At 39.2% G+C, this 144,179-nt stretch overlaps 21 protein-coding genes across 21 annotated transcripts; 12 read left to right on the top strand and 9 right to left on the bottom strand.

Annotated features, from left to right (window-relative positions):
* Positions 1–37,648: 37,648 nt before the first annotated feature.
* On the top strand, positions 37,649–40,818 carry BO94DRAFT_589835 (uncharacterized protein; the record flags this gene model as incomplete). Its single annotated transcript, XM_025615974.1, has 2 exons — positions 37,649–37,794; positions 40,626–40,818. 2 exons carry the CDS (start codon positions 37,649–37,651, stop codon positions 40,816–40,818), a joined length of 339 nt encoding a protein of 112 aa, XP_025463002.1.
* Positions 40,819–41,847: 1,029 nt separating this feature from the next.
* BO94DRAFT_608352 (uncharacterized protein) lies at positions 41,848–42,683 on the bottom strand. Its single transcript, XM_025616554.1, has one exon. It carries the CDS (start codon positions 42,336–42,338, stop codon positions 42,138–42,140), a length of 201 nt encoding a protein of 66 aa, XP_025463003.1. The 5' UTR covers positions 42,339–42,683; the 3' UTR covers positions 41,848–42,137.
* Positions 42,684–42,950: 267 nt separating this feature from the next.
* Positions 42,951–44,025, top strand: BO94DRAFT_589836 (uncharacterized protein; the record flags this gene model as incomplete). The annotated part of the gene is made up of 4 exons (XM_025615975.1): positions 42,951–43,327; positions 43,395–43,457; positions 43,530–43,716; positions 43,771–44,025. 4 exons carry the CDS (start codon positions 42,951–42,953, stop codon positions 44,023–44,025), a joined length of 882 nt encoding a protein of 293 aa, XP_025463004.1.
* Positions 44,026–44,579: 554 nt separating this feature from the next.
* Positions 44,580–46,061, top strand: BO94DRAFT_476313 (questin oxidase family protein; the record flags this gene model as incomplete). Its single annotated transcript, XM_025608600.1, has 2 exons — positions 44,580–45,045; positions 45,103–46,061. 2 exons carry the CDS (start codon positions 44,580–44,582, stop codon positions 46,059–46,061), a joined length of 1,425 nt encoding a protein of 474 aa, XP_025463005.1.
* A 204-nt stretch (positions 46,062–46,265) lies between these two features.
* Positions 46,266–47,287, bottom strand: BO94DRAFT_569220 (uncharacterized protein; the record flags this gene model as incomplete). Its single annotated transcript, XM_025614729.1, has 2 exons — positions 46,266–46,824; positions 46,857–47,287. The coding sequence occupies 2 exons, from the start codon at positions 47,285–47,287 to the stop codon at positions 46,266–46,268; spliced, it is 990 nt and encodes a 329-aa protein (XP_025463006.1).
* An 873-nt stretch (positions 47,288–48,160) lies between these two features.
* Positions 48,161–49,234, top strand: BO94DRAFT_476311 (cytochrome P450 CYP2 subfamily; the record flags this gene model as incomplete). The annotated part of the gene is made up of 1 exon (XM_025608599.1): positions 48,161–49,234. The coding sequence occupies one exon, from the start codon at positions 48,161–48,163 to the stop codon at positions 49,232–49,234; it is 1,074 nt and encodes a 357-aa protein (XP_025463007.1).
* Positions 49,235–49,286: 52 nt separating this feature from the next.
* On the bottom strand, positions 49,287–50,645 carry BO94DRAFT_539380 (uncharacterized protein). The gene has a single exon (XM_025612696.1). It carries the CDS (start codon positions 50,624–50,626, stop codon positions 49,343–49,345), a length of 1,284 nt encoding a protein of 427 aa, XP_025463008.1. The 5' UTR covers positions 50,627–50,645; the 3' UTR covers positions 49,287–49,342.
* A 1,054-nt stretch (positions 50,646–51,699) lies between these two features.
* On the top strand, positions 51,700–58,788 carry BO94DRAFT_501481 (ketoacyl-synt-domain-containing protein; the record flags this gene model as incomplete). The annotated part of the gene is made up of 6 exons (XM_025609434.1): positions 51,700–51,986; positions 52,040–52,310; positions 52,371–53,848; positions 53,904–56,061; positions 56,117–56,668; positions 56,727–58,788. 6 exons carry the CDS (start codon positions 51,700–51,702, stop codon positions 58,755–58,757), a joined length of 6,777 nt encoding a protein of 2,258 aa, XP_025463009.1. The 3' UTR covers positions 58,758–58,788.
* A 910-nt stretch (positions 58,789–59,698) lies between these two features.
* BO94DRAFT_608365 (S-adenosyl-L-methionine-dependent methyltransferase) lies at positions 59,699–61,198 on the top strand (the record flags this gene model as incomplete). The annotated part of the gene is made up of 3 exons (XM_025616555.1): positions 59,699–59,944; positions 60,000–60,527; positions 60,608–61,198. 3 exons carry the CDS (start codon positions 59,699–59,701, stop codon positions 61,196–61,198), a joined length of 1,365 nt encoding a protein of 454 aa, XP_025463010.1.
* A 332-nt stretch (positions 61,199–61,530) lies between these two features.
* Positions 61,531–63,072, bottom strand: BO94DRAFT_476175 (MDR family MFS transporter; the record flags this gene model as incomplete). Its single annotated transcript, XM_025608595.1, has 1 exon — positions 61,531–63,072. One exon carries the CDS (start codon positions 63,070–63,072, stop codon positions 61,531–61,533), a length of 1,542 nt encoding a protein of 513 aa, XP_025463011.1.
* Positions 63,073–64,270: 1,198 nt separating this feature from the next.
* BO94DRAFT_560231 (S-adenosyl-L-methionine-dependent methyltransferase) lies at positions 64,271–65,667 on the top strand (the record flags this gene model as incomplete). Its single annotated transcript, XM_025614133.1, has 5 exons — positions 64,271–64,379; positions 64,447–64,570; positions 64,637–64,929; positions 65,002–65,304; positions 65,612–65,667. The coding sequence occupies 5 exons, from the start codon at positions 64,271–64,273 to the stop codon at positions 65,665–65,667; spliced, it is 885 nt and encodes a 294-aa protein (XP_025463012.1).
* Positions 65,668–66,029: 362 nt separating this feature from the next.
* On the bottom strand, positions 66,030–67,466 carry BO94DRAFT_539382 (uncharacterized protein). Its single transcript, XM_025612697.1, has 2 exons — positions 67,070–67,466; positions 66,030–67,004 (listed from the first exon to the last, which is right to left on the bottom strand). Exons 1-2 carry the CDS (start codon positions 67,344–67,346, stop codon positions 66,424–66,426), a joined length of 858 nt encoding a protein of 285 aa, XP_025463013.1. The 5' UTR covers positions 67,347–67,466; the 3' UTR covers positions 66,030–66,423.
* Positions 67,467–69,287: 1,821 nt separating this feature from the next.
* Positions 69,288–71,125, top strand: BO94DRAFT_525898 (putative MFS multidrug transporter). The gene is made up of 2 exons (XM_025610330.1): positions 69,288–69,554; positions 69,620–71,125. Exons 1-2 carry the CDS (start codon positions 69,432–69,434, stop codon positions 71,042–71,044), a joined length of 1,548 nt encoding a protein of 515 aa, XP_025463014.1. The 5' UTR covers positions 69,288–69,431; the 3' UTR covers positions 71,045–71,125.
* Positions 71,126–71,692: 567 nt separating this feature from the next.
* BO94DRAFT_589847 (Zn(II)2Cys6 transcription factor domain-containing protein) lies at positions 71,693–73,253 on the top strand (the record flags this gene model as incomplete). Its single annotated transcript, XM_025615976.1, has 4 exons — positions 71,693–71,752; positions 71,801–72,796; positions 72,847–73,184; positions 73,229–73,253. The coding sequence occupies 4 exons, from the start codon at positions 71,693–71,695 to the stop codon at positions 73,251–73,253; spliced, it is 1,419 nt and encodes a 472-aa protein (XP_025463015.1).
* Positions 73,254–73,351: 98 nt separating this feature from the next.
* On the bottom strand, positions 73,352–75,238 carry BO94DRAFT_525903 (serine hydrolase domain-containing protein; the record flags this gene model as incomplete). The annotated part of the gene is made up of 4 exons (XM_025610331.1): positions 73,352–74,223; positions 74,271–74,524; positions 74,589–74,716; positions 74,770–75,238. 4 exons carry the CDS (start codon positions 75,236–75,238, stop codon positions 73,389–73,391), a joined length of 1,686 nt encoding a protein of 561 aa, XP_025463016.1. The 3' UTR covers positions 73,352–73,388.
* Positions 75,239–75,920: 682 nt separating this feature from the next.
* Positions 75,921–76,810, bottom strand: BO94DRAFT_578646 (SRPBCC domain-containing protein). Its single transcript, XM_025615221.1, has 2 exons — positions 76,401–76,810; positions 75,921–76,348 (listed from the first exon to the last, which is right to left on the bottom strand). The coding sequence occupies exons 1-2, from the start codon at positions 76,458–76,460 to the stop codon at positions 75,938–75,940; spliced, it is 471 nt and encodes a 156-aa protein (XP_025463017.1). The 5' UTR covers positions 76,461–76,810; the 3' UTR covers positions 75,921–75,937.
* A 583-nt stretch (positions 76,811–77,393) lies between these two features.
* Positions 77,394–79,877, top strand: BO94DRAFT_476191 (Zn(II)2Cys6 transcription factor; the record flags this gene model as incomplete). Its single annotated transcript, XM_025608596.1, has 6 exons — positions 77,394–77,477; positions 77,523–78,555; positions 78,602–78,737; positions 78,782–78,985; positions 79,031–79,186; positions 79,235–79,877. The coding sequence occupies 6 exons, from the start codon at positions 77,394–77,396 to the stop codon at positions 79,875–79,877; spliced, it is 2,256 nt and encodes a 751-aa protein (XP_025463018.1).
* A 35-nt stretch (positions 79,878–79,912) lies between these two features.
* BO94DRAFT_608392 (cytochrome P450) lies at positions 79,913–81,974 on the bottom strand. The gene is made up of 6 exons (XM_025616556.1): positions 81,491–81,974; positions 80,810–81,429; positions 80,709–80,767; positions 80,590–80,671; positions 80,421–80,510; positions 79,913–80,353 (listed from the first exon to the last, which is right to left on the bottom strand). Exons 1-6 carry the CDS (start codon positions 81,681–81,683, stop codon positions 80,183–80,185), a joined length of 1,215 nt encoding a protein of 404 aa, XP_025463019.1. The 5' UTR covers positions 81,684–81,974; the 3' UTR covers positions 79,913–80,182.
* A 549-nt stretch (positions 81,975–82,523) lies between these two features.
* On the top strand, positions 82,524–83,984 carry BO94DRAFT_589852 (uncharacterized protein; the record flags this gene model as incomplete). Its single annotated transcript, XM_025615977.1, has 1 exon — positions 82,524–83,984. The coding sequence occupies one exon, from the start codon at positions 82,524–82,526 to the stop codon at positions 83,982–83,984; it is 1,461 nt and encodes a 486-aa protein (XP_025463020.1).
* Positions 83,985–84,185: 201 nt separating this feature from the next.
* Positions 84,186–86,186, bottom strand: BO94DRAFT_525912 (catalase; the record flags this gene model as incomplete). The annotated part of the gene is made up of 11 exons (XM_025610332.1): positions 84,186–84,273; positions 84,327–84,746; positions 84,801–84,885; positions 84,950–85,237; positions 85,288–85,411; positions 85,460–85,467; positions 85,515–85,607; positions 85,658–85,868; positions 85,915–85,938; positions 85,986–86,115; positions 86,162–86,186. The coding sequence occupies 11 exons, from the start codon at positions 86,184–86,186 to the stop codon at positions 84,206–84,208; spliced, it is 1,476 nt and encodes a 491-aa protein (XP_025463021.1). The 3' UTR covers positions 84,186–84,205.
* Positions 86,187–87,215: 1,029 nt separating this feature from the next.
* BO94DRAFT_608402 (GMC family oxidoreductase) lies at positions 87,216–88,924 on the top strand (the record flags this gene model as incomplete). Its single annotated transcript, XM_025616557.1, has 2 exons — positions 87,216–88,071; positions 88,107–88,924. The coding sequence occupies exons 1-2, from the start codon at positions 87,270–87,272 to the stop codon at positions 88,922–88,924; spliced, it is 1,620 nt and encodes a 539-aa protein (XP_025463022.1). The 5' UTR covers positions 87,216–87,269.
* Positions 88,925–144,179: the final 55,255 nt, after the last annotated feature.

The raw sequence follows: 144,179 nt of genomic DNA on the forward strand, positions 1-144,179 counted from the left end.
AATTAATCTAATATAATTGCTTAAATCTTCAGATATGGCCCTGACTCTGTAACTACTAACTACTGTTCCAGCCAATTAGATTCTAACTATTATAGATATCTTCTTAAAAATCTTAAGCCTTTTATCTTTACTGTATAATATATTATATACTAATCATTAAAATATGCCAGCTAATATATTAATCCATGGTAAAGATGTCTCTGGTACCCTTTATACACGCAACTAAAGATATTGTATAAATAATGGCTTATCTTAGCCCTAACCACTTCCAGTACTTTAGATCAGTAGTTGGTGATATACTTCCAATCATAATATGTTGAACATGTGTTCATATAATATATAAGTCAAAAAAATTTATCATATCTCTAATAATCTCTACTTTCTTTAAAATAAACATATAAACATGATTTATCATACTAAGACTCTGTTCTAATAATGTTTACTTTCTAGCTAATCTCTAATAGCTAGTAATAATAGTCCGTGTTATCTTATCTATATGTTAAACAAACTTCCGGATGATAAGAGCATCTTTGTAGATATTGTTTTCAAATCTTATTTTATGATTTTCAATATTTTAAATCCTAATATAGATAATACTGTATAATCATCTTGAACTTTAGATAGAATTATACTGGATTCTCCAAGATCTCTTTCAGAATGTGGTCTAACCAATAAACAACATTCTCTTAATCATTTTTCTAGTTCTTCTTGTCCTCATCTTACTGCGATAGACAAAGTTCACTAATTTCTGATAGAGGTTTTCTAAAGATATTAGATATCTTATTAAGTCTTTTCTTATTAAGTTCAAGATCTTCAAGTAGTATACCATACTCTTTATCCAACAGTTTATCTTTATCTTAAACTATACTGGGATAGTTATTCCTCAGAACTAGCTTATAATTATTATCATTGATTTCTGTGGTCCAAACTAATAGTATAGATAATCATCAATCCTCTTATTAACTAGATAATACTATTAACTTATCCAAGGTGGCCTGTTATCTTAACTGATTACAGTATATCCTGTTCTTTAATAACCAACTATACTAAATAGTATATAACTTCTTACTACTTAATATCTATATTGCAGATTCCATCCAAACTTCGTGCTAAATAGTGGTAACATTATAGACTTCTCTGCCTTGATCCTGATACGTAGCCCTTAATTACTTCTAAGATTATTACTGTTTCTGATTATAGTCCTTTAACTAGTGATCTGCTTTACTGCAGCTGAAGTACAAGTAGTCTTGTTTATACTATTCAAGTTTCTTCTTAAACACTTAAGTCTCTTAAGTCTGATGCTGTATTACATCCAGCTCCATAGGCTTCAGCCTATAAGAATCTTTGTATCTCAAGCTCCTAGATTGTGCCAACCTTCTGTTATTGACTCGGTAACCTGGCTGATTATTATATCAAGATATAGACCTGCTGATCTACTAACCTTCTTATTATTTTATATTAAAGTTATATAGCTTATTATTAATCTTTACTACTGCTTTAATCATCTTAACCAAGATATCTGATTATTCTTGCTAAATAATCTTCTCTTAGATCTCTATCTTGAATCTTTCTTTAAATTATAAGATATAAGTATTATTATTCCAGTCTAGATGATTAATAACTTATTAAAACTCTAAAGTATATATAGATACCAATCCTGTCTGCTTAAATTATTATAACTTTTACTCAGTATTCTGTGCTGTATTAATATCTCTAAATATTTATTCAAGACGCTGTTTAAATCTGGTATAATTAGTAAAAAGTCATTTTATATTATTATTCTGATTACTTACTGACTTTTCTTATCACTCGCGGATATATGGTTTGAATTAATCAAATACTACTCCAGTAAGGTAGATAGATATAAAAAAGATCTTGTTCTTCTTATTCTTGAGCTTTTTCTTATTTATGTTAAGATATAAGTCTAACTGGATCAAGAAAGCTCTGAGCTTTGCTTGTTTACTGTTAAATAGCTCGGGTGGTCGGATCTTAACAGATTTAACTGATAAGCGACCTTTAAGTAACTGGTTCTTTTATTTTAAGACAGTGATGCTTTCTTATAGCTGATTAATTATGTCCATCAGTTCCTTGGTTGTCGGGCCCTGCTGCTGAGGCGCTCGCGATATGTTCAATATAGTTAATATAATAACTAGTTATTACTGGATAATACTCGTACTGACTGATATTCAATATATTAAACCCTAAGATTACTTCTCCCTGTTCCTGTTAGCTTAGCTCCCGTTCCGATATGTATCTTGTAAACTGAATCAAAGATAGTCAGACTGTTAACTATCTAAAGATGACTTAATTTAAATAAAAGAAGAGAAGTAAGGCTAGATAGTACCGCGCAGCTATTCGTAAGTAAGTATGGACGAGTGTTATTGCTAAGCTTTATCAAAACGTAGGTTACTTAAAGATAATTAGAATTGAGCATGAAGAACGGAACTAGCTAAGTACATAAAAGAGTGTCCTTATATTCTATCCTTCGCCATAGCGTCACCATGATATATCATGTTACTGATATGTTATATCATAGCACTACCATGTCCTGTCATAGCGCTGCCATGTCCTGTCATAGCACTGCCATGTTATAACGTGTCGGTGACATGTCCGTCATGGTCACGTGTTGTGTAACCATTCCGGTTTGTAGGTTGCTCTGATCGGGATTCTACTTGATAAGAGTCCTTGCCTTCCGGACGTGGCCTTCTGCCTAACGTATCCGCCTTACTAGTTCGTTCAGCTAGCAGGGGTCTGTAACAGCTTGTTCCTGATATAAGTCTTACATTGTCTAATATAATCATATACTTTCTATCTGAGGTTCGGGATGTAATAATTCTTTATAATTAATTTAATTATTTTTTCTATTTTTAGATAACCCTTAAGCAGTCTATTATAGTATTTAACCATAATCTCTATTCTTATTATAATTAGTATAAAGATTAACCTGTGAAAGTGTGTTAGTCTATCTTTATTAATAATAATCTTGTCTAGTAAGTCCTTACTTATTTTCTAGAGTGTTTTATTATTTTTTATATCTTTAGTTAATTACTTAATTAGATTACTATCTATTTTTAATATTACTGCTAGATTAGTCTTGTTATAGCTGATCAATCTATCCGTATTCTGTTTCAGAATGGCTAATTTAATAGTCTTTTTATTTAATTTATAGTCTGGCCTGTGGCTCAGTGTATCTATATGTTCATTCTCTACTTTCTTATAATATATAATTCTAAAGTTATATTATAACAGAATCTTAGCTTATTATGCCTGCCTTCTAGTTAACTCTTTGATTATCATAAAGTAAATTAAGTTCTTATGATCTATCTTTACAATAACAGTATGCTTTACTTTTTCAAGGTAGATCCTCTACTGCTTAAATACTACTATTATAATTAGTAATTTCTTATTATAAATGTTGTAGTTAAGTTCTGCTTGAACTAACTTTCTTAAGTAAAATATAATCAGTCTTAGCTTTCTGTCTTCTCTGGATTGCGTCATACACATACTAATAATATAGTTTAATATATTAGTTTTAATAGTTATTTCTTTCTCTAGATTATGCTGTATAAGTACTAGTAATATGGTAAGTTATTACTTAATGTTTTTAAATGCACTCTGCTATAGTTCTTTTTATTAATACTTTTTTAACTTCTTTATAAGCTTGAAGAGTGGTGTTATATAGATAGTATATCTATCTATAAATTATTAATAATAATTAATTAATCTGATAAACTACTATAGTTCTTTCAGATTTCTAGATTAAGGCTAATCCTGTATAACTTATACTTTAGCTTGCTCAGTATAGATTCTTTCTGTAGATATCTAGTATCTCAGGAACTCTATCTTCTATATATAGAATTCATACTTCTTTAACTTGTATTATAACTGATATAAATATAGTTTGTGTAGAATTAATCTTATATATCTTATATATTCTTTCTTAGTCTTTAAGAAGATTAATATATTATCTAAATAAATAATTATAAACTTATCAAGATATTCTCTAAGAATCTTGTTGATATATTGCTGGAATGATGCTGGTATGTTAATAAGCCTAAATAATATAATCAAGTATTTAAAGTATCTATACTTTGTTTTAAACATAGTTTTCTATTCTTTATCTTCTGTGATGTATATATAATAATATATATTTATAATATTAAGTTTAGTAAACTACTTTGTTTCTTATACCTTGTCTTGGATTTCCGAAATTAAAGGTAACAGGTATTGATTCTTGATTATAATAATATTTAATGGCTAATAATTCATGTATAGCTGTAAACTACTGTTCTTTTTTAATATAAATAGGACTCCATATTCTGCTGGTGATTTTGAAGACCTGATATTATCTTTAGCTAGCTGGTTATTAATATATTCTTATAATGCCTGTAATTTCTTTTTAAATATTAGATAAATCTTTCTATATACTGGTAACTTTTTTTTTTTATAAGAATAGTGTGGTCATACTTTCCGTGTTAAGATAATTTAGATTATTCTAGCTATTTAAATAAATCCTTAAATCTTTTATACTGTGGTGGAATCTGCGTGTTATTCTTGACTGTAGCTAGAAGTTTCTATAAATCTTTTAATCCTTAGATAATTATCTTGATCTCTATATCAGAGCTGTTAATACTATACTTGTAATACTTTTTTATTATTATTAGTACCTATCCTGATAGTTTTATAAGCCAATCTTTCTATGATAACTTAGTTATTATTATTACTTGTATAACTATACTTAAGATGTTATTTTTCTCTAAGTTATCTCTGATGCCTGGTATATTAGGCTTTTATAGTAATCTTAATCTTTTCTTACTAGGTTGCTTAATCCTTGCTTTAGCTCCTTGCTAAGTAGCAGGCTGTATAGATCTAGACCTTATACCTAGTCCTTGCTGGTGTTGTCTTAAGCAATCATAATTTGTGAATTAGAGACTCTTAGTCTTTTAATCAATCTATAGATTATGATTCCTGAGTTATAAAATCTTTAATATAATATCATACTATTTTAAAGATGTTATATCAAAGTCTATATACTTATAGTAATCCTTTACAGTCATAGATACAGTTCCTGACTTAACTATTAATATAAGAGTTTCCAAATTCTCTCTATTTAGTTTTATGATTAGTTTAGATTCTTCTTTTTATTGTCTAAATATCTTAAGCTATTATATAAATCCCGGGTGTATAAAGTTCCTAGTTATTCCGGAGTTTATCAGTACTTGGATTAATTAATCTAATATAATTACTTAGATCTTTAGATATGGTCCTGATTCTGTAACTACTAATTACTATTTCAGCTAGTTAGATTCTAACTACTGTGGGTGTCTTCTTAAAAATCTTAAGCCTTTTATCTTTATTATATAATATATTATATACTGATTGTTGAAACATGCTAGCCAATATATTAACCTGTGATAAAAATATCTTTAATATTTTTTACACATGTATTTAAAAATAGAACATAAATAGTGGCTTGCCTTAGCCCTAACCACTTCCAGTATCTTAAATCAGTAATTAATAATGTATTTCTAATCATGGTATATTAAGCATATGTTTATATAGTATATAAGCTAAAAGAGTTTATTATATCTTTAATAATCTCTACTTTCTTTGAAATAAATATATAAATATGGTTTATCATACTAAGACTCTATTCCTGCAATGTTTATCTTCTAACTAATCTTTAATAATTAGTAATGATAATCTGTATTATCTTATCCATATATCAGATAAATTTCTAGATAATAAAAATATCTTTATAAATATTGTTTTCAAGTCTTATTTTATGATTTCCAATATTTTAAATCCTAATATAGATAATACTGTATGATTATCTTAAGCTCTAGGCAGAATTATACTAGATTCTCTAAGATCTTCTTTAAAATACGGTCTAATTAATAAGTAATATTTTCTTGATTGTTCTTCTGGTTCTTCTTATTCTTGTCTTACTATAATAGATAGAGTTTACTAATTTTTAATAAGGGTTTTTCAGAGATATTGGATATCTTGCTGAGTTTTTTTTTACTGGGTTTAAGATCTTTAAGCAGTATACTATACTCTTTATCTAATAGTTTATCTTTATCTTAAACTATATTAAGATAATTATTTCTCAGAACTAGCTTATAACTATTATTATTGACTTTTATGGTCCAAATTAATAGTATAGATAATTATCAATCTTTTTATTAATTAGATAGTACTGTTAACTTATCCGGGATGGCTTGTTATCTTAATTAATTATAGTATATCCTATCCTCTGATAGCTAACCATACTGAATAGTATATAACTTCTTGTTATCTAATATCTACATTATAGATTCTATCCAAACTTTGTACTGAATGGCGGTGATATCATAGACTCCTCTGTCTTGATCTTGATACGTAGCCCTTAATTATTTCTGAGGCTGTTACTGCTTCTGACTACAGTTCTTTGACTAGTGACTTACTTTACCGCAGCTGAAGTACAAGCAGTCTCATTTACGCTGTTTGAGTTCCTTCTTAGATACTTGAATCTCTTGAGTCTAATGTTGTGCTGTATCTAGCTCCATAAGCTTCAGCCCGTAGGGATCTTTGTATCCCAAGCTTCTAGATTATGCTGACCTTCTGTTATTAACTTAATAATCTGGCTAGTTATTATATTGAGATGTAGACTTGCTGGTTTACTGACTTTCTTATTATTTTATATTAAAGTTATATAACTTATTATTAATCTTTACAGCTGCTTTAATTATCTTAACCAAGGTATCTAGTTATTCTTGCTAAATAATCTTTTCTTAGATCTTTATCTTAAGTCCTTCTTTAAATCGTGAGATATAAGTATTATCATTCCAGTCTAGATAACTAATAACTTGCTGAAACTCTGAAGCATATATAGATACTGATTCTATCTGCTTAAGTTATTATAACTTTTACTCAATATTTTATGCTATATTAATATCTCTGAATATCTATTTAAAATACTGTTTAAATCTGGTATAACTAATAAAAAATCATTTTATATTATTATTCTGATTACTTACTGACTTTTCTTATTACTCGTGAATATATAGTTTAAACTAATTAAATACTGCTCCAGTAAGGTAAGTAGATATGAAAAAGATCTTGTTTTTCTTATTCTTAAATCTTTCTTTATTCATGTTAAGATACAAGTCTAACTGGATTAAGAAAGTTCTGAGTCATGCTTGTTTGCTGTTAAATAGCTCAGGTAGTCAGATCTTAATAGATTTAACTAATAAGTAATCTTTGAGTAGCTGGTTCTATTATTCTAAGATAGTGATACTTTCTTGTAGCTGATTAACCATGTCTATTAGTTCCTTGGTTATCAGGCCCTGCTACTGAGGCGCACGTGATATATTCAATATAATTAATATAATGACTGATTATTACTAAATAACACTTATACTGACAGATACTCAATGTATCAAATCCTAGGATTACTTCTCCTTATTCCTGTTAGTTTAGCTCCTATTCCGATACGTACCTTGTAAACTGAATCAAAGACAGTCAGATTATTAACTATCTAAAGATGACTTATTCTGAACAGAGAAAGAGAAGTAAGGCCAGATAGTGCCGCGCAGCTATTTATAAGTAAGTGTAGATAAGTGTTATTATTAAGCTTTATCAAAATATATGGTTAGTTAAAGACAGTGTTATTAAGCATGAAGAACAGAACTAGTTAAGTACATGAAAAAGTATTCTTATATTCTATTCTTTATATACCATTTCATATATTATTCAGGGTAGATTGAGGGTTAATCCAATCATGTCCCCGGATTCCATATACCATATCGTATATCCTTGATGGTAGATCTGATGGTAGATGGTCACGTGATACAGTGTTGCCTCGGGTGTTATCCCAACCGGGATCTTGCTCAATAAGAGTTGCTGGCTGCCCGAGTCCTTCCTGGTCGTTACCTTTCTGCCTGACGAGTCCGCTTCTGCTAGTAACCTGGCTAGCAGGGGTCTGTAACAGCAGGCTTATTTCTAATATAAGTCTTGTATTATTTAACATAATTATATACTTTTTATCTAAGGTTTAGAATGTAGTAATTCCTCATGATTAATTCAGTTATCTTTTCCACTCTTAAGTGGCTCTTAAGCGGTTTGTTATAGTGTCTAGTTATAATCTTTATTTTTATTTCAGTTAATATAAAGATTAATCCGTGAAAGTGTGCTAGTCTATTTTCATCAATAGTGATCTTATCTGGTAAGCCCTTGCTTATTTCTTAAAGTGTTTTATTATTTTTTATATTATTAGCCAATCATCTAGTTAAGTTATTACCTATTTCCAACATTATTATTAAGTTGGTCTTATTATAGCTGATCAACCCATCTGTATTCCGCTTCAGGATGGCTGGTTTAATAGCCTTTTTATCTAGTTTATAGTCTGGCCTGCGGCTCAGTATATCTGTATATCTATTCTCTATTTCTTTATAGTATATAATTTTAAAATTATATTATAACAGAATCTTAGCCTATCGTGTCTGCCTTCTAGTCAACTCTTTGATTATTGTAAAGTAGGTCAAGTTCTTATAGTCTATCTTTATAATGATAGTATACTTTGCTTTTTTAAGATAGATCCTTTACTGCTTAAATATTACTACTATAGTTAGTAATTTCTTGTTATAAATGTTATAGTTGAGTTCTGTTTAAACTAACTTCCTTAAGTAGAATATAATCAGTCTTAGCTTTCTGTCTTCTCCAGGTTGTGTTATACGCATATTAACGGTGTAGTCCAATATATTGATTTTAATGATTATCTCTTTCTCTGGATTGTGTTGTATAAGTATTAATAATATGGTAAGTTACCACTTAATATTTTCAAACATGCTCTGCTATGGTTTTTTCTATTAATACTTTTTTAACTTCTTTATAAACTTGAAGAGTGATATTATGTGGATAGCATATCTATTTACAAATTATTAATAATAGTTGATTAATCTGATAAACTGCTGTAGTTCTTTCAGATTCTTAGATTAAGGCTAATTCTGTATAGCTTATACTTTAGCTTGCTTAGTATAGATTCTCTCTGTAGATATTCAATATTTTAGAAACTCTGTCTTCTGTATATAGAATTTATATTTCTTTAACTTATATTATAACTGATGTAGATATAGTTTATATAGAACTAGTCTTATATATCTTACATATTCTTTCTCAGTCTTTAAAAAGATTAATATATTGTCTAGATAAGTGATTATAAACTTATTAAGATATTCTTTAAAAATCTTATTAATATATCGCTGAAATGATGCTGGTATGTTAATAAGTCTAAATAATATAATCAAGTATTTAAAGTATCTGTACTTTATTCTGAACGCGGTTTTCTATTCTTTATCTTTTATAATATATATATGATAATATATATCTGTAATGTTGAGTTTGGTAAACTACTTTATTTCTTATATCTTATTTTAGATTTCTGAAATTAAAGATAACGGGTGTCAATCCTTGATTATGATAGTATTTAGTAATTAATAATCTATATATAGCTGTAAACTGCTATCCTTTTTTAATATAAATAGGACTCTATATCCTGCTGGTGACTTTGAAGACTTAATATTATCTTTAACCAGCTGGTTATTAATATATTCTTATAGTGCCTGTGATTCCTTCTTAGATATTAGATAAATCTTTCTATATATTAATAACTTTTCTTTCTTTATAAAAATAGTATAGTCATGCTTTCTATACTGAGATAATTTAGATTACTCTAGCTGCTTGAACAAGTTCTTAAATCTTTTATACTGTAGTAAAATCTGTATATTATTCTTAACCACAGCTAGAAGTTTCCATGAATCTTTTAGTTTCTAGACAGTTATCTTGATCTTTATATTAGTATTGTTAATACTATACTCTCAGTACTGTTTTATTATTGTTAATATCTATTTTAATAATTTTATAAGCTAATCTTTCTGTGATGGCTTGATTACTGTTATTATTTATATAACTATACTTAAGATATTATTTTTCTCTAAGTTATCTCTGATATCTGGTGTGTTAGACTTTTATGACGTTCTCAACCTTTTCTTAATAGATTGTTTAATTCTTACTTCAGCTTCTTACTGTGTAACAGGCTGTACAGATCTAGACCCTATATCTAGTCCTTACTAGTATCATCTTGGGCAATCACAATTTGTGAATTAAAGACTCTCAGTCTTTTAATTAATTTATAGATTATGATTTCTGAGCCATAGAATCCTTAATATAATATTATATTATTCTAAAGATATCATATCAAAGTCTATATACTTGTAATGATTCTTTACAGTTATAAATATAGTTTCTGACTTAACTGTTAACGCAAGAGTTTCTAAATTCTCTTTATTTAGTTTTATAATTAGTTTAGATTCTGTTTTCTGTTATTTAAGTATCTCAAGCTGTTATATAAATTGCGGGTTTATGAAGTTCCTAGTTACTCCAGAATCTATCAGTACTTGGGCTAGTTAATTTAATATAACTACTTGGATCTTCAGGTATGGCCCTGACTTTGTGATTATTAATTACTGTTCTGGCTAGTTAGGTGCTAACTGTCGTGGATATCTTCTTAGAAATCTTAAGCCTTTTATCTTTATTATGTAGTATATTATATACTGATTATTAAAATATGTTAGCTAATATATTAATCTATGGTAAGAATATCTCTGGTATCTTTTACATATATAATCAAAGATAGAGTATAAATAGTGACTTATCTTAGTCTTAACCACTTCCGGTACCTTAAGTCAGTAGTTAATAATATATTTCTAATTATAATATGTTAAGCATGTATTTATATAGCATACAAGCTAAGAGAGTTCATTATTGTTACAGACCCCTGCTAGCTGAACGAACTAGTAAGGCGGACACGTTAGGCAGAAGGCCACGTCCGGAAAGCAAGGACTCTTATCAAGTAGAATCCCGATCAGAGCAACCTACAAACCGGGATGGTTATACAACACGTGACCACGACGGACATATCACCAACATGCTATAACATAGCAGCGCTACGACAGAATATAGCAGTGTTATAACAGGACATGGCAGTGCTATAACATAATATATCGGCGATATAATATATTATGGTGATGCCATGATGAAGGATAGGATATAAGAACACTCTTTCATATACTTAGCTAGTTCTGTTCTTCATGCTTAATTCAAATTATCTTTAAGTAATCTATGTTTTGGTAGAAGCTTAGTGACAATACTCGTCCGCACTTACTTACAGATAGCTGTATAGCATTATCTAGCCTTACTTCTCTTCTCTTGTTCAGATCAAGTCACTCTTAGATAGTTAATAGCCTGACTATCTTTGATTCAGTTTACAAGGTACGTATTAGAACGGGAGCTAAGCTAACAGGAATAGGGAGAAGCAATCCTAGGGTTTGATATATTGAGTACCAGTCAGTATGAGTGTTATTTAGTGATAACTAGTCATTATATTAACTATATTGAACATATCGCGTGCGCCTCAGCAGCAGGGCCTGATAACCAAGGAACTGATAAACATGATTGGTCAGCTACAAGAAAGCATCACGGCCTTAAAACAAAAGAACCAGTTACTCAAAGGTTGCTTGTTAGTTAAATCTGTCAAGGTCTGACCATCCGAACTATTTGACAGCAAATAAGCAAAGCTTAGGGCTTTCTTGACCCAGTTAGACTTATATCTTAACATGAACAAAGAAAAGCTCAAAAATAAGAAAGATAAGATCTTTTTCATATCTATTTATCTTACTGGAGCAATATTTGATTAGTTTAAACCATATATCCGCAAGCGATAAGAAAAGTCAGTAAGTAATCAGAATAATAATATAAAATGACTTTTTACTAGTTATACCAGATTTAAACAATATCTTGAACAGATATTTGGAGATATTAATACAGCATGAAATATTAAGTAAAAGTTATAATAACTTAAGCAAACAGGATTAATATCCGCGTATATTTCAGAGTTTCAGTAAGTTATTAATCACCTAGACTAGGATAATAATACTTATATCTTATGATTTGAAAAAGGACTCAAGATAGAGATTTAAGAAAAAATTATTTAACAAGAATAATCAGATACCTTGGTTAAGATGATTAAAGCAGTAATAAAGATCGATAATAAGCTGTATAACTTTAATATAAAATAATAAAAGGATTGGTGGACTAGCAGGTCTATATCTTGATATAATAACCAGCCAGGTTATTGAGTTAATAATGAAAGATCAGTATAACCTAGAAACTTAGGATATAAAGATCCTTACAGATCAAAGCCCATAGAGCTGGATGTTGCACAGTATCAGACTCAAGAGACTCAAATATTTAAGAAGGAACTTAAACAGTATAAACAAGACTGCTTGTACTTTAGCTGCAGTAAAGCAGATCATTAGTTAAAAAACTGCAGTTAGAAATAGCAACAGTCTTAAAAATAATTAAGAGCTATAAACCAGGATTAAGGCAGAGAAGCCTATAATATTACTACTATTTAGCACAAGGTTTGGACAGATTCCGCAACGCAGATATTAGATAATAAAAAATTATATATTATTTAATATAATTAGCTATCAGAGAATAAGATATATCATGATTGGTTAAGATAACAGATCACACTGGATGAGTTAACAGTATTATCTAGTTAATAAGAGGATTAATGATTGTCTGTACTATTAGCTTGGACTATAAAAGTCAATAATAATAATTATAAGCCAGTTTTGAGAAACAACTATCCTAGTATAGTTTAAAATAAAGATAAACTATTAGATAAAGAATACAGTATACTGCTTGAAGATCTTGAACCTAGTAAGAAGAGATTTAGTGAGATATTTAATATCCTTAAAAAATCCTTATCAGAAATTAATAAACTTTATCTATCATAACAAGATGAGAATAAGGAAAACTAGAAGAATAATTAAGAAGATATTACTTATTAATTAGACCATATTTTGAAAAAGATCTCAGAGAATCTAGCATGATTTTGTCCAGAGCTTAAAATAATTATGTAGCATTGCCTATATTAGGATTTAAAATATTGAAAATCATGAAATAAGACTTGGAAATAATATTTATAGAGATGTCCTTATTATCTAGAAGTTTGTTTAACATGCGGACGAGATAATACAGATTATTATTACTAGTTATTAAAGATTAGTTAAAAGGTAAATATTGCAGGAACGGAGCCTTAATATAATAAACCATATCTGTATATTTATTTTAAAGAAAGTAAAGATTATTAAAAATATAATAAACTCTCTTGGCTTATATATTACACGAACACATGCTTAATATATCATGATTAAAAGTATATCACTAATTACTGACTTAGAATATTGAAAATGATTAGAGCTAAGACAAGCTATTATCTATATAATATCTTTAAATACGCGTGTAAAGAGTACCAGAGACATTCTTATCATAAATTAATATATTAACTGGCATGTTTCAATGATCAGTATATAATATATTATATAATAAAGATAAAAAACTCAAGATTTCCAAGAAGATATCTATAATAATTAAAACCTAACTAGCCGGAACAGCAGTTAGTAGTCACAGAATTAAGACCATATCTGAAAATTTAAGCAGTTATATTAGATCAACCAGCCCAAGTACTGGTAGATTTTAGAGCAACCAGGAACTTCATATATCCTAGATTTATATAACAGCTTGAAATACTTGGATAACAGAAAAAAGAATCTAAACTAATTACAGAACTAAATAGAGAGAATTTGGAAACTCTTACATTAATAGTCAAGTCAGGAACTGTATTTATGACTGTAAAGAATCACTATAAGTATATAGACTTTAATATGATATCTTTAAGACAGTATAATATTATATTAAGAATTTTATAACTCAGGAATTATAATCTACAGATTGATTAAAAGACTGAGAGTCTCTAATTCACTAATTATGATTGCCCAAGACAACACCAGCAAGGACCAGGTATAGGATCTGGATCTGTACAGTCCGTTACTCAGCATAGAGCTGAAGTAAGGATTAAATAACTTAGTAAGAAAAGGTTGAGATCACCATAAAAGCCTAACACGCCAGGTATTAGAGATAACTTAAAGAAAAATAATATCTTAAATATAGTTATATAAGTAATAACAGTAACCAAGCTATCATAGAAAGATCGGCTTATAAAACTATCAGAATAAGTACTGATAATAATTAAAGAGTACTACAAGTACAGTATTAACAGCTCTAACATAGAGATCAAAATGATTATCCAGAGACTAGAAGATTTATAGAAACTTCTAGCTGCAGTCAAGAATAATACACAGATTTCATTATAATATAAAAGATTTAAGAACTTGTTCAAGTAGTTAGAGCAACCTGAATTACCTTAGTATGGAAAGCATGACTATATTATTTCTATAAAGAAAGAAAAGTTATTAATATATAGAAAGATTTACCTAATATTTAAAAAGAAATCACAGACACTATAAGAATACATTAACAATCAGCTGGCTAAAGATAATATTAGGCCTTCGAAGTCACTAGTAGGATATGAAGTCTTATTTATACTAAAAAAGAACAGCAGTTTACAGTTATACATGGATTATCAGTTACTGAATATTATTATAATTAAGGATCAACACCCGTTGTCTTTGATTTCAGAAATCCAAGATAAGATATAAGAAACAAAGTAGTTTACTAAACTTAATATTATAAATATATATTATTATATACATATCACAGAAGATGAAGAATGGAAAACCATATTCAGAATAAAGTATGGATACTTTAAATACTTGATTATACTATTTAAGCTTATTAATGTATTAGCATTATTTCAGTAATATATTAATAAAGCTCTTAAAAAATATCTTGACAAGTTTATAATTACTTATCTAGATAACATATTAATCTTCTCAAAGACTAAGAAAGAACATATAAAATATATAAGACTAGTTCTATATAAATTATATCTATATTAATTATAATACAAACTAAAAAAATATGAATTCTATATACAGAAAACAGAGTTCCTGAAATATTAAATATTTATAAAGAGAATTTATACTGAACAAGTAAAAATACAAGCCATACAGGATTAACCTTAACCTAGGAATTTGAAAGAACTACAGCAGTTTATCAGATTAATTAACTATTATTAATAATTTATAGACAGATACGCCATCCATATAACACCACTCTTCAAGCTTATAAAGAAGTTAAAAAAGTACCAGTAAAAAGAACCACAGCAGAGCATGTTTGAAGACATCAAGCAGTAACTTACTATATTACTAATACTTATATAACATAATCTAGAGAAAGAAATAACCATTAAAATCAATATATTAGACTATATTATTAGTATGCGTATGACACAACCCGGAGAAGATAAAAAGCTGAGACTGATTATATTTTACTTAAGAAAGTTAGTTTAAGTAGAACTCAACTATAACATTTATAACAAGAAATTACTAGTTATAATAATAGTATTCAAGCAGTAAAGAATCTATTTTAAAGAAGTAAAGCACACTGTTATTATAAAGACAGACTATAAGAACTTGATCTACTTTATGATAATCAAAGAGTTGACCAGAAGACAGGTACAATAAGCTAAGATTCTGTTATAATATGATTTCAGAATCATACACTGCAAGAAAGTAGAGAATAGACATGCAGATATGCTGAGCCACAGGCCAGATTATAAACTAAATAGAAAAGCTATTAAACCAGCTATCTTGAAGCGAAACATGGATGGGTCGATCAGTTATAACAAGACCAATCTAGCAGCAATATTGAAAATAGGTAGTAACCTAATTAAGTGATTAGCTAACAGTATGAAAAATAATAAAATATTCTAGAAAATGAGTAAGAGCTTACCAGACAAGATCATTATTAATAAAAATAGACTAGTACACTTTCACGGATTAATCTTTATATTAATTATAATAAGAACAGAGATTGTGGCTAGATATTATAATAAACCGTTTAAGGATTACCTAGAAGTGGAAAAGATAACTGAACTAATTACAAGGAATTATTACATTCTGAACCTCAGACAAAAAATATATAATTATATTAAACAATATAAGACTTATATTAGAAATAAGTCTGTGAGATATTAACCCTATAAATAAATATAAGTACAGGAAGCGCCACAACAATCATAAAAATAGATAATAATTAACTTTATTAGTCTACTACCGGAATCAGAAAGGTTTAATACTATCATAGTTATCACTGATTGTTTTACTAAATACATTCATCTTGTACCAAGTAAGACAATAATAACAGTAATACAGATGGTAGAACTGTTTTTAAAAAATATTATTATATACTATAAAATACTAAAGTACATTATATCAGATCAAGACAAGTTATTTATCTTGAAGTTCTGGAAATCACTTATAAATCTTATAAGAATAGAAGAATAAATAATAATGACTTACCACCTGCAGATAAATGGACAAACAGAAAGAATTAACTAGATAATTAAACAATATCTGAGACACTATGTGAATTATTAGTAAAATAATTAAATAAATCTATTATTAATAATACAGTTCTTATATAATAATACCAGTTATTTAATCATTAAAGTCTCATTATTGTATACTAATTATAGATATCACCTGAGGTTTCTGGAGACGCTATTAAGAAGATAATAAATTATTAATATAGTTAAGAATATTGTTATATTTACAGAAAACATGCATCTACAGTTATTCTAAGATATTGAGTTTATGAACTTATACAGCAAGATATATTATAATCACAGACACAGAAGGAAACCTGACCTTAAAAAAGGAAAGAAGATATTCTTACTCTGCAGAAACATTAAAATAAAATAATTAAGTCAGAAGCTTGATTATTACAAGCTAGGACTATTTATCATCAAAGATAAGAAAAGACTAGTCAACTATAAGTTAAGATTATCAAAATTAATGAACAGAATTCATCCAGTATTTTATATCTCATTGTTAGAACCCGCACCAAAGAATGCTAGAATTACAGAAAATATGAAGATTGACGATGATACAGAACAAGAATATAAAGTCAAAAAGATCCTAGACCATAAGAAGATTAGCAGCAGGTCAAAGTATCTAGTAAAATAGATAGAATATGATATCTCAGAAAATATATGGGAACTTATCGAGAACTTGACAGACTGTTACTAGTTTGTAGAACAGTATTATTAATAAACAAGTTAAAGTTCGTCCAGAAAGAAGGAGAGTCAATAAGTTAGAATAAACTAAGATCAAGCTCAGACACGGCGGCTAGCTTAACACCACTTATAACAGTACTAGTCTCAGTCTCAGATATTGTAGCTCATTGATCGCGCAGCCTCGCTTGTGTCTTATATTTCTTTTACTCTTATTTCTCAAGCTCTTCCAGCTTCTTAATTTTCTTTATATCATAAGCTATAAAATTGCTAGCTTGTTTTTATAACAACTGTTTTTATTTCCATAATTGAAAAAGTTTTGCCAGGATAACTTCTTTCTCTTCTTTAATAGAATTTTGAGCCTTGATCAAACGCTTCCACTCAGTGTTAGAGAAGAAAGGATCAGGTATTTTATAATAAATATTGTTTGTTTTAATATATTTACTACAGTAATCAGAATTTTTAGATTTAATATAAACCTTGTAGAGGCGAATACAGCGCTTGTAAGGAAAAACTATAAGAAAATCTTTATTCTTAATCTGTTAATAAAGGCTCTTCTTACAGACAGAAGAATTAGATAATATGATTAATAATCTAAACAAAGTTTTAAAAAACAATACTAGATACTCATCTCAGGAGGGAGATACTGCAGATTTATGTTCCTTGAGAATAAGAAACCTTGAAAAAGGGGGAGTAATATTACAGACCCCTGCTAGCTGAATAAACTAGTAAGGCGGATATGTTAGGCAGAAGGCCATGTCTGGAAAGCAAGGACTCTTATTAAGTAGAATCCTGATCAGAGCAACCTATAAACCGGGATGATTATACAATACGTGACCATGACGGACATGTCACTGACACACTATAATATAATAGTGCTATAATAGAACATGATAGTACTATAACAGAACATGGCAGTGCTATAATATAACATATCAGTGACATGATATATCATGGTAATGCCATGATAAAGGATAGGATATAAGGACACTTTTTTATATACTTAGCTAGTTCTGTTCTTCATGCTCAATTCAAATTGTCTTTAAGTAACCTATATTTTGGTAAAAGCTTAGCGACAACACTCGTCCGCACTTACTTACAGATAGCTGCGCGGCACTATCTGGCCTTACTTCTCTTCTCTTGTTCAGATCAAGTCACCCTTAGATAGTCAACAGCCTGACTACCTTTGATTCAGTTCACAAGGTACGTATTAAAACGGGAGCTAAGCTAACAGGAACAGGGAGAAGCGATCCTAGGGTTTGACAATTATATCTTTAATAATCTCTGCTTTTTTTGAAATAAATATATAGATATGGTTTGTCATATCAAGGCTCTGTTTCTATAATATTTATTTTCTAATTAATCTTTAATAACTAGTGATAATAGTCTGTGTTATCTTGTCCACATGTTAAGCAAACTTCTAGATAACAGAGATATCTTTATAGATATTATTTTCAAGTCTTGTTTCATGATTCCCAACATTTTAAATCCTAATATGGATAATGCTGTATAATTATTTTAAATTTTAGACAAAATCATACTGGATTCTCCGAGATCTCTTTCAAGATGCGGTCTAATTAATAAGCAATATCTTCTTAATTATTCTTCTAGTTTTTCTTGTCCTTATCTTGCTGTAATAAACAGGATTTACTAATTTTTGATAAAGGTTTTTCCGGGATATCAGGTATCTTATTAAGTCTTTTCTTATTAGATTTAAGATTTTTAAGTAATATATTATATTCTTTATCTAACAGTTTATCTTTATCTTAAACTATACTGGGGTAGTCATTCCTTAAAACTAGCTTATAACTGTTATCATTAACTTCTGTAGTCCAAACTAATAATATAAATAATTATTAATCTTCTTATTAATTAGATAATACTGTTAACTTATCCAGAATGGCCTGTTATCTTAATTAATCACAGTACATTCTGTTCTCTAATAGCTGATCATGCTAAATAATATATAACTTCTTGTTATCTGGTATCTGTGTTGCGGTATCTGTCTAAACTTTATACTGAATAATAATAATATTATAGATTTCTCTGTCTTAATTATGGTTTATAGCTCTCAATTATTTCTGAGGCTGTTTCTAACTTTGATTTTGACTTTAACTGCAGTTCTTTGACTAATGATCTGCTTTGCTGCAGCTAAAGTATAAGTAGTCTTATTTATACTGTTTAAGTTCCTTCTTAGATACTTGAATCTGTTGAGTCTGATGCTGTGCTGTATCCAGCTCCATTAGTTTTGGTCTATAGGGATCTTCGTATCTCAAGCTTCTAGGTTGTGTCGACCTTCCATTGTTGGCTTAGTAACCTGGTTAATTATTGTGTTAAGATATAGACCCGCTGGTCTATTAATCTTTTTATTATTTTATATTAAAATTATATAACTTATTATTAATCTTAACTACTGCTTCAATCATCTTGGTCAATATGTTTAATTATTCTTACTAAATGATCTTTTCTTGGATCTTTATCTTGAGTCCCTCTTTAAATTATATAATATAGGCATCATCATCCTAGTCTAAGTAATTAATGACTTACTGAAACTCTGAAGCATATATAAATACTAATCCAGTCTATTTAAATTATCATAACTTTCACTTAATGTTTTATGCTGTATCAATGTCTCTAAATATCTGTTTAAGACACTGTTTAAATCTGGTATAACTAGTAAAAAATTACTTTATATCATTATCCTGATTATTTATTAACTTTTCTTATCGCTCGTGGATATATAGTTCAAACTAATTAAATACTGCTTTAGTCAGGTAAGTAGATGTAAAAAAGATCTTGTCTTCCTTATTCTTAAGCTTTTCCTTAGTTATGTTGAGGTACAGATCTAACTGAGTCAAGAAAGCCCTGAGTCTTGCTTATTTGCTGTCAAATGACTCAGATAGTCAGACCTTAACAGATTTGACTGCTAAGTGTCAAACCCTAGGATCGCTTCTCCCTGTTCCTGTTAGCTTAGCTCCCGTTCCGATACGTACCTTGTGAACTGAATCAAAGGTAGTCAGGCTGTTGACTATCTAAAGATGACTTGATCTGAACAGAAGAAGAGAAGTAAGGCCAGATAGTGCCGCGCAGCTATCCGTAAGTAAGTGCGGACAAGTATTGTCACTAAGCTCTACCAAAACATAGGTTACTTAAAGACAATTAGAATTGAGCACGAAGAACAGAACTAACTAAGTACATGAAAGAGTGTCCTTATATCCTATCCTTCGTCATGGCGTCGCCATGATATGTCATATCGCTGATATGTTATATCATAGCACTGCCATGTTCTGTCGTAGCGCTGCCATGTTATAGCGTGTCGGTGACATGTCGTGGTCACGTGTTTGTGTAACCGTCCCGGTTGTAGGTTGCTCTGCTCGGGATTCTACTCGATAAGAGTCCTTGCCTTCCGGACGTGGCCTTCTGCCCAACGTATCCGCCTTACTAGTTTGTTCAGCTAGCAGGGGTCTGTAACACCACTCCCCCTCTTTCAAGGTTTCTTGTCCCTAAGGAACATAAATCTGTAGTGCCTCTCTTCTGAGGTGAGTGTCTGGTGTTGTTTTCTAAAACTCTGTTCAGATTATTGATCATATTATCTAGTTTTTCTGTTTGTAAGAAGAGTCTTTACTGGTAGATTAAGGATGAAGGTTTTCTTATGGTTTTTCCTTGCGAGTGCTGTATTCGCCTTTACAAGGTTTGCATCAAATCCGAAAATTCTGATTATTGTAATAAGTATGTTAAAATAAACAGTATTTATTATAAAATACCTGATTCTTTCTTTTCTGACACTGAGTGGAAGCGTTTGGTCAAGGCTTAAAATTTTATTAAAGAAGAGGAAGAAGTCATCCTGACAAAACTTCTTTGGTTGTAGAAATAAAAATGGTTGCTATAAAAACAAGCTGGTAATTTCATAGCTCGTGATATAAAGAAAATCAGAGAGCTAGAAGAGCTTGAGAAGTAAGAGTAAAAGAAATGTGAGGCGCAAGCGAGGCTGCGCGATCAGCGAGCTATGATATTTAAGGTCAAGGCTAGTACCATTGCGGGTGGTGTTGAGCTAGCTGCCGTATCTGAGCTTGATCTTAGTTTGTTCTAACTTGTTGGCTCTCCTTCTTTCTGAGCGAACTTTGACTTGTTTACTAGTAGTACTGTTTCATAAGCTGGTAATAGCCTGTCAAGTTCTTGATAAGTTCCCACGTGTTTTCTGAGATATTATATTCTACTTATTTTATCAGATACTGTGATTTGCTGCTAATCTTCTTGTAGTCTAAGATCTTCTTGACTTTATATTCTTTCTTTGTGTTGTTGTTAATCTCCACATTTTCTGCAATTCTAGCGTTCTTTGGTGTGGGTTCTAATAATAAGATATGAAATACTGGATGAATTTTACTTATTAATTTTGATAATCTTAACTTATAGTTGACCGGTCTTTTCTTATCTTCAATAATAAATAGTCCTAGTTTGTAATGATCAAGCTTCTAACTTGATTATTTTATCTTGATATTTTTACAGAGTAGGAATATCTTTTTTCTTTTTTTAAGGTCAGGTTCCCTTCTGTATTTATAATTATAGTATATCTTGCTGTGCAAGTTTATGAACTCGATATCTTAAGATAACTGTAAATATATGTTTTCTATAAACATGATAATATTCTTAGCTATATTAGTAACTTATTATCTCTTTAATAATATTTCCAGAAACCTCGGGTGATATCTGTAATTAGTATAAAACAGTGATACTCTAATAATTAAATAATTAGTGTTATTATATAAGAATTGTGCTATCAGTAATAAGTTTATCTAATCATTCTGCTAGTAGTTTATATAATATCTTAAATACTGCTTAATTATCTGGTTAACCCTCTCTATTTGCCCATTTATCTGTAGATAATAAGCTATTATTATTTATTTTTCTATTTTTATGAGATCTATGAATAATCTCCAGAACTTCAAGATAAATAACTTATCTTGATCTGATATGATGTACTTTGGTATTCTATAATATATAATAATATTTTTTAAAAATAGTTCTACTATCTGTATTACTGTTATTATTATCTTACTTAGTATAAGATAGATATATTTGGTAAGGTGATCAGTGATAACTGTGATAATATCAAACCTTTCTGATTCCAGTAATAGACTAATAAAGTTAATTATTATCTATTTTTATAGCTGTTATAGCGCCTTCTATACTTACATTTATTTATAGGGTTAGTGCCTTGCAGACTTGTTCCTAATATAAGTCTTATATTGTCTAATATAATCACGTACTTTCTATCTAAGGTTTAGAATATAGTAATTCCTCGTGATTAGTTTAGTCATCTTTTTCACTTTTAAGTGATCTTTAAGTAGTCTATCATAATATCTAACCATAATCTTTATCCTTATCACAGCTGGTATAAAGATTAATCTATGAAAGTATGCTAGTTTATCTTTATTAATAATAATCTTGTCTAGTGAGTCCTTACTTATTTCTTGGAGTGTTTTATTATTTTTTATATCTTTAGCCAATTACTTAATTAAGTTGCTGCCTATTTTCAATATTGCTGCTAGATTGGTCTTATTATAGCTGATTGACCTATCTGTATTTTGCTTCAGGATGGCTAGTTTAATAGCCTTTCTACTTAGTTCATAGTCTGGCCTGCGGTTCAGTGTATTTATATATTTATTCTCTACTCTCTTACAGTATATAATTCTAAAGTTATATTATAACAGAATCTTAGCCTATTATACCTGCCTTCTAGTTAATTCTTTGATTGTCATGAAGTAAGTTAAGTTCTTATGGTCTGTCTTTATAATGACAGTATGCTTTACTTTTTTAAGATAGACTCTTTACTGCTTAAATATTATTATTATAGCTAGTAATTTCTTATTATAAATGTTATAGTTGAGTTTTGCTTGAACTAACTTTCTTAAGTAAAATATAATCAGTCTTGGTTTTTTATCTTCTCCGGGTTGTGTTATACGCATACTAACAGTATAGTCTAATATATTGGTTTTAATGATTGTTTCTTTCTCTGGATTGTGCTGTATTAGTACTAGTAATGTAGTAAGTCATTATTTAATATTTTTAAACATACTTTGTTGTGGTTCTTTTTACTGATACTTCTTCAACTTCTTTATAAGCTTGAAGAGTGGTGTTATGTAGATAATATATCTGTTTATAAATTATTAATAGTAGTTAACTAATCTGATAAACTGCTGTAGTTTTTTCAGATTCCTAGATTAAGGCTAATCCTGTATAACTTATATTTTTACTTGCTTAGTATGGATTCTCTCTATAGATATTTAATATTTTAGGAACTCTATCTTCTGTATATAGAATTTATACTTCTTTAGCTTACATTATAATTAATATAGACATAGTTTGTGTAGAATTAGTCTTATATGTTTTATATATTCTTTCTTAGTTTTTAAAAAGATTAATATATCATTTAAATAAGTAATCACAAACCTATCAAGATGTTCTTTAAGAACTTTGTTAATATATTACTGAAATAACACTGGTACGTTAGTAAGCTCAAATAGTATAATTAAATATTTAAAATATCTATACTTTATTCTGAACACAGTCTTCCATTCTTTATCTTCTGTAATATATATATGATAATATATATCTGTAATATTAAGTTTAATAAACTACTTTATTTCTTATATCTTATTTAAGATTTCTAAAATCAAAAATAATAAATACTAATCTTTAATTGTGATAACATTCAGTAACTAATAATCCATATATAGTTATAAACTACTGTTCTTTTTTAATATAAATAAGACTTCATATTCTGCTAGTGACTTCAAAGACCTAATATTATCTTTAGCTAGCTGGTTATTAATGTATTCTTATAGTGCCTGTGATTTCTTTTTAGATATTGGGTAAATCTTTCTATATACTAGTAACTTTTTTTCTTTTATAAGAATAGTATGGTCATGCCTTCTATACTAAGATAATTTAGATTATTCTAACTACTTAAACAAGTTCTTAAATCTCTTATACTATAATAGAATCTGCGCATTACTCTTAACTACAGCTAGAAGTTTCTATAAATCTTCTAGTCTCTGGATAATTATCTTGATCTCTATATTAGAACTGTTAATACTATACTTACAGTATTCTTCTGTTATTATCAGTATCTATCTTAATAATTCTATAAGTTAATCTCTCTGTGATAACTTAGTTACTGCTATTACTTGTATAACTATACTTGAAATGTTATTTTTCTCTAAGTTACCTCCAATATCTGGCACGTTAGGCTTTTGTGACGATCTTAACCTCTCTTTGCTAGATTACTTAGTCCTTGCTTCAGCTCCATGCTGAGTAATGGGCCGTACAGATCCAGACCCCATACCTAGTCCTTGCTAGTGTTATCTTAGACAATCATAATTCATAAATTAAAGACTCTCAGTCTTCCAATCAATCTGCGGGTTATGATTCCTGAGCCATAAAATCTCTAACACAATGTTATACCATTCTAAAGATATCATATCAAAGTTTATACGCTCGTAGTAATCCTTTACAGTCATAAATAACAGTCCTAACTTAATTATTAATATAAGAGTTCCTAAATTCTCTCTGTTTAGTCCTGCAATCAGTTTAAGTTCTTTTTTTTATTGTCTAAATATCCTAAGCTGTTATATAAATCTGGAATATATAAAGTTCCCAGTTGCTCCAGAATCTATCAGTACTTGGGCTGGTTAATCTAATACAACTGTTTAGATCTTTAAATATGGCCCTGATTCTGTAACTGCTAATTACTATTCTGGCTAGTTAGGTTCTAACTACTGTGGGTATCTCCTTAAAAATCTTAAGCCTTCTATCTTTACCGTGTAATATATTATATACTAATTATTAAAACATGTTAGTTAATGTATTAATCTATGATAAGAATATCTCTGATACCCTTTACACACGCATTTAAAGATATTATATAGATAGTAACTTATCTTAGTCCTAACCACTTCCAATATCCTAGGTTAGTAGTTAATAATATACTTCTAATCATGATATATTAAGCATGTGTTCATGTAGTATATAAGCTAAAGAAGTTTATCATGTTTTTAATAATCTTTATTTTCTTTGAAATAAATGTATAGATATGGCTTGTTATATTAAGACTCTATTTCTACAATGTTTATCTTCTAGCTAATTTCTAATAATTAATGATAATAGTCTATATTATCTCATCCACATGTTAAACAAACTTCCGGGTGATAAGAGCATCTTTATAGATATTATTTCCAAGTCTTATTTCATGATTTCCAATATTTTAAATCCTAATATAGGCAATGCTGTATAATCATCTTAAGCTCTGGGCAGAATCGTGCTGGATTCTCTAAGATCTTCTTTAAAATGCAGTCTAACTAATAAGTAACATTCTCTTAATTATTCTTTTAATTCTTCTTATCCTCATCTCACTACAATGAACAGAGTTTACTAATTTCTGATAGAGGTTTTTCAGAAATATTAAGTATCTTGCTAAGTCTCTTCTTACTAAGTTCAAGGCCTTTAAGTAGTATACTATACTCTTTGTCTAATAATTTATCTTTATTTCAAACTATACTGAGATAGTTATTTCTTAAAACTGGTTTATAACTGTTATTATTGACTTCTGTAATCCAAATTAATGATACAGATAATCATTAATCCTCTTATTAACTAGATAATATTATTAACTTATCCAGTGTGGTTTATTATCTTAACTAATCATGATATATCCTGTCCTCTAACAGCTGACTATGCTGAATAATATATAACTTCTTATTATCTAATATCTATATTACAGATTCCGTCCAAACCTCGTGCTGAATGGCGGTGATATCATAGACTCCTCTATCTTGATCTTGGTATGTAGCTCTCAACTACTTCTAAGACTGTTTCTGACTGCAGTCCTTTGACTGGTAACCTGCTTTACCGCAGCTAAAGCACAAGCGGTCTCGTTTGCGCTGTTTGAGTTCCTTCTTAAACACTCAAGTCTCTTGAGTCTGATGCTGTGCTGCATCCAGCTCCATGAGCTTCAGCCCGTAGGGATCTTCATATCCCAAGCTTCTAGGTTGTGCTGACCTTCCGTTATTGGCTCGGTAATCTGGCTAATTATTACATTGAGATATAGACCCGCTGGTTTACCAACCCTCTTATTGTTTTATATTAAAGTTATACAGCTTGTTATCAATCTTCACTGCTGCTTTAATCATCTTAGCCAAGGTGTCCGGTTATTCTTGCTAAATAATCTTTTCTTAGATCTCTATCTTGAGTCCTTCTTTAAATTATAAGATATAAGTGTTATTATCCTAGTCCAGGTAACTGATAACTTGCTGAAACTCTGAAGTATATATAAATACTGATCTTATTTATTTAAATCATTATAACTTCTACTCAGTATTCCGTACTGTATCAATATTTCTAAATATCTGTTTAAGACACTGTTTGAATCTGGTATAACTAGTAAAAAGTTGTTTTATATTATTATTCTGGTTACTTACTGACTTTTCTTATCACTCGTGGATGTATGGTTTAAACTAATCAAATACTGCTTTGGTAAGGTAGGTAGATGTGAAAAAGATCTTATTCTCTTTATTCTTAAGCTTTTCCTTATTCATGTTGAGGTACAAGTCTAACTGGATCAAGAAAGCCCTGAGCTTCGCTCATTTGCCGTCAAATAGCTTAAGTGGTCGGACCTTGACAGATTTAACTGACAAGCAACCTTCAAGTAACTGGTTCTTTTGTTCTAAGGCCGTGATGCTTTCTTGTAGCTGACCAACCATGTCCATCAGTTTCTTAGTTATCAGGCCCTGCTGCTGAGGCGCTCGCGATGTGTTCAATATAGTCAACATAATGACTGATTATTACTGGATAATACTTATACTGACTGATACTCAATGTGTCAAACCCTAGGATTGCTTCTCCCTGTTTCTATTAGCTTAGCTCCTGTTCCGATACATACCTTGTGAACTAAATCAAAGATAGTCAGGCTGTTGACTATCTAAAGATGACTTGATCTAAACAGAAGAAGAGAAGTAAGGCCAGATAGTGCCGCGCAGCTATCCGTAAGTAAGTACGGATGAGTGTTGTTGCTAAGCTCTACCAAAACATAGGTTACTTAAAGATAATTAGAATTGAGCACGAAGAACAGAACTAACTAAGTACATGAAAGAGTATCCTTATATCCTATCCTTTGTCATGGTGTCGCCATGATATGTCATGTCGCTGATATGTTATGTCGTAGCGCTGCCATGTTCTGTCGTAGCGCTGCCATGTTATAGCGTGTCGGTGACATGTCGTGGTCACGTGTTTGTGTAACCGTCCCGGTTGTAGGTTGCTCTGCTCGGGATTCTACTCGATAAGAGTCCTTGCCTTCCGGACGTGGCCTTCTGCCCAACGTGTCCGCCTTACTAGTTCGTTCAGCTAGCAGGGGTCTGTAACACTAAGCAACCTTCAAGTAACTGGTTCTATTGTTCTAAGACAGTGATACTTTCTTGTAGCTGACTAACCATATTTATCAGTTCCTTGATTATCGGGCCCTGCTATGGCGCACGCGATGTGTTTAATATAGTTAATATAATGACTGATTATCATTAAGTAACACTCGTACTGACTGGTGCTCAATATATTAAATCCTAGGATCGCTTCTCCCTGTTCCTGTTAGCTTAGCTCCCGTTCCAATACATACCTGTAAACTGAATCAAGATAGTCAGGTTAATGACTATCTAAAGATGACTTGATCTAAACAAGAGAAGAGAAGTAAGGCCAGATAGTACCGTGCAGCTATCCATAAGTAAGTACAGACAAGTGTTGTTGCTAAGCTTTACCAAAACATATGGTTACTTAAAGACAGTGTTATTAAGCATAAAGAACAGAACTAACTAAGTACATGAAAAAGTGTCCTTATATATCCGTCCCTCGTATACCATTTCGTATACCATCGGGTCTATTATATACCCACTTGGTAGTTATAGACCATGATGATATATTATATACCACATGCTTGTCCGTATACCACAGTCACGTGATCCGTGGCACCTGACGGTTCGGGTCGGGGTTCTCCTCGATAAGAGTTCTCTTCCGTCCGGATGTGGCCTTCTGCCTGGCATACCCGCCTTACTAGTTGTCCAGCTAGCAGGGGTCTGTAACAAAGGCCACGTCCGGAAAGGCAAGGACTCTTATCGAGTAGAATCCTGATCTGAGCAACCGATGACCGGAGCGGTTACACGGCACGTGTCCATGCGGACATGTCACCGACACGCTATAACATGTCAGCGCTACGATAGGACATGGCAGCGCTATGACATAACATATCAGCAACATAATATAGCATGGCGACGCCATGACGAAGGATTGGATATAAGGACACTCTTTCATGTACTTAGCTAGTTCTGTTCTTTGTGCTCAATAACACTGTCTTTAAGTAACCATATGTTTGGTAAAGCTTAGCGACAACACTCATCTGCACTTACTTACGGATAGCTGCACGGCACTATCTGGCCTTACTTCTCTTCTTCTGTTCAGGACCAGTTGCCCTTAGATAGTCATCAGTCTGACTTGCCTCGATTCAGTTCGAAGGTACGTATAGGAACGGAAGCTAAGCTAACAGGAACAGGGAGAAGCGATCCTAGGGTTTGACATGAAGATTAAAATAGACAAAATATACTGATTTTCTATAGTCTGGTATACATAATGAAAATGTATATTATAATATGAAAGATTAGACTTAGTAAGACTTTTTTTAAAGAATATAATAAGTATTCTTGTAAATAAAAAGCAGGGATTATTTATAAAATAGAACAAGTATGTCAAACCCTAGGATCGCTTCTCCCTGTTCCTGTTAGCTTAGCTCCCGTTCCGATACGTACCTTGTGAACTGAATCAAAGATAGTCAGGCTATTGACTATCTAAAGATGACTTGATCTGAACAAGAGAAGAGAAGTAAGGCCAGATAGTGCCGCGCAGCTATCCGTAAGTAAGTGCGGACAAGTATTGTTGCTAAGCTTTTACCAAAACATAGGTTACTTAAAGATAATTAGAATTGAGCATGAAGAACAGAACTAACTAAGTATATGAAGAAGTATCCTTATATATCCGTTCCCCGTATACTGTTTCATATACCATCAGGTCTGTTGTATACCTACTTGATAATCATAGACCATGATAGTATGTTGTATACCATATACTTGTCCATATACCATGGTCACGTGATCCGTGCTGCCTGACGGTTCAGGTTGGGATCCTCCTTGATAAGAGTCCCCTTCTGTCCGGATATGGCCTTCTGTCTATCATACCTGTCTTACTAGTCATTCAGCTAGCAGGGGTCTGTAATACCACCTCCCCTCCTTCAAGATTCTTATCCTCAAGAACATAAAGGTACGTGTCCCTCATCCAGGTTGGCTAAGTCCCTTGGTTTCTTTTTTTCTTAAGATAGATCATCATATCTCTATATAATTATTATAAGAAGTGCTGTCAGTAAGCTGACTGGATTATTTATAACAGTATCCAGGTTGACTTTTCTTATACTTGATATAATTTCCACAGTCTTTCTTGTTTCATGGATTCTAAAAACCGAAATTATACAGCCTGCACTCGTTATGGCCGAAAATATGAAAAGTAATTTCACAGTGATTTTAAGTAGGATAAGCTTTAATATAATAAAGAAAGGATAGCTCAAGAGATTACAGAGACTGAAGAACAGATTAAGCTATTATTTGTGAAAATAAAGCGGTTACGAAAACATCACAAGTTTTTGAAGGATCATGGTGATCAGATGTTAGATCATGACTTAAATATGTTAGATTAACTGGATGATAAGGATCCTCTAAGTGCTGAGGATCTCCGGGAGCTAGAGCATCTGGCTAACAAATACAACACCGCTCAACTTGCCGCTGCGTCAGACACTCCTAGTCTAACTCAGTTAGTTAGTTCTCCTTCTTTCTAGGCAAACTTTAACCTGTCTGTCAGTAGTACTGCTCCACAAGCTGATGACAGCTTGTCAGGTTCTTGATAGATTCTCACGTGTTTTCTAAGATATCATATTCTACCTATTTTACTAGATATTTTGACCTGCTGCTAATCTTTTTATGGTCCAGGATCTTTTCAACTTCATATTCTTCTTTTGTATTATTGTTAATCTCTATGTTTTCTATAATTCTAGCATTCTTTGGTACAGGTTCCAACAATAAGATATAAAATACTAGATAAATTTTACTTATTGATTTTAATAATCTTAACTTGTAGTTGACCGGTCCCTTCTTATCTTTAATAACAAATAGTCTTAGCTTGTAATAGTCAAGCTTCTGACTTGGTTATTTTATCTTAATGTTTCTGCGGAGTAAGAATATCTTTTTTCCTTTTTTAAGATCAGGTTCCCTTCCGTGTCTGTGATTATAGTATATCTTGCTATATAAATTCATGAACTTAATATCTTAAGATAACTGTAGATACATGTTTTCTGTGAATATAATAATATCCTTAACTATATTAATAACTTACTGCTTTCTTAATAGTGTTTCTAGAAACCTCAAGTAATATCTGTAATTAATGTAAAATAGTAAGACTCTAATAATTAAATAACTGGTATTATTATATAAGAACTATACTATCAGTAACAGATTTACTTAATCATCCTGCTAGTAGTTTATATAATACCTCAGATATTACTTAATTATCTAGTTAATCCTTTCTATTTACTTATTTATCTACGGGTGGTAAGCTGTTATTATTTATTCTTCTATTCTTATAAGATCTGCGAGTAATCTCTAGAACTTCAAGATAAATAACTTATCTTGATCTAATATAATATACTTTGGCATTCTATAGTATATAACAATATTTTTTAAAAATAGTTCTACTATCTGTATTACTGTTATTATTATCTTGCTTGATATAAGATAGATATATTTAATAAGATGATTAGTGATGATTGTAATAATGTCAAACCCTTCCGATTTTAGTAATGGACTAATAAAGTCAATTATTATTTATTTTTATAGCTGTTATGATGCTTTCTGTACTTATATTTATCTGTAGGATTAGTGCCTTGCAGACTTGTCTCTAATATAAGTCTTATATTGTCTAATATAATCGCGTATTTTCTATCTGAGATTCAGAATGTAGTAATTCTTTGTAATTAGTTTAGTTATCTTTTCAACTTCTAGATGACTCTTGAATAGTTTATCATAGTATCTAGTTATAATCTCTATTCTTATTATAATTAGTATAAAGATTAATCCATAAAAGTGCGCTAGTCTATCTTTATTGATGATGATCTTATCTAGTAAGTCCTTACTTATTTTCTGGAGTGTTTTGTTGTTTTTTATATCTTTAGCCAATTATTTAATTAGGTTACTATCTATTTTTAATATTACTACTAGATTGGTCTTGTTATAGCTGATTAACTTATCCGTGTTTCGCTTCAGAATGGCTGGTTTAATAGTCTTTTTACTTAATTCATAGTCTGGCCTGCGGCTCAGTATATCTGTATATTTATTCTCTGCTTTCTTACAGTATATGATTCTGAAGTCATATTATGATAGAATCTTAACTTATCATACTTATCTTCTAGTCAACTCTTTGATTGTCGTGAAGTAAGTCAAGTTCTTATGGTCTATCTTTATAATGATGATATACTTTACTCTTTCAAGATAGACTCTCCACTGCTTGAATGCTATTATTATAGCTAGTAATTTCTTATTATGAATGTTGTAGTTGAGTTCTACTTGAACCAACTTCTTTAAGTAAAATATAATCAGTCTTGGCTTTCTGTCTTCTCCGGGTTGCGTTATATGTATATTAACGGTGTAATCTGATACATTGGTTTTAATGATTGTTTCTTTCTCTAGATTGTGCTGTACTAGTACTAGTGATATGGTGAGTCGCTGCTTGATATCTTTAAACGCGCTCTGCTGTGGTTCTTTTTACTGGTATTTTTTTGACTTCTTTATAAGCTTGAAGAGTGGCGTTATATGGATAGTGTATCTGTCTATAAATTATTGATAGTAGTTGATTAATCTAATAAACTGTTATAGTTCTTTCAGATTTTTAGATTGAGATCAATCTTGTATAACTTATACTTTAGCTTGCTTAGTATAGATTCTCTCTATGGATATCCAGTATCCCAGAAACTCTGTTTTCTGTATATAGAATTCATACTTTTTTAGCTTGTATTATAACTAATATAGGTGTAGTTTATATAGAATTAGTCTTATATATCTTATATATTCTTTCTTAGTCTTCGAGAAGATTAATATATTATCTAAATAAGTGATTATAAACTTATCAAGATATTCTTCAAGAATCTTATTAATATATCACTGAAATGATGCTGGTGCGTTAGTAAGTCTAAATAATATAATCAAATACTTAAAGTATTTATACTTTATTCTGAATATGGTTTTCTATTCTTTATCTTCTGCGATGTGTATGTGATAATATATATTTATAATATTAAGTTTAATAAATTATTTTATTTCTTGTATCTTGTCTTATATTTCTGAAATTAAAGATAACGGATATTGATTCTTGATCATGATAGTATTTAGTAGCTGATAATCTATATATAGCTATAAACTACTGTTCTTTTTTAGTACAAATAGGACTCCATGTTCTGCTGGTGACTTTGAAGGCCTGATATTATCTTTAGCTAGCTGGTTGTTAATATATTCTTATAGTGCCTGCGATTTCTTTTTAGATATTAGATAAATCTTTTTATATATCAATGACTTTTCTTTCTTTATAGAAATAATATGGTTATGCTTTCTGTACTGAGATAATTCAGATTACTCTAGCTACTTGAATAAGTTCTTGAATCTCTTATACTATGGTAGAATCTGCGCGTTACTCTTAACTGTAGCTAGAAGTTTCCATGAATCTTCTAGTCTTTAGATAGTTATCTTGATCTCTGTGTTAGAGCTGTTAATACTATACTTGTAATACTTTTCTATTATTGTTGGTATCTATTCTGATAATTTCATGAGCTAATCTTTCTATGATGGCTTAGTTGCTGTTATTACTTATATAACTATACTTAAGGTACTATTTTCCTTTAAGTTATTTTCAATGCCTGGCATGTTAGGCTTTTGTGACAATCTTAACCTTCTCTTGCTAGATTGTTTAGTCCTTGCTTCAGCTTCTTGCTGAGTAGTGGGCTGTACGGATCCAGATCCTATATCTGGTCCTTGCTGATATTGTCTTGAACAATCATAATTTATGAATTAGAGATTCTCAGTCTTTCAATCAATCTGCGGGTTATGATTCCTGAGTTATAAAATTTCTAACATAATATTATACTATCTTAAAGATATCATATCAAAGTCTATATACTTATAATGATTCTTTATAATTATAAGTATTAGTCCTGACTTGATTATTAACGCGAGAGTTCCCAAATTCTCTCTATTTAATCCTGTAATTAGTTCAGGTTCTGCTTTCTATTATCTGAGTAACTTAAGCTGTTGTATAAATCATGGGTCCATGAAGTTCCCTATTGCTCCAGAATCTACCAGTACTTGGGCTGATTAATCTAATATAATTGCTTGGATTTTCAGATATAGCCCTGACTTTGTGATTACTAACTGCTGTTCCGGCCAGTTAGATTCTAACTATTATGGATATTTTCTTGAAAATCTTGAGCCTTTTATCTTTACTACATAGTATATTATACACTGATTATTGAAACATGCTAGTTAATATATTGATCTATGGTAAGAGTGTCTCTAATACTCTTTACACGCGTATCTAAAGATAGAATATAGATAGTGGCTTATCTTATTTCTAACCACTTCCAGTACCTTAGGTCGGTAGTTAGTAATGTATTTCTAATCATGATATATTAAGCATATATTTGTATAGCATACAAGTCAAAGAAGTTTATCATGTCTTTAATAATCTTTACTTTCTTTAAAATAAACGCACAGACATGGTTTGTTGTATTAAGGCTCTGTTCTAGCAATGTTTATCTTCTAGCTAATCTCTAACAACTGATAATAATAATCTATATTATCTTATCTATATGTTAAACAAACTTCTGGATAATAAGGGCATCTCCGTAAATATTGCTTCCAAGTCTTATTTTATGATTTTCAATATTTTAAATCCCAATATGGGCAATGCTGCATGATTATCTTAAGCTTTAAATAAAATTATACTGGATTCTCCAAGATCTTTTTCAAAGTACGGTCTAATTAATAAGTAATATTCTTTTAATTGTTCTTCTAGTTCTCCTTGTTCTCGTCTCACTGTGATAAACAGAGTTTATTAATTTTTGATAGAGGTTTTTTAAGGGTATCGGGTATCTTGCTGAGTCTTTTCTTACTGGATTCAAGGCCTTTAAGCAGTGTACTATACTCTTTGTCCAATAGTTTATCTTTATTTTAAACTATACTGGGATAGTTGTTCCTTGGAACTGGTTTATAACTATTATCATTGACTTCTGTGGTCCAAACTAATGATATAGATAATTATTAATTCTCTTATTAATTAGATAGTACTGTTAACTTATCCAGGGTGGCCTATTGTCTCAACTGATCATGGTGCGTCCTATTCTCTAACAGCTAATCATGCTGAATAATATATAATTTCTTGTTACCTGGTGTCTGTGTTATGGATTCTGTCTAAACCTTATACTGAATGGTGGTGATATTATAGACTTCTCTGTCTTGATCTTGATTTATAGCTCTCAATTGCTTCTGAGGCTGTTTCTGACTACAGTCCTTTGACTGGTGACCTGCTTTGCTGCAGCTGAAGCATAAGCAGTCTTGTTTGCGCTGTTTGAGTTCTTTCTTAGACACTTGAGTCTCTTGAGTCTGATGTTGTGCTGTATCTAGCTTCATGAGTTTTGGCCCGTAGAGATCTTTGTATCCTAAGCTTCTAGGTTGTGCTGATCTTCTGTTGTTGACTCGGTAACCTGGCTGGTTATTGTGTCAAGATATAGACCTGCTGGTCTACCGACTTTCTTATTATTTTATATTAAAGTTGTATAATTTATTATCGATCTTCACAACTGTTTTAATCATCTTGGCCAAGGTATCCAGTTATTCTTGCTAAATAATCTTTTCTTAGATCTCTATCTTAAGTCTTTCTTTAAATTGTGAGATATAAGTATTATTATTCTAGTCTAGATAACTGATGACTTGCTAAAACTCTGAAATATATGTAAATACTGATCCTGTCTACTTAAGTTGTTATAACTTTCACTCAGCATTTCATGCTGTATCAATATCTCTGAATATCTATTTAAGACATTGTTTAAATCTGGTATAATTAACAAAAAATTATTTTGTATCATTATTTTAATTACTTATTAACTTCTCTTATCACTCGCGGATATATGGTTTAAACTAATTAAATACTGCTCTGGTAAGGTAAGTAAATATGAAAAAGATCTTATCCTTCTTATTTCTGAGTCTTTCTTTATTTATGTTAAGGTATAAGTCTAACTGGGTTAAGAAAGCCCTGAGCCTCGCTTGTTTGCTGTTAAATGGCTCGGGTAGTCAGACCTTAACAGACTTAACTAATAAGCAATCTTTAAGTAACTGGTTCTTTTGTTCTAAGGCAGTGACGCTTTCTTGTAGCTGACTAACCATGTCCATTAGTTCCTTGGTTATCAGGCCCTGCTGCTGAGGCGCACGTGATGTATTCAATGTAGTCGACATGATGATTAGTTATCACTGGATAACACTCATACTGACTGGTGCTCAATGTGTCAAACCCTAGGATCGCTTCTCCCTGTTTCTATTAGCTTAGCTCCTGTTCCGATACGTACCTTATGAACTGAATCAAAGATAGTCAGGCTGTTGACTATCTAAAAATGACTTGATCTGAATAAGAGAAGAGAAGTAAGGCCAGATAGTGCCGTGCAGCTATCCGTAAGTAAGTGCGGACGAGTGTTGTTGTTAAGCTTCTACCAAAACATAGGTTACTTAAAGATAATTAGAATTGAGCATGAAGAACAGAACTAACTAAATATATGAAAAAGTGTTCTTATATATCCGTTCCCCGTATACCGTTTCATATACCATCGGGTCTGTCGTATACCCACTTAGTAGTCATAGACCATGATGGTATGTTGTATACCACATGCTTGTCTGTATACCATGGTCACGTGATCCGTGCTGCCTGACGGTTCGGGTCGGGATCCTCCTTGATAAGAGTCCCCTTCCGTCCGGATGTGGCCTTCTGCCTGTCATACCCGCCTTACTAGTCGTTCAGCTAGCAGGGGTCCGTAACAAAGTATTAGAAAGAGTTAAAAAAGTACTCACACCATACTCTCTGGCAAAGCATACTAAACATGTAAAGATTAATATTTCAAACCCTAGAGATATTATTATCTTTTTAATTTAATAACATAGTAAAGTAATATAATAAAGTAATACAGTAGAAATAAAGCAGGCAGGAAGATATATATATAGTAAATAGAGATTAGCAGTAGAGTAAGATAAAAGAGTAATAATACAGATATATATAATAATAATAAGAAGGTAATACAATCAAGAAAGAAGTAAATAATTAAGGAAGAGATAATATAATCAAGAAAGAATAACAATATAAAAAAAGAATAATAATATAGAGAAAAAACAACAACACATATATATCTAATAGCAATAAAGAGATAATACAATTAGAAGAGAAAAAAAATAAGAATATATAGAAAGAGAATATAAAGATATTATAAAGATTAGTATAAAGTATATATATATATATATAACAAATAAACAGAAAATAACAGAAAAATAAAGGTATTTAAATAATTTATACAGGAGACTATAATACCTACAGAAATAAAAAGAAGAAGTATGTATATAGCAGAAACAGGATTACTATAACTATCTATATACATTAACCAATGAGAGACAGAATAAACACGAGCTTTGCATTTTTAGGAAAACTAGTACATTTTGACACATACACATATATATATTTGGCAGGTAAGAAGAAAACAGCAAAAAAGTAGAAGTATACAAATGGTTTGTACAGGGGACTGTAATACCCGCAGAAGTAGAGAGAAGAAATATATATATAGCAGGAACGGGACTACCGTAGCTATCTGTGTATGTTGATCAATGAAAGGCAGAATAAACGCGAGTTTTACATTTTTGGGGGAACCGGTATATTTTGACTACCATCCCTTTCCCTGATATCCCTTGTTCTCAATCTATCTGGGCTTATTGCTGCATACTTCATTGATACCGCATGATACTGCGGCAAACGCCGGCAGAGTCTGACAAATTGGATTGCTTGCGGAATGCACCCGGACTACTATTGAGATGATTATTGTTCTCTGATGAACTTCCTCGGACCCCCGCGATAGCGGAATAGGAAGGATACCCGAGCTAAGATGTAACATGGCATGATTGGGTGCCATTGTTCGTCCCATTCCGAGGGTCCCTGGCCAGGTTGGAGCCACTTGGAAGGTAACGAGCGTCATTCCCTGGTTGTGGAGATACATATATAAGTCGTCTTGCAGTCTGAAGGAAAGGTAAAATAGCAATTCCTTCTGCTATTTCCTCACACTGTTGTCCATAACATAAATCTGTTCTTCAAGACGCTCCGCATATGTGCGCATTGTATTGCACACTGCTTTCCAAGATGTCGTGGGAAGTGACCTTTTTCAAAGTCCGGTCCGTCACGGGGGGTGCAGCGGCCCTCTATGCCAATGGGCAGATGCAAGTCCCCGTGATTGTCTCTTTCAAAGCCCTCGATACCACGAGAGACATGTTTCACATGTTCATCTAGTCGGAACTAGAATCAATTCAGCTTGTGGATTATTACAGTACTACAACTGTACTTAATGAAACGTGGTTTTATTTATTAAAGAGAATGAATTTGCCCACACCATGCCAAGCTCGCGGAACCCTGACCAGCCCGTCCTGGATGATGAGGCTTAGCACATCTACTTCTGACTTTCAATAACCAAGATTAAAAGCAAGAGTATTGCTGCACGCATTACCCAGCTGAATAAGACTATTGTCACCACCTATAGTAATTCCTATGATTCTCGTGTTATAGCTACTGCTTACCAGCCTCTCACCTACATGATAAATGATGTGACCATGGTGTAAGAGGTTATGAAAGAAGGGACTTTTAACATGATATGATACAGCCTGTATAGTATATCTAGACGGTTGGATCAGGATAACTATTATATCATGTCTAATCGCTATCTGGTTATGAAATCTGATTATTATAACTACAGTGCTATGTGGGAGGATCTCACCGCGGATGCTGATTCGGTCTATCTGTCATACAGCTGGACTTATCTTCCCGATAGTAAGAATTGCTGGATATTTTTGTTTTAGACCCTGGCTTACAGTAGTATATATGGCAACTGTATGGGTTTAGATATTGGCCTCAATAGAAAAGAGACATTTTCAAGCTATTATATTGCTATTCTGAGAGTCTATATAAATCTAAGAACCAATGTATTTTATCTTATCTCTATATACTTTTGGGGTTATGGTAAAGTATAAGGCAGTGACTGGTTAAAATAAGCATGCTTCCAGCTTTATGATCTGTATAGCAACTTTCGTGACTTCTACCTATAGGCTAATGGCAGGAATACCATCTCTATCTATAACTATCTGTTAAGAAAGGGAGAAGTAACTGAGGAGGATGGACCTATTACTAAGCTCTGATCATGCAGAATGGTCTAGTCAATATAACATACATCAGGCCTGTAATAGTGTGATTGGTATTCTGTTTCTAGTATTCTACTGATTTTGGATTACCAAGTTATGCAGGGGTCCTGTAGGGTTCAATCTCTGTTAGGAAATGGTCTCTCTACTTCTAATTTAAAGAGATAATGTGGTTGCCATGTTTCAAACCTAAGATTATTAATTAAACTACGGTACCGTGTTGTGTAACCGCTTACTTTTAAACATACTAATTACTATCTGGCTTATAAATAAGATGCTAAGATGAAATATAAAGAGGACTTTCTTGTAACAGAGAGGAAATATAATAATCACCAGCAAACCTATTTAAGATTATATTAGTTGCTGTTATTATTCAGTTAGATAGTGGGTTCTAGTAATATATCAGAATATGTTTCCTCCTCTTTATTAAGTTGCCTGTAATGACTGGGTTTATTATCTGATTCTGATACTGTGTTCAAGAACCAAGAAATAATAAGATATATAAAATCAAACTATAGGAAACTTCTCTCTAAGTATAATATAAAGTTATTTAACAAGATTCATTATTTCTCTTGATAAAGAGACCGCTCAGGGTGATAAGTGGTAATCTATAGTTACTGATTCTATGCCTTCTTGCTATAAATGGAAATAATAATAGTAAGAGCCTGTCCCGTGTTTACAGGGCTAATATATGATTAATATTATCCATCTTTAAATAATTTATCTTCTTATCTGCCTGACAGTAGCTTCGTGACTTTGGATTTAATAAACAGAGTGATCTGGGGATAGACAAGAGATAGTATTAATAAAAAGAAGAAAATAAAGAAAATAACAGCAGATATGATATTAATATTAGAAGACTAGTTATATATAAAGAAGCATGTTCGGCAGCAACTCCTGATCATCTAGTTAGGATTGTATCTATATAAGTAGCAGTCATGATCATTATCTATCTTCTTCTCTTTATTATCTTTACTTTAACCACCAGCACTATCTTCTCAACTCAGAATAAAGATGCCTGTTACATTAACCACTACTAATATTATGGTTAAGTGATGGACTTCCTGTAAAGTAGATACTGCCAAGGTCCTTTTAAAACAGGCATGTTCTGAAAATTATTAGAAGAGCAAATATATTTTCCAGAGCTCTTTTACAGGTGAAAAGCTCTTGACAGATCATATTATCCTGTCTAAGAATAGCCTGGTGTATGTTACTTGGGATGCATATCAACGCTATCATTATCTTACCCTGCGACCAGATGATGTGTGGTTAATAATTTTTATCTGATTGAACTTTTATATTAACGCCTATGCCAAGGAGCTGCGGTCATATTTTATTATACATGAAGGACGGAGGGAACTTTTTGTTGATACTGTAGGGATCCTGGAAAGCGCGGACTATGGCTGAATCTCTCTCTGCATGACCGAGCACATTGATCAAAACATCTTGGATCCCATGTTCTGGGTGTGGTTTATGCTGGCTTTTAATACCACCACAGAGACTGACTGGATCGTGGCAGTGGTCCTGATGATGGGGACTTACAATCATACTTCTCCTATATGTGCGGTAGCTGCTGTGGAATTCCCCGGGTGACCCTGCTAGGAGAGCGCGACGACTGGGAGCAGATGGTGCACAAGTTGGCCAATCCCCGAATTGGGGGAGCAGCCGGCGAGGTTCGCCTGGCTGCTCCGACCGGTCTTGGAGGGCTTCGTGACCTGCTTTGACAATCTGTTAAAGGAGTGGGTGGAAGAGTTCTAGGATACGTGTGTTTATCAAGACTTCCGCATGAGCAGCGTGGACTATCTTGCTGGATGGATCACTGTCTTCTGCTTCTGGGATTACTGGGGGTGGCAGGTCGCTAGTTGCTGCCCGGGGCCCTATAAGAAGAGGGACGTTGAGTTCCCTTAAATCAATATTGCCGATATTCCCAGTGCCTATGCCTCGGTTCTCTTGACATGGCGGGAGCAAGATGGCACCGAGTATGCCACCGAGCTGGTTGCCGGGGTGGTGGGCATCCAAGCCAGCCTGAGTCTGCAGACCCGCGAAGCTGCTGCTGCTGCTGCTGATGCCCGGCCGGACATGATTCAGCCTGCTCCCGGCTGGTGGGTGTATGAGAAGAAGTGATCAGCTTTTAGCTGAGTGGTTAGTGCATAATGTGAGGGAAATTCTCTGCTATTTGTCAAACTATTTCCAGGTTTAATAGTGGTTCCCCGGCTTCTTTAAGGTAAAGTATCCATTGATAGGAATTTCGTATTTTAGATGGTCCCAAGATCAAAATATGAACACGCATGGCGTGACTGTTTATATAATAAAATTTTCCTGTCTTTTATCTATAATAGTTTCTTTAATCTAAAGTAATACTAGAGAGAGTCCTAGTTGATATATACTATCCCAGGCATGTTTATGTAGTTTAAGATTATTAAATTATAGTCTACTTTATGAATTGACTTGGGATATATTATTTCTCAAAGTAAAGCTAGTAAGTTCTAATAAAATGAATAATATTCTATTAACATAGAGGGGTAACCAGCACCATGACTTACATATTTTTTAAGACTATACTACATTTATTAAAATAAATAAAATTATAGAAGTAGATATTAACATCTTTCCAGGTTCTAATTTTAATTACTTTATAAGTTAGCCTTTGATGATTAGCACTAATTATAACATCATCTGCTTAATTATAGATCTATCATCCAGTATATCCGTGGCATTGGAGATCTTATCTAAACCGACATAATATATAGTATTTATAAAATTAATAATAGCTTGGGACTTGGAATAGATTAAACATAGATATTTAATATCTAGCTTGCTACTTACCAGGGAAATATATATTAAATTGATTAAAAGATTGCTGTATAATTAGTTGAAAGAATCTTTTAAATGTTAAACACCCCATGATCACAGGGCGGCAGCTAACTGTTTTAGGTCCTCTCAGTATGTGCGTGATAGTCTAGAGTCTATCTTACTAATTTAAGCAATTTATATAACGCAAACTATATAGGGCAATAATATAAGGCATAGAATGAACAGCTTCTCCAAGGGGTCAGTATTAGTTTAATCACTTTCATCATCCATGAACATGTCGCTGCTATCCTAAGTACCAGATAACGGTTCTACTGTCTGGAGAACTACTGCCCCCTGTTAAGCTTGCCACCAGATTAGCGCCAAGATATGGCACAGTGCGGCTTCTCTTCCTCTAGGTGACTGAAGGCTGAACCATTTCGTGCTATGTATATAGGCAAACATGTTGCCGTCTCCACGGTCAAGCACAGACTTCTGGGCTGTTTCGCTATCTGTATCAAGATAGTCCTTATATTTAGTGCTGAATTTAAAGTGGAGAAACTATATAAAGATACTGGCCCCGACAATGAGGAAAACACTGCCAGGATGGATTAGCGGGAGTGAACCTGATGTAAGGGACCTTAATAAGATTGTTATTCTTGCTTTAGTGATTCTCTGTTTGTTTTCCATGCAACTAATGCTTTACTGAGGTATTGGGCCAGTGTCTTGTTTGATACTCTGGGCATCGGCCTCCCGGTGCGTTTGTCGGTATACATGAATCTAAATGCTCTCTTGGCTTTAAGCAAGGCCAAGTACGGATGTTGCGTAGTCCAGCCTAGGTTCTCCCGAACCATCCCACAAATCCCACCATCGTCCTCTGCTGTGATGTTGTTGTTCTGGCCAGCTATACGGACTGTTGAGGCCTGACGCTCGTTGCGCAATCGCACTTTGCAGAATCCGCTCGAGTCCTGCACCAGACAGAGATTGAGGGCAAACTAGAGGAAACAGAGTAGTAGGTGTACTGCCACCTTCTCAGGCTTGCTCCGTTGATTATCATACTCATCCTTGTTAATATCATCCCAGTCGGGTTCGAAGTCCGATGCAGACGGTTAGGTGGGAAATGAAGCTCCCGCAATGGCCCTGGTGGAATCGGATTTATCCCAAACCGTGGTACTACTAGAGATATCTAATGAGGAGAGAGAAATCCACCCCCTTTATTGGCGCGGGGTGTGGCTGAACTTCTGAACGGGGACGATGAATGAACGGGTCACGTGGTGTGGCGGGTGGTGACGTGGCGCAGTGCCTGTCAGTCGCCAACCAAACAGAAGCGTTCCTCGTCCGCGTCCACCTTCGTCAATGATCCTTCCTCTAGTTCCTCCCATCTGTCCATCCCGTCCCTTTGCCCAGCTTGTCCATCTTGTACTCCACCACGCCCGGGCATTGAGGAGGCCGGCCCTCTTGATGAAATGGTCAGTGTGTCCGTCCCAAAGCGCAAAGCCTCGCATGACCCTCCGAGCCCTGATCGGGACGCCCCGGCGCTCCCCACCATCACGTCCATCCATGGCCTTCTGAGGGACAACCACCGAGAACGGCTCTATGTCCCTCCCATCTGCTGGACCGCGAGGCAGCCGCGACTGTTGGGATATTACTTCGCCCGCGACAAAGTTCTTGTTGAGAAAGGGGACCCCCCCTCCAAGTTGGTGGTCCAGAACCTGCGGGACCAACGGCCACTATATAAGAACCCCATCCATGCGATCGCTCAACTGCTCCGCCCCGGAACCTTGGCCGCCAAGCAACTGGATGTGGCCAATCTCCTCCGCCCTTACAGTCTGTTTCGTCTGGCGTACCACTCACTCATTGCCCCTCCTCGGTGGGTTCACTCGCAACGCTGAAGGCTGACCCGATGACAGCCCCGATAGCCTGCCGTTCTATTTTGGCCAGCGGATAGCGGCCCCGATCCCCATTGACGCCCTGTTCGCCCATCACGGCACCCGGCCTAGCCTGGCCTACATCACATCCAGTACAATCTAAACCCTTCGCCAGAGGAACGTCTGCCGTCCCCGGGGTGGAAGGGCCAACAAGCCCGTCCAGAATATCCACCAGAAAAGGCTGCGATCGCTGGAGCCCCGGAATCCCGCCGAGGATCCCTATATCATCTCCATTTTGATTGCCCTGGCCCAGGCACAGCGGCAGCAAACCGACACACCCAAGAGTACATCCCGATCCTTCCAGGTAAGTCCCGAGAGAATCTCCAGAAATGGAGTCATATTGATTGATGTGCCCAAGGTCACCGTCCTCGCTACCGTCGGCATTCTAGCGGACGGTGTCTACGTCTACACCGCTACTACCCCTACCGAGTTCCTCGATCGGTTGGATGCGCCCTCGCAGCCCTTGTCGAGTTGTCCGGTTCCGGTGAAATACTTCCGGATCTCGTTAACTCCAGGGAGGAAGGCTTTGAGGAAGTTGCATCACCTGATCTGTTCAGGTACATGCACTTGGTGTGCCACAGAAGAGCCTGTCGGGTCTGGACTCGCAGGCTGAGAGGTTTCCGGGACATCGTCTCATCCTTGACATTTCGTCTTCAGCAAGGTGGTGATGGTGGGTTCCCACCGACGTGCTGATAAGTGCCAGGCGCACTCATGCACTGAGATAAAGTCACGGGCATCAGACAGATAACAATTCTCGGATTTCATTGGCTTGACGGTGTGAGATTATGGCCGTTGCCTGAATGGTCCAATCATCATCATCATCATCATCATCATCGGGGGCCTCGTCCAGCGGTCATCAATTAATACACTCAGCTCGATAGTATATTTAGTCAGCTTTTGATGATGGCCTACCTACCATCACCAAATCTCAAACGTCCCATATAATGGAATCCAGATTTCCTTCCCCGTGCATTTGGATATAGTATACATCCCATACAAATGATCAACCCAGCCGGGCTTCCTTCGGGACTTGTCGGGGATCGCACAGGAAAACGGGCATCTTCGGACCCCGACGGGCGAGTTTAAGAGGAGTCCCCGTCACCACCATGCCATTCTCTGAACATAACCAACCAGAATCCTGCTGCGACTGATACCCCCATGTCCAGAATGAATGCGACCGCGACCACCATCGACCTATCGGTAGAGGCCACCCCCGGGTACGTGCATGCCGACCACCTCACGCCCGACAGCGCCGCCCTGACCTCGGACCTGCTCAACATCAACCATGCTGCATACCATACCCGATGGGAGGCTACCTTTCACAACCATATCGTCCACCACCAGCTGGCTCTGTGGGCCTTGGGGGCCACTCCAGGCGAGATCCAAGCCATGTGGGATTTCAACACCCCCTACCAATCTTCCATCCAGCGCAACGGGGCCACACTCTTGCCGGACTTCGATCTGACCGACCCGGTCGTCTTCACCGCGTCGCTTGGAAAGGATGAGTGCTATGACCACTTCCTCAAGTTCTTCGAGGCCGAAGTGGCCGCCAAGGGGATGCAAACCGTGGTCCGAGAATACGTCCTGCAAGGGGATGCGCGCGCCGATGACATCCTAGGCCGCATGTTTTCCGGTGAGAGGATCTCCTGCTGTGGAGTCTAGATGGGGCTAACCAACCACCCCCCCCCAGATCTCGTGCATCCGATGATCCACCTGGGGTGTGGGATCGAGTTTCACCAGCCAGCCATCGTGGCCGAGGCCCTGGCGGGGGCCTGCGTGCATGACAACTGGCCCATCAAGTTCCTCATCCCTACCGAGCAGTACGTGCGGACCGAACCCAACCTCCCGCGTCGGTCTCTGCTCGAAATCCTCGACGCGCTTCGCCAAGACCCCGAGATCGCGTCCGGGGTCAAAGCCTCGGATCCGTTCAACAAAATCCCGGACGGTTTCCTCCAGCGCATCACGGCCGACCAGCTGGCGCCGGTGCTGGGTCAGTTCCAAGTAGCTCCAACGGACGAGGGCCTGCAGCGCGGCATGGCGGATCTGATGTACACGGCAGCCTTTATGGTAGGAGCGGCGCAGCGTCCAGGCAAGCGTGAGTCCATTGACTTTGTGCTCTTGCACTGCTGCACCCTCGCCGTCTTCTTCCCGGCCATCTTGGCACAGGACTGGCTGTCCAACGAACACAAGGCACGGTTACTGACGGCCACGGCACGGGTCAACGCTGTCATGTATGCCGGCTGCGGCAGTCCCGCGCTGGATGCCAGCCGCGTGCTCACCTACCAGCCGCGCCAGCCGTCGACGGGGTGGCGCGAACTTTTCCAGCGCGCAGTGATCTACCGCGATGAAGGTCATGCTGCCAAGCTAGTACGTGCCCTCTACAGTCTGGAAGCGCTTCCAGAACCAGCCCCAGGATTCCCCCTAAATAAGGGCGACTTTCTCACAATTGCGCACATGGTCATGGATTCTATAGAAATGGCGTTTGAGGCAGATGGGCCCCAGGTGCCTCAGTCGGTGTCGGAGGGGATCCGGGACCGTCTGGGTCCTGGTGCAGGAATGGTGGTGGATAACATGCGGCGCTGGGTGTTTTATGGCGGGTTGGAGGGGGCCTGGGACCGTCGGCCGGATTTGCGTACGGTCTCTCGTTGAGCGGGAATTCACTCTGGAGATGTTGTATCTAACTAATATACCCCGGAAAAGAAGAAGAAGGACATTTTCTTTGGAAATTCCGTGGACAATTCGATGGGTGTTACTCTAGGTACGGCTAACCAAAGGGGCAAGAACCACCTCCAGTGAAGACGACAGCAGATCATTGCTATTGGTCTACCCTGAATTCATTTGCAAGATGTCCAGCTAATTCTGCGACGATCCCGATCTTCGCGTCCCCAAGACGAGATAGACCGGCCACTGAACCCGCAGCTGGCCACTCGGACACTCCTCCTCCAACGAGCGGTCCCACTCCGCCAACTCCTCCCGGCAGTTCTCGAGGGTGAGCTTCGCCTCCGGGGGTCGGAAGGTGTTCAAGAAGGTCAGAAGCCACTTGTGATCCACGGTGAATACCCAGCCATCGGCCTCGGGATCCACCCCGGTATGCAGCTGCACCATCTGCTCTCCTGCCCGGACGCGACTGCCGCCATCGGATGGGAGCTCATCCGGCCCATACCGCTGAAACAGCACCTTGTAGGGCAACTGCCCATCCGAGGTAGGGTTGATATACACTCGGACCGGATCCTCAAAGTACTCGTCCAAAACCGGCAGTGAGTCCAGGACGCCCTCGCCCGCTAACCGCCGGGACACAATCTGGGCCAGACCCGCGCGATGGGGGAGGCGCTGCAGAATCACCCGGTCAAAGGTGCGGGCAAAGACCTCGTGGAAGTGTGAGGACTGGTCGGGAAAAGTGGGCATCCAGTAACTGAACACGGCCATGGTACCCCCGGGCGCAACATCTTCCCCATGGACGTGACCAGTCCATCTGGGTCCATGAAGTGGGCCGCGGTGGCACAAATTGCCAGGTCGGCCTGACCTTCGCCGGTCTTCTGGTAGGCCTCTTCTCCTGTGGCTTGAGAATACTCGAACGTGCGACTCAGGCCATGCTGTTGGGCCCAGTCCGGGAGAAAGGCGCGGGCTTGGGCCTCATTGGATGGGCTGGGATCGGAATTGTGGATGATTTGGAATTCCGCGAGAAAGTTGGTGGCGGCGATGCCCGAGCCAGCTCCCACGTCGACCAGACGCTCCCACTGGGCCTGGGGATGCTGGCGACGGTAGGCATAGATGAGCTCGGTGAGGGATTGGGGGTAGGGGGGGCGACCCTGAGAGTAATGCGCCCAGTCGGTGGTGGCGTAGGTCGTCTTGGTCGTGGGATCGACGGAGGCCATTCTGCTAATTGGGGTTGGGGGGGGGGGGGGGGGGGGGATGATTAGGGCTTTTTTTACGTGCCCGGTTGGGGCTGACTTTATACGACCAGAGCCAGCCGGAGATGGAGATGGAGATGGAGATGCAATTCCGCGCCATTCGGGACCCGAACCGGGCTCGGGATTCAAAACGGTGCCCGGATGCGATCGGTCCAACCTCTCCAATCTGGCCGTGACAGGAACGTTTCCTTTGCTTCATCACATCCTGCATGCCATCTTCACGGCGCAGCCAACCCACCACTAGTCCACCCCCTACCGCCAGCGACCATGATCATAATAGAGGCCATCCCGGCCCAGTGGTATCAAGTCGATCACATCCTCCTTCTGCTCGTTTGCGGGACCTTCAGCACACTACTGCTGGCTTATATCTGGCGCGACCGCCGACTAAGTAGCATCCCTGGCCCTCGACTTCTCCCGCTGATTGGGCTGGGCTACAAGCTGCCTCCGTCTGCGCCCACCCTGTTCCGGCAATGGGCCCTGCAGTATGGAGAGATCTTTCGCGTACGGGTGGGCTGGTACCACTGGGTGGTGATTAACAGCCCCGAGGCGATCCGGGAGATCCTGGAGAAACAGGCTCTCGTCACCTCGTCCAAGGCCCCGTCGCCCCTGGGCCACGACATCGTGACGGGGGGGCATCGAATGCCCACCATGCCGTATGGGCCACGCTGGCGAGCCCTGCGGTCGGCGGTGCGCCAGTTGACCACCGTGCCCATGACCACCACCATGGTGCCCTGCCAGGAGTTCGAAGCGAAACAGCTGCTCTTCGACCTGGCCACGGACCCCGCGAGCCCGCGCAGCTTCTACCAGCACATGCGCCGCTACGCCTTTAGCATCATCATGACCAACACCTTCGGTACTCGTATCCACGACTTGACCCACCCGGATGTCCAGAACGCCCTCCGAACCCAGGCCATTCTGCGGCGGACATCCCGGCCGGGGGCCTACCTGGTGGATGAAATCCCCCCACTGGCGCGCCTCCCACGCTGGCTGCAACCCGGCCGTCGGGACGCCCAGCGTGCCGGTCGGGAGGTGCTCGAGATGAAGATGGCTCTCTGGCACCGGCTCGAGCAGCAAGTCACCACCGGTCAGGCGCCCCACTGCTACGCGCGCGAGATCTTCGAGAGCAAAGACTACTGGAATGCCCACGGCCTGACCGACGAGCACTTGGCCTGGCTGACCAGTGGGCTCGTGGAAGCCGGCTTTGAAACCACCGCTGCCACGCTGAATGGCCTCGTTCTCCATCTGGCCAACAACCCGCGCGTGCAAGAAGCGGCCGACCGCGAGCTCATGCGCGTCGTCGGTCCCAGCCGCCTGCCCACCTTTGCGGATCTGAAACAGCTGCCGTATATCCGCGCGTGCGTGAAGGAGATGCTCCGCATGAACCCCATCCTAGCCCCGGGGATCCGACACTTCGCCGAGGCGGATATCGCGTACAAAGGCCATGTCATCCCCAAGGGCACCGTGCTTTTGGCCAACACCGCTTTTCTCCACTTCGACTCGCAGCGATTTGACAATCCGGAGGCCTTTCACCCCGAGCGCTACCTGGACCACCCGCTCTACAGCGCCGAGTATGCGGCCATGGGAGACCCCCTCCAGCGCGATCATTTTGCCTTCAGCAGCGGTCGACGCACCTGTCCAGGAGCTCGGCTAGCCGAGAACTCGCTGGGGATTGCCTTGGCTGGCATGCTGTGGGCATTTGAGATTCGACCGCCGAACGGTCAGGCACATATGGAGGTGGGCCCCGGGGCGTATCTGGATGCCGGGTTTCAACTTCCGAAGCCGTTTGAAGTGCAATGGGTCGTCAAGGGAGAGGAGCGGGCGCGTATAATTCGGGAGCAGTGGACGATTGGTCAACAGGAGGGGTATGAATTGAGGGGAGTGCCGGTGGGCGTGGATGGGGTTATCTTATAGACTGGACCCCGGCTTTATATATTTGGGAAGGAACGCAGCGGCTGGGCGCGCCTCGACTGTGATAAGATGCTAGAAATTTCACCAATTCTACGAAACGCTGTAGAGAGGCTACTCGGGTGTATTCAGTTCCTTTAACTGGGCTCGCAACGCATTGGCAATGCGGGCATGTTCCTCCCGCAGCCACGATGCCAGACTCTGGTGCAAGCCCTCCACCCCCCCTCGTTTCCACCCATCGCCCAGACGGGGCCCTGCATCCTGACACGTAGAGAAGGCGTCGATCAGCCGACGCACCCGTCCCATCTCGCCCAGTACCAGCTGAGTCCGCAGGGCCGACTGCACCCGCAGGTCATCGATGTTGAAGCTCCCAATGGCCATCCTCACCGGCACCATCCCTCCCGCCACAAGGGTCGGGGTCGACGGTCCTGGGGCCTCTCGTTCTCCGGGGCCACTGCCGGTCGTGCTCGACCACCCCGAGGCGCCATGGCCGACCCCCGTGCTGGAGGCCGGGGAGATGGCTCCGTCGAGGGGGATGCATGGGAGACCCGGCGACCCGCTCGTCACGCAGCCAGCCGCCTCCTGGTACCAAATGAGAATCCAGGAGAGGATTGATGCATAGAGAAGCGCCAGGGCAGGGAATCGCGTGCAGGAGCAGGCGAGCAGGGGGGTGAGGCGCTCGCTAGCGCCGCGGTTGACGCGCAGCAGGTGGTCCAGCGCGACACCCGGATCTGAATTGCCCGCCGGTCGGCCCAAGGCTCGACTCAGGGGGAGCGACGATAAACTGCCGAGGATACTGTACGCTTCTCGGGGGCAGTCGTGATCCTTCAGGCCCCCCAGTGCCCGGGCCCGCGCACTCGGCTCCGTCGGCGTCGACCCTATCCGGTCCATTGGGGGCGAGTCCGGAGCGGATATGGACGGAAAGTCCATCTGACTGGCTAGCATGGAGTGTTTGGAATTATCCGCTATGAGCTCGTCGCCGAATTCAAGTGACAGGAATGGCAGGGGAGGCGCCCCGAGATGGCCCAAGGCATCCAAGTCGGCCAGAAGTCCTCCGGGGGGGTGGCCTGATATCGTGCCATCCCACGCCGGCACCTCATGCACACTCGGAAATAGCTCGGCATCAATGAGGCTCTGATCGTGGCTGTCGTGGTGGCCTAATTTGTCTAAGCCTCCATCCATAGCGGTTCGAGATTGCGAGATACTCTGGCGATGGAGTCGGTCACGGGGGGGCTTCCCCATCTTGCGTGATAGGCCGTAGTGGCAGGTGAGGCCGTTGGACAGGCACCGACTGCACTCTGGATGGCCTCGGTCGCACTTAAGTTTGGCGGCACCACAGGCATCGCAGCTGGCGCGAAGCTTGGGTTGCTTGGCCTTGCGGGGAGCAGCGTCGGACATGATGGCTACCAGCTAGACCATGAACCAGGACAAGGGGATGGAGGTAACAGACCACTCGTTTGCCCGTAGTCTCCCAGCTTAAATGAAGACCCTCCACAGTATCTGGTTTGTCTCCCAAATGAGGATAGGATCGACAGCGCCGGTCTGATTGGCACGCCGATCGATTGGGGCGCATCTTAGGGCCGGACACGGCGGAGTCAGCGTGTGATGGAGGGTGCTTCTGCACAAATCGCAAACCTGCATGGCGCATCACTGGATTCCTTCAGACAGGGATTGGCTTCCTTTCTCGTGCAGAAGCAATGCCACTATTCCCAACGCCGTCGAGATTGGTCGTGCCGGCAGAGGCCACCCCCGGCAGATGCCCCTTGGGGACCGGGAGGGGGTTGTACCACTATGGATCGACAGCTCCTGATATTACATCTGCGCGTCGTATCATGCTCATCTCCATTGTGAATCCGTGAAGAGCTGACCACCATCTCCCTGGCTGTCTCGTCAGGATGGTAGGCTGCATCCAGCCACCCCCAGGTGACGAATGAGGGCTACTCCCGCTGGCCTGAGGGACTTGCCCTCTCCCCAACCATTCGCTTCGACTACTGCCTCATCCTGTGTCGTGGGATAAGTTGGAAAAGTACCCCCGAGAATCCTCCTCGGTCTCACCTGATAAGCCCGATGCGGGGTTGTCGGTGAAACCCGGCCCTGTTGGCCGTTAGGGACTACCAAGAGGAAGACAGTGCAGGGCGATGCCAATCGGCATTCCACAGGACAGCGATCAACCATCAAGGCCCTCTGCTGAGGTATGCTTCTTTCTCGTGCGGCTCGGGGAGCGAAATACGTCTGCCATTGCGACTCGGTTGTTCCACTGCTGAGCACTCGGGTCTGACATCCAACTCCAGTTCAATGAGTCGATTCCCGAGGTGAACTCCAGCCTCGAGGATGACCGCGATCAATGCGGGCAGGACCTCATGTATGTAAAGACGGCTCTGATACCAAGATGTAGGTGATAGCAACCGAGTCTTGGTCTTGACTTCAACAGCTCTCCTGGATTCTTCACCGCCGCACAAACAGTCTTCATCATGACTGACCGTCTAAAGTTGTATGTCTTTGGGGATCAGACGTATGATGTCCAATCACAACTACACAACCTGCTAGGCCGTCGGGACAATCCCATCCTTGAGGATTTCCTACAGAAGGCCTACCGAGCCATCCGAGCCGAAATCCACCGTTTGCCGCCGCAGACCCGCGAGGACGTGCCCCGTTTCACCAGTGTTGATGATCTGCTCTTATGGAACCGACCCATGAAGCGATGTATACCCCTGGACATGGCGCTGACCTGTCTGGCCCAGCTAGGAACACTGATCAGGTATGTCATGGACCAAGTCCATCCGGGGTGAGCCTCACTAAGTGGGTCAACAGTCAGGATGGTATTTGGGATGCAGGCGTCGCGTGTCGCGTCTTAGGGCTCTGCACGGGGGCCCTGGCTGCGGCCGCCGTCAGCTGCTCTGGGAGCGCTCTGGACCTGGTCCCACTCGCAGTGGTGGCGGTTACCGTTGCATTCCGTACAGGCATACTTGTCACCGATGTGGCTGAACGAGTCACTTCCATGGACCACGGTGATGCCAGCTGGTCCATGGTGGTCCCGGGCTCGATGTCGGCGGAGGTTGTGCAGCAGTTCTGTCGGCAATCGGTATGTTGTCTTTGGTGCGAGTCATCCGCCATAAACTCTCTAACAAACAAACCTTGCCAGGTGCTCCCCTTGACCAGTCAGCCCTATATCAGCGCCTACGCCCCCAACGGGGTGACCGTCAGCGGACCTCCACCGGCTCTCGCACAGCTTCTCGCGTCCGACGCCTTCCAGTCCCTCCGTCACAAGAGCCTCCCGATCTACGCCCCCTATCATGCTCCCCATCTCTACTCGGATCTTGACATCCAGGAGATCGTGGGGGATCTGACGTCGGCATCGGCAGGGGAGCGTTTGGAGCGAATTCCTCTGATTTCCATTGCCGAGGCTGAGACAGGGCGCACGTTTGCCCTCCTGCTGAAGACCGCGATCCAACAGATCCTCCTTCACCCCATCCGATGGCCGGCCATCCTGACCGAACTCGAGCGGACGATCCGAACGGTCCAACCTGAATCCTTCAGTGTCGTGCCGATTGGGACCACAGCGGACCAGCTGATCTACAGTTCGCTCAGGCAGACCCCCCTCCGGCTGTTGCTGCCACTGGCCGTCCAGCAAGGCAGTCGACCAGCCACCCCCCAAGATGCAGATCCCTTGCCTACCCCGACACATCCCACCCGCTGCAAGCTGGCCATTGTGGGCATGTCCGGGCGGTTTCCGGGTGCGTCGGACAAGGAAGCCTTTTGGGACCTGCTCTATCAGGGGCTGGATGTGCACAAGCCCGCGCCACCACAGCGTTGGAATGTGAGCACACATGTCGACCCGACAGGGAGCCAGAAGAACACTAGCGCCACGGCGTATGGCTGCTGGCTGGACGAGGCGGCCGGGTTTGATGCCCGCTTCTTCAACATCTCCCCGCGCGAGGCGCCGCAGATCGACCCGGCCCAGCGGCTGGCCCTCATGACGGCGTACGAGGCCATCGAGCAGGCCGGGATTGTGGCCGACGCGACCCCCTCGACTCGCCGCGATCGTGTGGGTGTGTTCTATGGCGTGACCAGCAACGACTGGATGGAGACCAACAGTGCCCAGAACATTGACACGTATTTTATCCCGGGGGGTAACCGTGCTTTTATCCCCGGCCGCATCAATTACTGCTTTAAATTTAGCGGGCCCAGCTATGCAGTCGACACTGCCTGTTCCTCCAGCCTGGCAGGCATCCACATCGCTTGCAATGCCTTATGGCGCGGTGATATCGACACGGCCATTGCCGGTGGCACGAATGTCCTCACCAACCCGGATTTCACGGCGGGTCTAGATCGGGGACACTTCCTGTCGCGGACGGGGAACTGCAAGACCTTCGATGATGGTGCAGACGGGTATTGCCGAGGCGAGGGGGTCGGCACCGTGATTATCAAGCGGTTGGATGATGCCCTGGCGGATCACGATCCCATTCTGGGAGTCATTCTGGGGGCCTCAACCAACCACTCGGCCGAGTCGGAGTCCATCACGCGGCCGCATGTGGGCGCCCAGCGTGCCATCTTCAGCACCATCCTAAACCAGGCGGCGGTAGACCCCTACAGCGTCAGTTACGTGGAGATGCACGGAACGTAAGGAATCCTTTTACCTCAACCCTCCGCAGAGTACAGGCTAACTCCATGGTAGAGGTACGCAAGCTGGTGACGCCGGGGAAATGTCCAGCGTGCTCGACACCTTTGCTCCACCGCTGTCTCCGAATCAGAAGGCCAGAAACAGTCAGCAGGCGTTGTACTTGGGCTCAGCAAAATCCAATATCGGCCACGGGGAAGCCGCCTCGGGCGTCTCGAGTCTGATCAAGGTGCTCCTCATGATGCAGAAAAATATCATCGTGCCGCATTGTGGCATCAAGACCAAGCTGAACCATCGGTTCCCCACCGATCTGGACCAGCGCAACGTCCATATCGCGCAGCAACCAACTCAGTGGGAGCGGAACATGGACTCGTCCCAGCCGCGGAGAGTCTTTGTCAATAACTTCAGCGCCGCCGGGGGGAATTCAGCCCTGTTGATTGAAGATGCACCGTTGCAAGTGCCGATTCAAGAGGTAGACCCTCGAAGCAGCCATCTCATTGCAATCTCGGCCAAGAACGGCGTGTCCTTGCAGGGGAATCTCCGATCCCTGCTGGCCTTCTTGCGCCAGACCCCGGATTTCTCCCTCAGCCAGCTATCCTACACCACTACAGCGCGTCGCCAACACCATCCACACCGGGTGATGCTGAGTGCCTCGACGGTTCAGGACCTAACTGTGCAGATTGAAGCTGCCTTGCGTGATAACAGTGGAATGACTCGGCCGAAGAGTGTACGAAAGGTAGTGTTCACCTTCACCGGCCAGGGCGCCCAATACCCCGGCATGGGCAAGCAATTGTTCCAGAATTTATCTTTCTTCCGCACCGAAATGTGCCGACTGGACCAGATCGGGATCAGCTTAGGTTTCCCGTCCATGTTGCCGGTGATCCAGTCCGAGGAGCAAGATATTGGAGAATTCGCCCCGATGGTGGTCCAATTGGCCAGCATCAGCATGCAAATCGCCCTGCGAAAGCTGTGGGCTTCCTGGAACATCACGCCCAGTGCGGTGGTCGGACACAGCCTGGGCGAGTATAGTGCGCTCAATGCCGCTGGGATCCTTTCCGACACGGACACCATCTACCTGGTGGGCAAGCGGGCTGAACTACTGCAGGCGACATGCCAAAGCGGTACCCATGCTATGCTGGTGGTCAAAGGAGCGATGGAGGAGGTCTCTCGGATTCTCAAGGATTTCTCCTATGAGATTGCCTGCATCAACTCGCCCGTGGAGACGGTTTTGGCTGGACTGAGCGAGGATATCTCAGCCCTGACAGGGCCACTGAGCGCCGCGGGGATGAAGTCAACCCTGCTGAGGGTCCCCTATGCCTTCCACTCATCGCAACTGGAGCCCATGTTAGCTGACTTTGAACACCTCGCGGGTGGTGTCACTTTCTCCGACCCGAAGATCCCGATTCTCTGCCCCTTGGACGGTGGTGTTGTGGAAAGCAACGGCGACTTTGACGGGGCGTATCTCGCGCGTCATTCCCGCGAGCCAGTCAACATGTATAAAGCACTCCAAACTGCCCACTCCAGGGGAATTATCACCGACCAGACGACCGTGGTCGAAATTGGTTCCCACCCGGCCATCTCAGGCATGGTAAGAGCCGTGCTCGGAACCCAAGTGACATCTCTGGCATCAATGCAGCGTGGACGACCCGCCTGGCAAGTCCTCAGTGTGGCCCTCAAAGCCCTCTATCAGACAGGGGCCGATATCCGATGGAGCGAGATCCACCGCGACTTTAAGAGCGCGCACAAGGTGCTGCCGCTCCCGGCATATAGCTGGGACTTGAAAGACTACTGGATCCAGTACGTGAATGACTGGTCGTTGCGCAAGGGAGACGCCCCTCTAGTCATCAACGCGCCGGGGCTAGAGAGCACCACCATCCACCGCGTCGTCGAGGAAACAGGGGATTCCCTCCAGGCCCACCTGGTGGTCGAGGCCGATATCGCCCGGGAGGACCTCAGTCCGCTGGTTCAAGGCCATGAAGTCGACGGCATCCCGCTCTGCACCCCGTCGGTGTATGCGGACATTGCGCTGACTCTAGGGACGTATCTCCTTCGGCGGTACCAGCCCCAGGAGGAAGATCGACTAGTGGATGTCTCCAACATGACCATCTCCAAGGCCCTGATCCTGCGCCCCAACACAACCCAACAGCTCCTCCAGGCACACGCCGATGTGGAATGGTCCTCTCAATCCGCCACTGTGAAATTTGTTTCCTTCAATGTAGGCTTTCCCCCTATCTTCAGTTTTTCTGAGTAGCATGCTGAATGGATCGCAGAACAAACAGGAACTCCAGGAGCACGCCCGCTGTGTGATCAGCTTCCGGGACCGAAGTATCGTGCAGCAGCTGCAAGACAAAGTGGCTCTTGAGAAGGAAAAGATCCAGGCCCTCCGAGATGGCATTGCCCCGGGCATCACGGCTCGATTCAATCGACCGATGGTGTACCGCGCCATCCGTCCGTTGGCCCGGTTCCACGACGACTATCGCGCCATCGATGAGATTGTTCTCGATAGTAACACCCTCGAAGCCACTAGCCATCTTAGCTTCGGCAGCGTCAAGCGCGGTGGCAACTTCCACACCCATCCCGCCATTATCGATGCCCTCACGCAGTCGTGCGGCTTTACCATGAACTGCAACGACTATACTGACCTGGACAACGAGGTGTTCATGAACCATGGATGGGGCTCGTTCCAGATCTTCGAGCCCTTGGACTTTGACAAGAAATATGTCACCTACACTCGCATGGAAGAAGGGGCAGATAAATTGTGGCATGGCGATGTCACAATCCTAGATGGCGACAAGGTGGTCGCATTCTTTGGGCAGATTGCGGTTGGTCTCTTCCTTTCTTCCCTCTCCTGCCATCCAACATCCATGCTGACCTCCCCAGATCCAAGGCGTGCCCCGCCGAGTCCTCCAGGTTATCCTGTCTCTGGAGAGTGGAAGCCGGCAGAAGGGCCCCCGAGCGCCAGAAAAGCAGCCTGCAGCCCCTCGTCAATCCGGCCGCAGTCCCGTGGCAGGCTCTGCTCCAGTTCCAACGAGGTCCCAGGGCCCTGACAAGGCATCTCGGGCCCTGGCAATCATCGGGGAGGAAAGCGGCATTGCAGTGGCCGACCTGACCGACAGCACCAACTTTCAAGATGTGGGCATCGACTCGCTGCTGGCCCTGACTATCTCGGCGCGCTTCGCCGAGGAGCTGGACACCGAGCTCGACTTTAACGCCATGTTCTTCGACTACCCCACCGTGGCCGATCTCCGAGAGCTGTTCGGTGGAGACTCTGGCACTATGACGCCTGGTGGCAGCGACGGGGACACCGAAGCCACCGACATCACGCCTCCGGATGCCGGGGACCAGCTCAGTAACGGAGACTTTGCACACATACTGTCCATCATTGCCGAAGAGAGCGGCATCAGTGTGGATAATCTCACCGAGGATACCAACTTTGTCGATTCCGGCATTGACTCGCTGTTATCGCTGGTGATTGTCAGTCGATTTCGCGATGGGCTAGGGCTGGACATTCAGCACGAGACTTTGTTCTTGGACTGTCCCACTGTCGGAGACCTGAAAGCCCTGCTAGTTGATGACCCCAGTGATTCTAGTGACCCTGTCGTCGATGGAACTTCCGCAGGCAAGCCCATTGTCGAGACCATTGAGACCCCTGTCCCTGTGCGCCAGCCAGAGATGGACCCTGCTGCTTTGACAGCCCGAAAGGACGCGGTGGATGCCTACCTGCAAAAGTACTTAGCCGGATACTCTGGACCTAGTGCCACCCCCGAGTCATCTAGTTTGGAGGCCCTCGAGAAGGTGGTGCTGGTGACGGGCGCATCTGGCAGTCTAGGCAGCCACCTGGTGTACCATCTGGCCCAACTGCCCGACATCAAGACGGTCATCTGCCTGAACCGTGACAACCGCACCGAGCCCTACGCCCGCCAGCAAAAGGCCATGCGCGACAAGGGCATTCGCTTTCCCGAGGCGCTCAAGCCCAAGCTCGTCGTCCTCCAGGCGGATACCTCACAGCCTCGATTGGGTCTATCCCCAGCTGCTTACGACACTCTAGTCACATCCGTCACCCATCTCATCCACAACGGGTGGCCGATGAGTGCCAAACGGCCCCTGTCCGGATTCGAATCCCAGTTTCAGGTCATGCGCAACCTGATCGATCTCGCCGGGTCCATCGTCAGCAAACGGCCATCCAGCTTCAAGTTCAGCTTCCAAATGGTCTCGTCGATTGGGGTGGTCGGTCACTACGGCCTAGCCGACACAGCCCCACGAGCCGTAGTCCCAGAAGACCGGGTGGACATCGATGCCGTCCTCACAAATGGCTACAGCGAGGCCAAATGGGGTTGTGAGCGTATGCTGGACGCAACGCTGCATCATCATCCGGACCAATTCCGGGTCATGGCCGTGCGATTAGGGCAAATTGCGGGCTCCAAAACCAGCGGCTACTGGAACCCCATGGAGCACTTTGGCTTCCTGGTCAAATCGTCGCAGACCCTCAATGCTCTCCCTGATGTGGACGGCCATCTCTACTGGACCCCGGTCAATGATATCGCGGGGACGCTCTGCGATTTGGTCCTAGCCGACCACAGTCCCTACCCGGTATATCACATCGACAATCCCGTGGGACAACCATGGAGGGAAATGAACCAGCTATTGGCCCATACACTCGGTATTAAAGACTTGATCCCCTTCGAACAGTGGGTGGAGCGGGTCCGGGCAGCACCGCAGAGAAACAACCCCGCGTCCATGCTACTGGAATTTCTCGATAGCAATTATCTGCGCATGTCGTGTGGTGGGTTGGTGTTGGATGTGCAACGGACGTTGGAGCATTCCAAGACGTTGGCGGCGGTTGGGCCTGTCAGTGAGGAGGTGGTCAGGAAGTATGTGCATATTTGGAAAGAGATTGGATTTCTTCATTGAGTGGGAATAGAAAGGTCAAGAGGAATTTGGGGAATTCAATAGACTGTACTGTTGTGTATAGATTGATACTACGTTTCGGTTTAGATTGTCTGTCAATTGATATAGAGTTTAAGATACTATAGACAACAGCTCTGGCTATCATGTTGCTGTAATATTGCTCTGTTCGTGTACTAGTAGGATCTCGTTAACCTGATTCTATGTTCTCTTTGGTATTGTTCCCCTTGGCGCGGTCGAGTCAGTGCCACGTATCTCCAGACCTTTATCGTTCGAGGCATCTGTTGGGATTATCCGCCTTTGAAGCTCTTCCTCTAGTTGGAACATTCTTTTAGTCTAGTTGGGAGCTTCTGACAGCATTCTAACGCGCAATGAGAGCGTCCAATGGCTGTTTAGCCATCAAGACCCAATGAGAACCACCTTGATTCCAGCAGTAAACCAGCAACTCACGGTCCAATCGATAGCATTCTCTCACATTCCCCCACCTTTCACGACTGTAGCACCAATATCGGCCATCATCCTTGCATCGGGCACCCGGGTCGGGCTACCATAACTCCATCCAGAGCCTTGCAGCGGGCCTTCTGTGTGCCGCGGATCTCGGACTTAGCCAACACAAGAAGCGATAATCTCCACCACGGACATAAGACTGCGTCGGAGACGACATATAAGCTTTGCTCGGGTCGCACGGCGTTAAGACTCCGGCTACACGACGTGTAGGGGATCTGCATTTCCTTTTCGGCCACCGAACCGCCCCGGGCACACGTCAGCCCCGAGCCACTTCAGGCGGGACACAAGAGACATGACTGTTGGAGCCTGATGCTTCACGCTGACATGAATCGAATCATGGTATCGATAGATTCCTCTTATGCGAACGTGTCTCCTGACGGAGCTGGAGCAGCTAGACAGACCTCCGTATGATTCCGACAATGTCTTCAGCAGGCCACGACATGACTACGTTTCCTCTGGAGGAGCTGAGCTGGACCATCACCAAAAATGCCAGCATCGTGAGTCAATATCTGGCGGCACACCAGCTCCCTCAACCATCAGTTCATGGTGACGGTCCCAGTACGGTGGTCCCCAGCAAGGCTCCTCCAGCCATCCAGCAAGCGCGACAGCATCTCATGGCTGCATCGCTGGAGCTGTTGCAGCTGGCCATTGGACCTAGCGAGTATCTCCCAAACCTGGCGATGGGTGTATGCTTTTCCCTTGCCGACCTCATTTGCCTCTGCTATGCACTGACAGACCCAGTTCCAATACACAGCCACCCTACACTACCTCCTCCAGTTCAACATCTTCCACCTGGTGCCTCTCCCCCCGGCCGCAGCCATCAGCTACACAGACCTGTCGACCATGTCAGGGATCCCAGAACCACGGCTGAAGTCCATCCTCCGCATGGCCATGACCAACAGTCTCTTCCTGGAGCTGCCCGATACCCAACATGTCACGCACTCAGCTACCTCAGCCTTTCTCTCCCGCAACCCCGACGCGCACACTTATGCCTCTTACATGTGCGCCAAATCCGCCCCGATGGCATTGGATATGGCTGCCGCGCACCAAAAATGGGGGGCAGGGACAACCAGTCTCTCGGAAACGGCGTATAACGTGGCATTTGACACCGACATGCCCTTCTTCGAGCACATCGGGCAGGATGAAGCGCGGATGAACCAGTTCGCCCGGTACATGCGGAATGTCCGGAGCAGCGAGGGGGTGGATATCAATCACCTTGTGAATGGATATCCCTGGGGACGGATTCCCGATCAAGCCGTGGTTGTTGATGTGAGATTTCACCACACTTGCTTCTCTCCATCCTAATCCCAATAAATCCTCCCGACCACAACTAACGAAGCTGTGCACAGGTCGGCGGATCCACCGGGACATCATCCCTAGCCCTAGCGGAATCATACCCCCATCTCCACTTCATCGTCCAAGATCTACCCGCCAACACCGAAACAGGCAAACAAATGGCTCAAACACTAACCTCCGAACTATCAGCCCGGTTAACTTTCCAAGCTCACGACTTCACCAAACCCCAACCCGTCCGTGGAGCCGATGTATACCTCCTCCGAATGATCCTACACGACTGGCCCGATCGCGAAGCGGCACGCATCCTGGGCAACATCGCCTCAGCCATGGAAGACAAAAAGTCCACCTCCCGACTGGTGATCATGGACACGGTACTCCCTACGCCGGGGTCAGCGCCGGTATCGGTGGAGCGGATAGTGCGGGCACGGGATTTGACCATGATGCAGGCGTTCAATAGTAAGGAGCGCGAGTTGGATGATTGGCGCGATCTGCTGACGGCAGCGGATGCGCGGTTCCGCATTGTGGGGGTGGAACAGCCGGTGGGGAGTGCCATGTCGGTGTTGGAGGTGGCGTTGTCGTGTTATTCTGAGCAAGGGGAGGATTTGCAACCCGCGGTAGCAGTAGTTGGCATTGAGCAATGCTGAGTTGAATAGTGTCGGAGAAACATTCTCAAAGTACTGGCTTCTGATTGGCTCCTTTGTAAACGCGTACGCGACCGGATATAGATATTGCCGGTATTCACCGCTTAAGCTGTTATGATGCCCCAGGCAGCGACATACTGTTGTCAACGTCTATAGTAGGCAGTATCTCTTGACTTCATTACCGAGCACATGACGCACGCAATTATGTATTAAAGCAATATGTAAATCATATCGAAAGAAACAGTCCAATCCCGAAAGGTATCATAACTTTTCCTCCATAACCTTGACATAGTCTTGACCACATTCCATCAGGGTATCTCAACAAAATCAGTCTACTACATCGGGTCCGTCTCAGTTGGGCTCTCACTCGGGCTCTCCTTTTTAGGGCCATGCACATTCCGCCATTCCATCCCAGCGGCGCCGATCAAACACAAACAGTTCATGATGAGCGCCGTCAGGAAGGTCTTCATGAGCGCGCTGTTGTATACCGTCCGCACCTCCCGCAGCACAGTCGGGTCCGTGATCAGCTCGGTGATCTGCGTGGCACCTTGATCCACCACCGCCGTGGCATTGACTCCCGGGATGCTTGCCAGCCCCGACGACAGATGGTTGGTGAAGGTGTTCTCCGCCACCGACACGAACAGCGAGCCGCCAAACATCTGCGCGAACATGATGATGGACGTACCCACCGGCACATCCGCCAGGGGGAGCACTGACTGCACGGCCACCAGACTCTGCTGCATGCCCATGCCGATGCCCGCCCCAAAGGGGATCTGGTACCCAATCCACTTGCCCGTCGACGTATCCACCGTCCAGGTATACATCAGCCCCGCGCCGACCGACCCAAACACCACCAGCCCATACATGAACGGGTTGTAGTATCCCCAGTGGGTCACGATGAGACCGGCCGACAGGCTGGCGATGACGACGGCGATCATCATCGGGAGTGTGTTGATGCCTGAATGCATGGCGGACGCATCGCGGATGGCCTGGAACCAGATCGGCACGTAGTAGACCATGATGAAGAAGGACGATCCCACGCAGAGGGAGAAGAAGGCCCCCGCGGCGACACTGCGTTGCCGGGCAATGCGCACCGGCAGTGTCGCGTTCTCACCCGCCCAGATCTGAATGCCAATGAAGGCGAGGAGCAGAACCCCAAACACCACGAACAGGGCGATGATCCGGCCGCTGCTCCAGGCGTAGGTCGTGCCGCCCCATTGGAGCGCCAGCAGGACGCACACGATACACGGCACGAAGATCAGGGTGCCAAACGGGTCGAAGCGCATGATACTCTCCGTCCAGGTCCGCACGGTCGTGTCCGGGGGACGCGCGGGGAGGTGCAGGAAGAGCACCAGAGCAGCGGCCGTGACACCTCCCAGCGGCAGGTTGATGTAGAAGCACCAGCGCCAGGTCACTTGGTCGGTAAAGACTCCTCCGAGAAGAGGACCCACCACGCTGGCAATGCCATACACGGCGGTAATCATCGAGGTATACAGGGGGCGCTTCTCCAGCGGCGTGCTAAAGGCCAGGATAATCAGCGCCCCCGAGAAGAGACCGGCCGAGCCCAGTCCGGCAATGGCACGGCCGACGATCAGGGCGGTCGAATTCGGGGCGACACCACAGATCAGAGAGCCCAGCTCGAAGATGAACAGCGTGAGGAGGAAGATCCATTTCACGTTGAAATAGGTGTACATGCGGCCGAAGAAGAGCTGGAAGGCGGCCAGGGTAAGGAGGTAGGCAGAGCCATACCAACCCACGTCGTCGAGGGCATGGAACTGGTCGGTGATCCGAGGGATGGCCGTGGCGATGATGGTGTTGTCCAGAGCCACGCAGAGCACCGCCAGTTCCAGACCGAGGATGATGATGGCCAGCTTCATCCCCGTCGGGTACTGCGGGCCAGCCGGGGCCGCGGGGGCCTCCTCCGAGGGTGGCTCGGGGTCCGAGAGGGTCTTTTCAGGGTCCATGTCGGAGTTTGATGGGGGAAGGGAGGGGGCCAACCGATTGGGTCGTGAATATGCCGCCTTAGGATACACTCTGACACTGGTGATATCGCCAGGGAGGGCGGTGATAGGGCACCGGGGGACGAGGGCAAAGTATCACTGGAGTGGGGGGTTAGGAATCAGGCTCAGGTATACCAGATGCCCTTATACGGTTCTGCATGGTGGACTATGGGTACAAAGGGGCCGGAGTTAAGGAGTTAAAGAAGAGAGCCTGGGGATAGGAGTATTCAGGAGAGAGTGCCAGGTGGTGGATGGGGACTGCTTCTACCCCGGACCCTGTCAAGCGCCACTTGCTGCACTGGAGTGCTTAACAGGTCACTAGTGATTTGCTAGCCGTCACTAGCGCCTCGGGAAGAGTTCAATCGGGGGTCCAGTGGGGGAGCACGATGAACGGTGAGCACGCACCCGCCGTGGGTTGGGCCTGCTCCCCCCCTCGTTGGGCCATGATGATCGCCGCAGAGGATCCCACCCACAGCGGGCAACTAACTAGTGCTGACGATGCCGTCTCGCAGGCCGAAATGAATGGGTCGAAGCGAACTGCCAGCAAAAGCAAAGAGGTGCCAGCTCCCGAGTCCTGCTGGAGATATCGGGGTTAGGCCTATGTCCGCCCGACCAGCTGCAGGCCAGCGGTGGCTTGCATTTCCCAGTGATCATCACTTCCTGGTCGTGCCCACAGGCTTTCGGTCCCCGGAAAAAGAGGGCTTGAAGTGATTCGCAGGCGCCCCATGGCGGGTAATAGATATACAAGCCTGGTGGAGTGGATCAGACTGGACTGGCACCCAGGATTCTTCAGAGTTCACACAGACCACCATGACCGTCACAACCCCCCCTATAGCTTCTGTTGAGGAGCTCCGACAGCTGGTGGCTCAGCTGAGCCAGGCCGTCGAGGCCTATGCCCAGGGCCACACCGACAGCACCAACCAGATTGTGCGGCACTGTCATGTCCTGCACCATCGCGCCGAGCCCCCTGAAGTCTTTGCGGAACGGCTCAGGTACCAGGTATGTATGTGTGGGACACGTCTGATTCCTGCAAGAAGGCGCTGACTCGTGCCAGCCACTCACCATCTGCGCTCTCATGATCGCCGTCGAGGGCGGCATGCTCCACGCCCTAGCCAGTCGCCCTGGGCAAGTCTGCTCGGCCGATCAACTGGCTCACTGGACACATCGCCCGCGAAATGACATCGGTAAGTTTGCTGCCCCCACTGCCTCCTTCACCAGTCATCGAACGTCCTCTCATGCGCACCCATGCAGTGCGCGCCCTGCGGCTGCTGACTGCGGTGGGCGTCTGCGACGAAGCCGGGCCTCAGTCCTACCGCGCCAACGATAAAACATCGGTCCTAGCCACCAAGGGCCAAATTGGGGGGTTGAGGGTTAGGTATGTCCATTTCAATGCCCATGCCTGCAATGACTAACCAGGGACCATAACCGTGTGATTCCACAGCTCGGTTCCAGTCTCCGGCATCATCCCCAAGATCGAAGAATATTTCACGAACCGGGCAACCAGCACACAGTCCGCCGCGGCGCTCGCCTCGCCCTACGCCTACACCTATGGCAAGCCCATGTATGACGTGTTGCGGGAAGACAAAGAGAAGAAGACCGCCTTCGATGACTACATGGAGGGCCGGAAGCAGGAGCGCAAGCGGCGCTGGCACCATACGTATCCCACCATGTCGGAGCTCGCAGCGGCGGGGGCCTTGACGGATTCCACGCCGATCACTATTGTGGACGTGGGAGGTAACCGCGGTCATGATCTGGAGACCTTTGTCGAAAGCAACCCGGAATATCAGGGGCGGCTCATTCTGCAAGACCTGCCGGAGACTGTCGACCCAATCCGGGGAGAAACGCACAGCTTCGAGCCCATGCCGTATGACTTTTTCACACCGCAGCCAGTACAGGGGGCCACCATTTACCTTCTTCTGGCGGTCCTGCATAACTGGGATGATGATGCTTGTCGGGCCATCTTGAAGAACCTCGCGGCCGCCATGAAACCGGGCTACTCGCGCCTGCTCATCTCGGGCGTGCTGCTGCCTGAGGTTGGGGCCGAGCGTCGCCTGGCGGATCTGGACATGCAAATGTGGGTGCTCCAGCTCGCCCAGCAGCGGACGCGCAGTGAGCTGGAGGCCCTGGTGGGTGCCGTTGGGCTGGAGATTCGGAAGGTCTGGGATAACGGCGATCGGGAGTCGATCATCGAGGTGTACTTGCCTGAGAAGACAGACAGCTGGGCCATGTAATACATCTGCTTGATGCCAGGAAGTCCTGCAATACATACAGCTGGCACCGCACGTATCCGCTTCCGACAGAGACGTGTGTCAGACGACATCGGAGGTATAGGAGCGTGCTGCTCTGGCCACACAACAAATGCCGAGCCCCTTCGTTATGGAACCAATTGAAGACAACGATGATGACCACAACACAGATTTCTGGGATCAGTATAATACAGATCAATCGAGCATCCATGACGTCCCCAGGTAGAATCACCATGACCTTTCCTGCCGAGCAGGCTGGAGAGAGTCAGTATGGCGCGCAGCATCTGGCCTGCACGTAGTCCCCCTCTCAAGGCGTAGCCGAACTCCCATCTTCCCACCTGCATTTCCCATTCGGGTTGACTGAAGCCTGGGCTGTGTGGTAAGGGTCTTTGCAACAGGAGGAATCGTTGACAATGATCGTCGACTCGACGGCGGATAATCAGGGCTCCCAGCCGGTGCGGGCATTGTCGGCATCGATTGCTATGGCCCGTCAGTCCATTGACTCTTCCTCGAAGCCAATAGCTTCCTCGTTCCGCATTAATTCCTCACTCACCGGACAGGTTTCAACCCGCCTGGTGACCGCCTGTTCTTGAACAGACCCATCTCGTCCGGATTTTGGAACTGAATGCCGGCTGGCTCACCCGGGTTGAATGACCGACCGACCACACGGTCGCATCCCCCATTGCTTACTCGGTGCGACTGCTAAGCACGGCACGAGATTCACAAGATAACTCGGCATAAGGGGCCGGAGACCTACTGCCATAGACCGATAAAAGAGAGCGGGAGACGGTATTGGGATGGGATGGGAGCATCTGGCGGCAGGTGCCGCACCAGTTGTCGACGGCGGTCCCAGACAAAGGAAAGGGTCCACCGGGAACAGAGAACAGATGATAGAAAATTGATTAGAATGGCTATAGCAGCGACAAAAACAAGAAACACATTAACCCGACAGATGCTGCTTACTCCGTCCCAGTCTTCCAGTTCACGGAACTGTACCAGCCAGCTCATGCCGATTCATCTCCCCTAGCTCGTGGAGTGGAATTTGCCCGGACAATTCTTTGGGCCCCAGGTTGGATCGATATACTGTGGTGTGATGCATTTGAGACATGAAGGCTGGAGAGTTTTGCAGTTGGACCCGCTTTCTTCTTTCGTTATATCCATAGCCCAGCGAGGCCATGGCCAGCAGTCCCAGTGGGACGCCGACGCCCGCTCCTACCGCCGCTAGAGTCTCCCGGCTGACTTTGTCTCCATCGTTTGTGCTGTTGCTGCCGGTGGTGCTGTTGTTGGTATTCCCGCTGCTGGTATTTGCGCAATTGTCATTGCTGCTGCTGCTGCTATTACTGGTGGTATTGGTCGTGGTGATGGAAGAAGTGAGAGTGTATTTGGACAGGTAGGCCTTGCCGGCAATGGGCTGGCCAGTAGCGACCTGGATCGGAGAGACGCCATCCGCGCATCCGATGGAGCTGGTGCCATTGGAGATGATGGAATTGGGGCAGTAAAGGGCTTTCCCATTTACATCGCTGTAAAGGATGAGCGAGCATGCTGTCCCCCACGCGGTGGTAACTGAACCGTGGTCAGTCAGTGCATCGGATGGTAGAGGGGATTCCCAACCAGGAGGGCAGACGTACTTCCATGACAGACATCGTCGCAGACGGAGGTTTCGTTCCAACTCTGAGAGGTGCAGGCTCCCCGCCCGAGGACATAAGGTTGATGCATGGAGGTGCATAGGCCGTTAGACAGGCAGATGGAGTTTTCGTTGCAGCAAAAGGAGACCCCGTCATCGGAGCAGGGCGTGTAGTTGGTTGCTTCCGTGCCATCGGGGAAGTAGCAGGTGGTGCCGGCCACCAGGCGACCCCCGAGGGCCATCAGCAAGAAACAACCCAACCACGCGTCGATCACGCCCATGACTGTTCTTCACGTGTGCCGGTTGGATTGGATTTGGGTATATTTCCGGGCCAGCGGCTGGTGTCCCATGTGTCATCCGTTGGTTTTGGGTTGATTGAGAAGAAGGGGCGAGACGAGAGGCATTCCTTTTTGGCCGGGGGAAATGGGGTCTCAGTCTCTCACTCACATGATCGGCGAGGGACACGCTTGGACGCGCCTTCTTCCTTGGCCCTTACCTACTATGCGGGGTGGGGGCCGCCGCCAGTGGGGCCAAGACGCCATGGGATTGCGCCTTGAGTGATATGCAGAGTATCTAGACTGAGTGTAGACAGGAGACGACTCGGGAAGATGAGGGCACGAAGAGGCCCGGGCCCGGAAATGCCCCCGGTTGGTGGGGGCCGCCGCCATCAGCGCCGGACTGCCGATCTGACCAATCAGCAGCCACTTGGCGGGGGTTAGTGCTGACTGGTTGGACCTTGGCGTCCGCGGGGCTTCCCATTGGACCGTTTCCCATTCTTTGATCATGTGTCCATTTCTCTCCACCTGCAAGGTGGAGATTGAACATCCGACACCAGAATGGTGGACTGCAGTCCGGGGAAACTGAAAGGTGTACCTGAGGTGGCACGGGCACGTGCACCTGCTCCTCTGCCGTTGCATTGGCCCTCCCCAGTATACATAACACCGCAAATTCCGCTGCAGTACGAAGTACCCTGGTCAAATTGTGCATGCCAGGGAGCTACCGACCTATATTCTGATCTGTTAGATAGGTTAAGGCCCGGATCTGACGCAACAATGTAAAGTATGAGGTAGGAATAGATTGGCTGTGGATCACCCAACAGCAGAAAGACCTAGTGAATCTGGCATCTCTTTTTTTTTTTTTTAAAAAAAAAAAAAAGAAAAAGAAAAACAAAAAAAAGGTGTTACTCTTCCTATATGAAATGGTAATAGAATATAAGCAATCCTGTGTGATCCCATCAGAGCTTCCTGTATAATACACTGTATCTACCTGGTTGGACACCCTGTCGAGCCAAGGTTTCTGTTAAGGCTGAACACCTGTTATAATCCGACATTGGGATGGGAGCATGGTGATGAGACCACCATGATTTTGCTTTAATAATGGATCCCCTGCAAGTGCCCGGTTGGTGGTCTCTCATTATGAAAGAAGTCTTGGATCAATACACTGACACTTCTTGCATAATCATGTAGAGTCTCTCCCAAGGCCGCACCGGGGAAAGGCCATTTGTGATCTAATACGCTCGTGAATGTCCAGGCCTTAGCTTGCATTATAAATGCGCGCACATGTGCACTGAATATATTAGCTTATGAGTGGTATGAACAGAATTCTGCATGGTATGGGTTTATTGGGCCGATAGCTGACGACTGTGTCGAAGGGGGTGCCAACAATCCCAATATCAATCGGGATTGGCAAGGCAGTGGATATGGTCCAGATGGACAAAGGTGCTGATGTCTGAAAACACCCACTAGCAAATTTCAGGACTCATCGTCCAGTCGATCCTTTGCTTCGTATGCCTGGGTGAGTCTAACTTACATTCTTCCCCCACCGTTGCTTCAGCTCCTCTGCGCGGGCCGGCGATGCTTGGGTAGCGGCAACACCAACCAGACCAACAATGGGCCACCACCTAGTGCAAGGCATAATTGGACCAGGTGTTTGATATAATCGAACAATGTGTATGGTGCTTATTGGAGGAGGGGGAATCATGGCCTGAGAGTGGTTCATCCAATGGATTTACCGACCCGCCGGATGCAGCCCTAAGTGCGAATGCCGGGCCCGCCCGATGACGACCTTGCATGCATCCCGGCCGTCATAGATCGCCCCTCGACCAACCACCGGCCGGAGGGCCTCTGGGGCTTGCACTTAGCTGCTGCTGCACTGACCGGAGGCATTAACCCCCATTACAAATCCACCCACGCCTCCCCTTGTTTGATGTTGATCGCGGTTCACCCCCCTTGCCCTTGTTGATTCCCCGGCTTTCTTGTTCCTTTCCAGTCTTCTCAGTCTGCTCAGTTTGCTCAGTCTTTTTGTTAGTGTCAGGTTGCAATACTCCTTTATCACTCATTGCGAGATTGGCCCCACACCACGCGAGAATGGGTGACCCGTACTCGGCAGCAGAGTTGGAGCGGCTCGGTCGCATGAGACCAGCCATATTCCCAAGTTTGGCCTCAGAATTGGGTTTCTGTTTCTCACTCGTGCTTTCTCAAATTATGGCGGTAGGTTGAGCGTGTCCTGTCCACCTGCTCGCAGGCCCGTGATGGCCGTGGACTAACCCATACAGGAATACTTCATCTCCGGCTTCAATGTTCTACTCCCGTCCCTAGCAGAAGGGCTGGACATCCCCGAAGCCTCATCAAGCTGGCCATCCAGTGCTTTTGCCCTGACGGCTGGCGCGTCCCTGCTCTTTTTTGGCCGCCTCGCCGACCGATACGGCGGGTTTGTCGTGTTCGCAGGGGGGCTGGCCTGGCATCTCCTCTGGTCTCTCGTGGCTGGCTTCGCCAAGAACGCCCTCACGATGTATTTTTGCCGTGCGTTACAGGGGTTTGGCCCTGCTGCCTTTCTATCCGCGGGCATCATGCTCCTGGGCTCTACCTATCGCCCGGGCTGGCGCAAGAACCTGATTTTCAGCATCTATGGTGCCTGTGCACCCATCGGCTTTGTCGCCGGCATCTTCGTCTCCGGCATGACAGGAGAATTTCTCGACTGGCGGTGGTACTTCTGGATAGGGGCAATGCTTCTCTTTCTAGCCCTCGTCACGGTCGTCATCTCGGTCCCTACGAGTATCCGTCACAAGCCTCCGCATCCGGACATTGCGATGGACTGGGCCGGGGCCATCCTCTTCTTCTGTAGTCTCATCCTGATCTTTTTCGCCATCAACGAGTGTGGTCATGCGCCCGATGGCTGGCGCACGCCATACGTTTATATCACCTTGATCGTGGGCAGTTTGATCCTGATGGGTGCAATCTACATCGAGGGCTGGGTGGCCTCGGAGCCGCTGCTGCCTCTCAGTCTCTTCCGGATCCCACAGATGGCTTCCCTCTGCCTCGGGCTGTTCTGTTTCTACGGTGTGTTTGGAATCTGGCTGTTGTATTGCGTCGAGTACATGGAGAACATCATGCAGGCGTCGCCTCTGCTGGTGGTCGCCTACTTCGTACCATTTGCACTCGGGGGAATCTTCTTCAGTCTCTTAGGCGGACTGTTTCTGCATATCATCCCGGGAACGGTGCTGCTGGTGATCTCGGGAATCGGGTGGCTGATAGCGCCGCTGCTGTTTGCCATCATGCCCCATGATGCCGGATACTGGCCCTATGTCTTCCCGGCCATGATCTGCGGTACGCTGGGCATGGATGTCACCTATAACGTCACCAATGTTTTTGTGACCACCTGTTTGCCTGAAAGACAACAGGGACTGGCTGCAGCCGTTGCCAACAGTGTCCTATTTCTGGGAATCAGCTTCTGGCTGGGCTGGGGAGATTTCACTTCGGCCCAGGTGTCCGGAAGCTTGCGAGCGAGATACCAGGCGGCGCTCTGGTTGGCGGTTGCCCTGGCCGGGCTGGGGTTGATCATCATGGTGCTCTTTGTGAAGATCAAGCCTGCCAAGAGTGAGATCACCGTAGATGAAAAGGACTCAGGGGACAGTAGGGTGGTGCTGGACAAGGATGCAGACGTCAGAGATGACGAAAGGGCGGAGTCGTCCAGTTCCTAAGAGGGAGCAGGACTTGTTTTCATACATAGATATACCGTCTGCTGAGGGTACAGGAAGTAATATATTGAAAAAGCTGGAAGTCCGTTTTCCTTTCTATGTTCTTTCTTTTCATTGTTTCCCTTTATCCAAGAAACCATTGAAATAAAACAGTTAGATAAATATATACATCACTTGATCTACGTTTTCACTCGGCTTTCCACACATTTGATCTTGCACGATCTGAAAGAAAATATCAGAATAGAATCAGAAGTTCCCCTTTAGTCTTAATAAGAGCGAGACAGGAATATTTACCTGCAGAAATCGTAGAATATTGCCTCCGTTGATTAGGCTGTAATGCAATACCGTAAAGAACGAGCTGTCCCCGTGTGGCTGTATTGATCTTACCAACCTTCCCCTAACTGGCCACCTGAACCACGGGTATCGATCAATACCTATACATGCCCCCTTTACTGTATGGCTTCTACAAAGATTTCTATAAACCCCAACATCCAGCCGAACCTACGGGCCCATCGAATCCAACCACTGCCCCTGAATTGAAGCGGTGGATCCCCGGCGCGGCTCAAGGCTTAGCCACGAGCTAAGCCTTGGTTTAGTGTCATTCACCTCTCGGCCATGTGTTTTCCCCTCACGCACCCACCCCCTCCCAGCATGGTGTACTGCGGCAAGCCCTCCAAGGCCTGTGAGCCCTGTCGGATCCGACGCCTCAAAGTAAACCCCTCCCCCTCATATCATGTACCCACTAACCTGCCTGTCCAGTGCGACAAACGGCGCCCCGGATGTAGCCAGTGCCGCAATGCCGGTCGCGTGTGCAGCGGCTATCGCGCCGACATCGATGTCAACTTCCGAAACGTGACCGACGCCGTGGTGCTACGGTATAGCAGCCAGAATCCCTCAGAGTCAAGGCCCCCTGCCCATCCCCCTCGCCAGACCTGGATTCCCGCCCCCGAGGCGCAGCTGGTGGTGGACACGGCCCTCAACATCGCCGTCACCCGCTTCCGCTCGCAGAATACCGAGAGCATCCTGGCCGAATACGCCTTCCCTCTCCACGATCGATCCCAGTGCGCGCCCCTCCTCACGGCCTCGATGCAAGCCGTCAGCCTCGCCTGCCTCGCCAACGAGCAGAATCGCCCAGATTTACTGACTCCCGCGCGCGAAAAGTACGGCGTGGCCCTGCAACGCCTCGGGCGCGGGCTGCAGGCCTCGCTGCGGTCCACCGGCCCCGGCCAGCTCCCTTTCATCTTCTGCTCCGTCATGTTGCTGGCTCAATTTGCCGGACTCGTCTCTCGTTCCGGCGAAGGGCGCGTGGAATGGTCCCGCCACGTCAACGGCGCCTTCTCCCTACTTGTCACCCGCGTCCTGCAGGGGCCTTCCCTCCTCACCGTCCCTGGCCAGAGCCTGTACCTCCATCTAGTGAGCTGCCTTCTCCTGGACTGCATCCAACGGAGAACCACTTTTTCCCCGCAGATGCGAGCCATCCTATATGCCCGTCGATCTGAGGTTTCCGAGTTCCAACTCCGGTTCTGGGGCCTCATGGACCGCATGTGTATCCTGCGGGCCGTGGAACCTCCCCACGACCAATGCCATCCAGCCTCAAGCACATTTGACAACGCATGGGAAGATCTCGACCGGGAAGTCCTCCTCCTGATGCAGAACATGCCCCTCTCCTACTCCTACCAGTCCCCCCCACAGCCGAATCACCTGGCGAGGAATCCAAGCCCCGTGATCCTCCCTACGACGTCTACGCCACCTACCGTATTGCTCAGAACTGGAATACCCTGCGCATGGTGCGACTGTTTATCCAGGAACGTCTGCTGGACCAGACCTTGGCGCAGTTGGATGCCTCGACACCGGAGAAGGATGATCCACGACATGCCAAGGTGGAGGAATGCCGGGAGGTCATCGCCAGTGTTATTCAGGACATATGTGCGAGTGTACCCAGTCAGCTACGATATTCCGTTGGGGATAGGGAGAACACGGAGTCCTTTGCGAGCGGGTGGGTGTACTCGCTGGTGTGGCCGCTATCTCGTGCAGCTGCCTCGGTACATTGTCCGACGAGGTGGAAGGATTTTATTGATGGTCAGATGAGGATCTTGCAGGAAAGGATTGGGTTGGATATTACGGGGGCGCAGGCGGAAGAATGGTGAGTCGGCTTCATGCATTGCATGACTGATACTGACGAGACAGGGTTCATATGTTTTTCCTTTTTTGAGCACGGTTCTTGGAATCACCACCGGTAACAAATATGAAGGAGTGGGATCTGGGAAACAAGGTCGATTATAGACCATACTATCTAAACGCAAACAGTCTACAAATAGCATACATTGGTCGGAATGAAAGCTGCAGCCTACTCCTTTGCCAACAGCACCCGGAAAGCCGACAGCTCGGCCTCGATCACCGGCGCGCTGGCATTGCCCGCCCGCCAGAAGACGACCTCATTCAAAGCCACTCCCGCATAAGCGAGCGGGTCGATATTGGACACGCAGTAGTCCGCCCAGATGGAGGTCGCGTTTCCCCGAGTCTCGGTATCGCCACCATTGCCATTCATCACGTTGATCAACCGCCACACCTCTCCCACATTACCATCCGCCGCGACGCGTGTCTCAAACGTGGGTATAATCTGGAAATAAATGTTGTCGCCCGTACCGGCCTGGTTGGCGACCAGGGGCACAAGGGCAGCCAGCACGTCGGTGCCGTTGGACACCCACTCGGAAATATACAGCGATTGCTGCAAGGAGTGGCTCAGAGTGAGGGATGAGTTCAACCCGATGTCGGTGGCGACGTACGTGCCAGCATACGTCGCGTTGAGCTGCTTCTGGGCGATTGTTTCCGCGCCGACGACAATCGGATCCACCACCTCGTCGAGCAAATCGTTCAGTCCGGTCAGGTCGCCCGCCACGCCCATGAACAGGACGAGATCATACACCGGAAGAATGAAGCTATAGCTGTAGTAGCCCGTCAAACCACCACCTTTGGTGTTCATAGTGACGGTCCGGGTGCTATTGGGGAGGATGGCCGGGCTCCGGAAGATCTCCCAGGGATAACCGAGGTAGGAGTGCGAGCCGGACGAATAGGCCGCGGGCAGGAACCAGTTCAGAGCCGGAGTGATGCTGTTGGCGTGGACGAGAGCGTACCGAAGGAAGGTGATCATGTCATTGGCGCTGCTGTACAAGCCACCGGATCTGCATACGTTAGCTCGGCACTTCTCGTGATGGTCAGATGGACATACGGGTTTCCAGCTCCCAGATCCACCCCCCAGTAGCTATCCTCGATAGCAATGCCAGTGGCTGGCGGGGTGAATGCCGAGCCCGTCAGATTCAGGGGCTGCAGAATCGCCCTCTGGACGTACTGTTCGTACGTGGTATTACTAACGTTCGCCAGAACCAGACCGAGCAGATCAAACCCGACGTTACTGTACGAGGCTTCTCGTTTTGGAGGGAAAACGGGGGTTGCATCTTCCACCCAGTCTAGCAGGTCTGCGAACTATTAGCCATCACCAATCACCAATCACCAATCACCCAGGAAGGAAAGCAAACTCACCAGTAACCGAGCAAGCGGTCTCATAATCCGAGAACCCCTCACAAGTGGGCAACGCAGCCTTCTCTTCCGCAGTCACCGGAGGCAGACCCACCACAGTGGGATCCGACAGCGAGAGGACCAAATCATCCTCGGCATCTGATGACGTAGGTTAGCCAACTTCCCAGTCATGACCGGGTGAAAAGACATACAATTATCCGGAATCCCACTCAAATGAGCCAACAACGTCCGGAGGGTGATATTCTCCCACTGGATCTTATTACCGACGCCCCTTAGGGCCGGTACAAACTTCGTGATGCGATCATCCAGACTCAACCGTCCAGCTGCCTCCTCCTTGAGGATTCCGAGTGCAGTGAACAGCTTGGTATTGCTTGCGACACGGTACGCCGAGGATCCGTTCACAGGGTTGGCCGTATCCTGACCGGCGTGGTAGATAGCATGGAGAGGACCATCTCGGGAAGCGACCTGCACGGAGAAGGAGGTGTTGTTAAACACCCCGGCGGCGACAAGGGTCTGGATAGAGGCGTCGACCTGGTTGAACACGGTGGACAGCGAATCAGGGGTGTATTTGGGCGGGTGGAAGGGAATTTCGGGCTCGCAGGAGGCGAGGGCCTGGGTGGCGAGGGGGAGGAGGATGGATAGAGATTGGGTTAGACGCATCTTGCCTTAAAGACAGAATCAATGAATAAGAATAATGAAAGAATGAAAGAGAGACAAGTAAGGAATACTGTAAAGAGCGATGAATGAGCGATGTGATGATGACCAGAACTGGAGGATACGGACGGGCTTTATATCTCTGATCTTGCCGTGGATCATCACAACCATAATTTCACTGCCTGGAGCCTCCATCACCGATTCAGACAGCTCCTCGCCATATGATTCAGATGGATGATGGCAGGATGAGGGCTCAAACGATGGCCGGCGAACTGCACCCCCGATCGGGTTAGACTGGATTGTGGGGCAGGGCCTGGGCCTGGGCCTGGGCCTGGGGCAGAGGGGTTTCGGTCAGCTCCCAAATTACTGCACACTGGTACATGCCTTGATCACGTTACTGATTGTTAATAATAGTTTGGGTTGCTTGTTCGGGGTGGGTAAGGCGTAGCGACGAGTAGACTGTTAGCATGAGCTGACGCCTTAGGCAGAGATGATACCATAACATTGGAGGGGAAATGACACACGCACGTGGTGAGTTGATTGACTAGCTGCTATTGGCTGGTCCAGGGAACGAGCCCATTACGGAGTACACAAGCCTAAAGACTCGCAAGTGCAATCTCGATCATGAAAACAGACAGAAAAACATTCCTTTTATATTACATATTATATCTATATCTATCATAACCATCCACTACCCATCTGGTATCACTTCCCCTCCACCCAAAGCTTAAAATCCCGATTAAACGACTCAAACCCGGATCTAGTATTCTCATTCCACCCCGCCGCGTTGGCCATCAAATTCCCGCCCATCAGAAACCCCAACATGCCACTAAACCGTTCTTCATGGACTAATCTCGTCCGACCGGGCTGATTAGGTATCTCCTCGAACACGAACCGGTGCTCTCCCGTGAAGACGCCCGGGAGGGAGCCGATCCAACTAAATAATGAAGGGGTGTTCTGGCGAACAACCGGGGTGAAGGTCATTTTGCCGTAGCCGACGATGCAGGTGAGCTTATCGCCCGGTTGAAGGGTCGTGGGAGGTTTGTTGTCCGCGGGGACGATGGATCGGATGAAGCCGGTAGGGGTGTAGCTGGGGATGGAGGCGAAGTCGAGGAACTGTGAGGGAATCAATACAGGTAAGAAAGTGAGAGAAGGAGGGGAGATGTACCTTTGCTCGGACTGTGGAGGGGGGAGCGGCGATTTCAACGGTGGTGGTTATGGCGGGCATGGTCGTGATATGTGTTTATAAAATGGGTTGGAGAGGGAGAGAAGAGTGATTGTTATCTGAGATTAATGTGAGAAATATCATCACAGTCTCCTGGAGCTCAGCATGCTTTTATAGCTGAAGGCGCGCGCCGCATGACGATGCCTCATCGGGATCGTTGGAGCGGGTGCGGAATCCCGTGCCCGTCGGGCCCGATGGATCTATGGGCACTGCCTTCTCGGCAAGGCAGCCAGAAAATGACGTGTTCCAACAACTGCGAGAAAAAATCATATTGAGCTAAGGTGGTGTCAAGTGTAGAACGATGAAAGTGTTGGGACCTCCTACGCGACCCTGCATCGTCCACTGATCCCCATCTATTCCGTAAGGTGGTACTGACAGCGCGATCCCCACTTCGGCTTGGCATCCGAAGAACGGGATGAGTCACGTGAATGTTTTCTACCGGTCATGTGATGGCCTCGGCTCTTTCTCGGGTCCCTTCGACGATCACGTCATGGCTCCTCCTGGAGTGTCTCGACTGGTTATCCGGGCATCAGCAATCGTGGAATATTCTCGAGCCACATTGCCTTTTCCATTCTTTGCGTCTAATGTTGGATCTAGCTGTCTGATCGCCACCCCGACCGTGACAATATGGAAAGCGCAGCAGTGCAGGGAGCAAGAGGAATTGATGGACGGATGGGCGTATATATATTCCATCACCACCACATAGCCTCGACCCGTGAAAACGCACAGCCATTGATCCTGCACGGGAGAATCCCCCGCAACTGCTGAAATCACACAACAAGCGAGATCGATCCATGCACTTGGATGCGGAATTCGATCCTCCGCAGCGGAACCCTGGCCGGGATTCGATTTCCGAGTGGGGTTTTCATGCTCTCCCGTTCTCCGGCCGACTCAATGAAATCCACCTTGACCGAGTGCTCGGAATGTATCGTGGAAATGCCCACCAAACCCAGAAGCCATCGGTCTCTCCGGAAACATGTCACCACGGCATGCATCCCTTGTCGAGATGGGAAAGTCAAGGTATACTTCCCCTGGCTTTGACTGGACGCGACTGACGCTCAACAGTGTGGCGGCGGTACCCCAACCTGTAGGAACTGCGCAATCCGAGGCAAAACTTGTCGCTACCGGCAAGGTGACGATAAACGAAAAGTCCCTGTCCGCCAGGCCGTGGCTTTGCTCGCACGGAGGGTCGACAGCCTGGTGCACTACATCAGAGGCTGTGAGCTCCCAGTTCCCACCATGGGTGAGGAGGACCATCGCATCCTGAAGAACGTACTCGATGCATTGGAACTGCAATGTGAAGACGTGTCGTATTCGGAGAAATCCACCAGTATCGAAGGAAACCCCAAGCTTCCCAATAGCACCATCGTGCCAACAACTCCCATCTCATTGAACAGCGGCGCCCATAACTCCCATCCTTCAGAGGGTGAATCACTTGGGGAGACTGCGCCCAACTCCGTGCATCCACCAGAGCAATCGAGACCTACATGGGAAGACACCGTCGCCCAGGAGATTCCCGGCGATGGGGACTGGGATAGCGACGACGAAGTCACCGATCAGCTCTCCTGCCGACTCGGGCGGCTGCAAGTCACCCACGATGGTCAACTCCGATACTTTGGATCCACCTCGAATCTGACGCTGCTGGATGCTCTGGTGGATGTCACGCCGCCCGTGACCATTGCCCGCGACGCCCCTGAGCTGCTGGAGAGTGCTCAGCTCGACCATGATATCGATGAGGGGTTCGAAAGACATCTCTTAGAGCTCTTCTTCACGTGGCAGGATCCCAGTTTGCATATCATCGACGCAGAGAGCTTTTGGCGGGCTCGAGCGCAGAGTCAAGACGAGAGTCTCGCCACGCCCTACTACTCCCGGGCCCTGTCGGACGCCATGTGTGCCTTGGGCGCGGCTTATGAGCCTAAATATCATCCCGACTTTGTGACCTTTCCTCGGTCGTTGGCTGAATATTTCGGCGATCGGGCGAAGATTCTCGTCGAACTCGAACTGGACACCCCGTCGATAGCTACAATCCAAGCCCTGGTCTTACTCAGCACTCATGAGGCATCCTGTACTCGGGATACCCGTGGCTGGCTGTACAGCGGTGAGTCCCAGGACAACAATAGCACATAGCTCCAGCTAACTGACAGAAGGTATGGCAATGCGACTCACCCTGGACCTCGGTCTTCACCTGGAAATGGCTCCATACGTGGAAAAGGGTATCATCCCGCACCAGGACGCCGAGGTACGCCGCATGGTGTTTTGGGGAGTGTATCTTAACGAACAGTGAGTCCTTGTCCAAGTATCTTCGATCGTCACTCACTAGTCAGATTCTGGGGCTTTTACCTGGGCCGCTCTGCTCAAAGCCGCATGGACATCGTCACCGTGCAAAAGCCAGCTGCAAGGACATTATCCTTAACGTGCTGGAAGCCATATCCTGCCGTTGGTGCCACGTTGGCCCATATTCCATTCAGTTTACTGTGTCGCGAATGGCTCTCACTTTACGAAATCATGCTCCCTCTTACGGATGTCTTGTAGGTCTCCCTCTCATTTGAGCCCGAAGAAGCTAACAGGTGAAGATACGGTTGTTCTGAGATCTCGGTCCACGTCCTGCAGGAGCTTGCCGTAGTAACTGTGAATAAACTCGGACAATGGCGGATAGACCTTCCAGAGGAGTTAACAGCCGATGAAGTTTCCAGTCTCACTACTCCACTCCCACATGTCCTCACTCTTCAGTAAGCCAGCCTCACTTTCAACCATCCCAGCAAGTCTAACATACCTAGCATGCAATACCACCAATTCATGATACACTGCCACAAGCCCTACATCTCCCGACGATACATCCAGCCCCAACCCCCTCAAGGCCCCGGGTCCGGCCACGCTCGCAAAATGTGCATCGACTCCGCCGTTGCCATAGTCCAGCTTCTATTGCGGTACGAGCGAGCTTACGGCTTCGAAAAGTCCAACATCCAAATGGTCTCGTTCGTATTCTCGGCTGCCTTGATCCTCATATTCAACACTGTTCCCACGAAACCCATGTCTTCGGACCAGCAATTGGTCACCCATCTGAGTACATGCTTCCGCGCCCTCGACAAGATGGCCAGCTGTTTCGAGAATGCTAGACGCACGAGTGTTTTCCTGGGGATTTTAAGACGCCAATGGCAAGTGCGTAGACGGAGTCGCCGGGCACCGGGTGACCCGGGCCGGGAGAAGGGGTTCTCGGAATCGTCAGGGTGGAGGCGTGATGATGCGGCAATGTCCCCGACCTTTGACCAAGGTACGGTAGGTGGTTTGGGTTCTGGTATTGATGACTTGCTATGGTGCTATTCTGCACTTGGGGATGCCCACGCCTCGACAGTTGACTTTATGGGACCTAATCTCTGCAATATCCTCCTGAGTGAGGGAATCCCGAGGGCCTTTGTGTGATGTAAGCCAGAATCCTACATACATACCGATCCCCGTACTGATACCAACTGTTACTTTATAAAGGCAATGCCTAACTAGTTACAAGACTGGATAAAGTGACCAGCATTCCTCGGCGGGCATTTCTCGGAGCCGCAAAACCATGGTCTCGATGAGGCAAGACATCATCAGCAGATGTTGCATAAAGATCCATGTCAACACAGCGTACAATCTTGGACACGACCAAATACATCTCTGCCATTGTCATGCTTCCAACATGGGTTAGCAGTGATGAATAAGGATAAAGCTCGTCGAGATAGAATTCCCACTCACTGTTGACCTAAGCACTGTCTGCTTCCTTTATTGAAGATCATCATCATACTTTCGAGATTTTCCTGTCGCTGAGTAGCTTCGATCCAGCGATCAGGCGAGAATGTATGTGGATCAGGGAAAATCTGCGGATCCATGTGTACGAAATGAATGATTTGGCTTATGGGGGTCTATAACAAGTATTCAGTTTGCAACGCCTCGAGATATATAATTGTTCCAATAGAAGCGGACACTTACACCCTTTGGTATCATCCAGCCTTTGTAGTAAAGATTTTCATTGCGCGGGATCCGTGCAGTGCGCGCGAGAACCCCCAGAAAGGCGTAGTCCTTCGAAGATGACGGCCCTCTATGTGGGTGTGTCAACACATTCTCTCTATAGAGGCCATTAATCATTTGATATCCATACCAGAAACGGCAACGAGTTAAGGTCAGACAGTAACGGACAACTCGACGGTAGAGGCATCACAGATCTAAGCTCTTCGCGCAACCTGTAAAAAAACCTTTTTATCCTCAAGCAAACAAAACCTCGTCACGCTTAAAGCCGCAGCAGATGTCTCCGTACCAGCTCGAAGCAAGAAGCTCCCCTCATCGTGTATTCTTGTTCAACACCTTTCCTCTGCATGAACATCCACATTTGTGAATGCTTCTGACAAGATGTTTTTCGGCAGGTTGTTCTGATTAACTGCAGTCATCAAAAAGCGATGGATCTTCCATTCCAACGTGGCAAACTTTCTGGCTCGCGGGGACAGAGCCACAAGAATGATTGAAATGGCACGCGGCATCTCAAGGAATGGTACAAAGCGATTGATATGAGAAAATCTCTCGATTTCCTGCACCTGTTCCTGGACATCATTCTGGAAGTCATCACGACTAAGACAGCCGATACTGCTTCCACAAAGATGCGGCGTGATCACATCTGTAGTTAGAGCTGCAAACCCAGCGCTCAAGTTAAGCGGCTGGTATGATTTTGCATTGTTATTCAACGCGTCAACCAGCTTATTCGCGTTCTCATGCAGGGAATGTTGTGCTCGCCGGACGGAGTCTTTGGTGAAATACCTTTGAAAAATCCTGCGCCGCTTGGAATGGTGATAGTGATCTGTTGTTGAGATGATTGAAGTGGGAGATCCGAATATTCGAGTTGATGGCAAAAGTTTGTCTCGTGGGCGCGTTATCCCAGAGTAGATCTCACTGAAGAATGAAGGATCTTTGATGTGCAGCGCACTAGGGTTGATGCGCACAATGGGGCCTGGGAGAATTCGGGTCAGCCGCACGCTGGGATTTGCGGGGCATATGTCAGGGTTGTATACCGTATTTGAGATGCATTTTCTCAATTTGCCAGAGATACGACCCATCTTTGACCACATCAAAGTAGAATTCGTAGAGGCCGGAGATGGCAGCCACCTTCGGGCCGGGGAAGTTGTGGAGGGGATGGAAAAAAAGCCGGTAAATGACCAACAGAGCGAGAAGGAAAAAGACTCCGGAAAGGGACAGGGCCAACATGATTGGATGTGCAACGCCCTCTCACTGCTGGCCAAATTGGTGGATCCAACCGGAGATTTGATACCTGTTCTATTTATGTGGTTGCGGGGATGAATCATGGCTCCAAGGCCAGGATTGTAGGGTTCAGCATGATATCATTGGCATGGCTGCTTGCACTTGAGCGATAACGAAATTAATACTTGTTGGGGTGGCCTCCTGCCTTGCTTTGGATGCAGGGTGAAGGTCATGTGTGGCTGCACGGTTCCCTTTTCAGTCATTCTTGATGCCAGCATGAGACCTCCGAAAATCCATCAGGCCAACAAAGCCAACAAATCACTACCCTGGAACTTATTTTCACACACACCCGCCATTGACAAGTCATATAATGAATGGCATATAATGTTGTCAGCCCTTAGCACTTATCTCACACCAATACCCATGGTGGAAGTATCTGTAGATGCTCATTTCATCCGATTATCCGTATTCCCAAAGCGTCCTTCCTGTCACATAGCACCTAACAATGTACGTAATTATTGGATCGATCTGCTTGTCACCAAAAAAAAAAAAAAAAAAAAAAAGATAAGAACCGGTTTTCTTTGGCCACGGATCGACAACAGTCACCGAGAGGGTCAGTAATTGGTAGAGTACATCCGAAGAGATACTGCAGGCCATGGCAATCCCTCAAATCCAGTTTCTAAGCATCTTCTTCATGAATCGTCATGATGAATGAAGATAATCAATCTACCCAGCTGTAGCAAGCTGCGTGTAATCATAAATACCATCTCAAGCACAGTCACCGTTCTACTTCCTCTTCACCACACACACATACACTTCCAGCTCAGTTCATTCCTCATTCCAACCATGGCCGAACCGCTGAACTTCAAACCCTACACACTCTCCCCACTCGACCATATACTGATGCCAATGCATGCATACTGGTTTCTGTCCTATCACTTACAGGACCCTCGTGACGGGGCTGCCATACTCAACCAAGGCCTATCATCCTTGGTTTCTCAATGGCCAAACCTGGCAGGAAATATCACCAAATCCACCACCAACGCAGACAAATCCAACATCTTAGAAGTGCACCCTCCGAGCCAGGCCTATCTCGGCGAGGAGCTTCCCATGCTCATCACTCGCTACCATCCAGACAAACCCATTTCCCTCATCTCATCGTCCCCGGAGACGGTCTTCACCGAAGACTTCATCCCAGGTGACCCCAAAATCCCGACTTCGTACCCGACGTTTGCCCTCCGATTTCAAGCAAACATCATGAAAGACGGGATCATCCTGACCGTATGCTTTCACCACCAATTCGTCGATGGCTATGGAATTGTGGTGATTCTACAATCCCTCTCGCACTACTGTCAATTTCCAACACCAGCAACAGAAGCCCCTCTGATGTGTCCCCCGAGTGATGCATTCGGACGGGGCTGGATTGCTGCAAATTCCGCCTCGCGCCTTCAGAACATGCCCGATGAATACGGGAGTTCCGGTTATGCACATAACCCTAAGCCCAACTACCCCGGGGAACTATCTGTGAATCGAAAATACTCTCTGGACCCGGAGAAAATCACCGTGCTGAAGAATGCCTGCCTCTCCCTGCTCCCCGACCTTGTCGACAGTATCCAGAGTTCATCGGAAGCCATGGACCCCCTGACCACCGATGATATTGTCTCGGCACTGCTGTGGTTCTGTTGTATGCGAGCACGATTGGGGCCATCCCCGACCCGGAACAACACAGCCGATGGCTCATTGCCGAGCGTTTCATGCACGCGCATCGTCGAGTCTCGCCGTCTGCTGCATCCCACGTTGCTAAGGAACCACATTGGGAACTGTATCGCTCTGGCAAAGGCCGATTGCACCGCCCATGACTTGGAATCCGCCCCGACCGATTCAAAAGCCATCACCAAAGCCCACATCCTCACGCTTACCAAGCTCGCCTGGAAAAGTCGAACCGCATGCCGATCCATCACTCGCGAATACGTGCAAGGCATCATCAATCATGTTGCTGGGTGTTCAGACTGGAGTAGCTCGGTTATGCTTCCACCCGATGTTGCCATTACAAGCCTACGGAAGATGGATATCTACGGGTTTGATTTTGGATCCTTGCTAGGCAGGGTCGTCAGCATCGAGGTGTTGGAGAACCGGCTGGAAGGGTATTGCTATATTCTCCCGCGTCATCCGGCCGGTTCGCCTGCCATGAAAGAAGGGAAGTCGCTCTGGGAGGTACGGATTGCTTTGAAGAAGGAGGCGATCGATCGACTTGAGCACGATGAGCTGTTTTCATGGGTTAGGACATGCGACAGAGCTAGACTGTAGATCCTTGTGGGAGTATGATGGCTCTATAGACCGGGATGTCTGTCAAACGCATACGGGGATGGCATTTTATGTGTCGATGACAGGGGAGAACTGATTATGGAATACAGATGTTCAGAATATCTCCGGATCTATGTATACTATAATCCTTCCGGTATAATCAGCCAAGGTTGTTCCCTCATCTCGAACCTATCTGGTCCAATAACCCAGATATCCCCCACCCATCAAATCTTCCCCTCAACCTCCGCCTCCAACCTCGCCCCCAGCTGGGGATCAACACGCCTAAAGAGATCTACCCCAAGTCAGAATCCGCAGTAAGTCCCAAGCAAGGAGTGAAAGCTATACCATAAACCATCCCTCTCAGCTTCTTCCTCGTCACCTTCTGCACCGTCAGAGCCACATTCTCCACAAATCGATCCTGATGGCCCTCTTCCCGACCCAAAACCTTCCACAGGCCGGTGGCCTGCTCAAAGTCCACGTCCGATATTGTGGTAGTGAAACTGCTCACTTCTCCGATCCATTTCTCGTGCTCGGTGATGGTGCTCGACACTGGACCGTTGGAAGTGGTGGCGAAGGTAGTGGGACGAAGGGAAGAACCGATATAGTTGGGATCGTCACCGTAGTTATTAGTGAAGTTCATGAATCCGTCGCGCTGGTAGGGGCAGTAGACGGGGACGTGGGCCGCGTTGGTGGGGAGCATTTGGTAGTTGGTGCCGAGACGGTAACGGGCTGCGTCAGGGTAGGCGAACATGCGGGCTTGGAGCACTGTTTTTATTGATCAGTTGAGATAGATTGTGGAAGGACATAGGGTGCGTGTACTGGGATCAGCAGAGGGAGCAAAGCCTGGAACCATGTTGGAGGGGGAGAAGGCGGCTTGTTCGATGTCGGTAAAGTAGTTCCGGGGCTGGAGTGATTGATTAGTATGATATTTGAGGTGTATCTTGGAGAAGGGTAAGGAGGGGTCAGACATTGCGGTTCACGGTGAGTCGACCGATCTGGCGGAGGGGATAGTCCTGGTGAGGCCAGACTTTGGTCATGTCGAAGATGTTCCATTTGTAGGTCTCTGCATCCTTGGGGTCCATGACTTGGACGTAGACGTTCCACACGGGGTAGTTGCCACTCTCAATGGCGTCGTATAGGTCTTCTAAGAGGAAATCGGGGTTTTCGCCGGCGACTTTGGTGGCTTCTTCACGGGTGAAGTTCTTGATGCCTTGTTGGGTTTTGATGTGGATTTTGATGTACTTGAAGGATCCGTCCTGGGTATGACATGAGTAACACAAGTTGCCCGGCTGGAGGTTGCACATACCTCCTTGGTAAACTTGTAGGTGTGTCCACTGTAGGCGTTCATGTGGCGGAGGGAGGCGGGGGTGCCACGGTCACTGAAGAGGTGCATGATCTGGTGAATGCCCTCGGGGTTGGCGGTGTGGAAGCTGGGTCCATCAGTACAACCCTTGACACATACTTGAAACTCCACTCACTCCCAGAACTATCATAGTCAGCATGCTGCATCTCTGGATGGTTGCAAAAACTCACCATATTGGCATCCGGCCGGTGGGTGCGAGGATGCCGCTTGTGGGATCGATTCAGAGAGGGAAACTTGATCGGATCGCGAACGAAGAAGACAGGCTGCATACGTCAGTGACATTCCTTTTCTACACACTATGCTGTCAGCTAACCGTGTTGTTGAACACCCAGTCCAGATTCCCTTGATCCGTATATAGCTTCATTCCCCAGCCATGCACATCTCGTGTAGTATCGGCCGAGCCACTTTCAGGTCCGACGGTGGACACACGCAACAAAACATCCGTCTTCTTGCCCACGGTGTTGAGGAAACTGGCCGAAGTGATGTCGGTACAATCGTGGGTGCATTCGAACACTCCGTATGCTCTAGGACTGGTTAGTTCCGCAGGAGGCCACACTGGGCGATGCCTACCCGGCTGCTTTGGCGTGAACGGTCCTACATATTGTTAGAGAGGCAGGTGATATGATAGGGAGGGTCAGTACCGCTCCGGAATTCGCTCGCGAGAGAAGTGAGCCAACGTTTCAATCAGTTGAGTGTCCTGCAGTAGGACCAGTCCACCGCCAGAACCATTGCGAAGTTGCACCGAGGTGTCGTTGCGGGCATACGGACAGCCTGTACGCCGTCAGCTTGATTCCATCCATCCGCCTGTCTTGCCTACCCTCTGCCAAAGTATAGTGAGACATAGTTATCGTCGTGGCTGAGATAGTGCTCGATGGGATAAAGCAAACCCCCGGCCGAGCAGCCTTGCGGATGGCGTCTTTATAGGCCAGCTGCCACTCTGCCAGCCCGAGCTCGCCGGATTCGCCCAGTCCCTTCCTATCGCCTGCTATCTGACAGACGAATGAGGATGCGTGGATTACCCAGATCCAGCACGTTGACCAGGGCATGCTGGCCTAGAGTCTTAGCTCCCTGGCTAGGCTGACGGGGTCAGACTATCGTATCGGATTATCACTGACCTCATCAGCCCCGCGGTGGCTGCTTTCTCGGCGACCCCGCCCAGTGAGGGGGTGTTGCCGTGAGAGGCGTCATTTTCACCTTCTGAAATGGATGCAATATGCAGGTGTCGCCATGAGGGAGCAAGACTACAAGAGGGGCACCGGGCTGTGGGTCGAAGAAGGGCTTCGCGCCCTCTGATTGCCCTGCTACTATTCCCGTATCGGGAGATATGATCGATGCTCTGTGAGTGGAGGATTGCCGATGCTGGTGGATCCCCGATGATGCACGGGCATCTCGCTATCCATCTAATCTCAGCTGCACCTCGCTTGTCCACAATTCTATCGAGCTATCCCGTCCATGCTCAATACCTAAGCTTTAGCCCCGCATGTACTCCCCGTAAGTGGCCCAAGCCATCGCCTGTCGCGGGAGGTCTACCTCTAAATCCGAATGCCTGGCCAACGACATCACAGTCCGCTTCCACGCACCGATACTCTAACCCATCATCCGGTACAGGTAGAGGCATTTGAAGGCAGATTTGTGATGCAACCACCGGTCCAGGCCTGTTAACAGCGGCCTAACTACAATGCAACGCCACCTTCCCGTTCTCCTCACGGAGAAGCATCTCCGCTGGGTGTCTCCTGGCTGGAACTTTGTCGGCTGGAACATGACATGTCCCGCAGTCACAGAGAGGAGTCAAGGGAGCCAGGCAGCTGTCTGGAAGCGAACAAACAGGGGACGAAAGGTATAAAGAGCTTCGCAGCCCCGGCCATTATCTCCTATTATTCAGCATTCATTGACATCTAATCTCATTCCTCTTTCCATCCATCACCATGGTAAAGAACGGTGCACACTTTGACTTTGTCATCGTCGGCGGTGGCACGGCAGGCAACACTGTCGCCGGTCGTCTGGTGGAGAACCCCAATGTCACCATCCTGATCGTGGAGGCCGGCATTGGCAATCCTCAAGACATCCCCGAGATTACTACACCGTCATCGGCCATGGACCTCCGCAACAGCAAGTACGACTGGACGTACAAGATCACCATGGTCAAGCGGGATGACTATGAGCGTGTCGAGAAACTCAACACCCGCGGCAAGACCTTGGGCGGTAGTTCCTCGTTGAACTACTTCACATGGGTGCCGGGCTGCAAGCCGACCTTTGACATGTGGGAAGAATACGGCGGCAAGGAGTGGACCTGGGATCCCTTGCTCCCTTACCTTCGCAAGAGTGTCACCTACCATGATGACCCAGGCTTGTACTCATCCGACCTAGCCAAGATTGGCAGTGGTGGGCCTATTCACATCTCCCACGCTGAGCTCCTAGATGAGATGGCACCATTCCGAGAGGCCGTGACCAAGGCCTGGTTGTCTCGCGGACATGGGTTGACTGAAAACATTTATGACGGCACCATGATTGGCCTCACCCACTGCTGTGATACTATCTATAAGGGCACGCGGTCGGGAAGTTTTCTCTTCGTCCAGAACAAGCCCAACATCACCATTCTGCCCCAGGTGCACTCCAAGCATCTCATCATTAACGACGCTGACCGTACGTGCAAAGGTGTCACCGTGATCGATGCCGCGGGCCAGGAGCTCAGCTTCTATGCCGACCGTGAGGTGATCCTGTCTCAGGGTGTCTTTGAGACCCCGAAGCTAACTCATGCTAAGTGGCATTGGTCCCATTCGTGCTGCGGGTCAAAGACGGGTACGGCATGGAGGACCACCTGTTGCGCAAGGGCCCCAAGAATGATGCCGTGGTGGCTGCCTACCAGAAGGACCGGTCAGGACCAGTGGGGTCCGGACTCCTGGAGCTAGTGGGCTTTCCTCGCATCGATGACTATCTGGAAAAGGATGAGAAATACCGCCGGGCCAAGGCTGGGAATGGCGGCAAAGACCCGTTCTGTCCGGATGGTCAGCCGCATTTTGAATTGGATTTCGTGTGCATGTTCGGCAGTGCCTTTCAATGGCACTATCCCACACCCGAGACGGGCAATTACATCACCATCGTGGTCGACCTGGTGCGTCCTGTTTCGGAGCCTGGTGAGGTGACGCTGAATAGCTCTGATCCGCTGGTGCAGCCGAACATTAACCTCAACTTCTTTGCCAATGATCTGGACATCATCGCCATGCGGGAAGGCATTCGGTTTACCTACGATGTGCTCACCAAGGGCGACGGTTTCAAATATTTAGTGGAATGTGAGTACCCGTGGGAGATGCCCCTTCATTCAGATTCTGAGATGCGCCGCGCTGTCTTGGACCGCTGCCAGACGGCCTTTCACCCCTGCGGTACGGCGCGGTTATCGAAGAGCATTGAGCAGGGAGTGGTCGATCCCCAGCTCCGCGTACACGGCATCAAGCAGTTGCGGGTGGCCGATGCGTCGGTGGTTCCGGTGATTCCGGACTGCCGGATCCAGAACTCGATCTATATGGTGGGGGAGAATTGTGCAGACATGATCAAGGCGGCTCACCAGGATCTGTATCAGTAGGTGCATGCTCTTGATACCAATTCATGAACTAGCCATGTGATGTACATAGTAATCCACAGAAATATGCATGCTTCGAATGATGCTTGTTTTCTTTTGATAGCTATAGTAGAAACGGATGTATGGCCATCTTCGCAGGCGCTGTCGCGTTGGGATAGCGGGTGATGACGTTGTCACTGCTGTGAAACACGACGATCGTAGCCTTATTGGGACAGACCAGATCCGAGATACGAGTCAACTGCTGGGGATGAAATGTGTGTGAATGTCACGGACGGCATCAGAAATAGTAGTAGTAGTAGTAGTAGTAGTAGTAGTAGTAGTAGTAGTAGTAGTAGTAGTAGTAGAATTTATAGACCTGATATAGCCGGCTATATTAATAGCCTTGTTGTGCGGGTGTTCTCTAAGCTCTAGAGAGACTATTTATACATATATAAAATATTAAAATATTATAAAATATGGTGTTGACTTTGCTGGATCTCCGAATCCTGTCATATATTTTTTGCTGCATACCTGTTTCTTAATTATGTAGCTATTTATATCTTACTATCTGTCTCTATTTAGATTATTATTATTATATTATCATGGTTAAGATATTATATTGAAAAGCTTAATCTATTTATATTATAAAACTTATTAAAAAATATATTCTGTTTTGTTTTCCTGATCTTCTAAGTCTCTGTTAAAGCTGTATCTAGTTTTATTTAATATTTCTTCTATTTAGTTCCTGCATGGTGTAATATTTATTTAGATCTTATCCAGCTCTGTTTAAATTACTGTAGATTTTTCTTGTAACTGTATATATTATAATCTTTAGTCTAGAATGATTTCTAATTATTGTCTGTATAATCTATATATTTATTATCTTTTTTTACTGTCTTACTTAATTTTTAGTAATTAGCGGGTGTCAAGGTGCGGGCTGGCGAGATGGTAAGATAGAAGACTCAGGCAGGCAGGTTCAATTAAAGTAACTCATATTTAGATACATGATTAATCAAGCTATATACAAGTTGATAGATAAGATATAACTTGAGACTATAAATAGAATTGTAAAGACAAAAGACTTTTTAACAGTGTGTGAAGTTATCTATGAAGTCTTAATAAGAATATTCTCTAATTATATTATGTTGGGATCCCCGATGGGCTCCCACGCCGGTAGGCAACGTAGGGTCACGTGAGACTCCTTCCTACACCGCTAGTTAGTCCATATAGATGGCCTACGAGGCCCCTAGCTAGATCATCATCCATCTTATTCTACACGGTTGAATCGCCTTAGTAGCCACTCCAACATAATATATTATTATTTATTAACTACAGAAAAAGAAAAATATCCTGAAAAACTCTCCTTTAACTAATAAAATAATATAGAAAGGGTCTTTATAGATAACTATAGTAGTTAGTAACCTTGTCTAAAAAAATAATATATCTGAATTTATAAAAAGAGAAGTAACAGTAATATAAAAATATATGAAAAAAAGAGAAAAAATAGTTTTAGGAATATTGGAAGAGATATTAACAGGGATAGTAACAGCAGTAATAATAAGATTAGTAATAGGATTAATAATAATATTATTTTTATATATATCATTTTTGTAGTCAGCTTTTTATTAGTAGTAAAATATATTCTAGAAAGTAATGAATACTGCTGCAAGCTTAATCTAGTATAAAATATTACTAAGTCTTATTCAAGAATAATAATATATCTTTATAGCTGTGTCCACGAGTAGAAGATACTTAGTAAAGATCCATTACTTTTATTAATAATTATACAGAAATTTAGACAGGATATAACTTACTAGCTTACAGGGATAGTATACTTCTGAACAGTATATATACTTGTAATAATTAAGATAGTAGTAATCAAATTACTTATTACAGGTCTTACTAAGATGTAAGATATACTAGTAATACTGGAGATTATCTCTCTAATATATATTATTAATATTATAATAATTATTGGCTTCAGGTACGCGGGTGGTATATACCTAAGATACTTAATTAATAATAATTATTTAAATAGCAGGAAGAGTAGTAATAGTAGTATGATAGGCTATATAGCGGGTGCGGGTAGTATAGAAGATGTAGAAAAAATAAGATATTAATTAAAATCTTGAATAATTTCTTAATAAATTATAATAAAATGTATTTTAACACACCCACGCGCTATCAGAAAGAGGAGAAAATAATAACTTGATAAATAAGATATCTAATAGAGAAAAAGCAGAAGAAGAACCGCGTGGATAATAGGGGAATAAGAGCTTTTATACTTATAGTAAAATAAAGCTATTTACAAGTAAGAATAATTTCTTTATTTAATTTCTTTATTTATTTATTATTAATAATATTACTACAAGCGAGCCGGAGGAGCGGAGTCTATTGTTACGGACCCCTGCTAGCTGAACGACTAGTGAGGCGGACACGTCTGTCAAACCCTAGGATCGCTTCTCCCTGTTCCTGTTAGCTTAGCTCCCGTTTCCGATGCGTACCTTGTGAACTGAATCAAAGATAGTCAGGCTGTTGACTATCTAAAGATGACTTGATCTGAACAAGAGAAGAGAAGTAAGGCCAGATAGTGCCGCGCAGCTATCCGTAAGTAAGTACGGACGAGTGTTGTCGCTAAGCTTTATCAAAACGTATGGTTACTTAAAGACAATTTGAATTGAGCATGAAGAACAGAACTAACTAAGTATATGAAAGAGTGTCCTTATATATCTGTCCTTTATATACTATTCCGTATACCATCCTGTATACTGTAAGCATATACCATATACCTGACTATATACCCTCTCGTATACCCGCAGTCACGTGACGTGTGACACGTAGCGGCTCAGTTCAGGTCCTGCCTGATGAGAGTTGCGTTTCTCCGAGTACAGCTCTTCTGCCTGATGTAACCGCCTTACTAGTCCCTTTAGCTAGCAGGGGTCCGTAACACCACTTCCCTCCCTTCAAGGTTCTTGTCCCTAAGAACATAAAGATGGGTGCCCCCCCATGTGCACGTTGGCTGGGTCCTTCAGTTCTTTTCTTTCCAGGATGGGTCATCATGCCTAAACGCGACAAGTACGCTGACAACAAACGTTTAGCTGATAGGATCGAAAATTCTGGTCATCCTGTTGACACTCCTTGTGCCTTTTGCTTTTCTCAGGGCAAGGTCTGTATCATGAGTTCGTCTGCTTGAAGCAAGAAATATTTGGCTTGTGCCTTGCGCGATCGTAAGTACGAAAAACAGTTCTATAGTGATCAAGAGTGGGATGAGCTCAAGCAAAATGAGTGAAAAGTTACGGCCGATCTTGCAGTGGCTTAATAACAATTTTTACAATATTCTGAAAAGATGAATCAAGTGATGGCGAAGATCATCTGCTTGCAAAAGCATCAACAATTTCTAAAGAATTATGATAATCAGATGTTAGATCACGACTCGAATGTGTTGGAACAGCTGGATAATAAAGATCCTCCAAGCACCGAGGATTTCCGAGAGCTAGAGCGTCTGGCCGACGAACATGACACTGCTCAGCTTGCCACTGTATCAGACAATCCTAGTCTGACTCAGTTGGTTGGTTCCCCTTCATTCTGGGCGAACTTCGACCTGTCTGTTAGTAATACTGCTCCACAAGCTGGTAACAGCCTATCAAATTCTTAATAAGTTCCCATGTATTTTCTGAGATATCATATCCTTCCTATTTTACTAGATACTGTAATCTGTCACTAATCTTCTTATAGTCTAGGATCTTTTTAACTTTATATTCTTATTCTGTATCGTTGTCAATCTCCATATTCTCTGTGATTCTAGCGTTCTTTAGTACAGGTTCTAATAATAAGATATAAAACACTGAGTAAATTCTGTTCATTGATTTTGACAATCTTAACTTATAGTTAACCGGTCTCTTCTTATCTTTGATGATAAATAATCCTAGCTTATGATAGTCAAGCTTCTGATTTAGTTGTTTTATCTTGATGTTTCTACGGAGTAGAAACACCTTCTCCCTTCTTTTAAGATCAGGTTCCCTTCTGTATCTGTGATTATAGTATATCTTATTATATAAGTTTATAAACTCAATGTCTTAGGATAACTGTAAATACATGTTTCTCATAAATATGATAATATTCTCAGCTATATTAGTAACTTATTACTTTCTTAATAACATTTCCAGAAATCTCAGGTAATATTTGTAATTAATATAGAACAGTGAGACTTTAATGATTAAATAATTAATATTATTATATAAGAACTATACTATCAGTAACAGATTTATCTAATCATCTTACTAGTAGTTTACATAATACCTCAGATATTGCTCAATTACCTGATTAACTCTTTCCATTTGCCCATTCATCTGCGGTGTTACAGACCCCTGCTAGCTGAACGAACTAGTAAGGCGGATACGTTAGGCAGAAGGCCAACGTCCGGAAGGCAAGGACTCTTATCGAGTAGAATCCCGATCTGAGCAACCTACAAACCGGGACGGTTATACAACACGTGACCACGACGGACATGTCACCGACATGCTATAACATGGCAGCGCTACGACAGGACATGGCAGCGCTACAACAAAACATATCGGCAACATGACATATCATGGCGATGCCATGACGAGGGATAGGATATAAGGACACTCTTTCATGTACTTAGTTAGTTCTGTTCTTCGTGCTCAATTCCAACTGTCTTTAAGTAACCTACGTTTTGATAGAGCTTAGTAACAACACTTGTCCGTACTTACTTACAGATAGCTGCGCGGCACTATCTGGCCTTACTTCTCTTCTTCTGTTCAGATCAAGTCACCTTTAGATAGTCAACAGCCTGACTACCTTTGATTCAGTTCACAAGGTACGTATCAGAACGGGAGCTAAGCTAACAGGAACAGGGAGAAGCGATCCTAGGATTTGATATATTGAGCACCAGTCAGTACGAGTATTATTTAATAATAATTAATCATTATATTAACTATATTAAATACATCACGTGCGTCTCAGCAGCAGGGCCCAATAACTAAGGAACTGATAGACATGGTTGGTCAGCTACAAGAAAGCATCACGGCCTTAGAACAAAAGAACCAGTTACTTGAAGGTCGCTTATCAGTCAAATCTGTTAAGATCCGACTACCCGAGTTATTCGACAGTAAACAAGCAAAGCTCAGGGCTTTCTTGACCCAGTTAGACTTGTATCTTAACATAAACAAGAAAAAGCTTAAGAATAAAGAGAATAAGATCTTTTTTATATCTACTTATCTTACTGGAGCGGCATTTGATTGGTTTAAACCATATATTTATAAATAATAAGAAAAGTCAGTAAGTAATCAGAATAATGATATAAAACAACTTTTTGCCAGTTATACTAGATTTAAACAGTGTTTTAAACAGATATTCAGAGATATTAATACAGTACAGAATATTGAGTAGAAGTTATAATAATTTAAGTAGACAGGATTAATATTTACATATACTTCAAAGTTTCAGCAAGTTATTAGTTATCTAGACTGGGATGATGATACTTATATCTCACAATTCAAAGAAGAACTCAAGATAGAGATTTAAGAGAAGATTATTTGGCAAGAGTGATTAAACACCTTGGCCAAGATGATTAAAGCAGCAGTGAAGATCAATAATAAGCTATATAACTTCAACATAAAATGATAAGAGGGTTGGTAAACCAGCGGGTCTATACCTCGATGCAATAACCAGCCAGGTTACCGAGCCAACAACAGAAGGTCGGCACAACCTAGAAGCTTGGGATATGAAGATCCCTATAGGCTGAAGCCTATGGAGCTGGATGCAGCACAGCATCAGACTCAAGAGACTCGAGTGTCTAAGGAGGAACTCAAACGGCGTAAACAAGACCGCTTGTGCTTCAGCTGCAGCAAAGCAGGTCACTAGTCAAAGGACTGCAGTCAGAAACAGCAACAGTCTTAGAAATAATTAAGGACTATGCACCAAGATTAAGGCAGAAGAGCCTATAATATCATCACTATTCAGTACGAGGTTTGGACGGAATCCGCAATATAGATATTAGATAATAAGAAGTTATATATTATTTAGCATGGTCGGCTATTAAAGAACAGAATATATTGTGATTGGTTAAGATAACAAGCCACCCTGGATGAGTTAACAGTACTATTTAGTTAATAAGAGAATCAATAATTATCTATACCATTAATTTAGACCACAGAAATTAATAATAACAGTTATAAGCCAGTTTCAAGAAATAACTATCCTAGTATAGTTTAAGATAAAGATAAACTATTAGATAAAGAGTATGATATACTGCTTAAAGATCTTAAACCTAGTAAGGAGAGACTCAGCAAGATACCTAATACTCTTAAAAAATCCTTATCAGAAATTAGTAAACTCTGTCCATCGCAGTAAGATAAAGATAAAAAGGACTAGAAAAATAATCAAGAAGATATTACTTACTAGTTAAACCATATTTTAAAGGAGATCTTAGAGAATCCAGCATGATTTTACCCAGAGTTTAAGATAATCATGCAGCATTACCCATATTAAGATTTAAAATATTGAAAATCATAAAACAAGACTTAAAAACAATATTAACAGAGATGTTCTTATCATCTAAAAATCTGTTTAATATATGGATAAGATAACATGAACTATTATTACCAGTTATTAAAGATTAACCAAAAGATATACGTTGCTGGAACAGAGCCTTGATATAATAAACCATATCTATATATTTATTTTAAAGAAAGTAAAGATCATTAAAAATATAATAAATTCTCTTAGCTTATATACTATACAAATACATGCTCAACACACTATGATTAGAAATACATTATCAACTACCAACCTAGGATACCGGAAATAATTAAGGCTAAAACAAGTTATTATTTATATAATATCTTTAATTACGTGTGTAAAGAATACTAGAAACATTCTTACTATAGATTAATACATTAACTAGCATGTTTTAATAACCAGTATATAATATACTATATAATAAAGATAAAAGGCTCAAGATTTTCAAGAAGATACCCACAGTAGTTAGAACCTAACTAGCTGAAATAATAATTAGCAGTTACAAAGTCAGAACCATATCTAAAGATCTAAGTAATCATATTAAATTAACCAGCCTAAATACTGGTAGATTCTGGAGCGACCGGGAACTTCATGCACCCTAGATTTATATAATAGCTTGAGATACTCAGATAATAAAAAAAAGAATCTGAACCAATTGCAGGACTAAATAAAGAGAATTTAAAAACTCTTGTATTAATAGTCAAGTCAGGACTAGTATTTATAATTATAAAGAATTACTATGAGCGCATAGACTTTAACATAACATCTTTAAAACAGTATAATATTATATTAAGGATTCTATGACTCAGAAATCATAATCTATAGATTGATTAGAAGACTGAGAATCTCTAATTCATAAATTATGATTGCCCAAGACGACACCAGCAAGGACTAGGTATGGGATCTGGATCTGTACGGTCCATTACTTAATATAGAGCTGAAGTAAGGATTAAGCAATCTAGTAAGAGAAGGTTAAGATTGTTATAAAAGCCTAACACGCCAGATATCAGAGATAACTTAGAGGAAAATAATATCTCAAGTATAGTCATACAAGTAATAATAATAACCAAGCCATCATAAAAAAATCAGCTTATAAAATTATCAGAATAGATACTGATAATAATAAAAGAGTATTACAAGTACAGTATTAACAGCTCTGATACAGAGATTAAGATAATTATCTAAGAACTAGAAGATTTATAGAAACTTCTAGCTGTAGTTAAAAATAACATACAGATCTTACCACAGTATAAGAGATTTAAGGACTTGTTCAAATAGTTAGAACAACTTGAATTATCTCAGTATAGAAAGCATGACCATATTATTCCTATAGAAAAAGAAAAATTACTAGTATATAAAAAGATTTATCTAATATCTGAAAAGAAATCATAGACACTACAAGAATATATTAATAACTAGCTGGCTAAAGATAATATCAGGCCTTCAAAGTCATCAGCAGAATATAGAGTCCTATTTATACTAAAAAAAAACAGTAGTTTATAGCTATGCATGGATTATCGGTCACTGAATATTATTATAATTAAAGATTAACACCCGTTATCTTTAATTTTAGAAATCCAAGATAAGATATAAGAAACAAAGTGGTTTACTAAACTTAATATTATAGATATATATTATCATATATGCATTGCAGAAGATAAAGAATAGAAGACTATATTTAAAATAAAGTATAGATATTTTAAATACTTAGTTATACTATTTGGGCTTACTAACGCACCAGCGTTATTTTAGCAATATATTAATAAAGTTCTTAGAAAATATCTTGATAGGTTTATAATCACTTATCTAGACAATATATTGATCTTTTCAAAGACTGAGAAAGAATATATAAGATATATAAAACTAGTTCTGTATAAACTACGCCTATATTAATTATAATATAAGTTAAAAAAATATGAATTCTATATACAGAAAACAGAGTTTCTGGAACATTGAATATCTATAGAGAGAATCTATACTAAGTAAGCAAAAGTATAAGCTATAAGAGATTGGCCTTAATCTAAGAATCTGAAAGAACTACAGCAGTTTATCAGATTAGTTAATTACTATTAATAATTTATAGACGGATATGCTATCTATATAATACCACTCTTTAAGCTTATAAAGAAGTCAAAGAAGTACTAGTAGAAAGAACCACAGCAGAGCGCGTTTAAAGATATTAAGCAGCAACTTATCATGTTACTAGTACTAGTACAGCACAACCCAGAGAAAGAAACAATCATTGAAACTGATATATCAGACTACGCTGTTAATATATATATGATACAACCCAGAGAAGACAGAAAACCAAGACTGATTATATTTTATTCAAGAAAGTTGGTTCAAGTAGAACTCAACTACAACATTCATAACAAGAAATTGCTAGCTATAGTAATAGTATTCAAGCAGTGGAAGGTCTATCTTAAAGAAGCAAAGCACACTGTTATTATAAAGATAGACCATAAGAACTTGATCTACTTCATAATAATCAAAGAGTTGACCAGAAGGCAGGCACGATAGACTGAGATTTTATCATAATATAACTTCAGAATCATATACTGCAAGAAAGCAGAGAATAAACATGCAGATATACTGAGCTACAGGCCAGACTATGAATTAAGTAGAAAGGCTATTAAACCAGCCATCCTGAAGTAAAACACGGATGGGTTGATTAGCTATAATAAGACCAACCTAGCAGTAATGTTGAAGATAGGTAGCAACCTAACCAAGCAATTGGCTAAAGACATAAAAAATAATAAAATATTCTAGAAAATGAGTAAGGGCTTACCAGACAAGATTATCATTGATAAAGATAGACTAACATACTTTTATGGATTAATCTTTATACTAATTATAATAAAGATAAAGATTATGGCTAAGCACCATGACAGACTACTTAAGGATTACTTAGGAGTGGAAAAGACAACTGAACTAATCATGAAGAATTATTATATTCTGAATCTCAGATAGAAAGTATATGATTATATTAGATAATATAAGACTTGTATTAGAGACAAGCCTACAAGACACTAACTCTATAGATAAATATAAGTACAGGAGGCGCCACAACAGTTATAGAAATAGATAATAATTGACTTTGTTAGTCTACTACCGGAATTAGAAGAGTTTAATATTATTATAGTTATTACTGATTATCTTACCAAATATATCCATCTTATACTAAGTAAGATAATAATAATAGTAATACAGATGGCAGAACTGTTTCTAGAAAATATTATTATATATTATAAGATATTAAAGTATATTATATTAGATTAAGACAAGTTATTTACCTTGAAGTTCTGGAGATCACTTACAGATTTTATAAGAATAAAAGAATAAATAATAATAGTTTATTACCTGCAGATAAATGGACAAACAGAAAGGATTAATCAGATAATTAAACAATATCTGAAACATTATATAAACTATTAGTAAAATGATTAAGCAAATTTATTATTAATGGTATAGTTCTTATATAATAATATCAGTTATTTAATTATTAAAGTCTTACTGTTTTACACTAATTACAGATACCACCTGAGGTTTCTGGAAATACTATTAAGAAGGTAACAAGTTACTAATATAGCTGAGAATATTATCACATTCATGGAAAATATATATCTACAGTTATCTTGAGATATTAAGTTCATAAACTTATACAACAAGATATACTATGATCACAGACACGGAAGGGAACCTGACTTTAAAAGAAGAAAGAAGATATTCCTACTCCGCAGAAATATCAAGATAAAATAACTAAGTCAGAAGCTTGACCATCATAAGCTAGGACTATTTATTATTGAAGACAAGAAGGAACCAGTTAACTATAAGTTAAGATTACTAAAATCGATGAACAAAATTCATCCAGTATTTTATATCTCATTATTGGAACCTGTACCAAAGAATGCTAGAATTACAGAAAATATAGAGATTGATGATGACACAGAGAAAGAATATAAAGTCAAAAAGATCCTAGACCATAAGAAGATTAGTAGCAGATTAAAGTATCTGGTAAAATAGATAGGGTATAATATCTCAGAAAACATGTGGAAACCTATTAAGAATTTGACAGGCTGTCACTAACTTGTAAAACAGTATTATTAGCAGGCAAGTCAAAATTCGCCTAGAAAGAAGGAGAGCCAACAAGTTAGAACAAACTAAGATCAAGATCAGACACGGCAGCTAGTTCAACACCACCTACAACAATACTAGCCTCGGCCTCAGATATCACAGCTCATTAATCGTGTAGCCTTGCTTGCGCCTCATATTCTTTTTACTCTTATTTCTCAAGCTCTTCCAGCTCTTCGATTTCCTTTATGTCACGAGCTATGAAATCGCCAGCTTGTTTTTATAATAACTATTTTTGTTTCTACAATTGAAGAAGCTTTACTAGAATAACTTCTTTCTCTTTCTCAATAGAATTTTGAGCCTTGATTAAATACTTCCACTCAGTGTCAGAGAAGGAAGAATCAGGTATTTTATAATAAACACTATTTATTTTAACATACTTATTACAGTAATCAGAATTTTCAGATTTGATACAAACCTTGTAAAGGTAAATACAGCGCTTGCAAGGGAAAACCATAAGAAAACCTTCATCCTTAATTTATCAGTAAAGACTCTTCTTATAAACAGAAGAACTAGACAACATGGTCAACAATCTGAATAAAGTTTTAAAAAATGATATCAGACACTTATCTCAGAAAGAAGGCACTGCAGATTTATGTTTCTTAGGGACAAGAAACCTTGAAAGAGGAAGAGTAGTGTTACAGACCCTTACTAGCTAAACAAACTAGTAAGACGGATATATTAGACAGAAAGCCAACATCCGGAAGACAAGGACTCTTATTAAATAAAATCCTAATCTAAGCAACCTATAAACCGGGACAGTTACACAACACGTGACCATAACAGACATGTCACCGACACACTATAACATGGCAGTACTATAACAGGACATAGCAGTGCTATGATAAAACATATCAGCAACATGATATATTATGGCGATGCCATGACGAGGGATAGGATATAAGAACACTCTTTCATGTACTTAGTTAGTTCTGTTCTTCGTGCTCAATTCCAACTATCTTTAAGTAACCTACGTTTTGGTAGAGCTTAGCGACAACACTCGTCCGCACTTACTTACGGATAGCTGCGCGGCACTATCTGGCCTTACTTCTCTTCTTCTGTTCAGATCAAGTCACCTTTAGATAGTCAACAGCCTGACTACCTTTGATTCAGTTCACAAGGTACGTATCGGAACGGGAGCTAAGCTAACAGGAACAGGGAGAAGCGATCCTAGGGTTTGACATGCGGGTGGTAAGCCATTATTATTTATTCTTTTATTTTTATAAGATCTGTAAGTAATCTCTAGAATTTCAAGATAAATAACTTATCTTAATCTAATATAATATACTTTAGCATCTTATAGTATATAACAATATTTTCTAAAAACAGTTCTACTATCTGTATTACTATTATTATCATCTTGCTTGGTATAAGATAAATATATTTAGTAAGATGATTAATAATAACTATAATAATATTAAATCCTTCTGATTCTGATAATAAACCAATAAAATCAATTATTATCTATTTTTATAGTTGTTATAGCACCTTCTGTACTTATATTTATCTATAAGGCTAGTATCTTGCAGACTTATTCTTAATACAAATCTTATATTGTTTAATATAATCACGTACTTTCTATCTAAGGTTCGGAATGTAGTAATTCTTTATGATTAGTTTAATTATCTTTTCCACTCTTAAGTAACCCTTGAGTGGTCTGTTATAATGCTTAGCCATAATCTCTGTCTTTATTATAATTAGTATAAAGATTAATCTATAAAAATAGGCTAGTCTATTTTTATTAATAGTGATCTTATCTGGTAAGTCCTTGCTTATCTTTTAAAGTATTTTATTATTTTTTATATCTTTAGCTAATTGCTTGGTTAGATTACTACCTATTTTCAATATTATTACTAGATTAGTCTTATTATAGCTGATCAACCTATCCGTGTTCTGCTTCAGAATGGCTGGTTTAATAATCTTCTTGCTTAGTTTGTAGTCTGGCCTGCGGCTCAGTATATTTATATATTTATTCTCTGCTTTCTTACAGTGTATGATTCTAAAGTTATATTATGACAGAATCTTAGCCTATCATGCCTGCCTTCTAGTCAACTCTTTGATTGTCGTAAAATAAGTCAAGTTCTTATAGTCTATCTTTATAATAATAATATGCTTTACTTCTTTAAAGTAGACCCTCTACTGCTTAAATACTATTATTATAGCTAGTAATTTCTTGTTATAAATATCGTAGTTGAGTTCTGCTTGAACCAACTTTCTTAAGTAAAATATAATTAATCTCGGCTTTCTATTTTCTCTAGATTATGTTATACGCATACCAACAGCATAGTCCAATACATTGATTTTAATGGTTGTTTCTTTCTCTGGATCGTGCTGTACAAGTATTAATAATATAATAAGTCACTGCTTAATCTCTTTAAACATACTTTACTGTGATTTTTTCTACTAGTACTTCTTCAACTTCTTTATAAGCTTGAAGAGTGGTGTTATATAGATAGTATATCTGTCTATAAATTATTAATAGTAATTGATTAATCTGATAAACTGCTGTAGTTCTTTTAGATTCCTAGATTAAGATCAATCCTGTATGGCTTATACTTTAGCTTACTCAGTATAGATTCTCTCTATAGATATCCAGTATTCTAGGAACTCTGTTTTCTGTACATGGAATTTATACTTCTTTAGCTTATATTATAACTAATATAAGTATAGTTTATATAAAACTAGTCTTATATATCTCACATGTTCTTTCTTAATCTTTAAAAAGATTAATATATTATCTAGATAAGTGATTATAAACCTATCAAGATATTTTCTAAGAACTTTGTTAATATATTACTAAAATGATGCTGGTGTGTTGGTAAGCCTAAATAGCATAATCAAGTATTTAAAATATCTATATTTTATTCTAAATATAGTTTTCTATTCTTTATCTTCTATAATGTGTATATGATAATATATATCTATAATATCAAGCTTAATAAACTACTTTATTCCTTATATCTTGTCTTGGATTTCTAAAATCAAAGATAACGGATGCTGATTCTTAATTATAATAGTATTTAGTGACTAATAATCTATATATAACTATAAATTACTGTCTTTTTTTAATATAAATAAGACTCCATATTCTACTAGTAACTTTGAAGACCTGATATTGCCTTTAACCAGCTAGTTATCAATGTATTCTTATAGTGCCTGCGATTCCTTCTTAAATATTAGATAAATCTTTCTATATATTAATAACTTTTTTTTCTCTATAAGAATAGTATGGTCATGCTTTCCGTGCTGAGATAATTTAGATTACTCTAACTACTTGAACAATTTCTTAAATCTTTTATACTGTGATAGAATCTGTATATTATTTTTAACTATAGCTAGAAGTTTCTATAAATCTTCTAGTCTCTAGACAGTTATCTTGATCTCTATATTAGAACTGTTAATACTGTACTTGCAGTACTCTTTAATTATTATTAATATCTATCTTAATAATTCCATAAGCCAATCTTTCTATAATGGTTTAGTTGCTGCTATTACTTGTATAACTATACTTAAGATGTTATTTTTCTCTAAGTTATCTTTGATGCCTGGCGCGTTAAGCTTTCATGGTAATCTTAACCTTTCTTTATTAGGTTGCTTAGTCCTTGCTTCAGCCTCTTGCTAAGTAATAGGCTGTACGGATCCAGACCTCATACCTGGTCCTTGCTAGTATTATCTTAGGCAATTATAATTCATGAATTAAAGACTTTTAGTCTTTTAATCAATTTGCAGATTATGATTCCTAAGTTATAAAATCTTTAATATAATATTATATTATTTTAAAGATATTATGTCAAAATCTATATATTTATAGTGATCTTTTATAATTATAAATATAGTTCCTGACTTAATTATTAACATGAGAGTTCCCAAATTCTTTTTATTCAGTCTTATAATTAGTTCAGATTCTTCTTTTTATTATCTAAATATTTTAAGTTATTATATAAATCACAGATTTATAAAGTTTCCAGTTACTTCAGAGTCTATCAGTACTTGGGCTGATTAATTTAATATAACTGCTTGGATCTTTAGATATGGTTCTAACTTTGTAACTACTAACTGCTGTTTTAGCTAGTTAGGTTTTAACTATTATAAATATCTTCTTAAAAATCTCAAGCCTTCTATCTTTACTATATAGTATATTATATACTGATTATCAAAACATGCTAGCTAATATATTAATCTGTGGTAAGAATGTCTCTGGTATCTTTTACATGTATAATTAAATATAGAATATAGATAGTGGCTTATCTTAGCCCTAACCACTTCCAGTATCTTAGGTTGGTAGTTAATAATATATTTCTAATCATGGTATATTAAGCATGTGTTTATATAGTATATAAACTAAGAAAGTTTATCATATCTTTAATAATCTCTACTTTCTTTAAAATAAATATACAGATATGGTTTGTCATATTAAGACTCCATTCCTATAATATTTATCTTTTAGCTAATCTTTAATAACTAGTAATAATAATCTATATTATCTTATCTATATATTAAATAAACTTCCAAATAACAAGAGCATCTCTATAAATATTATTTCTAAGTCTTATTTTATGATTTTTAATATTTTAAATTCTAATATAGATAATGCTGCATGATCATCTTAAGCTTTAGACAAAATCATGCTAGATTTTCTAAAATCTCTTTCAAGATATGGTCTAATTAATAAGTAATATTCTCTTAATTATTCTTCTGGTTTTCTTTATCCTTATCTTACTATGATAAACAGAGTTTACTAATTTCTGATAAGGGTTTTTTAGGGATATCAGGTATCTCGCTGAGTCTTTTCTTATTAGGTTTAAGATCTTTAAGTAGTCTACTATATTCTTTATTTAATGGTTTATCTTTATTCTAAACTATACTGGGATAGTTGTTCCTCGAAACTAGCTTATAACTGTTATTATTGACTTTTATAATCTAAATTAATGATACAGATAATTATTAATCCTCTTATTAACTAGATAGTACTGTTAACTTATCTAGAATAGTTTATTATCTCAACTAATCACAGTATATCCTGTTTTTTAATAGCTAATCATACTGAATAACATGTAGCTTCTTATTATCTAATATCTGTATTGTAGATTCCGTCCAAACTTTATATTGAATAGTGGTAACATCATAGGCTTCTCTGCCTTGATCTTGGTTCATAATGCTCAATTGCTTCTGAGGCTATTACTATTTCTGACTACAGTCCTTTGACTAGTGACCTGCTTTGCCACAGCTAAAGCACAAGCAGTCTCGTTTGCACTGTTCAAGTTCCTTCTTAGACACTTGAGTCTATTAAGTCTAATGCTGTGCTGCATCCAGCTCCATTGGTTTCAGTCTGTAAGGATCTTTATATCCCAAGCTTCTAGGTTATGCCAACCTTCTGTTATTGGCTCAGTAACCTGGCTGATTATTATATCAAGATATAGACCTACTAGTCCACTGACTCTCTTATTATTTTATGTTAAAATTATATAACTTATTATTAATCTTGACTATTGCTTTAATCATCTTAGTCAACATGTCTGGTTATTTTTATTAAATAATCTTTTCTTGGATCTCTATCTTGAGTCCTTCTTTAAATCATAAAATATAGGTGTTATCATCCCAGTCTAAGTAATTAATAACTTACTAAAACTTTAAAATATATATAAATATTAATCTAGTTTATTTAAATCATTATAATTTCTGCTTAATATTCTACACTGTATTAATATCTCTGAACATCTATTTAAGATGCTGTTTAAATCTGATATAATTAATAAAAAATTATTTTATATTATTATCCTGATTACTTACTGACTTTTCTTATTACTTGTAAATATATGGTTTAAACTAATTAAATACTGCTCTAGTAAGGTAAATAGATATGAAAAAGATCTTATTCTCCTTATTCTTGAGCTTTTTCTTATTTATGTTAAGATACAGATCTAACTGGGTCAAGAAAGCTCTGAGCCTCGCTCGTTTGCTGTCAAATGGCTCAGATAATCAGACCTTAATAGATTTAATTACTAAGCAACCTTCAAGTAACTGGTTCTGTTGTTTTAAGGCAGTGATGCTTTCTTATAGCTAACTAACCATATTCATCAGTTCCTTGGTTATCAGGCCCTACTGTGGCGCACGCGATGTATTCAATATAATCAACATAATGACTAATTATCACTGGATAATACTCGTACTGACTGGTGCTCAATGTGTCAAACCCTAGGATCGCTTCTCCCTGTTCCTGTTAGCTTAGCTCCCGTTCCGATACGTACCTTGTGAACTGAATCAAAGGTAGTCAGGCTGTTAACTATCTAAAGGTGACTTGATCTGAACAGAAGAAGAGAAGTAAGGCCAGATAGTGCCGTGCAGCTATCCATAAGTAAGTACGGACAAGTGTTGTTACTAAGCTTTATCAAAACATATGGTTACTTAAAGATAATTTAAATTGAGTATGAAGAACAGAACTAACTAAGTACATGAAAGAGTGTTCTTATATATCCATTCTTTGTATATCATTCTATATACCATCCTGTATACTGTAAGCATATACCATATACCCGACCATATACCCTCTCATATACCCGCAGTCACGTGATGTATGACACGTAGCGGCTCAGTTCGGGTCCTGCCTGATGAGAGTTGCGTTTCTCCGAGTACAGCTCTTCTGCCTGACGTAACCGCCTCACTAGTCCCTTTAGCTAGCAGGGGTCCGTAACAACGTCAGTGTTACAGACCCCTGCTAGCCAGGTTACTAGCGGAGCGGACTCGTCAGGCAGAAAGTGATGACCAGGCAGGACTCGGGCAACCAGCAACTCTTATTGAGTAGAATCCCGGTCAGAGTAACGTCCGAGGCAGCGCTGTGTCACATGACCATCTACCATCAGATCTATCATTGAGGATATATGATATGGTATACGGGATCCAGGAACATGATTAGATTGACCCTCAATCTATCCTGAATGGTATACAAAATAGTATATAAAGAATAGGATATAAGGACACTCTTTCCTGTACTTAGCTAGTTCTGTTCTTCATGCTTAATTTAATTATCTTTAAGTAATCATATATTTTGGTAAAGCTTAATAATAATACTCATCTATATTTACTTATAGATAACTGCGCAGCACTATCTAGCCTTACTTCTCTTTTTCTGTTCAGGACTAGTCACCTCTTAGATAATCATCAGTCTGACTTACCTTGATTCAGTTCACAGGTACATATTGAAACGGGAGCTAAGCTAACAGAAACAGAGAGAAGCAATCCTAAGGTTTAATACATTGAGCACCAGTTAATACAAGTATTATCCAGTAATAACTATTCATTATATTAACTATATTAAACTCATCGCACACCCCACAGCAACAGGGCCTAACAATACAGGAACTGATGGATATAGTTAGTCAGTTACAAGAAAGCATCACCACCTTAGAATGATAAAACCAGATACTCGAAGATCGCTTGGCATTCAAATCTATTAAGATCTAATTATCTAAGTTATTTAACAGCAATTAAGCAAAGCTCAGGGCTTTCTTGACCTAGTTAGATCTGTACCTCAGTATAAATAAGAAAAAGCTCAAGAATAAGAAGAACAAGATCTTTTTTATATCTACTTACTTAATTAAAGTAATATTTAATTAATTTAAACCATATATCCGTGAATGATAGAGGAAGTTAATAAATAATCAGAATAATAATATAAAATAAATCTTTACTAGTTATACTAGATTTAAACAATATCTTGAATAGATATTTAGAGATATTAATACAGTATAAAATATTAAATAAAAGTTATAATAATTTAAGCAGATTAGATCAGTATCTAAGTATACTTTAGAGTTTTTATAAGTTATTAATTATTTAGATTAGGATAATAATACCTACATCGCACGATTTAAAAAAAGACTTAAGATAGAGATCTAAGAGAAACTTATTTAGTAAGAATAATCAAACACATTGCTAAAAATAATTAAAACAGTAGTTAAGATTAATAATAAGTTATATAAATACAACATAAAATAATAAGAGAGATAATAAACCAGCAGGTCTATATCTTGATAAAATAGTTAATCAGGTTACCAAGTTAATAACAGAAGGTCAGCATAACCTAGAAGCTTAGGATACGAAGATTCCTACAGACCAAAACTAATGGAGCTGGATGCAGCACAGCATCAGACTCAACAGACTCAAGTGTCTAAGGAGGAACTCAAACAGTATAAACAAGACTGCTTGTGCTTCAGCTGCGGCAAAGCAGATCACTAGTCAAAGAACTACAGTCAGAAATAGCCTCAGAAGCAATTGAGAGCTACAAACCAAGATCAAGGTAGAGAAGCTTATAATGTTACTACTATTTAGCATAAAGTTTGGATAGAACCTGCAACATGGACACTAGATAATAAGAAGCTACATATTATTTAGCATGGTTAGCTGTCAGAGAACAAAATATACTATGATTAGTTAAGATAACAGGCTATTATAGATAAGCCAACAATATTACTAAGTTAATAAGAAGATTAATAATTATTTATATTATTAACTTAGATTACAGAAATCAATAATAACAGTTATAAGCTGGTTTTGAAGAACAACTATTCCAGTATAGTTTAGAATAAATTTAAACCATTGAATAAAGAGTACAGTACTCTACTTAAAGATCTTAAACTTAATAAAAAAAGACTTAGTAAGATATCTGATATTCTGAAAAAATCTTTATTAAAAATCAGTAAACCCTGTTCATCACAGTAAGATAAGAATAAGAAGAATTAAAAAAATGATAAGAAAGACATTACTTATTAATTAGATTATATCTTGAAGAAGATCTCGGAGAATTCAGTATAATTTTATCTAAAGCTTAAAATGATTATACAGTATTATGTCAAACCCTAGGATCGCTTCTCCCTGTTCCTGTTAGCTTAGCTCCCGTTCCGATACGTACCTTGTGAACTGAATCAAAGGTAGTCAGGCTGTTGACTATCTAAAGATGACTTGATCTTGAACAGAAGAAGAGAAGTAAGGCCAGATAGTGCCGCGCAGCTATCTGTAAGTAAGTACAGACGAGTATTGTCGCTAAGCTCTATCAAAACATAGGTTACTTAAAGACAATTTGAATTGAGCACGAAGAACAGAACTAGCTAAGTACATGAAAGAGTGTCCTTATATCCTATCCTTCATCATGGCATCGCTATAATATATCATATCGCCGATATGTTATATCATAACACTGCCATGTCCTGTTATAGCACTGCTATGTTCTGTTATAGCGCTGCCATGTTATAGCGTGTCGGTGACATGTCTGTCATGGTCACGTGTTGTGTAACCATCCCGGTTTGTAGGCTGCTCTGATCAGGATTCTACTTGATAAGAGTCCTTGCTCTCCGGACGTGGCCTTCTACCTAACATATCCGCCTTACTAGTTCATTCAGCTAGCAAGGATCTGTAACATCACTCCCCCTCTTTCAAGGTTTCTTATTCCCAAGGAACATAAATCTGCAGTGCCTCCCTCTTGAGATAAGTGTCTGGTATCATTTTCTAAAACTTTGTTCAGATTATTGACCATATTATCTAGTTCTTTTATTCATAAGAAGAGTCTTTACCAGTAGATTAAGGATGAAGGTTTTCTTACGGTTTTCTCTTACAAGTGTTGTATTCGCCTTTACAAGGTTTGTGTCAAATCTGAAAATTCTGATCACTGTAATAAGTATGTTAAAATAAACAGTATTCATTATAAAATACCTGATTCTTCCTTCTTTAACACTGAGTAGAAGCGTTTGGTCAAGGCTCAAAATTCCATTGAAGAAGAGGAAGAAGTCATTCTGGCAAAACTTTTTTGATTATGGAAACAAAAATGGCTGTTATAAAAACGAGCTGGTGATTTTATAGCTCGTGATATAAAGGAAATCAAAGAACTGGAGGAGCTTGAAAAGCAAGAATAAAGAAAATGTAAGGCGCAAGCGAGGCTGCGTGATCAATGAGCTGTGATATCTAAGGCTGAGGCTAGTACTGTTATGGGTGGTGTTGAGCTAGCCGCCGTGTCTGAGCTTGATCTTAGTTTATCTTAACTTGTTGGCTCTCCTTCTTTCTAGGTGAACTTTGACTTATTTACTGGTAGTACTGTTTTATAAACTGGTAACAGCCTGTTAAATTCTTGATAGGTTTCCACGTGTTCTCTGAGATATTATACTCTACTTATTTTATTAGATACTTTGATCTGCTGCTAATCTTCTTGTGGTCTAGGATCTTTTTAACTTTATATTTTTTCTCTGTATTATTATTAATCTTTATATTTTCTGTGATTCTAGTGTTCTTTGGTGCGGGTTTCAATAATAAGATATGAAATACTGAATAAATTTTGCTTATTGATTTTAGTAATCTTAACTTGTAGTTAACTAGTCTTTTCTTATCTTTGATAATAAATAGTCCTAGCTTGTGATGATTAAGCTTCTGACTTGATTATTTTGTCTTAATGTTTCTGCAGAGTAAGAATATCTTCTTCTCTTTTTTAAGATCAGGCTTTCTCCTGTATTTATGATTGTAGTATATCTTACTATATAAGTTTATGAACTCGATGTCTTGGAATAATTGTAGATATATGTTTTCTGTAAATATAATAATATTCTTAGCTATATCAGTAACTTACTGTTTTTCTAATAGTGTTTCCAGAAACCTCGGGTGATATCTGTAATTAGTGTAGAATAGTGAAACTTTAATAATTAAGTAACTAGTATTATTATATAAGAACTATATTATTAATAATAGATTTGTTTAATCATCCTGCTAGTAGTTCACGTAATATCTTAGATATTATTTAATTATTTGATTAATCTTTTCTGTTTATTTATTTATCTACGGGTGGTAAGCTATTATTATTTATTCTTTTATTTCTATAAGATCTGCGAGTGATCTCCAGAATTTTGAGATAAATAACTTGTCTTGATCTAATATAATGTACTTTAGTATTTTATAATGTGTAATAATGTTTTCTAAAAATAGTTCTGTTATCTGTATTACTGTTATTATTATCTTGCTTAGTACAAGATGGATGTATTTAATAAGGCAATCAGTGATGATTATGATAGTGTTAAACCTCTCTGATTCTAGTAATAGACTAATAAAGTCAATTATTATCCATTTTTATAATTATTGTGGCGCCTTTTATACTTATATTTATCTGTAGGGTTAGTATCTTGCAGGCTTGTTTCTAATATAAGTCTTATATTGTTTAATATAATTATGTATTTTCTGTCTGAGGTTCAGAATATAATAATTTCTTGTGATTAGTTTAGTTGTCTTTTCCATTTCTAAGTAATCCTTAAGCAGTTTATTATAGTATTTAATCATAATCTCTGTTTTTATTGTAGTTAATATAAAGATTAATCTGTGAAAGTGCGCTAATCCTTCTTTATTAATAATGATCTTATCTAGTGAGTCCTTGCTTATTTTCTGGAGTGTTTTATTATTTTTTATACCTTTAGCTAATTATTTAATTAGGTTACTGCCTATTTCCAACGTTGCTGCTAGATTAGTCTTATTATAGCTGATCAACCCATCCGTGTTTTGCTTCAGGATGGCCGGTTCGATAGTCTTTTTATTTAATTTATAGTCTGGCCTGTGGTTCAGTATATCTGCATATCTATTCTCTATTTTCTTATAATATATGATTCTAAAATCATATTATGACAGAATCTTAGCCTATTGTGCCTGCCTTCAGGTCAACTCTTTGGTTGTCATGAAGTAGGTTAAGTTCTTATGGTCTGTCTTTATAATAATGGTGTGCTTTGTCTCTTTAAGATAGACTCTCCACTGCTTAAATACTATTATTATAGCTAGTAATTCCTTGTCGTGAATGTCGTAGTTGAGTTCTGCTTGAACTAACTTCCTTGAGTGAAATGTAATCAGTCTTAGCTTTCTGTCTTCTCCGGGTTATGTTATACATATATTAACAGTGTAGTCCGATACGTCAGTTTTAATGATTGTTTCTTTCTCTGGATCGTGCTGTACCAGCACTAGTAATATAATAAGTTATTGCTTGATGTCTTTAAACGCGCTTTACTGTGGTTCTTTCTACTGGTACTTCTTTAATTTCTTTATAAGCTTGAAGAATGGTGTTATATGGATAGCATATCCGTCTATAAATCATTAATAGTAATTAATTAATCTGATAAACTGCTGTAGTTCTTTCAGATTCCTAGATTGAGACTAATCCTGTATAGCTTATACTTTTACTTGCTCAGTATGGATTCTCTTTGTAGATATTCAATATTTCAGAAACTCTGTCTTTTATATATAGAATTCATACTTTTTTAGCTTACATTGTAATTAATATAAGTATAGTTTATATAAAACTAGTCTTACATGTCTTACATGTTCTTCCTCAGTCTTTGAGAAGATCAATATATTATTTAAATAAGTGATTATAAATTTATCAAGATATTTTCTAAGAACTTTATTAATATATTGCTGAAATGATGCTAGTGTGTTAATAAGCCCAAATAGCATAATCAAGTACTTAAAGTATTTATACTTTGTTCTAAATACGGTCTTCTATTCTTCATCTTCTGTAATGTGTATATGATAATATATATTTATAATATTAAGTTTAATAAACTACTTTGTTTCTTATATCTTATCTTGGATTTCTGAAATCAAAGGTAACGGGTGTCAATCCTTGATTATAATAATATTCAGTGGCTGATAATTCACGCATAGCTGTAAACTGCTGTCCTTTTTTGATATAAATAGGACTTCATGTTCTGCTGGTGACTTTGAAGACCTGATATTATTCTTAGCTAGCTAATTATTGATGTATTCTTGTAGTGTCTGCGATTTCTTTTTAGATATTGGATAAATCTTTCTGTATACCAGTGACTTTCTTTCCTCTATAGGAATAGTATGGTCATGCTTTCTATACTAAGATAATTCAGGTTGTTTTAACTGCTTGAACAAGTTCTTAAATTACTCATACTGTAGTGGAATCTGCGTGTCACTCTTGACTGCAGCTAGAAGTTTCCATGAGTCTTCTAGTTTCTGGACAGTTATCTTGATCTTTGTATCAGAGCTGTTAATATTATACTCTTAATACTTGTTTATTATTATTAGTATCTATCCTGATAATTCTATAAGCTAATCTTTCTATAATGGCTTAATTACTGTTATTACTTGTGTAACTATACTTGAGATGTTATTTTTCTCTAAGTTATCTTTAATACCTGGCACGTTAGGCTTTCGTAGCAATCTTAACCTTCCTTTACTAGGTTATTTAGTCCTTACTTCAGCTCTATACTGAGTAACGGGCCGTACAGATCCAGACCCCATACCTGGTCCTTACTGGTGTCGTCTTGGGCAATCATAATTTATAAATTAAAGACTCTCAGTCTTTCAATCAATCTGTAGATTATGATTCCTGAGTTATAGAATCCCTAACATAATATTATACTGTCTTAAAAGTATCATATTAAAGTCTATATACTTATAGTAATTCTTTATAATTATAGATACCAGTCCTGACTTGACTGTTAACATGAGAGTTCCTAAATTCTTTTTGTTTAGTTCTATAATTAGTTCAGATTCTTCTTTCTATTATCTAAGTATTTTAAGCTGTTGCATGAATCATGGGTTTATGAAGTTTCTGGTTGTTCCAGAATCTACCAGTATTTGGGCTGGTTGATTTAATATGACTACTTAGATCTTCAGATATGGTCCTGACTCTGTAATTACTAACTACTATTCCAGCTAGTTAGGTTCTAACTATTATGAGTATCTTCTTAAAAATCTTGAGCCTTCTATCTTTACCGCGTAGTATATTATACACTGATTATCAAAACATGCTAGTTAATATATTAATCTATAGTAAGAATATCTTTAATACTCTTTACACACGCACCTAAAGATATTATATAAACAGTGACTTATCTTAGTCCTAACCACTTCCAGTATCCTAGATTAGTAGTTAGTGATATACTTCTAATCATGATATATTAAGCATGTATTCGTGTAATACATAAGCTAAGAAAGTTTATCATATCTTTAATAATCTTTACTTTCTTTGAAATGAACACACAGACATGGTTTATTATATTAAGACTCTGTTCTTATAATATTTATCTTCTGATTAATCTCTAATAATTAGTAATAATAGTCTATATTGTCTCATCTACATGTTAAATAAACTTTCTGATAATAAGAATATCTCTATAAATATTATTTCTAAGTCTTATTCCATGATTTCCAACATTTTAAATCTTAATATGGGTAATGCTGTATAATTATCTTGAGCTCTGGACAGAATTATGCTGGATTCTCTAAGATCTTTTTCAAGATATAGTCTAACTAGTAAGTAATATCTTCTTGATTATTCTTCTAATTCTCCTTGTCCTCGTCTCACTACAATAGACAGAGTTTACTAATTTCTAATAAGGATTTTTCAGGGGTATCAGGTATCTTGCTAAGTCTTTTTTTACTAGATTCAAGATCTTTAAGCAGTATACTATACTCTTTATCTAACAGTTTATCTTCATTCTAAACTATACTGGAGTAATTGTTTCTTGAAACTGGCTTATAACTATTATTATTGATTTCTATAGTCCAAACTAATAGTATAGATAATCATCAATCCTCTTGTTGGCTAGATGGTACTGTTAACTCATCCAGTATGGCCTGTTATCTTAACTAATCACGGTGTGTTCTGTTCTCTGACAGCTGACCATGCTAAATAATATATAACTTCTTATTATCTGATATCCACGTCGCGGAATCTGTCTAAATCTTGTGTTAAATAGTAGTGATATTATAGACTTCTCTGCCTTAATCTTGATACGTAGTCCTTAATTGCTTCTGAGGCTGTTACTGTTTCTGACTACAGTTCTTTGACTGGTGACTTGCTTTGCTGCAGCTAAAGCACAAGCGGTCTCTTTTGCGCCGTTCGAGTTCCTTCTTAGATACTTGAGTCTCTTGAGTCTGATGCTGTGCTGCATCCAGCTCCATGGGCTTCGGCCTGTAGGGATCTTTATATCCCAAGCTTCTAGGTTGTGCCGATCTTCCATTGTTGGCTCGGTAACCTGGCTGGTTATTGTGTCAAGGTGTAGACCTGCTAGTCTACCGATCTTCTTATTATTTTATATTAAAGTCATACAGCTTATTATCAATCTTCACTGCTGCTTTGATTATTTTAACCAAGATGTCTGGTTATTCTTGTCAAATGATCTTTTCTTAGATCTTTATCTTGAGTCCTTCTTTAAATTATGAGATATAAGTGTTATCATCCCAGTCTAGGTGATTAATAACTTACTGAAATTCTGAAATATACGCGGATATTGATCCTGTCTACTTAAGTTATTATAACTTTTACTCAGCATTCTGTGCTGTATTAATATCTCTGAATATCTATTTAAAACACTGTTTAAATCTGGCATAACTAATAAAAAATTGTTTTATATTATTATCCTGATTACTTACCAACTTTTCTTATCACTTATAGATATATAGTTTAAACTAATTAAATACTGTTCCGGTAAGGTATATAAACGTGAAAAAGATCTTATTCTCTTTATTCTTAAGCTTTTCCTTGTTCATGTTGAGGTACAAGTCTAACTAGGTCAAGAAAGCCCTGAGCTTTGCTCGTTTACTGTCAAATGGCTCGGGTGGTCAGACCTTGATAGATTTAACTGATAAGCAACCTTCAAGTAACTGGTTCTTTTATTCTAAGACTGTGATGCTTTCTTGTAGCTGATCAACCATGTCCATCAGTTCCTTAATTGTCGGGCCCTGCTGCTGAGGCGCTCGCGATATGTTTAATATAGTTAATATAATGACTGGTTATTACTAAATAATACTTATACTGACTGGTGCTTAATGTGTCAAATCCTAAGATTACTTCTTTCTGTTCCTGTTAGCTTAGCTCCCGTTCCGATACATATCTTGTGAACTGAATTAAAGATAGTCAGGCTGTTAACTATCTAAAGATAACTTAATCTTGAACAGAAGAAGAAAAGTAAGGCCAGATAGTGCCGCGCAGCTATCTGTAAGTAAATACAGACAAGTGTTGTTGCTAAGCTCTACCAAAACGTAGATTACTTAAAGACAATTTAAATTGAGCATGAAGAACAGAACTAGCTAAGTATATGAAAGAGTATTCTTATATTCTATCCTTCATCATAGTATTACCATAATATGTCATATCGCCGATATGTTATGTCGTAGCGCTGCCATGTCCTGTCATAGTACTGCCATGTCCTGTTATAGCACTGCCATATTATAGCATGTCGGTGACATGTCCGTCGTGGTCACGTGTTGTGTAACCGTCCCGGTTTGTAGGCTGCTCCGATCGGGATTCTACTCGATAAGAGTCCTTGCTCTCCGGACGTGGCCTTCTGCCTAACGTGTCCGCCTTACTAGTTCGTTCAGCTAGCAGGGGTCTGTAACATATTACTCATATTAAGACTTAAAATGTTGAGAATCATAAAATAAGACTTAAAAACAATATTTATAAAGATGTTCTTATTATTCAGAAGTTTGCTTAATATATAGATAAGATAATATAGACTATTATTATTAGCTATTAGAGATTAACCAGAAGATAAATATTACTAGAATAAAATCTTAATATAATAAATCATATCTGTACATTCATTTCAAAAAAAGTAAGAATTATTAAAAATATGATAAACTCTCTTAGCTTATATATTATATAAACATATGCTTAATATATCATAATTAAAAATACATTGTTAACTACCGATCTAAGATACTGGAAATAGTTAGGACTAAGATAAGCCACTATCTATATTCTACCTTTAGTTATATGTATAAAGAATACTAAAGACATTTTTACCATAGATTAATATATTAGCTAGTATATTTTAATAATCAGTATATGATACATTACACAGTAAAAATAAAAGGCTCAAGATTTCTAAAAAGATATCTACAATAATTAACACCTAACTGGCCGGAATAATAATTAATAATTACTAAGTCAGGGCCATACCTGAAGATTCAAGTAGTTATATTAGATTAATTAATCCAAATATTAATATATTCTAGAATAACTGGAAACTTTATAAACCCGCGATTTATGTAATAGCTTGAGATACTTAGATAATAGAAAACAGAATCTGAACTAATCATAAAACTAAATAAAGAGAATTTAGGAACTTTCATATTAATAATCAAGTTAAAAATTATATTTATAACTGTAAAGAATCATTACAAGTATATAGACTTTAATATAATATCTTTAAAATAATATAATATTATATTAAGGATTTTATAGCTCAGGAATCATAATCTATAGATTAATTAAAAGACTGAGAATCTCTAATTTATAAATTATAATTATCTAAGATAATATTAATAAGGACTAGATATAGGATCTGGATCTATATAGTCTGTTATATAATAAGAAGCTAAAGCAAGGATTAAGTAATTTATTAAGAGAAGATTAAGAATACTATAAAAATCTAATGTATCAGATATTAGAGATAACTTAAAGAAAAATAGTACTTCAAGTATAGTCATACAAGTAATAGCAGTAATTAAGCCATTATAGAGAGATTAGTTTATAGAATTATTAAAATAGATACTAATAATAATAGATAAGTATCAAGAATACAGTATTAACAGTATTAATATAAAGGTTGAGATGACTGTCTAAGGACTAGAATGTTACAGACCCCTGCTAGCTGAACGAACTAGTAAGGCGGACTCGCTAGGCAGAAGGCTACGTCCGGAAGGTGAGGACTCTTATTAAGTAGAATCCTGATCTGATCAACCTATAAACCGGGACGGTTATACAACACGTGACCACGACAGACATGTTACCGATATGCTATAACATGGCAGCATTATAACAGGACATAGCAGTGTTATGACAGGACATGGCAGCGCTATGACAGAACATAGCAGCGCTATGACAGGACATGGCAGCGCTATAACAAGATATATTAACAACATGACATATCATGGCGATACCATGACAAAGGATAGAATATAAGAATACTCTCTTATATACTTAGCTAGTTCTGTTCTTCATACTTAATCAAATTATCTTTAAGTAACCATATGTTTTGGTAAAGCTTAGTAACAACACTTGTCCGCACTTACTTATGGATAGCTGCGCAGCACTATCTAGCCTTACTTCTCTTCTCTTGTTTAGATTAAGTCATCTTTAGATAGTTAATGACCTGACTACCTTGATTCAGTTCACAGGTACGTATTGGAACAGGAGCTAAGCTAACAGGAACAGGAAGAAGTGATCCTAGGGTTTGACACATTGAGTACTAGTCAGTATGAGTATTATCCAGTGATAATTAGTCATTATATTAACTATATTGAACACATCGCGTGCGCCACAGCAGAGCCTAATAATCAAGGAATTAATAAATATAGTTAGTCAGTTACAAGAAAGCATCACTGTCTTAGAACAATAGAACCAGTTACTTAAAGATTGCTTGGCAGTCAAATCTGTTAAGGTCCAACTATCTAAATTATTTAATAGTAAATAAGCAAGACTCAGAGCTTTCTTGACCCAGTTAGATCTATATCTTAACATAAATAAGAAAAAGCTCAAGAATAAGAAGAACAAGATCTTTTTTACATCTACTTACCTGACTAAAGCAGTATTTAATTAATTTAAACCATATATTTGTAAGTAATAAGAAAAGTTAATAAATAATCAGGATAATAATATAAAGCAACTTTTTGCTAGTTATACCAGATTTAAACAGTATCTTAAACAGATGTTCAGAGATATTAATATAGTATAAAATACTGAGTAAAAGTTATAATAACTTAAGTAAACTGGATTAATATCTATATATATTTCAAAGTTTTAACAAGTTATTAGTTACTTAGACTGGGATGATGATGCCTATATCTTATAATTTAAAGAAGGACTCAAGATAGAGATCTAAGAAAAGATCATTTAGTAAGAATGACTAGACATATTAACTAAAATAATTAAAGCAGTAGTCAAGATTGATAATAAATTATATAATTTTAATATAAAATAATAAAAAGGTTGATAGACCAGCAGGTCTATATCTTGATACAATAACCAGCCAGATTACTAAGCTAATAACAGAAGGTTGGTATAACCTAGGAGCTTGGGATACGAAGATCCCTACAGACCGAAACCAATGGAGCTGGATGCAGCACAGCATCAGACTCAACAGACTCGAGTATCCAAGGAGGAACTCGAACGGCGTAAACGAGACTGCTTGTGCTTTAGCTGCGGCAAAGCAGGTCACCAGTCAAAGGACTGCAGTCAAAGTCAAAGTCAAAGTCAGAAACAGCAACAGCCTCAGAAGCAATTGAGGGCTACGAACCACGATCAAGGCAGAGGAGCCTATAATGTCACTGCCATTCAGCACGAAGTTTAGACGGAATCCGCGACGCGGACACCAGATAATAAGAAGTTATATGTTATTCAATATGGTTAGTTATCAGAGAACAAAACACACTGTGATTAGTTAAAGCAACAAGCCATCACGGATAAGCTAATAGTACTATCTAATTAATAAGAGAATTGATAATTATCTATACTATTAATTTAGACTACAGAAGTCAATAATAATAATTATAAGCCAGTTTTGAGGAACAACTATCCCAGTATAGTTTAAAATAAAGATAAACTATTAAATAAAAAGTACAATACACTGCTTAAAGGCTTTAAACTTAGTAAGAAAAGACTTAGCAAGATATCTGATACCCTGAAAAAATCTTTATCAGAAATAAATAAACCCTGTTTATTACAGTGAGATGAGGATAAGGAGAACTAGAAGAATAATTAAAAGAATATTACTTATTGATTAGACTGTATCTTGAAGGAGATCTTAGAGAATCTAGCATGATTCTATCTAGAGCTTAAGATGATTATACAGCATTATTTATATTAAGATTTAAAATATTAGAAATCATGGAATAAGACTTAGAAATAATATTTATAAAGATGCTCTTGTTATCCAGAAATTTGTTTAATATATGAATGAGATAATATAGACTATTATTACTAGTTATTAGAGATTAGTTAGAAAGTAAATATTACAGAAATAGAGTCTTGATATAATAAACTATATCTATATATTCATTTCAAAAAAAGTAAAGATTATTGAAAACATGATAAACTTTCTTGGTTTATATACTATATAAACACATGCTTAATATATCATGATTAGAAGTATATTACCAACTACCAACCTAAGATACTGGAAGTGGTTAAAGCTAAGATAAGTCACTGTTTATACTCTATCTTTGATTGTGCGTGCAAGGGGTACTAGAGATACTCTTATTATAGATTAATATATTAATTAATATATTTTAATAATCAGTATATAATATATTATATAATAAAGATAGAAGGTTCAAGATTTCCAAGAAGATACTCACAGTAGTTAGAACCTAACTAGCTAAAACAGCAGTTAATAATCATAAAGTTAGGACTATATTTAAAGATCTAAGTAGTTATATTAGATTGATTAGCCCAAGTACTAGTAAACTCTGGAGTGACTGAAAACTTCATGAACCTGTGATTTATATAATAACTTAAGATACTTAGATAATAGAAAACAGAATCTAAACTAATTATAAGATTAAATAGAGAGAATTTGGGAACTCTTATATTAACAGTTGAGTCAGGAAGTGTATTTATAATTGTAAAGGATTACTATAAGTATATAGACTTTGATATAATATCTTTAAAATAGTATAATATTATATTAGAGATTTTATGGCTCAGAAATCATAATCCACAGATTGATTAAAAGACTGAAAATCTTTAATTCATGAATTGTGATTGCCCAAGACAACACTAGCAAGGACTAGATATAGGGTCTAGATCTGTACAGTCTATTACTTAATAAGAGACTAAAGCAAGGACTAAGTAACTTATTAAAGAGAGGTTGAGAATGCCATGAAAGCCTAACATACCAAATATCAGAGATAACTTAGAGGAAAATAGCATCTTAAGTATAGTTATATAAGTAATAGCAACAACTAAGCCATCATAGAAAGATTAGCTTATAGAATTATTAAAATAGATATTAACAATAATTAAAGAGTACTGCAAGTACAGTATTAATAGTATTAATATAAAGATCAAGATGATTATCCAGGGACTAGAAGATTTATGGAAACTTCTAGCTGTGGTTAAGAGTAATATACAGATTCTATCATAGTATAAGAGATTTAAAGATTTGTTTAAATAGCTAGAGTAACCTGAATTATCTCAGCATGGAAAGTATGACCATATTATTTCTATAGAAAAAGAAAAGTTACTGATATATAAAAAGATTTACCTGATATTTAAAAAGAAATTACAGATATTATAAGAATATATTAATAACTAGCTGGTTAAAGATAATATTAGATCTTTAAAGTCACTAGCAGGACATGGAGTCCTATTTATACTAAAAAAGAACAGTAGTTTATAGCTATATATAGATTATTAATTACTAAATATTATTATGATTAAAGATTAGTATCTATTATCTTTGATTTCAGAAATCCAAGATAAAATATAAGAAACAAAGTGGTTTACTAAACTTAATATTATAAATATATATTATCGTATATACATCATAGAAGATGAAGAATAGAAAACCATGTTTAAAATAAAGTATAGATATTTTAAGTACTTAATTATGCTATTTAGACTTACCAATATACTAGCATTATTTTAGTAATATATTAATAAGATTCTTGGAAAATATCTTGATAAGTTCATGATTACTTATCTAGATAATATATTAATCTTCTTAAAGACAGAGAAAGAATATATAAGATATATAAGACTAGTTTTACATAAACTATGTCTATATTAATTATAATACAAGCTAAAGAAGTGTGAATTCTATATATAGGAAACAGAGTTTCTGGGATACTAGATATCTATAAAGAAAATCTATACTGAGCAAGCTAAAGTACAAGCTATATAGGATTAATCTTAACCTAAGAGTCTGAAAGAACTACAGCAGTTTATTAGATTAGTTAACTACTATTAATGATTTATAAACGGATACATTATTTATATAATACCACTCTTTAAGCTTATAAAGAAATTAAAGGAATATCAGTAAAAAGAACCATAGTAAAGCATGTTTAAAGATATCAAGCAGTGACTTATTATATTACTAGTACTTATATAGCATGATCTAAAAAAAGAAATAATTATCAAGATCAACATATCGGACTATACTATTGATATGTGTATAACGCAACCCGGAGAAGACAGAAAACCGAGATTAATTACATTTTATTTAAGGAAGTTGGTTCAAGCGGAACTCAACTATGACATTTATAATAAGAAATTACTAGCTATAATAATAATATTTAAGCAGTGGAGGGTCTACCTTAAAAAGATAAAGTACACTGTCATTATAAAGATAGATCATAAGAACTTAACCTACTTTATAATAACTAAAGAGTTGACCAGAAGGCAGGCATGATAGGCTGAGATTCTGTCATAATATGACTTCAGAATCATACACTGTAAAAAAGTAGAGAATAAATATATAGATACACTGAGCTACAGACCAGACTATAAACTAAATAAGAAAGCTATTAAGCTGGCCATCCTGAAGCGGAATACGGATGGGTCGATCAGCTATAACAAGATCAATCTAGTAATAATATTAGAAATAGGTAATGACTTAATTAGATGATTGGTTAACAGTATAAAAAATAATAAAACACTTTAAAAAATAAGTAAGGACTTACCAGACAAGATTACCATTAACAAAAATAGACTAGCCTATTTTTATGGATTGATCTTTATATCAACTATAATAAAAACAGAGATTATGGCTAGATATTATAACAGACTATTCAAGAATCACTTAAAAGTAGAAAAGATAATTAAACTAATCATAAAAAACTATTATATTCTGAACCTCAGACAGAAAATACATAATTATGTTAAACAGTGCAAGACTTGTATTAGAAACAAGCCTATAAAATACCAGCCTTATAGATAAATATAAGTATAGAAAGTGCTATAACAACTATAGAAATAAATAATAATTAACTTTGTTAATTTACTACTGGAATCGGAAGGGTTTAATACTATCATGATCATCACTAATTATCTTACTAAATATAATTATCTTATATTAAGTAAGATAATAATGATAGTAATACAGATAGCAGAACTGTTTCTAGAAAATATTATTATATATTATAGGATATTAAAGTACATTATATCAGATAAAGATAAGTTATTTATCTTGAAGTTCTAGAGATCACTCGCAGATCTTATAAGAATTAAAGAATAAATAATAATAGCTTACCACCCACAGACAAATAAGTAAATAGAAAAGATTAACTAGATAATTAAACAATATTTAAGACACTACGTGAATTACCAGCAAGATGATTAAATAAATCTGTTATTAATAATATAGTTCTTATATAATAATATTAATTACTTAATTATTAGAGTCTCATTATTCTACACTAATTACAGTTATCACCTGAGGTTTCTGGAAATGCTATTAAGAAAGTAGTAAGTAACTGATATAGCTAAGAATATTATTATATTTATAGAAAACATGTATTTATAGTTATTCTAAGATATTGAGTTCATGAACTTGCATAGTAAGATATATTATGATTATAAATATAAAAGAGAACCTGATCTAAAAAGAGGAAAAAAAGTGTTCTTATTCTATAGAAACATTAAGATAAAATAATCAAGTTAGAAGCTTAACTATCACAAGCTAGGATTATTTATTATCAAAGACAAGAAAGGACCGGTCAACTATAAGTTGAGATTACCAAAATCAATGAATAGAATATATTTAGTATTTTATATCTCATTGTTGGAACCCGCATCAAAGAATGCTAGAATCATAGAAAATGTAGAGATTAATGATAACATGGAAGAAGAATATAAAGTTAAAAAGATCCTAGATTACAAGAAGATTAGCAACAGATTAAAGTATCTGGTAAAATAAGTAGAATATAATATCTCAGAAAATATATAGAAATTTATTAAGAATTTGACAGGCTGTTACCAGCTTGTAGAATAGTATTATTAACAGGCAAGTCAAAGTTTGTTTAGAAAGGAGAGCCAATAAGTTAGGACAAACTAAGATTAAGCTCGGACACAGCAGCTAATTTAATACTATTTATAATAATACTTAGCCTTAGTTTCAGATATCACAGTTCACTGATCACACAGTCTTGCTTGCGCCTTATATTCCTTTTACTCCTGTTTCTCAAGCTCTTTCAGCTCCTCGATTTCCTTTATATCACAAGTTATGAAATTGCTAGCTTATTTTTACAACAACCGTTTTTGTTTCCATAATCAAAGAAGTTTTGCTAGGATGATTTCTTTCTTCTTTTCAATGGAATTTTAAGCCTTGACTAAATACTTCTACTTGGTGTCAGAGAAGGAAGGATCAGGTATTTTATAACAAATACCGTTCATTTTAATATATTTATTATAACAGTCAGAATTTTCAGATTTAATATAAACCTTGTAAAGGCGAATGTAACGCTTGCAAGGGAAAACCATAAGAAAATCTTTATCCTTAATCTACCAGTAAAGGCTCTTTTTATAAACAGAAGAACTAGATAACATGATCAATAATCTGAATAAAGTTTTGAGAAAACAACATCAGATACTCACCTCAGGAAGGAGGCACTGCAAATTTATGTTCCTTGGGAACAAGAAACCTTGAAAGAGGGGGAGTGGTGTTACAGACCCCTGCTAGCTGAACGAACTAGTAAGGCGGACTCGCTAGGCAGAAGGCTATGTCTGGAAGGTAAGGACTCTTATTAAGTAGAATCCTGATCTGATCAACCTACAAACCGGGACGGTTACACAACACGTGACCATGACAGACATGTCACCGACATGCTATAACATGGCAGCGCTACGACAGGACATGGCAGTGCTATGACAAGACATGGCAGCACTACAACAGGACATGGCAGCACTATGACAGGACATGGCAGCACTACGACAAGACATATCAGCAATATAATATATTATGACGATACCATGATAAAGGATAGGATATAAGGACACTCTCTCATGTACTTAGCTAGTTCTGTTCTTCGTGCTCAATCAAATTATCTTTAAGTAACCATACGTTTTGGTAAAGCTTAGTAACAATACTCATCCGCACTTACTTACAGATAGCTACGCGGCACTATCTGGCCTTACTTCTCTTCTCTTGTTCAGATCAAGTCATCTTTAGATAGTCAATGACCTGACTACCTTGATTCAGTTCACAGGTACGTATTGGAACGGGAGCTAAGCTAACAGGAACAGGGAGAAGCGATCCTAGGGTTTGACATAGAAGATTTATAGAAACTTCTAATTATAATTAAAAGTAATATACAGATCTTATTACAGTATAAAAGATTTAAGGATTTGTTTAAGCAGCTAGAATAATCTAAATTATCTCAGTATAAAAAGTATAATCATACTATTTTTATAAAGAAAGAAAAGTCACTAGTATATAGAAAGATTTACCCAATATTCAAGAAAAAATTACAAATATTATAAAAATATATTAATAATTAACTGGCTAAAGATAATATCAGATCTTTAAAGTCACTAGCAAAATATAGAGTCCTATTTAAATTAAAAAAGAACAGCAGTTTATAATTATATATGGATTATTAGTTATTAAATACTATTATAATTAAGAATCAATATCTGTTATCTTTGATTTCGGAAATCTAAGATAAGATATAAGAAATAAAATGAATTATTAAGCTTAATATTATAAATATATATTATTATATACGCATCATAGAAGACAAAGAATAGAAAACCATATTTAGAATAAAGTATAGATACTTTAAATACTTAATTATATTATTTAGACTTACTAATATACCAGCATTATTTTAGTAATATATTAATAAGATTCTTAGAAAATATCATGACAGATTTATAATTACTTATTTAGATAATATACTAATCTTCTTAAAGATTAAGAAAGAATATATAAGATATATAAGACTAGTTCTGTATAAACTATATCTATATTAGTTATAATATAAGCTAAAGAAGTATAAATTCTATATACAGAAAACAGAGTTTCTAAGATATTAGATATTTATAGAAAAAATCTATACTGAGCGAGCTAAAGTACAAGCTATACAGGATTAATCTTAACTTAGGAATCTGAAAGAACTATAGTAGTTTATTAAATTAGTTAATTATTATTAATAATTTAGAGATAAATACACTATCTATATAATACCACTCTTCGAGCTTATAAAAAAGTCAAAGAAGTACCAGTAGAAAGAACCATAGTAAAGTATGTTTAAAGATATTAAGTAGTAACTTATTATATTACTAATACTTATACAGCATAATCCAGAAAAAGAAATCATTATTAAGATTAATATATCAGACTATGCTGTTAGTATGTGTATGACGTAATCTAGAGAAGATAAAAAGCTAAGACTGATTATATTTTATTTAAAAAAGTTAGTTTAAGTAAAACTCAACTATAATATTCATAACAAGGAATTACTAGCTATAATAATAATATTCAAGTAATGAAGGATCTATCTTAAAGAAATAAAATATATTGTTATTATAAAGACAGACCATAAGAACTTAACTTATTTTACAATAATCAAAGAATTGACCAGGAGGCAGGCACGATGAGCTAAGATTCTGTTATAATATGATTTCAGAATTATATATTATAAAAAAGTAGAGAATAAATATACAGATACACTGAGCTGCAGGCTAGACTATAAACTAAATAAGAAAATTATTAAACTAGCCATCCTGAAGCAAAATACGGATAGATTAATCAACTATAATAAAGCTAATCTTACAGTAATATTAAAAATAGGTAATAATCTAATTAAATGATTGACTAATAGTATAAAAAATAATAAAATATTTTAAAAAATCAGTAAGGACTCACCAGACAAGATCATTATCAATAAAAATAAACTAATCTATTTTTATAAGTTAATCTTTATACTAATTATGATAAGAACAGAGATTATGATTAAATATTATGATAAACTGCTCAAGGGTTACTTAAAAGTAGAAAAGATAACTAAATTAATTATAAGAAATTACTACATTCTGAACCTCAGACAGAAAGTATGTAATTATATTAGATAATATAAGACTTATATTAAAAATAAATCTATAAGATATTAATCTTATAAATAAATATAAGTATAGAAAGCGCCACAGTAGCTATAAAAATAGATAATAATTAACTTTATTAATTTATTATCTAAATTAAAAAGATATAATACTATCACAGTCATTACTAATCATCTTACTAAATATATCTATCTTATATCAAGTAAGATAATAATAATAGTAATACAGATAATAGAACTATTTCTAAAAAATATTATTATATATTATAAAATACTAAAGTATATTATATTAAATAAAGATAAATTATTTATCTTAAAGTTCTAGAGATTACTCACAGATCTTATAAAAATTAAAGAATAAATAATAATAGCTTACCATCTACAGATAAATGGATAAATAGAAAGAATTAATTAAATAATTAAATAATATTTAAGATATTATATAAACTATTAGTAAGATAATTAGATAAATCTATTATTAATAGCACAGTTCTTATATAATAATACTAGTTACTTAATTATTAGAGTCTTACTTGTTACAGACCCCTGCTAGCTGAACGAACTAGTAAGGCGGACACGTTAGGCAGAAGGCCACGTCCGGAGAGCAAGGACTCTTATCGAGTAGAATCCCAATCAGAGCAGCCTACAAACCGGGACGGTTACACAACACGTGACCACGACGGACATATCACTAACACACTATAACATGGCAGTGCTATAACAGAACATAGCAGCACTACAACAGAACATAGCAGTACTATAACATAATATATCGGCGACATGACATATCATGGCGACACCATGATGAAGGATAGAATATAAGGATATTCTTTCATGTACTTAGCTAGTTCTGTTCTTTATGCTTAATTCAAATTATCTTTAAGTAACCTATATTTTGGTAGAGCTTAGCAATAATACTTGTCTGTATTTACTTACGGATAGCTGCGCAGCACTATCTAGCCTTACTTCTCTTCTTCTGTTCAAGATTAAGTCATCTTTAGATAGTTAACAGCCTGACTACCTTTGATTCAGTTCACAAGGTATGTATCGGAACGGGAGCTAAGCTAACAGGAATAAGAAGAAGTGATCCTAGGGTTTGATATATTGAGCACCAGTTAGTATGAGTGTTATCCAGTAATAACTAGTCATTATATTGACTATATTGAACACATCACGAGCGCCTCAGCAGCAGGGCCCGATAATCAAGGAACTAATGGACATGGTTGGTCAGCTATAAGAAAGCATCACGGCCTTAGAACAAAAGAACTAGTTACTCGAAGGTTGCTTGTTAGTTAAATCTGTCAAGATCTGATTACCCGAGCCATTCGACGGTAAATAAGTGAAGCTCAGGGCTTTCTTGACCTAGTTGGACTTGTATCTTAACATGAATAAGGAAAAGCTTAAGAATAAAGAGGATAAGATCTTTTTTATGTCTACATACTTTACTGGAGCAGTATTTAATTAGTTTGAACTATATATTTACAAGTGATAAGAGAAGTCAGTAAGTAACCAGGACGATGATATAAAATGACTTTTTACTAGTTATACCAGATTTAAACAGTATCTTAAATAGATATTTAGAGACATTGATATAGTATAGAATACTGAATAAAAATTATAGTGACTTAAGTAGACAGGATTAGTATTTGTGTATACTTCAGAGTTTTAGTAAATTATTAATTATCTGGACTGGGATGATGATACTTATATCTCACGATTTAAAGAAGGACTTAAGATAGAGATCTAAGAGAAGATTATTTAGTAAGAATGATTAGACATCTTGGCTAAAATGATTAAAGCAGCAGTGAAGATTGATAATAAGCTGTATAACTTTAATATAAAATAATAAGAGGATTGGTGGACCAGCGGGTCTATATCTCAACATAATAACCAGCCAGGTTACTGAGCCAACAATGGAAGGTCGGCATAACCTAGGAGCTTGGGATACGAAGATCCCTACGGGCCGAAGCCCATGGAGCTGGATGCAGCACAGCATCAGACTCAAGAGACTTAAGTGTCTAAGAAGGAACTCGAACAATGTAAAAGAGACTGCTTGTGCTTCAGCTGCAGCAAAGCAGGTCACTAGTCAAAGAACTGCAGTCAGAAACAGTAACAGCCTTAGAAGCAATTAAAGACTATACATCAAGATCAAGGCAGAGGAGTCTATGATATCACCGCCATTCAGTACAAGGTTTAGATAGATTCTACGACACAGATATCAGATAATAAGAAGTTATATATTATTTAATATGATCAGCTATCAGAGAACAGAATGCACTGTAATTAATTAAGATAACAGGCCATACTGGATGAGTTAACAGTACCACCTAGCCAACAAGAGGATTAATGATTATCTGTACCATTAGTTTGGACTATAGAAATTAATAATAACAGTTATAAGCCAGTTTCAAGAAATGACTATCCCAGTATAGTTTGGGATAAAGATAAACTATTAAACAAAGAGTACAGTATACTGCTTAAAGATCTTAAACCCAATAAGAAGAGACTCAGCAAGATATCTGATATTTCTGAAAAATCTCTATCAGAAATTAGTAAACTCTGTCTATTGTAGTAAGATAAGGATAAAAAGAATTAGAAGAATGATTAAGAAAATATTATTTACTGGTTAGACCGTATCTTGAAAGAGATCTCAGAGAATCCAGCATGATTCTGTCTAGAGCTTAAGATAATCATGCAGTATTGTCTATATTAAGATTTAAAATATTGGAAATCATGGAATGAGACTTGGAAATAATATTTATAGAGATACTCTTATTATTAAGAAGTTTGTTTAACATGTGGATGAGATAATACAGACTATTATTATTAGTTATTAAAGATTAACTAAAAGATAAATGTTGCAGGAACAGAGTCTTAATATGATAAATCATATTTATATATTTATTTTAAAGAAAGTAGAGATTATTGAAGATATGATAAACTTTCTTAGCTTATATACTACACGAACATATACTTAATATACTATAATTAAAAGTATATTATTAACTACTAATCTAGAGTACCAGAAATGGTTAGGGCTAAGATAAGTTATTATTCATGTAATATCTTTAGATACGCATATAAAGGATACTAGAGATATTCTTATTATAGATCAATATATTAACTAGCATGTTTCAATGATTAGTATATAATATACTATACAGTAAAGATAGAAGGCTTGAGATTTTTAAGAAGACACTCACAGTAGTTAGAACCTAACTGGCTGGAACAGTAGTTGGTAACCACAGAGTTAGAACCATATCTGAAGATCTAAGCAGTTGTATTAGATTAACCAGTCCAAGTATTGGTAGATTCTGGAGTGACTGGGAACTTCATGAACCTGTGATTTATATAATAGCTTAGGATATTTAGACAATAAAAAGAAGAATCTGAACTAATTGTAGAATTAAATAAAGAGAATTTAGAAACTCTCGCGTTGACAGTCAAGTCAGGACTAGTATTTATGACTGTAAAGAGTTACTATAAGTATATAGACTTTAACATGATATCTTTAGAACGGTATGATATTATATTAAGGATTTTATAGCTCAGGAATCATAATTTACAGATTAATTGAAAGACTGAGGGTCTTTAATTCATGAATTGTGATTGCTTAAGATGATACCAGCAAGGACCAGGTATGGGGTCTGGATCCGTACGGCCTGCTACTCAGCATGGAGCTGAAGCGAGGATTAAGCAATCTAGCAAGGGGAGGTTGAGATTGTTATGAAAGCCTAACGCGCCAGGTATCAGAGATAACTTAGAGGAAAATAGTATTTTAAGTATAGTTATATAAGTAATAGCAGTAATCAAGTCATCACAGAGAGATTAGCTCATGGAATTATCAGGATAGGTATTAATAATAATAAATGAGTATCAAGAATATAGTATTAACAGCTCTGATATAGAGATCGAGATAATTGTCCAGGAATTAAAAGACTTATGGAAACTTCTAGCTGCAGTCAAGAATAACACGCAGATTCTACCACAGTATAAGTAATTTAAGAACTTGTTCAAGCAGCTAGAATAACCTGAATTATCTCAGCACGGAAAGTATGACCATACTATTTCTATAGAGAAAAGAAAGTTACTAGTATATAAAAAGATTTACTTGATATCTGAAAAGGAATTGCAGGCATTATAAGAATATATTGATAATTAACTGGCTAAGGACAATATCAGGCCTTTGAAGTCACTAGTAGGATATGGAGTCTTATTTATACTAAAAAAGGACAGCAGTTTACGGCTATATATAGATTATCGGCTGCTAAATATTATTATGATTAAGGATTGATACCTGTTATCTTTGATTTCAGAAATCCAAGATAAGATATGAGAAATGAAGTGGTTTACTAAACTCAATATTACAGATATATATTATTATATATATATTATAGAAGATAAAGAATGAAAGACCGTGTTCAGAATAAAATATAGATATTTTAAGTACTTGATTATACTATTTGGGCTTACTAATATATCAGCATCATTTTAATAATATATTAATAAAGTTCTTGAAGAATATCTTGATAGGTTTATAATTACTTATTTAAATAATATATTAATCTTCTTAAAGACTAAGAAAAAACATATAAAGCATATAAGACTAGTTCTATATAAATTATGCTTATATTAGTTATAATACAAGTTAAAAAAGTATGAATTCTATGTACAGAAGATAGAGTTTCTGGGATATTAAATATCTATAAAGAGAATCTATACTGAGTAAGTAAAAGTATAAGCTATACAGGATTAATCTTAATCTAGGAATCTGAAAGAACTACAGCAGTTTATCAGATTAATTAATTATTATTAATGATTTATAGACGGATATGCTATCTATATAATATTATTCTTTAAGCTTATGAAGAAGTTAAAGAAGTACTAGTGGAAAGAATCACAGCAGAGTGTATTTGAAGATATTAAGCGGCAACTTATCATATCACCAGTACTGGTATAGCATGATCTAGAGAAAGAAATAACCATTAAAACTGACATATCAGACTATGCTGTTGGTATATGTATGACGCAACCCGGAGAAGACAGAAAGCTAAGACTGATTGTATTTTACTTAAGAAAGTTGGTTCAAGTAGAACTTAATTATGATATTCATGACAAGGAATTGCTAGCTATAGTAGTAGTGTTTAAACAGTAGAGAGTCTATCTTGAAGAGGTAAAGCATACTGTTATTATAAAGACAGACTATAAGAACTTAATCTACTTTATAACAACCAAAGAGTTGATCTGAAGGCAGGCATGATGGGCTGAGATTCTGTTATAATATGATTTTAGAATCATATACTGTAAGAGAGTAGAGAATAGATATGTAGATATGTTGAGCCGCAGGCCAGACTATGAATTAAATGAAAAGACTATTAAACTGGCCATTCTGAAGCAAAACACGGATGGGTTAATCAGCTATAATAAGACCAATCTAGCAGTAATGTTGGAAATAGGCAGTAATCTAACTAAGTGATTAACTGAAGGCATGAAAAATGATAAAATACTCCAGAAAATAAGCAAGGACTTACTGGATAAGATCATTATTAATAAAGAAGAACTAGCGCACTTTCACGGATTAATCTTTATATTAATTGTAATAAGGATAGAGATTATGGCTAGATATTATGATAAACTACTTAAGGATTACTTAAAAGTGGAAAAGATGACTGAATTAATCGCGAGGAATTACTATATTCTGAATCTTAGACAGAAAGTATATGATTATGTTAGATAATATAAGACTTATATTAGAGACAAGCCTGTGAGGTATTAATCCTATGGATAAATATAAGTATAGAAGGCGCTATAATAGTTATAAGAATGGATAATAATTGATTTTGTTAGTCTACTACCAGAATTAGAGGGGTTTGATATTATTATAATCATCACCAATCGTCTTATTAAATATATTTATCTTATATTAAGTAAGATAATAATAACAGTAATACAGATAGTAGAACTGTTTCTAGGAAATATTATTGTATACTATAAGATATTAAAGTATATTATATCAGATTGAGATAAGTTATTTATCTTGAAGTTCTGGAGATCACTTGTAGATCTTATGAGAATAAAAGAATAAATAATAATGACTTACCATCCGCAGATGAATAGGCAAATAGAAAGGATTAATCAGATAATTAAGCAATATTTGAGACATTATATAAACTACCAGTAAAATGATTAGATAAATCTGTTATTAATAGTATAGTTCTTATATAATAATATCAGTTACTTGATTATTAGAGTTTCACTGTTTTATGCTAATTACAGATATCACCCGAGGTTTCTAGAAATGTTATTAAAAAGGTAGTAAGTTATTAATATAGCTAAGAATATTGTTATATTTACAGGAAATATATATTTATAGTTATTCTAAAATATTGAGTTCATGAACTTGCACAGCAAGATATATTATAATTATAGATACAGAAGGAAGTCTGATCTTAAAAGAGGGGAGAAGGTGTTTCTACTCTACAGAAATATTAAGATAAAATGATTAAATCAGAAGCTTGATCATTACAAGCTAGGATTATTTATTATTAAAGACAAGAAGGGACTGGTTAACTATAAGTTAAGGTTGCCAAAATCGATGAGCAAAATTCACCTAGTGTTTTATATCTTATTGTTAGAACCTATACTAAAGAATGCTAGAATTATAGAAAATATGGAGATTGACGATGATACAGAGAAAGAATATGAAGTTAAAAAGATCCTGGACTATAAGAAGATTAGCGACAGATTGAAGTATCTGGTGAAATGAGTAGAATATAATATCTCAAAGAACATGTGAGAACTTATCGAGAATTTGATAGGCTGTTATTAATTTATAGAATAGTATTATTAGTAGGCAAGTTGAAGTTTGTCTAGAAAGAAGGAGAGTTAATAAGTTGGGATAAACTAAGATTAAGCTCGGACATGGCGGCTAGCTCAATACCATCTGTGATGGTATTAGCCTCGGCCTTGGATATTGCAGCTCGTTGATCGCGCAGCCTTGCTTGCGCCTTATATTCTTTTTACTCTTACTTTTTGAGCTTCTCCAGCTCTTTGATTTTCTTTATGTCATGAGCTATGAAATCGCCAGCTTGTTTTTATAATAACTGTTTTTGTTTCTATAATTAAAGAAGTTTTGCCAGAATGACTTCTTCTTCTTCTTTAATAGAATTTTGAGCCTTGACCAAATGCTTCCACTCGGTGTCAGAGAAGGAAGGATCAGGTATTTTACAATGAACATTATTTGTTTTAACATACTTGTTACAGTGATCAGAATTTTCGGATTTGATATAAACCTTGTAAAGGCGAATGCAGTGCTTGCAAGAGAAAACTGCAAGAAAATCTTCATTCTTAATCTACTAGTAAAGGCTCTTCTTGTGAACGGAAGAACTAGATAACATGATTAATGATCTGAATAAAGTTTTAGAAAATGATACTAGACACTTATCTCAAGAGAGAGGCACTGCAGATTTATGTTCCTTAGGGACAAGAAACCTTGAAAGAGGGGGAGTGGTGTTACAGACCCCTGCTAGCTAAACAAACTAATAAGGCGGACACGTTAAGCAAAAGGCCACGTCCAGAGAGCAAGGACTCTTATCAAGTAAAATCCCGATTGGAGCAGCCTATAAACCAGGACGGTTATACAACACGTGACCACGACAGACATATTACTAACACGCTATAACATAGCAGCGCTACGACAGGACATGGCAGCGCTATAACAGGACATGGCAGTGCTACAACATAATATATCGGCAACATGACATATCATGGCGACGCCATGATGAAGGATAGAATATAAGGACACTCTTTCATATACTTAGCTAGTTCTGTTCTTCGTGCTCAATTCAAATTGTCTTTAAGTAACCTACGTTTTGGTAGAGCTTAGCGACAACACTCGTCCGTACTTACTTACGGATAGCTGCGCGGCACTATCTGGCCTTACTTTTCTTCTTCTATTCAAGATCAAGTCACCTTTAGATAGTCAACAGCCTGACTACCTTTGATTCAGTTCACAAGGTACGTATCGGAACGGGAGCTAAGCTAACAGGAACAGGGAGAAGCGATCCTAGGGTTTGACATTACTGTTCTACATTAATTACAGTTACCATTCCAGGTTTTTGAAAATACTATTAAAAAAGTAGTAAGTTACTGATATAGCTGAGAATATTATCATATTCATAGAAAACATATATTTATAATTATCTTAAGATATTAAGTTCATGAAGTTATATAGTAAGATGTATTATGATTATAAATATAGAAAGAAACCTGACTTAAAAAGAAAGAAGAAAGTATTTCTACTTTACAGAAATATTAAGATGAAATAATCAAGTCAGAAGCTTGATTATCACAAGCTAAGACTATTTATCATTAAAAATAATAAGAGACTAGTTAACTACAAGTTAAGATTACCAAAATCAATAAACAGAATATATCCAGTATTTTATATCTTATTGTTGGAACCCGCACCAAAGAATACTAGAATTATAGAAAATATAGAGATTAACAATAACACGGAGTAAGAATATAAAGTTAAAAAGATCTTAAATTATAAAAAGATTAGCAGCAGATCATAATACTTAGTAAAATAAGAAGAATATGATATCTTAAAAAACACGTAAAAATCTATCAAGAATTTGACAGACTGTCACCAGCTTGTAAAGCAGTATCACTAACAGACAGGTCGAAGTTCGCCCAGAAAGAAGAGGAACTAACTAACTGAGTCAGACTAGGATTGTCTGACATAGCAGCAAGCTAAGCAGCATCATGTTTATTAACTAGACACTCCAGCTCTCAGAGATCCTCAGCGCTTGGAGGATCCTCCTTATCCAATCACTTCAACACAGTCAAGTCGTGATCCAACATCCGCTTGCCATGATCTTTTAGGAACTGCTGTTACTTAAACAAACAAGCCACCTTGGTAGTAATACAGGCCTGTTTAGCAAGAATCTTAGCAAGTTTATTTTATATATCTGATTAATTGTGTTTTAACTCATTCTATTCTCTATCACTGTAAAATTGCTTTTCATATTTTTAATCATGATAAGTACAAGTAGCACAATTTTAGCTCTTTAAATCTATAATACAAGAAATATCTCTTAAAAAACAATGTTCGCAGGAACTCTCAGTAATAAAGCCATTATCATAAATCTTATTAGACTAACAAATACATTCTTTTATCCGATCATGATTAATATAACAACGAGATATGATGGCCCATCATAGAAAAAGAGAAATTGAGAAAACTCAACCGACACAGGAGGGACACGTATCTTTATGTCTCTTGAGAACAAGAAATCTTGAAGAAGGAAGAGTGATGTTACAGACCCCTGCTAGCCAGGTTACTAGCGAAGCGGACTTGTCAGGCAGAAAGTGATGACCAGGCAAGACTCGGGCAACCAGCAACTCTTATTAAGTAGAATCCTGGTCAGAGTAATGTCCGAGGCAGCGCTGTGTCACGTGATTATCTACCATTAGATCTACCATCAAGAATATACAATATAGTATACGGGATCCAGAAACATGATTAGATCAACCCTCAATCTACCCTGAATAATATACGAAATAGTATATAAAGAATAGGATATAAGGATACTCTTTTCTATACTTAGCTAGTTCTGTTCTTCATGCTTAATTTAATTATCTTTAAATAACCATATGTTTTAATAAAGCTTAATAATAATACTTATCTGTACTTACTTACAGATAGCTGCACGGCACTATCTGGCCTTACTTCTCTTCTTCTGTTCAGGACTAGTCATCTCTTAGATAGTCATCAGTCTGACTTACCTTGATTCAGTTCACAGGTATGTATTGGAACGGGAGCTAAGCTAACAGGAACAGGGAGAAGCGATCCTAGGGTTTGACAGTCAGGCAGAAGGCTACGCCCGGACAGATGAGGACTCTTATCGAGTAGAATCCTGATCTGAGTAGCCAACACCCGGAGCCGTTACACGGCACGTGACCATGATGGATATATCACTGACAAGCTATAACATATCAGCGCTATAACAGGATATAGCAGTGCTATGACAGGACATGGCAGTGCTACAACAGGACATGTGTCAAACCCTAGGATCGCTTCTCCCTGTTCCTGTTAGCTTAGCTTCTATTCCGAGTCGTACCTCTGATCTGAATCAAGGTAAGTCAGGTTGATGACTATCTAAAGAGAACTGGTCCTGAACAGAAGAAGAGAAGTAAGGCTAGATAGTGCTATGCAGCTATCCATAAGTAAGTACAGATGAGTATTATTATTAAGCTTTATTAAAATATATGGTTACTTAAAGACAGTGTTATTAAGTATAAGAAACAGAACTAGCTAAGTATATAAAAGAGTGTCCTTATATCCTATCCCTTGTTATAATATTGCCATGATATATCGTAGCGCCGCCATGTTCTGTTATAGTACTGCTATGTTTTAGTATGTTAGTGACATGTCTGTTATGGTCATGTGTTGTGTAACTGTCCTAGTTTGTAGGTTACTTAGATCAGGATTTTACTTGATAAGAGTCCTTGTCTTCCGGATGTAGCTTTCTGCCTAACAAGTCCGCCTTATTAGTTCGTTCAGCTAGCAGGGGTCTGTAACACTACTCCCCCTCTTTCAAGGTTTCTTGTTCTCAAGGAACATAAATCTGTAATGCCTTTCTCTTAAGATGAGTATCCGGTATCATTTTCTAAGACTTTGTTCAGATTATTAATCATGTCGTCTAGTTCTTCTGTTTATAAGAAGAGTCTTTACTGGTGGATTGAGGATGAAGGTTTTCTTATGGTTTTTCCTTATAAGCGCTGTATTTGCCTTTACAAGGTTTGCATTAAATCTGAAAATTCTGATTATTATAGTAAGTATATTAAAATAAACAATGTTTATTATAAAATGCCTGACCCTTCCTTTTCTGATGCTGAATGGAAGTATTTAGTTAAAGCTCAAAATTTTATTAAAGAAAAGAAGGAAGTCATTCTGGCAAAGCTTCTTTAATTATAGAAACAAAAGTAACTATTATAAAGATAAGCTAGTAATTTCATAACTTGTGATATAAAGAAAATCAAGAAACTGAAAGAGCTCGAGAAATAAGAGTAAAAGAAACATAAGGCGCAAGTAAAACTACGCGATCAGCAAGCTATAATATTTAAGACTGAGACTAATATTGTTACAGGTGGTATTAAACTAGCTGCTGTATCCAAGCTTAATCTTAATTTATTCTAACTTATTGGCTCTCCTTCTTTCTGGGCGAACTTTAACTTGCTTACTAATAATACCATTCCACAAGTGTTACAGACCCCTGCTAGCCAGGTTACTAGCAGAAGCGGACTCGTCAGGCAGAAAGGTAACGACCAGGAAGGACTCGGGCAGCCAGCAACTCTTATTGAGTAAGATCCTGGTTAGGGTAACACCCGAGGCAACGCTGTGTCACGTGACCATCTATCATCAGATCTACCATTAAGGGTATATGATATGGTATACGGAATCCAGGAATATGATTAGATTGACTCTCGATCTACCCTGAATGGTATACGAAATGGTATATGAAGGATAGGATATAAGGACACTCTTTTATGTACTTAGCTAGTTCTGTTCTTCGTGCTCAATTTAAATTATCTTTAAGTAACCTATGTTTTGGTAGAGCTTAGTGATAATACTTGTCTACACTTACTTATAAATAGCTGTATAACACTATCTGGCCTTACTTCTCTTTTCTTGTTCAGATCAAGTTATCTTTAGATAGTTAACAGCCTGATTATCTTTGATTCAGTTTACAAGGTACGTATTAGAACAGGAGCTAAGCTAACAGGAATAGGGAGAAGTGATCTTAGGGTTTGACATATTGAGCACTAATCAGTATGAGTGTTATTCAGTAATAACTAGTCATTATGTTAACTATATTAAACACATCACAAGTATCTTAACAGCAGGGCCCGACGACCAAGAAACTGATGGACATGGTTAGTCAGCTACAAGAAAGCATCACAGCTTTAGAATAAAAGAACCAGTTACTCAAAGATTGCTTATTAGTTAAATCTGTTAAGGTCTGACCACCTGAGCCATTTAACAGCAAACGAGCAAAGCTCAGAGCTTTCTTGATCCAGTTAGACTTGTATCTCAACATAAACAAGAAAAAGCTCAAGAATAAAGAGAACAAGATTTTTTTTATATTTATATATCTTACTGGAGCAGTATTTAATTAGTTTAAACTATATATCTATAAGTGATAAGAAAAGTTAGTAAGTAATCAGAATAATAATATAAAATGACTTTTTATTAGTTATACCAGATTTAAACAGTGTCTTGAGCAGATATTTAAAGACATTAATATAGTATAAAATACTGAATAAAAGTTATAATAACTTAGATAAACAGAATTAATATCTATATATATTTCAGAGTTTTAATAAGTTATTAATTATCTAGACTGGAATGATAATACTTACATCTTATGATTTGAAAAAGGACTTAAAATGGAGATCCAAGAAAAGATTATTTAATAAAAATAATTAGACATCTTGGTTAAGATGATTAAAGCAGCAGTAAAGATTGATAATAAGCTGTATGACTTTAATATAAAATAATAAAAGGATCAGTGGACCAGCGGGTCTATATCTTAATATAATAACCAGCCAGATTATTAAGCCAATAATGAAAGATCAGTATAACCTAGAAGCTTGGGATACGAAGATCCCTACAGGCTGAAGCCTATGGAGCTGGATACAGCACAGCATCAGACTCAAGAGACTCAAGTATCTAAGAAGGAACTCGAACAGCGCAAACAAGACTGCTTATACTTTAGCTGCGGCAAAGTAGGTCACCAGTCAAAGGACTATAGTCAGAAACAACAACAACCTCAGAAATAATTAAGAGCTATGTATCAAGATCAAGGCAGAGGAGTCTATAATATTATCACCATTTAGCACGAGGTTTGAACAGATTCTGCAACGTGGATATCAGATAATAAGAAGTTATATACTATTCAGTATAATCAGTTGTTAGAGAATAGAATATATTATGATTAGTTAAGATAACAGGCCATCCTAGATAAGTTAATAGTATTATTTAGTTAATAAGAGGATTAATAATTATCCGTACTATTAATTTGAATCATAGAAGTCAATAATAATAATTATAAGCCAGTTTCAAGGAATAACTATCCTAGTATAGTTTAAGATAAGGACAAACTGTTAGATAAAGAGTATAATATACTACTTAAAAGTCTTAAACCTAGTAAGAAGAGACTTAGCAAGATACTTAATATCTTTAAAAAACCCTTATTAAAAATTAGTAAACTCTGTTTATCGCAGTGAGACGAGGACAAGAAGAATCAAAAAAATAATTAAAAGAATGTTACTTCTTGGTTAGACTGTATCTTGAAGAAGATCTCAGAGAATCTAGCATGATTCTGTCTAAAGCTTAAGATAATCATGTAGCATTGCCCACATTAAGATTTAAAATGTTAGAAATCATGGAATAAGACTTAGAAACAATATCTATAAAGATGTTCTTGTTATCTGGAAGTTTGTTTAACATATGGATAAGATAATATAGACTATTATTATTAGCTATTAAAGATTAACTAGAAGATAAATATTGCTGGAACGGAGTCTTGATATAATAAACCATATCTATATATTTATTTTAAAGAAAGTAGAGATTATTGAAGATATGATAAACTTTCTTGGCTTGTGTGCTACATGAATACATACTTAATATACTATAATTAGAAATATATTATTAACTACTGATCTAGAGTACCAGAAGTGGTTAAAATTAAGATAAATCACTGTTTATATAATATCTTTAAATATGTGTACAAAGAATATTAGAAATATTCTTATTATAGATTAATACATTGACTAACATGTTTTAATAATTAGTGTATAATATACTACACAGTAAAGATAGAAGGCTTGAGATTTTTAAAAAGACACCCATGGCAGTTAGAACCTAACTAACTAAAACAGTAGTTAATGGCTATAGAGTCAGAGCCATATCTAAAGATCTAAATAATCATATTAAATTAACTAGCTTAAGTACTGGTAGATTCTGGAGTGACCGGAAACTTCATGAATCTATGATTTATATAATAACTTAAGATATTTAGATAATAGAAAGAAAAATCTGAACTGATTACAGGACTAAATAGAGAGAATTTAGGAATTCTTATATTAATAGTTAAGTTAAGAATTATACTTATGACTGTAAAAAATCACTATAAGTGTATAGACTTTAACATGATATCTTTAAGATAGTATGATATTGTGTTAGAGATTCTATAACTCAGAAATCATAATCTATAAATTGATTAAAAGATTGAGAGTCTCTAATTCATGAATTATGATTGTCCAAGACAACACCAGCAAGGACCAGGTATGGAGTCTGGATCTGTATAGCCCACTATTTAGCATAAAGCTGAAGTAAGGACTAAGTAATCTAGTAAGGGAAGGTTAAGATTGCTATAAAAGCCTAACACGCCGGATATCAGAGGTAACTTAGAGAAAAATAGCATTTTAAGTATAGTTATACAAGTAATAACAGTAATCAAGTCATCATAGAGAGATTAGCTTATAGAATTATTAAGATAGATATTAATAATTATAAAAGAGTACCGCGAGTATAGTATTAACAGTTCTAATATTAAGGTTGAGATGACTGTCTAGGGACTAGAAGATTTATGGGAATTTCTAGCTGTGGTTAAAAATAACGCGCAGATTCCATCACAGTATAAGAGATTTAAAGACTTATTTAAATAGTTAGAGCAATCTAAATTATTTTAATACAGAAAGTATAACCATACTATTCCTATAGAAGAAAAAAAGTCACTGGTATATAGAAAGATTTATCTAATATTTAAAAAAAAATTGCAAACACTACAAGAATATATTAATAATTAGCTGGTTAAAGATAATATCAGGCCTTTGAAGTCACCAGCAGAATATAGAGTCTTATTTATATTAAAAAAAAACAATAATTTACAATTATACATAGATTATCAGCTACTAAATATTATCATGATCAAGAATCAATATCTGTTATCTTTGATTTCAGAAATCTAAGATAAAATATAAGGGATGAAGTGGTTTACCAAACTCAATATTATAAATATATATTATTGTATACGCATTATAGAAGATAAAGAATGGAAAACCACATTCAGAACAAAGTATGGATACTTTAAGTACTTGATTATGCTATTTAGATTTATTAATATACCAGTGTTATTTCAATAATATATTAACAAAGTTCTTAAAAAATATCTTGATAAGTTTGTAATTGCTTATCTAGATAATATATTAATTTTCTTAAAGATTAAGAAAGAATACGTGAGATATATGAGACTAATTCTATATAAACTATATCTATATCAGTTATAATACAAGCTAAAGAAGTATAAATTCTATATATAAGAAACAGAGTTTCTGGGACATTGGATATCTACAGAAAGAATCTATACTAAGCAAGCCAAGGTGCAAGCTATACAGGATTGGCCTTAATCTAGGAATCTGAAAGAACTATAGCAGTTTATTAGATTAGTTAACTACTATCAATGATTTATAGACGGATACGCTATCTATATAACACCACTCTTCAAGCTTATAAAGAAGTTGAAAGAGTATTAGTAGAAAGAATCACAGTAAAACGCGTTTGAAGGCATCAAGCAGCAACTTATTATATTATTAATATTTATACAGCATAATCCAGAGAAAGAAATAATTATTAAAACTGATGTATCAGACTATGCTGTTAATATATATATAACGCAATCTGGAGAAGACAGAAAACTGAGACTAATTATATTTTACTTAAGGAAGTTGGTTCAAGCAGAACTCAACTACAACATTTATAACAAGAAATTACTGGTTATAGTAATAGTATTTAAGCAGTGAAGGATCTACCTTAAAGAAGTAAAATATATTGTTATTATAAAAATAGACCATAAGAACTTGACTTACTTTATGACAATCAAAGAGTTGACTAGAAGACAGGCATGATAGGCTGAGATTCTGTCATAATATGATTTCAGAATTATATATTATAAGAAAGCAGAGAATGGATATACAGATACGCTGAGCCGCAGGCCAGACTATAAATTAGATAAAAAGATTATCAAACCAGCCATCCTGAAGCGAAACACGGATAGATTAATCAGCTATAACAAGACTAATCTAGTAGTAATATTAAAAATAGATAGTAACCTAATTAAGTAATTAGCTGAAGGTATAAAAAACAATAAAATACTTCAGAAAATAAGTAAGAATTTACTGGACAAGATTATCATTGATAAAGATAAACTAGTACATTTTCACAGATTAATCTTTATATTAACTGTGATGAGAATAGAGATTATGGCTAGACATTATGATGAATTACTCAAGGATTATCTAAAAATTAAAAAGATAATTAAACTAATCATAAGGAACTATTATATTCCAAATCTCAGATAGAAAGTATATGATTATATTAGATAATACAAGACTTGTATTAAAAACAAGCCTGTAAGATATTAACTCTACGGATAAATACAAGTACAGAAGGTGCTATAATAATCATAAAAATAGATAATAATTAACTTTATTAGTCTACTATTAAAATTAAAGAGGTTTAATATTATCACAGTCATCACCGATCGTCTTATTAAATATATTTATCTTGTACTAAGTAAGATGATAATAATAATAATACAGATGGTAGAACTGTTTCTAGAAAACATTATTATATATTATAGAATACTAAAGTATATTATATTAAATCGAGACAAGTTATTTATCTTAAAGTTCTGGAGATCACTCACAGATCTTATAAAAATTAAAAAATAAATAATAATGGCTTATTACCCGCAGATGAATGGGCAAACAGAGAGGATTAACCAGGTAATTAAGTAATATCTGAGATATTATATAAACTACTAGTAGAATGATTGGGTAAATCTGTTACTGATAATACAATTCTTATATAATAATACCAGTTACTTGATCATTAGAGTCTTACTTGTTACGGACCCCTGCTAGCTAAAGGGACTAGTGAGGCGGTTACGTCAGGCAGAAGGGCTGTACTCGGGAAGATGCAACCCTTATCAGGGAAGACCCGAACTGAGCCGCTACGTGTCACGAGTCACGTGACTGCGGGTATATGAAAGGGTATATGGTCAGGTATATGGTATATGCCAATGATATACAGAACGGTATACGGAATGGTATATAAAGGATGGATATATAAAGACACTCCTTCATGTACTTAGTTAGTTCTGTTCTTCATGCTCAATCCACTTGTCTTTAAGTAACCATATGTTTTGGTAGAGCTTAGTAACAACACTTGTCCGCACTTACTTACAGATAGCTGCACGGCACTATCTAGCCTTACTTCTCTTCTTCTGTTTAGAACAAGTCATCTTTAGATAATCAACAACCTGACTACCTTTGATTCAGTTCACAAGGTACGTATCGGAACGGGAGCTAAGCTAACAGGAACAGGAAGAAGCAATCCTAGGGTTTAATACATTGAGTACCAGTCAGTATGAGTGTTACTCAGTGATAACCAGTCATCATATTAACTACATTGAAC

This window comes from Aspergillus sclerotioniger (genome assembly GCF_003184525.1).
Source record: "Aspergillus sclerotioniger CBS 115572 chromosome Unknown BO94scaffold_35, whole genome shotgun sequence".
Lineage (NCBI taxonomy): Eukaryota > Fungi > Ascomycota > Eurotiomycetes > Eurotiales > Aspergillaceae > Aspergillus > Aspergillus sclerotioniger.

Coding starts and splice junctions, on each gene's coding strand:
- BO94DRAFT_578646 (XM_025615221.1), bottom strand. CDS start 76,460: ATGCCCGCCATAACCACCACCGTTGAAATCGCCGCTCCCCCCTCCACA. Junction 76,349..76,400: donor CCTCCACAGTCCGAGCAAAG/GTACATCTCCCC, acceptor ATTCCCTCACAG/TTCCTCGACTTCGCCTCCAT.
- BO94DRAFT_539382 (XM_025612697.1), bottom strand. CDS start 67,346: ATGGGCGTGATCGACGCGTGGTTGGGTTGTTTCTTGCTGATGGCCCTC. Junction 67,005..67,069: donor CGACGATGTCTGTCATGGAA/GTACGTCTGCCC, acceptor ACCACGGTTCAG/TTACCACCGCGTGGGGGACA.
- BO94DRAFT_608352 (XM_025616554.1), bottom strand. CDS start 42,338: ATGGTTCGGGAGAACCTAGGCTGGACTACGCAACATCCGTACTTGGCC.
- BO94DRAFT_525898 (XM_025610330.1), top strand. CDS start 69,432: ATGGGTGACCCGTACTCGGCAGCAGAGTTGGAGCGGCTCGGTCGCATG. Junction 69,555..69,619: donor TGCTTTCTCAAATTATGGCG/GTAGGTTGAGCG, acceptor TAACCCATACAG/GAATACTTCATCTCCGGCTT.
- BO94DRAFT_539380 (XM_025612696.1), bottom strand. CDS start 50,626: ATGTCCGACGCTGCTCCCCGCAAGGCCAAGCAACCCAAGCTTCGCGCC.
- BO94DRAFT_608392 (XM_025616556.1), bottom strand. CDS start 81,683: ATGTTGGCCCTGTCCCTTTCCGGAGTCTTTTTCCTTCTCGCTCTGTTG. Junction 80,511..80,589: donor TTAACTCGTTGCCGTTTCTG/GTATGGATATCA, acceptor TCATCTTCGAAG/GACTACGCCTTTCTGGGGGT. Junction 80,354..80,420: donor GCTGGATGATACCAAAGGGT/GTAAGTGTCCGC, acceptor TACTTGTTATAG/ACCCCCATAAGCCAAATCAT.